Source organism: Sphaeramia orbicularis, chromosome 11, assembly GCF_902148855.1.
Source record: "Sphaeramia orbicularis chromosome 11, fSphaOr1.1, whole genome shotgun sequence".
Classification (NCBI taxonomy): domain Eukaryota; kingdom Metazoa; phylum Chordata; class Actinopteri; order Kurtiformes; family Apogonidae; genus Sphaeramia; species Sphaeramia orbicularis.
The window spans coordinates 46,978,771-47,122,949 of NC_043967.1; the positions used below are offsets into that span (position 1 = coordinate 46,978,771).

General features: G+C 37.3%; 6 protein-coding genes across 9 annotated transcripts; 5 read left to right on the forward strand and 1 right to left on the reverse strand.

Moving 5' to 3' along the window:
• The first annotated feature begins 938 nt into the window (after positions 1–938).
• hcn3 (hyperpolarization activated cyclic nucleotide-gated potassium channel 3) lies at positions 939–36,690 on the forward strand. Of its 3 annotated transcripts, none has more exons than XM_030147508.1 (8): positions 941–1,140; positions 1,227–1,843; positions 26,602–27,031; positions 27,112–27,273; positions 32,343–32,561; positions 33,097–33,243; positions 34,878–35,118; positions 36,370–36,690. In XM_030147508.1, exons 2-8 carry the CDS (start codon positions 1,380–1,382, stop codon positions 36,567–36,569), a joined length of 1,863 nt encoding a protein of 620 aa, XP_030003368.1. In that variant the 5' UTR covers positions 941–1,140; positions 1,227–1,379; the 3' UTR covers positions 36,570–36,690. The 3 variants fall into 3 exon arrangements, with proteins under 3 accessions (XP_030003370.1, XP_030003368.1, XP_030003369.1); XM_030147509.1 differs by having other exon boundaries at positions 941–1,117; positions 1,324–1,843; XM_030147510.1 differs by lacking the exon at positions 33,097–33,243 and having other exon boundaries at positions 939–1,140.
• Positions 36,691–40,427: 3,737 nt separating this feature from the next.
• ndufv1 (NADH:ubiquinone oxidoreductase core subunit V1) lies at positions 40,428–47,288 on the forward strand. 2 transcript variants are annotated; one of them, XM_030147119.1, is made up of 11 exons: positions 40,428–40,548; positions 41,713–41,821; positions 41,913–41,995; positions 42,340–42,510; positions 43,336–43,519; positions 44,980–45,169; positions 45,495–45,707; positions 46,000–46,166; positions 46,255–46,336; positions 46,510–46,655; positions 47,029–47,288. In XM_030147119.1, exons 2-11 carry the CDS (start codon positions 41,717–41,719, stop codon positions 47,104–47,106), a joined length of 1,419 nt encoding a protein of 472 aa, XP_030002979.1. In that variant the 5' UTR covers positions 40,428–40,548; positions 41,713–41,716; the 3' UTR covers positions 47,107–47,288. The 2 variants fall into 2 exon arrangements, with proteins under 2 accessions (XP_030002979.1, XP_030002980.1); XM_030147120.1 differs by having other exon boundaries at positions 41,713–41,822; positions 41,917–41,995; positions 47,029–47,169.
• Positions 47,289–47,727: 439 nt separating this feature from the next.
• On the forward strand, positions 47,728–50,982 carry LOC115428254 (zinc finger protein 699-like). Its single transcript, XM_030147121.1, has 5 exons — positions 47,728–47,796; positions 48,281–48,427; positions 48,559–48,674; positions 49,458–49,601; positions 49,707–50,982. The coding sequence occupies exons 2-5, from the start codon at positions 48,316–48,318 to the stop codon at positions 50,274–50,276; spliced, it is 942 nt and encodes a 313-aa protein (XP_030002981.1). The 5' UTR covers positions 47,728–47,796; positions 48,281–48,315; the 3' UTR covers positions 50,277–50,982.
• A 1,456-nt stretch (positions 50,983–52,438) lies between these two features.
• Positions 52,439–89,373, forward strand: kmt2ba (lysine (K)-specific methyltransferase 2Ba). The gene is given in 37 exon segments (XM_030147017.1): positions 52,439–52,778; positions 55,276–56,778; positions 57,609–57,781; positions 57,970–58,056; positions 58,837–58,993; positions 61,683–61,953; positions 62,700–62,761; positions 62,912–63,139; positions 64,403–64,509; positions 66,673–67,524; positions 68,201–68,316; positions 68,476–68,555; positions 68,558–68,649; positions 69,405–69,497; positions 69,645–69,762; positions 69,970–70,083; positions 72,569–72,756; positions 72,926–73,021; positions 73,184–73,294; positions 73,492–73,568; positions 75,230–75,408; positions 75,575–75,660; positions 76,782–76,916; positions 77,073–77,231; positions 77,367–77,484; positions 77,584–77,662; positions 78,158–78,318; positions 79,472–79,633; positions 80,121–82,419; positions 84,482–84,607; positions 84,779–84,897; positions 84,989–85,114; positions 85,642–85,894; positions 86,019–86,129; positions 86,677–86,760; positions 86,864–86,993; positions 88,284–89,373. Coding segments are annotated over 36 exon segments (8,751 nt in total). The 5' UTR covers positions 52,439–52,778; positions 55,276–55,652; the 3' UTR covers positions 88,560–89,373.
• Positions 89,374–94,304: 4,931 nt separating this feature from the next.
• Positions 94,305–104,727, forward strand: LOC115428819 (trypsin-like). Its single transcript, XM_030148041.1, has 5 exons — positions 94,305–94,370; positions 95,391–95,544; positions 97,539–97,792; positions 101,407–101,543; positions 104,551–104,727. The coding sequence occupies exons 1-5, from the start codon at positions 94,331–94,333 to the stop codon at positions 104,698–104,700; spliced, it is 735 nt and encodes a 244-aa protein (XP_030003901.1). The 5' UTR covers positions 94,305–94,330; the 3' UTR covers positions 104,701–104,727.
• Positions 104,728–104,735: 8 nt separating this feature from the next.
• Positions 104,736–112,663, reverse strand: LOC115428820 (40S ribosomal protein S19). Its single transcript, XM_030148042.1, has 6 exons — positions 112,499–112,663; positions 112,186–112,256; positions 109,440–109,540; positions 108,416–108,599; positions 106,219–106,273; positions 104,736–105,236 (listed from the first exon to the last, which is right to left on the reverse strand). The coding sequence occupies exons 2-6, from the start codon at positions 112,254–112,256 to the stop codon at positions 105,189–105,191; spliced, it is 459 nt and encodes a 152-aa protein (XP_030003902.1). The 5' UTR covers positions 112,499–112,663; the 3' UTR covers positions 104,736–105,188.
• Positions 112,664–144,179: the final 31,516 nt, after the last annotated feature.

Consider the following 144,179-nt stretch of genomic DNA (forward strand, 5'->3'; position numbering starts at 1 on the left):
AGTTGGATCAATGACAGTGGATGGACATGCATGTTTTTACAGTCAATTAGTAATATCTTTGCTGAAAAAGTCACTTTTTCTACATTTTTCCCTGTTTTAATTTAATTAACTTTGAATTTACTCTGAGAGTTCATGAACATCTATATGATCTGTGAATTAAATATAGGAAAATACACTATTTACACCAAAAAATGCAAAATATAAAGGATAATATTATGAAAAAAATTTGTGATAAATCACTTAAGAAAGGTAGAAATAGAGAAAAACTCATTTGGAAACTGCCACAAAAGTAGCAGTGGGTCTTTATGGGTTAATCATATGTACGCAGCTTTTTTCGAGTGTTTATTTTATTTTTAATCACAACGCATCTTAAAGCTCATTGCATTTTTAAAGATAAGACAGATTAGATAAGGATTTAAGTATTATTTGCCACATGCACAGTTAACGCAATGCACAGTGTATTTGCACAATATGGATTTTTGCATCTGCGGCTGAAAGTAACACAGAAACATGCGCTGTGTAATGACAATGACAATATCTACTTTTTTTTCTTTTAAAAGTTTCCATAATAATACTTTTTTTTTTTTTTTTTTTTTTTTTTTTTACACACAGTAGAGTTGACAGTATTTCCTGTTTTCTTTCCTTGGCATTTAAGCCCTGTTACTTTACCTTTCCCTCTGGACCATCTGACCGTGTATGAGTAATTCATGGTGTTTTCGGTGCCGTTGACCCGACACTTCCCGTCCTGCAGGCGCAACATGACCTGCGGCTGCATGACCTCCCACACTCCTGTCGGTCCATAGTGGGAGGGAGGAGGAGGGAGGAGGAGGAGGGAGAGGGAGGAGGGAGAGGGAGGGAGGGGGAGGGAGGGGGAGGGAGGGGGAGGAGGAAGAGCAGAGAGGTGAATGGACGCAGTTATACCAACAAGCCGATTACTGAAGGCTACTGAGCGTCTGTCCAGTCCTGGTCAGACGGGACCAGGCTCCTCTGAGGCTCCAGGACTTCATTCATCTGCTGCTGCTGCTGCTGCTAATGGAACTTTTCACGGGTTCATATGAGGACTTCTGCATGGAAAAGCCACTGTTTTTATTCTAACTGCACTGTGCATGTGTTAAAGGTGAAATCCTGCTACTTGATGGTGTTTTCTAGTTGCTTTGGTGTCACTTGAGTTTTTATTTTTGCAGTTTTTTCCACTTTTGCAGCCTCATAAAACATTTTTTTCCCAGTTTTTTTTTTATTTTATTTTATTTTATTTCCTTTAAGCTAATGGAAAATGGAGTCTCCAGGGAGCTTTTTTATTGACTGAACTTTCCAATCAAGCAGGTTTCCACAAGCCAAACCAGAGGGGTGTTGCAGAGTTTGAAGTGTAAGGTGTGAAAATGGCCAGTCCCTCCAAGACTGTAGAAGAAAAAAGAGTCACTGGAGCTGAGAGTCCAGGTCACAAACCAGAAACCCCCAGGTATCGAAGCTGGAGCAGCCTCCGCTTCTCCAGGTGGAGAAGTGGATCTCAGAGGACGACCCCCCCAGCGACCCCCTCCCCAAAGACAGACAAGAGGAGCGATGTGACCAGGACACTCTTCTCCCTGGTCCAGACTCATAATGATGACTACGCAGCAGACCCCGACGGGCTGCTGGACACCAACGCAGTGGCAGAAGGAAGTGGGGCCGATGAATTCCCCCAGGACCAGTCCACATACTTCCAGAGGCAGTTTGGCTCCATGCTGCAGCCGGGGGTCAACAAGTTCTCCCTGCGGATGTTTGGCAGCCATAAAGGTGTAGCAGCAGAACAGGCCAGGGTTAAGTCCTTCGGAGTCTGGATCATCCACCCCTACAGTGACTTCAGGTAAAACTGAGGAAAACACATGCCTCGTAGTTCACAAAATGTCCCAATTTGAGTTCAATCAAGGAAAGTTTGGGTACTTTACCTTGTAACTGAGTAGGTCTGCTTCTTATCGACTGGTTCTGGTGTCAAAAGTGGTTTAAAAGAAAGTTGTGTCACTTGCAAATGGGCAAATATTAGGTTTTATTTTTCTTTTTTTTTTTTTTTTTTTTTTGGAACTTAGATTTTATTAGTTTTAAAAGAACAACAACAAAAAGAAAACACAACAACATTAAAAAAAAGTCTGGGTAGCACAGTCTTATCAATTATTTTGCTTATATAATTTCCATTTTTTTCACTTTTTGTTCATTTGTGGTTCTTGTAGTCTCAATCTGTGCGTTAGTTTTTCCATTAGAAATATGTCCTCAATCGTATTTATCCATTGATCCTTTGATGGTACGTTCATCTTCCCCCAATTCCTTGTTATACATTTTTTTTGCAGCTATCAACATCACCTTTACCAAGTATTTATCGTATTCACATATAGTGCCATCACCAAAGTTGCATAAATAAAGAATTTCAGGTTTCTTTGGAATTATGTATCCTAATACTTGACATAGGACATTGCAGATCATTTCCCAATATTCCGAAAGTTTTGAACGTTTCCAAAAAACATGAGAATGGTCAACATCCATCTCCCCGCATTCTCTCCAACATTCCTGATGCCTCTGGAACTGTTTACTTTTAAACTTGGGTGTAATAAAAAAATCTTATAAGGTTTTTCCAGGCAAATTCCCTCCATGTCCGAGAGCTAGTAGTTGTATGATGTAATTTCCACATGTTTAACCAATCTATATCATCAATTTCTATGTCAAATTCTCTTTCCCATTTCACTTTTACATAGTAAGTTGTTTGCTTATCGAGATTTATTAAGGCTTTATATAATGCTGAGATCATCCTAATATTACTATCTTTATATGCTTTAGTCATGATTTAGGTTTTATTTTGCTTCTTAATTTCATTTTTGTGCAGTTTTAACCAATAACGACCCAGTGTGACTTTTGTGTCACTTCCCAAATGACTTTTTCTCTCAATTTAACCTTTCCTAAGTGATTTGTCATCATTTATTATACTATTATCCTCTGAATTTTGCATTTTTTCCAGTGAAAATGATCTGTTTTCTTATGTTTAGTTAATTGATCATGTAGATATTCATAAAAGCTCAAAGTAAATTCACAGGTTATTACATCAAAACAGAAAAAAATGACCTCAATTGTTAAAGTTCATGACAATAACATTAAAAAAAAAAAAAAAAGACTGAACAAATTTGGCTAGTTTGGAAAGGTTTCCATGAGAAAGCTTCCTTTTAACCCAAAAAAACCCAGTGCTACTTTTGTGGCCGTTCCCAAATGTTTTTTTCTCTGCATTTAACCTTTACTTAAGTGATTTATCATCATTTATCATAGCATTATTCTGTGTATTTTGCATTTTTTCAGTGAAAATCTAGTAATTTCTTATATTTAATCAACTATTCATGTAGATGTTCATAAAAAGCTCAGATTAAAGTTGAGGGTTATTATATCAGAAACAGAGAAAACTGAAGAAAATATTAGGTTTTATTTTGCTTCTTAATTTCATTTTTGTGCAGTTTTAACCCATAAGGATCCAGTGTGACTTTTTTGTCAGTTCCCAAATGTTTTTTTCTCTCAATTTAACCTTTCCTAAGTGATTTATCATCATTTATTATACTATTATCCTCTGAATTTTGCATTTTTTCCAGTGAAAATGATCTGTTTTCTTATGTTTAGTTAATTGATCATGTAGATATTCATAAAAGCTCAAAGTAAATTCACAGGTTATTACATCAAAACAGAAAAAAATGACCTCAATTGTTAAAGTTCATGACAATAACATTAAAAAAAAAAAAAAAGACTGAACAAATTTGGCTAGTTTGGAAAGGTTTCCATGAGAAAGCTTCCTTTTAACCCAAAAAAACCCAGTGCTACTTTTGTGGCCGTTCCCAAATGTTTTTTTCTCTGCATTTAACCTTTACTTAAGTGATTTATCATCATTTATCATAGTATTATTCTGTGTATTTTGCATTTTTTCAGTGAAAATCTAGTAATTTCTTATATTTAATCAACTATTCATGTAGATGTTCATAAAAAGCTCAGATTAAAGTTGAGGGTTATTATATCAGAAACAGAGAAAACTGAAGAAAATATTAGGTTTTATTTTGCTTCTTAATTTCATTTTTGTGCAGTTTTAACCCATAAGGATCCAGTGTGACTTTTTTGTCAGTTCCCAAATGTTTTTTTCTCTCAATTTAACCTTTCCTAAGTGATTTATCATCATTTATTATACTATTATCCTCTGAATTTTGCATTTTTTCCAGTGAAAATCATTTATTTTCTTATGTTTAATTGATTGATCATGTAGATGTTCATAAAAGCTCAGAGTAAATTCACAGGTTATTATATCAAAACAGAAAAAACTGACCTTAGTTTGCATGTTAAATGTTACCTCAATTCTTTTAATCCCATTCAGGCATTAATATAAACTTTTCCTTATAGATTTGGAATCGCCTTCTGAAATGTGACAATGTGATTCATTGTTGATGCATAAAATGTAACTGGGGCTCAGTATGTAATCACTGTACCTGATGTGTATGAATAGGAATAAAAAGAGGAATATATCTGCAAACATTTTAAAAGTTATTCCGCCTTTAATGACAACAAAGTATATAATTATTAAGGTTTTCAGTTTGTAACAAATATAATTAATTACATGCTTTGTGATTATTTCATGTAATTTAATACAATATCAGTTTTCGTTATGAAAACATCAAATGGATTTAGGTAAATTAATAAATAAGCATTAAAAACTCCTAAATTTCCCACACATTTAGAACAGTTTTCATTCTTAACCCATAAGGACCCAGTGTAACTTTTGTGGCAGTTCCCAAATGACCTTTTCTCTTAATTTAACCTTTCTTAAGTGATTTATCACAATTTATTATACTATTATCCTCTGAATTTTGCATTTTTTTCTAGGTGAAAATCATCTGTTTTGTTATGTTTAATTGATTGATCATGTGGATGTTCATAAAAGCTCAGTGTAAATTCAAAGGTTATTGTATCAAAACAGAAAAAACTGACCTTAGTTTGCATGTTAAATGTTAAAGTTCATGACAATAACATAAAAAAAAAAAAAAAAAGACTGAAAAAATTTGGCTTATTTGGAAGGGTTTCCACGAGAAAGCTTCCTCTTAACCCCAAAAAACCCAGTGCTACTTTTGTGGCCATTCCTAAATTATTTTTTCTCTGCATTTAACCTTTACTTAAGTGATTTATCATCATTTATCATAGTATTATTCTCTGTATTTTGCATTTTTGAGTGAAAATCTGGTAATTTCTTATATTTAATAAACTATTCATGTAGATGTTCATAAAAAGCTCAGATTAAAGTTTAGGGTTATTATACCAGAAACAGAGAAAACGGAAGAAAATATTAGGTTTTATTTTGCTCCTTAATTTCATTTTTGTGCAGTTTTAACCCATAAGGACCTAGTGTGACTTTTGTGGCAGTTCCCAAATGATTTTTTCTCTTAATTTAACCTTTCCTAAGTGATTTATCACCATTTATTATAATATTATCCTCTGAATTTTGCATTTTTTCCAGTGAAAATCATCTGTTTTGTTATGTTTAATTGATTGATCATGTAGATGTTCATAAAAGCTCAGCGTAAATTCAAAGGTTATTATATCAAAACAGAAAAAACTGACCTTAGTTTGCATGTTAAATGTTAAAGTTCATGACAATAACATTAAAAAAAGACTGAAAAAATTTGGCTTATTTGGAAGGGTTACCACAAGAAAGCTTCCTCTTAACCCCAAAAAACCCAGTGCTACTTTTGTGGCCATTCCCAAATTATTTTTTTCTCTGCATTTAACCTTTACTTAAGTGATTTATCATCATTTATCATAGTATTATTCTGTGTATTTTGCATTTTTTCAGTGAAAATCTGGTAATTTCTTATATTTAATTAACTATTCATGTAGATGTTCATAAAAAGTTCAGAATAAAGTTCAGGGTTATTATATCAGAAACAGAGAAAATGGAAGAAAAAGGGACTTTTTCAGCAAAGATATCAATAATTAAATGTAAATACAAGTGTCTCCATCCACTGTCATTGATCTAACTCTATGGGTTTTACTAGCGAATTAATGTTGTAGAAGATGATGGTGTTTCCATGGTAACTGCGGAGCCTCTGATCTTCCAAATGGGTCATATCTGATGACCATGAAAAGACGACAAACTGTATTTTACACCAATTATTTACATGTATTGATAGGATTAGTGGATCAACAGTTTAGATCAATAGATGCTTTTGGTCGACGATGGATGTTTGGGTCTTTATGGATTAAAAAGTAAACCTTTCTACAGCACCACAACTTGTCTATTAACTCATACATGCTTCCTGTTAAAAAACATTGGTTAGATTTACTCCTTAGGTACTGAAATTAGTTATGAAAGCACACTAATTCCATAAAAGTACTGTTCTTTACCCAGCTTGGTAACAATATAATAGGAGTAATAGATTCTCAATTTGCTTATAGTGCTTTTGGGATTGCATTTGTATGCCCAAATATGGACAAAAATGTATAATAGTAAAAATAATAATAATCTTTACATATATAGCACTATTAAAAACAGCAGTTTAGAGATATATTTGACACTAAAGCAAATTAAGTGCAACAGCATCACCATGTAACCAAAAATAATGAGTAAAGCTAAGATCAAAATTAGGGAAAAAAAAAAAACAATGTTGTAAAGGATAAGTAGTACAGGCCAAACTTCACTACCAAAGGAGTAAATCTTCTTAGTGTCAGTGAATGCAACACAAACTGGTTTTATATAAATGATGTTACGTTAGTACTGGGGGTGTTAGAAAATATCGGTTCTGCAATATATCGCGATATTTCATTTCACAATACTGTTTTGATATTAAAAAGTACTGTATCAATATTTTCAGGTATTTATTCAAATGCAGATATGACGGAGGTTCATTTTTGTTTATTTTGTTTATTAATATTTAACACTGTTTTATTAAATAATGGTTATTTGAAGCATCCTAAAAGCACTTTTTACCGTCTTAGAGGCAGATGTTAGTTCCTTTGTTGGATTGCACAAAACTAATGTTCTGATGTTAGTTCTGAACTGATAGAATATGAACATTTGAACAGGATCTTAAACTGTAATGTCTGTAAAATATAATTGAAGTTTGAACACAGGAACATTTCGGGATATAGCACTAGATCCTGTTGTGATAAAAAAAAAAAAAAAAAAAAAAAAAATAGTGCTTAGTATTTGTGCATATTGCTGGTGTACTTTAATTCGTCCAGGAAATAATCATTTTTAACCCTTTCATGCACAGTGGTCACTCCAGGGGACAGTTCTTCTCCAGCTGTTCTCTTGTATATTCATGGTTTTTTTTGTTTTAGTTCCAGATCAGCCAACACAGTGGATCATCCCATACACCGGCATTGGAACCATTACTGTAACTTTGCTGTTCTTGATAAACCTGATCTGCACTAACATGTTGGAGTGTAAATCAATTGCTTGTTATTATTATTAGACTGTAATTAACAGGCTTTTTTTTTTTTTAACTTTTTTTTTTTTGCATATTCTCTCCATAAAGTGGGTAATAACTAGTATTAGAGTATCTTAAAATGACAAAACATCAGATAAGCAGCATTTAAAAAAAAAAAAAAAAAAAAAAAATCAGAGTTTTCACACAGTATGTCAGTAAACACAGGTTTCGTTGTCAGGTCCGGAATGTGATTCAACAAAACTCATAATAAAGACGGTAGAATATCAAGAGGAGCCTCAACTGAAGTTTCCCTTGGCAAAACAAATTTGTTCAGCACAAAAAAGCAGCCAGACTACCATTCTGCTGTTAGGATGCTGCCAGACAAGACAGGTTAAAAAAATAAATAAATAAAAAAATTCCATAGTTTTCACACAGTATGTCAGTAAATGCATGTTTCTTTGATTCAAAAATTAAATACATGGTTTCGGGCTGAGTGGACATTTTTGCAACTCCGTGAAAAATAGGTTCATAAAAAAAGATTTCAATGGCGTTTTTTTTTTTTTTTTCATGCCTAAAGAGGAATTAAAACACAGGAAAAAAATCTTGAGTAAGGTTCTCATAATTCATGCATGAAAGGGTTAAAAAAGAAACAAACAAAAAAAAAATTGCCTTTTTAACAGTATTATGATATATCGTGATATATCGTATCGTGATCCTAGTATTGTGATTTGTATCGTATGGCCAGATTCTTGCCAATCCACAGCCCTAGTTGGTACCACCTGATGACTGATTCGCTCCTGGCTGCTGTTCCTCATGGGGTGACTGGAGAAAGTATAGAGTAAACCTGTAAACAGACAGCCTCAAGTTGTGGCAAATAGGTTTATTTCTTAGACTGATCAACAGTGGAAACAGTGGAAAAATGCCAGGGTGTGGGAACATAAAACTAACCCGCTGAAACTGAAGACTCAAGATAAACCACTCTGGAGTTAAAGAATTCATAGTTTTGTATTTAAAGAAACTGCTCTGACGTTAGAAAAATGATGAAGATCTGAGAAATAAAACTCAACCATTTTAATTTTCTTTTTTTTCTGGTATCAAAAAGAGTTTTTAAGAGTTGATATCAAAGCCAAGGTATCAATATTTTAGTATCAATAAACATTTCCAGTCAATGCCATTATAATTAACCAAGTAATAACACCAGGAAACAGTTTGATATTTGATATTTACTCACACTGTTGATCTCATATGAGCTGAATAAGTGTCTTTTGTTGTCATTTGTCATTTAAACGCAGCAAAATGGTCGTGTGATATGAGTAAACATCAAATAATTATATTCAACAGTCACTTTGCAATAATCAGACTGAAACCAACCCTTTGAAAAATTGATGAAAGAGGTGCTGAAGGTGTTATCTTTAACCAATTGCTCACTAATTTCTGGGGGAAAAATCTGTACTATTCAACTATTTTCCAGAATAGTCAATATTTTCTTGTCAAATCTTTTTTATTATTATTATTATTATTCAAGAAAGGAAAAGCAATATATAATCCATTTTAGATGCAGTGTCTTGAATTTTTCTTAGTTTAACCTACCAGATCCCCTCCCACCCACCCTTCCCACAAACACTACAAACAAAAAGTTAAGGATATTTCTTTTTTGGTCATTTTTTTTGTCATTTTTGTCATTTGTTAATAAACTATGTCTGGTCATTTAAAAAAATGTGCTTCAATTCAATTCACACACAAAAAAGTAAGAAGCGCTGCCAAGAATCCCAACTGAAAAAAAATAGCCCAAAAATTTAAAATATTCTTAAGTTTTTGTTGTAGTGTACATACAAACTACCACTAAACATGGAACAAAACAAAACAAAATAAAGAAACAAAAAAACAAACAAACTAATAAATAAATAAATACATGGGGGGGAGGCACATAAATTTCTTGTCAAATCTTTATTGCGCAGCAAATAATGATTGGCAAATAATTGTTTTGTATCAGAATGCAGCAGGATGTGAAGTTTAATGGGTTGACAAGTGACTTTGTGTTAAAAAAACTGTTATTTTCCTATATATAGATATTATTTCAATCTTTACCAAGTCACTCAGAAATAGGAACTACTGACTGAAGATCTCTATAATAATGTGGAAATGCATTTAAACGCAGCAAAATGGTCGTGTGATATGAGTAAAATGGTTATATCAGCAAATATTGGGATTAAATTTGCTAATATTGTGATGTTAAAGGGTAATAATCTGATGATAATGAGGTAATATAGGCTACAATCACTGCAATAATTAAAAAAAATACATGAAAATTCTTGGAAATCATATATAACAAAGATGAAGTCCATCCAAACAGCCTTATTTTTAGTAACATTTACCATATTGTTGTTACTAAACTGCGCTAAACTATTATTTCCACACAAAGCGGAAGTACATGCTTGCCCCGTCTGCCCTCACGTGATGCTCACCTCGTCCCTGATCCCCCATAAACCTCCCTTGAAAGCATGCAGTTTTCAGCCGATCATGCTGCATGTGACAGATTCAATTTTTCCAAGGGCAGACTGCAGCGCATCAGCTGATGTCACGGCTCCTCGCACATGATAAGGCGATGAAGGGATTTGATTAGTGATACAGTATATAGGACAAGATCATCTGGATTAATGATAACACTGGCAACCCCTCTCACCCTGTTTGAAGCAGGAAAACGACATAGATCCTGGTCATTTAAGGGATCTAATGCATTTATTGGGGAATAAAACCAATGAAATCACATTCTGGCTCTAGTTCTAGTCTCATTTTTGGGCAGATATCTGGATTATTTCGTGTTTTTTTTTTCCTCTGCGTGGTATATTAGCACCGATCCCCAAGCAATCTGTCTGTGTAGCAGCACAGGCATCAAATTTAAACAATTTTTAAACATCCGGCCATTGCCAGACCAAGAGGATAAACCCATGCAGGGGGATTATTGCCCATAAGAATCCCCATAATTCCAATCTTGCTCTATTATGCAATAATACACAGACAGCTGAGGGGGGGATTACCGAAGGCCTGCTCTCCTTAAACCTTATGCTCTAACTTCGCTATAAAATGGATGAGTTTGCACAGCACATTTTCAGTAGCTGACACTAGTAACATTCTATATTCAGTAAATGTATTTATTGATTTCTTATTTCAGAGCTCTTCACATGTTAACCCTTTCATGCACGAATTATGAGAACCTTAATCAAAATTTTTTCCTGGGTGTTTTTTTTCCTCTTTAGGTATGAAAAAAACAATGCGATTGAAAATTTTCTTCTGGAAAATAAATTTTTAAAAAATAAAATAAGAAATTTATTTTTTTTTTGATTATACAGGGTGGGGAAGCAAAATTTACAATGAGCATTTAGTTGTTTTTTCTCAGCAGGCACTACATCAATTGTTTTGAAACCAAACATATATTGATGTCATAATCATACCTAACACTATTATCCATACCTTTTCAGAAACTTTTGCCCATATGAGTAATCAGGAAAGCAAACGTCAAAGAGTGTGTGATTTGCTGAATGCACTCGTCACACCAAAGGAGATTTCAAAAATAGTTGGAGTGTCCATAAAGACTGTTTATAATGGAAAGAAGAGAATGACTATGAGCAAAACTATTACGAGAAAGTCTGGAAGATACTATTAAAGAAGAATGGGAGAAGTTGTCACCCCAATATTTGAGGAACACTTGCGCAAGTTTCAGGAAGCGTGTGAAGGCAGTTATTGAGAAAGAAGGAGGACACATAGTATAAAAACATTTTCTATTATGTACATTTTCTTGTGGCAAATAAATTCTCATGACTTTCAATAAACTAATTGGTCATACACTGTCTTTCAATCCCTGCCTCAAAATATCGTAAATTTTGCTTCCCCACCCTGTAAATACATTAAAAAAATAATAATAATGAAAAAAATTAAATAAATTCTCATGAACCTATTTTTCATGAAGTTGCAAAAATGTCCACTCATCTCAACACCACACGTTTAATTTTTGACGCACAGAAACGTGTATTTACTGATAAATTGTGTGAAAACTATGGGGAGGGCTTGTGATTCTGGGGGTTCATGCTCAGGAGAGATCTACATAATGTTACCAATTCATGTCAGAAAATATATGTAGTGTCTTAAAACTTTAATAAAGATATGTGTAAAAAAACAAAAACAAAAAACAATGAAAAGAACAACAAAATCCATGAATATACAAGGGAACAACTGTAGAATAGCTGTCCACTGTAGTGACCAGTGTGCATGAAAGGGTTAAATAACACAAGGGAGAATTAGAGAAAGTTAAAAAAAAAAAAAAAAAAAAAGTGGCATACGGGCAAAAAAAACAAAAACAAAACAGGATTATTGATAGAAGCAACATGGCATCTTTGTAAAATACCTTTGAAGAAATGCAATTGTTTCTAGTGTGAGGATATTTTTGTAGCTCTTTATGCATCCAGGTGAAGAGAAAGCAATCTAGATTTACTAATATACAGGGTGGGAGAAAAGTAACTACGCATTAAAAACTGGTAATAAAATGGAGACAATTTTTCATATTGATATAGAAACAGACCCCATGTCCTTGATCCTGGGTCTTCCAAGTAAATATGTGAAAACAGCAGCCGGACAAAGACTGTATAATATTCTAATATTTGCAGCAAGGAAAAATATTCTCTTGCAGTGGGTCAGTGACAAGATTCCTTCTATCTGTGGTTGGCGTAAAATAATTTTTGAACTGATCCCTTTAGAACAGGGGTGTCAAACTCATTTTAGTTCAGGGGCCACATTCAGCTAAATTTGATCTGAAGCGGGCCGGACCGGTAAAATAATAACATAATAATATATTAATAATGTAAATTCCAAACTTTTCTCTGTGTTTTAGAGCAAAAAAAGTACATTTACATTATGAGAAGGTTTACATCTACAAACTATCCTTTCAAACATTGTGAATAACATGAACCAAGTGAAAAAATAAGTGTAATTTTAACAATATTCTGCCTCAGTTTATCATTTACACATGTACATCGTAACGTACAGATCACAGTGGATCTACAACCACACAAAACATTTAGTAACAGACAGAATCTCGTTAAAATTGTACTTAATACATTTCAGGTTGTTCATATTTGTTCAGGTTTTTCACATTTTTTGCGAAATTATACTGTGTTTTAGTGTAAATACATGAAAATATTTACATTTATAAAGAGAAAAATTTGGAGTTGTCATTATTTATATGTCATTATGATAGTATTTTACTGGTCCCGCCCACTTGAGATTGAATTGGTCTGAATGTGGAACCTGAACTAAAAGGATTGTTTTTATCAGTATGATTTTTGCATTTCACAAATTCATCCCAAGGGCCGGATTGGAACCTTTGGTGGGCCAGTTTTGGCCCCCGGGCCACATGTTTGACACCTGTGCTTTAGAATATCTTACCAATATTATACATAACAATGTAGACCAGTTTTACAGAGTGTGGCGCCCATTTTTGGACTATATCGGACTGGACCTCTCTTCTACCCTATTAAAAGGACTGTTGTGCACTTAAGTGATATTCATACATGTGACTCCCATGCACTGACCTACCACCTTCTGTATTAAGCTATGTTTTTATTTGTCATGTAAGAGCTGTCGTGTATGTTTTGTTTTGTGTCTAGTCTTTAGAAGACACTATTTTGTTGAATGAAAAACAAAAAATTGCAATAAAAACAATTTTTAAAAAAAAATAGGTATTAAAATCCATATTCCTATTACAAATTTATGGAAACAAATGATACATGTCCATTATTAATGAAAGAAAATCTTAATTTTTCAACATCAGCACCAGTTTCCTCAAACGGCCAAGGATGGAATGGGATATCATCAAGAACCTCCTGAATCTGTGAATAAGAAATAAGACAATATGAAAAAAAGAAATCTTCATTTGTTGTCATGACTTCATTGATACTAAAAATTCTAGAAGCATTTTCTAATTCCTCGTTACTTTTCACCCACCCTGTAGTTTCTGTTGTGTTGTTTATTTGTTCATTTCTCAGTGACAGTGCACGTTAATCAACATAATCGACTGTTGTCTCCAGGCCAGATGTTGCATCAGCCATTATAACAATAAAACAGCTGTCACTGTCAGTACTGAAAACAGAAACAAAAGGGAAAAGCTCCAATGTCTAAAACAGTGGTTCCCAACCTTTTTACCTTCACCAGGCGGTACTGTGATCACTTTGCTTTGTGTGTTTGCGTGCGTGTTTGTTTGTTTGTTAGCAAGATAACTCAAAAAGTTATGGGCGGATTTTCATGAAATTTTCAGGAAATGTTGATACTGGCACAAGGAACAAATGATTCCTTATCACCCCCCCTCCCGATCACCACCAAAATTTAATCATTTCTTCCTTGTGCCAGTATCAACATTTCCTGAAAATTTCCTGAAAATTCGTCCGCCAAGAGGTATTTTGATCACTTTGCTTTGTGTGTGCGTGTTTGTTTGTTTGTTAGCAAGATAACTCAAAAAGTTATAGATGGATTTTCATGAAATTTTCAAGAAATGTTGATACTAGCACAAGGAAGAAATGATTAAATTTTGGTGGTGATTGTGGGGGGCAGGTCTGTCTTGGCTGAGGTCTGTGCTCTCCGAGTGCTTTTCTTGTTTTGTCTCGTGACCCCATTGTAACATCACAAATTTCTGGCGACCCCAGACATTCAAAATTGAGACTTTTTTTTTTTGCTAAAATTAATTTGTTTTGGATCATGTAATAGTTTGCTATACTATGTTGCAAATAAATGTTAATTTTAGACAACATTTAGTCTGTATAATGTATATTATTATGGACGGAGGCAGTAAATCCAGGTGTAGATTACTGCACAAAGTGAGAATTTGATTTTCCTTGGTCAGGATATGTACAGTCAGTCCAGCTTGGATTTACAAGGCTGACAATTAATACTGAACAAACAAGAACTCAAACTATGAATTATGAAAGAGCTGCAGCATCTGAAACTGACCACAATGAACATTTGACAGATAAACAGAACCACAGTGCTTCAGTTTCAGCTTCACAGTTTGTCATGTCTTTTATATTGTGATTATCTCCCTCAATTCACCATATATTTTTTATTAGTAAGTTTTTATTTTGTTTTTGTTTTTTTTTATCAATTACTAGAAGTTTCAGGCAGGTTGAAAAACACTGGTTTATTACATGCAGTACAGCAAAAGAGACAGGATAATACTAAGAGAATCAGACCAGCATTGTGCAAAGTAAGAAGATGCAAAGAAATGATATTGTTGAACTTCTATAGTTAACAGAGACACAAGCCCATTACATGACAAAGGTAAAACCAGAAGAGACACAACACCGTCAGTAGACAAGACACGCCTGCTCTAACTCGTATGACGGGATAAGAGGATTTATGTATAAGTACGTACTAGCGTCTTGGCAATAAATAGCAACAAATTATTTATATTTGATAAGCTCAGTGTAATGGATCTGCTCTCTCCAGTCTTTATTCAGCGAACATCTACAGCCACGTAGTTACAAAACAACCATTTTAGCTCCTCATTCTGCAGGTTTCAGACACGACACAGCCTTTTTCTGCAGACAGACACCCATCAGCTGTCATTCACATGTTGAAAGTTTCACTGACACTAATCATAAGCTCACCTGGCGGGGTTTTATCTGAACAACAAGCTCACGTGTTGATTTTTTCCTGCTTGAAATGAGATCATAACAGTTATCTTTTTGGTTTGTTTCATACGTGTTTCTATTTTTTGTCTTATTTGTTTGTTCCATGTGATATGTTGCATTTTGTTTGACGTTAATTAACCTATTAATGTCCATGTTGATGCTGTGTATTTCCCTTAAAAGGTGCTATTTTTGTCAGAAGCCAAATGAGTTCATTCATTTTATCATTTTGCACCAAAATACCGTTTGTAACACAGGTTTATGTGAGTACGTGTTAAAAGAAAACGCATGTTTTCAAGTTAAAATATGAATGTTCTTAACTTTTGCTGCTCTGAGATGGTTGAAAGACATAAATGTAAGTGCGGAAACAAATAATCAGCCAAAACCTGTTCAGTGAAACTCTATTTCCAATTATTTCTAGATTCTCATATGTGGTATTAGGTTCCTGTTTGATAGTCATGTGAGTGTTGTAGGATATTGACCTGTTGCATGTTATTGAAGGACTTTTTTTTTTTTTTACTGTTTCCTACGGTGGCCCAGAGGTGAAACAGGCCAAAAAATTATCCACTAGACGAAAAAAATTATTTACTACAAGAAAAAAAAAGAGAACAGCCTAAAAAAATTATCCACTAGATGAAAAAAATTATCTACTACAAGAAAAAAAAAAGAGAACAGCCTAAAAAAATTATCCACGAGATGAAAAAAATTATCTACTACAAGAAAAAAAAAGAGAAAAACAGCCCAAAAAAATTATCCACTATAAGGAAAAAAAAAGAGAGAACAGCCTAAAAAAATTATCCACTAGACAAAAAAAATTATCTACTGCAAGAAAAAAAGAGAACAGCCTAAAAAAATTATCCACTATAAGAAAAAAAAGAGAACAGCCCAAAAAAAATTATCCACTAGATGAAAAAAAAAATCCCCTATAAGAAAGAAAAGAGACCAGCCAAAAAAATTATCCACTAAAAGAAAAAAAAAGAGAACAGGCAAAAAAAATTATCTACTAGCCCAAAAAATTATTCACTATAAGAAAAAAAAAATAACAGGTGTAAAAAATTATCTACTATGAGAAAAAAAAGAGAGCAGCCCAAAAAAATATCCACTATAAGAAAAAAAAAACATCATCCACCTTTTCAATTACGGGGGCGCTGTTTACCCGAAAGGTGCCTTGCTTTAAAATTAAGACCACCACAAAAAATAAAAGGATAGGCTGAAAAATTTTAAGGCTTTCGGCTAATGTGGCTAATGCTAAGGAAGTAAGGAAGTTGCCGTCAACTTTTCGCGTTAGCATTAGCTTAGCAACGAACCTTCACACAGTGCACACAAGGGCCATTTACCACTGAAAACTAACCCCAACCATACCCTAACCCTAACATTAACCATTTAACGCCCATGCCTAACCTTGAGCAGACACTGGAACCGTATTTAATCATTTAACTGCTTTGCAAACTATATTAATGGAAATATCTATATTTTAAAATAACTTTATTTTTTAGCGCATGACCTCCACTTCCGGTGGGGTACTTCCTTAGCATTAGCCACATTAGCCGAAAGCCTTAAAATTTTTCAGCCTATCCTTTTATTTTTTGTGGTGGTCTTAATTTTAAAGCAAGACACCTTTCGGGTAAACAGCGCCCCCGTAATTGAAAAGGTGAATGATATTTTTCTTTTTCTTATAGTGGATATTTTTTTGGGCTGCTCTCTTTTTTTTCTCATAGTAGATAAATTTTTTCACCTGTTCTTTTTTTTTTTCTTATAGTGAATAATTTTTTGGGCTAGTAGATAATTTTTTTTGCCTGTTCTCTTTTTTTTTCTTTTAGTGGATAATTTTTTTGGCTGGTCTCTTTTTTTTCTTATAGGGGATTTTTTTTTTCATCTAGTGGATAATTTATTTTAGGCTGTTCTCTTTTTTTTTCTTACAGTGGATAATTTTTTTTGGGCTGTTCTCTTTTTTTTCTTGTAGTAGATAATTTTTTTCATCTAGTGGATAATTTTTTTAGGCTGTTCTCTTTTTTTTTTCTTGTAGTAGATAATTTTTTTCATGTAGTGGATAATTTTTTTGGGCTGTTCTCTTTTTTTTCTTGAAGTAGATAATTTTTTTCATCTAGTGGATAATTTTTTTAGGCTGTTCTCTTTTTTTTTTCTTGTAGTAGATAATTTTTTTCATCTAGTGGATAATTTTTTTAGGCTGTTCTCTTTTTTTTTCTTATACTGGATAATTTTTTTGGGCTGTTCTCTTTTTTTTCTTGTAGTAGATAATTTTTTTCATCTAGTGGATAATTTTTTTAGGCTGTTCTCTTTTTTTTTTTCTTGTAGTAGATAATTTTTTTCATCTAGTGGATAATTTTTTTAGGCTGTTCTCTTTTTTTTTCTTATACTGGATAATTTTTTTGGGCTGTTCTCTTTTTTTTCTTGTAGTAGATAATTTTTTTCATCTAGTGGATAATTTTTTTAGGCTGTTCTCTTTTTTTTTTTCTTGTAGTAGATAATTTTTTTCGTCTAGTGGATAATTTTTTGGCCTGTTGCACCTCTGGGCCACCGTAGTTTCCTAATATGTTATAGATCAAACAACTCAGCAGATTGTTAAGTAAATTAAATAATCATTAGTTTTGTATATATATATATATATATATATATATATATATATATATATATATATATATATATATATATGTATATATAAAAGCAAATACACTGTATTTCAACATTATGGTCTTGTAATTTAAACAGCACCACATTGTTTTTCAATTTGCAGTTTTATTTTCTAAAAGCAATAGAAATACATAATTTCTACATACAAATGAGGTTTTGTTAACATACTCTTCCTGTAAAAACTACAGCTATATTTGGTTCAATCGTTAACACAAAAATCTTTTCAAATAAACAACTTTGCATTGTATTGTCACTTACAGTTTTTTTATGTTGCAATTTTACAACTTTTTGGTGTTAATTCTACAGTCATTTTTTACAGTGTGGGTCACAGAGGGTTAATGCTTCCCAGAGTCTTTGGTGAAGTTATTAGAGACAGCGAGCAGCCACTAATCTGCTGCAACATGAGAGGAGATGACTAACAGTCATGTAAACACAGCGTAGACGCAAGGACATGGATGCGAGAGATTGTTTGGAGGATAAACGTGGATAAGGATGAGGAGCTAATCAATCACTTCCTGTGTCTCTGCTTTGACAGGCCAGAGAAGACATGGTTTTATCACAGGGTTCATGTGGAGCGGTGACAGTAATCAAAAATAGTGTGGTTCATCTTACATCATACTGTACCTGTGAGTAATGAGAACACAGAGAGAGACCTAAAGTGATTGACACTTGATGGAAACAATCTGTAAGGAAACCGAAGCCGTGTACTCATGAAGTACAACAAGACACTGGAGACCTATAGGAAAATAGGACTTGTATGACATGAAACGGACAGTGATACACGCAGCTGCCCGACAAGATGGGCGTCCCATCCTCAGTGTTCCTGACGTCTGGACAGGCAGACTTTGTTTTACACAGCAGATATTTGTAACGACAGAGACGGGGTCTTCACTTCTTTGTCTTTGTATTAGTATGTCAAGGCTAAATAGGGAAACACCATGCATTTTTAACCAGAGGGGCTCAGCTTGTAACCACAGCTGTTATTAGAGTAAGGGTCCGTCTAAACTGGGACATCGGTTATTACATGATGGATTGTCTTCTCTGAACGTCACACAAAAACAAGACGTAAAAACCCCCATTTAATATAAAGAAAATATATGTAACTTTGTTTTAACCCAGTGCTACTTTTGTGTCAGTTCCCAAATGAATTTTTCTCTGTTTTTAACTTTTCTTAACTGATTTATCACCATTTATTCTAATATCATGCTCTGTACTTTTGCATTTTTAATATAAATAAGTTATTTTCCTATATTTAATTCACTGATCATGTAGATCAGGGGTGTCAAAGTCATTTTAGTCCAGGAGCCACAACTAAATTTCATCTGAAGTGAGCCAAACCAGTAAAATAATAACGTAATAATATATAAATAATGTCAACTCTAAACTTTTCTGTATGTTTTAGAGAGAGAAAAGTAAATTTACATTATGACAAGGTTTATATTTGCAAACTATCTTTTCAAAAGATGTGAATAACGTGAACAAACTGAAAAAATAAGTGAAATTTTTACATTATGCCTGAACTAAAAGAATTGTTGACATCTTATTGTAATTTTTCCATTTCACAGATTCATCCTAAGGGCCGGACTGGACCCTTTGGCAGGCCAGATATGGCCCCCGGGCCGCATGTTTGACATCTGTGATATAGATGTTCATAGAAGCTCAGATTAAAGTTGAAGGTTATTACATCAAAAACAGAGAAAAATGAAGAAAATGTGACTTTTTAGTAAAGCATATCATTAACTGGATATAAACCAAGTTTAGGTGTGTAGTTGTGTTTCACAGATTAACCCATAAAGATCCAGCGCTACTTTTGTGGCAACTTCCAAATGATTTTTTCCACTATTTTTTACCTTTTCTTACCATTTATTGTAATATTATCTTCTTTATTTGGCATTTTGTCTGTGAAAATCAGTTATTTTCCTATATTTAATTCACTGATCATGTAGATGTTCATAAAAGCTCGGATTAAAGTTGAGGGTTATTATATCAGAAACAGAGAAAATGGAAGAAAATGTGACTTTTTCAGCAAAAATATCAATAACTGAGCATAAAGTAAGTGTGTCCATCCGTTTTCATTGATCCAACTCCATGGGTTTTACTGGTGAATCAATGTTGTAGAAGATGACAGTGTTTCCATGTTCACTACAGACCCTCTGAACATTCACGTGGGTCATATCTGATGACCATGAAAAAGATGACGAACTGCATTGTTTGTGTGCTTTTTTTGTACAGTCTATGGATTTAACCAGTACGAATGTTTGTGTAACATCCCACCAGAGGAACTAAATTTGTTTTTGTCATTTTAAGAGTGACATCACCTGACTGACTTGAATTTAACAGTGTTACATTTTTATTCAGTAAACCTGTTTCTGTTGTTTTTAATAAGCACAACTTTCTCAACAATTGCTCTACTGGTCCAGGTAGTTGAACTAGCAACCCTTTGATCACATGCTGCTCCTTTAATTGTCTGAGTAATGAAAAAGACCGTAAACCTCATGAAATTACAAAGGGATTTGAACCCTCAATCTTCTGATCCAAAGTCAGGCACCTTATCTGTTGGGCCACACAGTTTTTTGTTTTGTTTTTTTTTTGCTAAATTATTGATCAATAATTTTCTAGTTTTGCCTCAGAAACTAAACAAAGACATGATGACGTTCAGACTCCACATGGATACCTGAAACATTTCCAAAAGTCACCAGTGAATGAATGGTTTTCCAGTTTTTTTGTGTAAGTAAAGTAAATTTATCTACATGATTATTCCAGTGTCTGCTTGTGGTTCACAGAACTTCAAAATATAAATAATAAACCACAGCCTGTTTGGTGAAAAACTGTAAAACGGTTTTCCACTTATGCTTTGAAAACTGGAACAATTATGACATGAATTTTTCCCTCTTTATACACTGTCACATACACTAGAGATCCCATTTTCTGTTCACATTAAAAGTTAAACAGAACACTGATGCCTTGCTGAAGGGCACCTCAGAGTTTAGATGTAATGAAAGAGATTCTATCAATGCGGTTTCATCAACCAGCAGAACTGACTCGGCAATATAATAATAATAATAATAATATGACTGATGTAATATTACTGTTATATGAGTGCTTTGTCTTGGAGTATTACATCCATTCGTTCATTCATTATGTAACCAGATTATGCATTAAACCGTGGTACAGTGGATGGCTGTGTGGTTTATGTAGCATAAAGAGCTTTTTGAGTCGTCACTCACTTTAGTTGAAGCCCAGTAATATTACCTCAATTCTTTTAATCCCATTCATGCATTAATATACACTTTTCTCCATAAATTTGGAATCACCTCCTGAAATGTGACAATGTGATTTGTTGTTGATGGATAAAGTGTAACTGGGGCTCAGTATGTAATCATTGTACCTGATGTGTATTAATAGGAATTAAAAGAGGAATGTGTCTGCAAACATTTAAAAAAAATTATTCCACCTTTAATGACAACAGTGTATATAATTATTAGGGATTTCAATCAGTAAAAAAAATATACATATAATTAATTACATGCTGGGCGACACGGTGGTGCAGTGGATATCTGCACTGATTTCAATCAGTAAAAAAAAAAAAAATATATATATATATATATATATATATATATATATATATATATATATATATATACATATAATTAATTACATGCTGGGCGACACGGTGGTGCAGTGGTTAGCACTCGTGCCTCACAGCAAGAAGGTCCTGGGTTCGATTCCAACACCAGTCGACGGGGGGTGGGACCTTTCTGTGTGGAGTTTGCATGTTCTCCCCGTGTCTGCGTGGGTTCTCTCCGGGTACTCCAGCTTCCTCCCACAATCCAAAGACATGCACTAATCTAAATTAAATTAATTAATTAAATCTAAATTAATCTAAATTGCCCATAGGTGTGAATGTGAGAGTGATTGTCTCTATATGTTCAGCCCTGCGATGAACTGGCGAAATGTCCAGGGTGTACCCCGCCTTCGCCCCTATGTAGCTGGGATAGGCTCCAAGCGACCCCCGTGACCCTAGTGAGGATAAAGCGGGTTCAGATAATGAATGAATAATTACATGCTGGGTGATTATTTCATGTAATTTAATATAATATCAGTTTTTGTTATGAAAACATTTAAATAAATTTCAGTTCAAATGGATTTTGGTAAATTAATAAATAGGTATTATAAACTCCTAAATTTCCCACACATTTAGAACAGTTTTTATTCTTAACCCATAAGGACCCAGTGTAACTTTTGTGTCACTTCCCAAATGAATTTCTCTCTATATTTAACCTTTCCTAAGTGATTTATCATCATTTATTATACTATTATCCACTGAATTTTGCATTTTTTCCTGTGAAAATCATCTATTTTCGTATGTTTAATTGATTGATCATGTAGATGTTCATTAAATCTCGGAGTAAATTCAAAGGTTCTTATATCAAAACAGAAAAAACTGAAGAAAAGGTGACTTTTTCAATGAAATATATCATTAACTAAACATAAACTCAGTGTGTCCATCCACTGTCATTGATCCAACACTATGGGTTTTATTAGTGTATCAGTTTTGTAGAAGATGACAGTGTTTCCATGGTAACTATGGAGCTTCTGAACATCTATATCTGATGACAATGAAAAAATGACAAACTGCATTTTACACCAATTATTTACATGTATTGATAGGATTAGTGGATCAACAGTTTAGATCAGTGGATGGTTTTGGGTCTTTATGAGTTCATATGCTGTAATGACCATAACAACCCTAAACCCAACCTACTGCATTTTAAATAAACAAACAAAAAAAAAAAAATCCTAAAAATCTCAGCAAGAATAACAAAGTTTTCTTCTTAGTTAAAATCTTAGTTCTTCATTTCATCTTTGGCTTTTATAATGTCACAGAAACAAAACAACACTTTAAGACAAAAGGCAGATTTAATTTTGTCATGTTTACAAATGTACTGTGTACACATAATTCTCTCACGAATAAACTTTATTGATGCATTATTTTTCCACAAAATTGCATGTATTGTATGATTACTTAGAAAAAGTCAAAGACATAAGGGATAAACGTATTCATTTATTTATTTTATTATAAGTATTTTTTTATTGCTTTGATAAACTTTCATCTGCTTTTTTAGTAAATCACCGACTGAACCAGGTCATGGAGTTTAATCTCCATGTATGAAAAACACTTACAAGCTATGTAAAGATTTACACTTATGAATCTATTTCTGTACTCACTGGCTGACATATTTAGGCACAGTAAAATAGCACTTTAAGAGATTAATCATTTAATCTCTACTGTATATAGATGTGTGCTTTACTTCTACACATATATCTGTATATTTAGGTTTAGGTTAGTTTATTTCAGACACAGGCATAATACAAAACATATGGAATAATAAAAATAAAATAAAATAAAATAAAATAATAATAATAATAATAATAATAATAATAATAATAATAATAATAATAATAATAATAATAATAATAATAATAATAATAAACAATACACAAATAAAAAAAATCAAATTATAGAAAAATAATAATAACAATGATAAACAACACACAAAAAATCAAATAATAGAAAAAAAAGAACAACTGTTGTGCCTGAAAGGGAGTAGGAAGAAGCCACTGCTTATCCAGTCCTACCCCCGATTCCAGTCCTCAGACTGTTAGTGCTGAATCACTTAATATCCAACATAAGATTGTGATTATCTATAAACACACCCCTACTAACCTGTACCCCCATACAGTCACATACACATGTACATACACACATACAGTCACATACACATGTACATACACACATACATTCACATACACATGTACATACACACATACAGTCACATACACATGTACATACACACATACAGTCACATACACATGTACATACACACATACAGTCACATGTACATACACACATACATTCACATACACATGTACATACACACATACATTCACATACACATGTGCATACACACATACATTCACATACACATGTACATACACACATACAGTCACATACACATGTACATACACACATACATTCACATACACATGTACATACACACATACATTCACATACACATGTACATACACACATACAGTCACATACACATGTACATACACACATACATTCACATACACATGTACATACACACATACAGTCACATACACATGTACATACACACATACAGTCACATACACATGTACATACACACATACATTCACATACACATGTACATACACACATACAGTCACATACACATGTACATACACACATACATTCACATACACATGTACATACACACATACAGTCACATACACATGTACATACACACATACAGTCACATACACATGTACATACACACATACAGTCACATACACATACACATACACATACATATACATACATATACATGTATCTGTGTAAAATAGCCAGCTCATTTAGATACACTGCAAAGGCATTATTTGTTATGTATAAAAACACTTTATCTACAATTATTTACAGTATTTACCTATAATTTGTACTGTGTCCACACATTGTTCTAACATTTAGACCCAGTACAAGCTGTAAAGGAACCCCACAACCCTATACTGTAGTTGAACTTCAGTGTAAGTTCAACTATTAACAGAAGCCTCACTGCTTTATTAATAGGGAGCAAGAATGAATTTTTAATGTGCACTTCATCCTATCGAGGAACCTCAAGGTGTGTTCACTCTGAAGTCATCTGTGAACACCGGTGTCCAGTTGAGGGTTAGTCCCAGACTATGACAAAAAGTAACCCCTTAACTTTAACACGATATGAGTAACATGAGACAACGCTGACAAAGGCTTTTTCTCCAGCTGCACAGTCAGATGAAGGTAAAAAAAGGTTCATTGTGTGGGATTTAGGAAGGATTAGAAGGATGTAATTATATCCATATATAGGTTTTCATTAATGTGTAATCAGCTGAAAATGAGAAGAATGAGTTGTAGGAGAGTGAGGATGGACTTCCATTCTTTTTTCTGTTATATAACGTGTTTTAACCAGCATTAATGTGCATTGTGTCATCTACTGTGTTTGAGGACAGTGTTAATATGTCTTTATTAACTCAGCAGTCATTGTAGAGAAGAGTAAGGGGGTGCATTTAGGTGTTTAAACTGGCAACTTCACAATTACACTGCAAAAAAACAAATCTTACCAAGAGTATTTTTCTCATTTCTCGTCAAATTATCTCATCCCACTTGAAATAAGACATAATCACCTAAAGAGTAACTTTTTAGTGAGATATAAGAATTTATTTTTAGACAATAGATCTTGAAAATCTTATTTCAAGAAATCTTACCAAGATAATTTTCACTTGTTCCATTGGCAGATTTTTTTTAATTTAATTTTATTTTATTTTTTGCTTGAATTAAGCAAAAAATGGTGATTCTTGGGGATTTTTCTCTCTATTTAACCTTTCTTAAGTGATGTTTCACCATTTATTGTGATATTATCCTCCCTCTGCCTAGGGACTACAGATGGAAATTAGCACTGCTGCTACAATCTGGCATATTTACAGCTGCAATTGTTGTAGATGTTCATTAATATGCACTGTCCCTATTAAATAAATAAATAAATAAATAAAAATGAAATAAATTTATTTTAAGTTTTTTCAGCATAAATGATCTATTTTCTTATATTTAATCCAGTGATCATGTAGATGTTCATAAAACAGAGTAAATTCAAAGGTTATTATATCAAATCAGAAAAAAAATAGGAAAAGGTTACTTTTTCAGCAAAAATATCATTGACTATCCATAAAAACAAGTGTTTCCATCCACTGTCATTGATCCAACTCCATGGGTTTTACTGGTGAATCAATGCTGTAGAAGATGACAATGTTTCCATGGTAACTACGGAGCCTCTGAATGTCCAAATGGGTCATATCTGATGAACATGAAAAGATGACAAACTGTATTTTACACCAATTATTTACATGTATTGATAGGAATTATGGATCAGCAGTTCAGATCAGTAGATGGTTTTGGTTCCCAGTGAAGGTCTGGGTCTTTATGGGTTAATATGCTATAATAACCACAACAAACCTAAACACAGCCTAATGCATTTTAACAGAACAAATGAAAAAAAAAAAATCCTAAAAATCTCAGCAAGAATAATAATGGAAAGTATTCGTTTCTTATTTCATCTTTGGCTTTTATAATGTCACAGAAAGAAAACAACAGTTTAAGACAAAATGCAGAACAGGTAATTGCTAAATGCATGATTTATTTTGTAATTAAACACATTAGATCAGTAGATGCTGTGAAGCCTTTGAGATCTGATTTTGCTGAGATGAATGCATGAATATGAACCCAAAATTATCTGAAGGAAATATGTTTTTGTGTTTTTGTTTATCTTTATTTTTGCATTGATTCTTTACTTTGAGATCTTGTATGACAGGACCATAATGAGCTGCTGTAAATGTTTTTGTTTTGTTTTGTTTTGTTACAACCACTCTCTGGATGTACATAGTCTGTGTTTTTGTTTGTTTTTTCAGTGTATGAAAAGAAAAATTTTCTTTCAATAAAAAGAGAATTAAAAAAAAAAAAAAAAAAAAAAACATCAGTAAATGTTTTTGGTCAATGGTGTGTGTTTGGGTCTTTATGGGTTAAATGTATGGGGTCCAGCAAACAGATAAATGCTTCTGAAAATCCATAAAAATAAACATGAAACTCGACATTAACAGCGATATAGCCAACAAAATACTTCACAAAAATTTAATATAGCAGGAAAAACAATAAGGGAAACAGAAATAAAACACCAGACAAGTGGACTCAGCTAACAGCAGAAGCACAGAAGTAAAAGTTCCCAGCTTTAATTTCCCACTCTTCCTCTTCTGTTCAGGTTTTACTGGGACATTGTGATGCTCCTGTTGATGATGAGTAATCTGGTGATTCTACCGTGGGGGATCACCTTCTTTGAGGACCAGAACACCACCCCCTGGATCACCTTTAACGTCCTCTCTGACACTCTGTTCCTCATGGACCTGGTTTTTAACTTCCGAACGGGGGTCCTGGGGGAGGACAGCCACATCATCCTGGACCCTAAAGAGATCCGCACGCTTTACCTCAGATCCTGGTTCCTGGTGGACTTCATCTCCTCTATCCCCGTCGACTACATCTTCCTCATCGTGGATCTAGAGTCACGGACTGAGTCGTCTGACGTTTACCGCACCGCTCGCGCCCTTCGCATCGTGCGCTTCACCAAGATCCTCAGTCTGCTGCGTCTTCTGCGACTGTCACGGCTGATCCGTTACATCCACCAGTGGGAGGAGGTAAAAGGAAGACGCTGATGATGTTTCACTTGATGTTTCAGATTTGTGTTCTGCTACTTAATGCGACTCTTGTCTGGCAGATTTTCCACATGACCTATGACCTGGCCAGTGCTGTGGTGCGCATCGCCAACCTGATTGGCATGATGCTGCTGTTGTGTCACTGGGACGGATGCATGACCTTCATGGTCCCGATGCTGCAGGACTTCCCCCCAGACTGCTGGGTCTCCAAAAACAACATGGTGGTGAGTCTGTCAATGCATTCAAGTTACTTCTCAAAATATCTCATCTGATTTTACTAAAGTTTTAACACCTTCACTGTGTATTTAACCCTTTCATGCATACTGGTCACTACAGTGGACAGCTGTTCTCCAGCTGTTCTCTTGTATATTCATGGGTTTTGTTGTTTTAGTTGCATACACAGTGGATGCTTATGGACTATCTCATACACTGCAATTCATACCATTACTGTAACTTTGCAGTTCTTGACAAACCTGATTTGTAGTAACATCTTTTAGTTTAAATCAATTGCTAATTTTGATTGGTTGATTGACATCTTTATTTTGAACATGTAGACAGTGAAATCAAACAAAAATCAACCAACAAAATGTAAGTACTGGTACATAAAAGGTTGATAAGTAAACAAAAGAAAATAAATAAATAAATAAATAAAATGAAAGAGAGACACATGGAGTACTTTATGATGAATACATGAGGTGTAATCAGTCTGTGGTGGCCCTGGGTCAGGTGGGAAACTAAAAAGACTTTTTGAACAGGAGGGTTTTGAGGTGTTTTTTAAAGCTCTTTACAGAGTCCATGGACCGTAGGTGTAGAGCAGGGGTCACCAATCCTGGTCCTCGAGGGCCAGTATCCTGCATGTTTTAGATGTTCCCCTCTTCCAGCACACCTGACGGTCATTATCAGGCTTCTGCAGAGCTTGATGATAGGCTTATCATTTGAATCAGGTGTGTTGGAAGAGGGATACATCTAAAACATGCAGGATTCCGGCCCTCGTGGACCAGGATTGGTGACCCCTGGTGTAGAGGCAGGTCATTCTATAGACGTGGTGCCACAGCTTTAAAAGACCTGTCACCGCGTGTGCTAAAACAGGTGCGTGGAACCATCAGCAGGTGCTGTCCTGAAGACCTCAAGCTACGAGTCAAGCTGTAGGGCTGGATCAGGGAAGCAATGTATGCAGGGGCCTGGCCATGTAGAGCCCGGAAAGTTAGCACCACAATTTTGAAATGAAAACGATATAAAACAGGGAGCCAGTGGAGAGATTTAGGAATGGGAGTGATGTGGGCTCTCCTGTTTGTGCGGGTCAGAGGCCTTGCAGCAGAGTTCTGGACAAACTGTAGACGGGCCAGCTCCTTCTTATTTAAGCATGTGAACAGGCTGTTGCAGTAGTCTAAGCAAGAAGACACAAAAGCGTGAACAATCATCTCGAGCTCACTGATGGACACCACAGTAACTGATCATAATAAACCTGCTGTGTTGTGTCTCACCTTTCCCTTCCTCTACATTGGAGGAAGGGTCGCCGGTTTGATTCCCTGGACTGGCGGAGAGTTGTTGGCTGATGTGCCCTTGAGCAAGGCACATAACCCTTCCATTTGCTCCCTGGGTGCCTGACATGGCAAGCCCACTGCTCCTAGCATGCAGTGTGAGTGATGCATGATCTAGTGATACGTTAAAGGGCTCATATTTTACTAAACCCATTTTTATTAGTCGTTGGTTCATTTATTTGTGTATTTGGACCCTAATAGTTCAAAAGGTTTGAAGTTGAACTCTCCAGGTGTTGCAAAGCTATCTTTATATTAATTTTGGCAGACGTCTAGTGGATTTCTACAACCGGTTTTAATTTCTTTTTTCTTTTTTTTGTGTTTAACTTCTTGTTTGATGTGATATTTAACTTACTTTTACTTTTTTTTTTTTTTAACTTTATTTCAAAGATTCCAGGTAACATCGATCAAACATACAGTTGACAAGGCCACAAGGACTTAGAAACAATCTTAACATACAAACAAAAACAAATACTCATCATCCCACGTATCATTAACATAATTATACACACACACACTACACTTACGCCAACACATTACATCTGATCAACATTAGTATCTCCAACAGCAACCACTTAGTTTATCTGTCCAGTTGTCTTGTCTTATGTCTGCTCTGTCCCACTGTCTGGTGTCAATCTGTCACGTTGTTACGTCCTGTCCCTAACACTTTTGTCTATATGAGCTCTCCCTCTATGTATATGTGTATCAGCAAGGAATGGATGACAATATGAGAGTAAAACTTGAAACTGTTACTAGTAGGGATGTGACAATATGAGAATTTCATATCACGGCTATTGTGACCAAAATTATCACAGTTATCATTATTATCACAATATTGTTGAAATTGTGCTCAAAATGTTCAAAAAGTACTTATACACACACTGAAATAATTTAACTATGTTGTATTTTGAAAAAAAAAAAAAAAAAAAAAACCAAAAAACTAATAAAATAATAGGCACAATGTACTTTCTGTTGGCGGAAACATTAACCCTTTCATGCATAGTGGTCACTACAGTGGACAGTTATTCTACTGCTCTTCTCTTATATATTCATGGGTTTTGCTGTTTTAGTTCCATATCAGCCAACACAGTGGACACTTATGCATCATGTAACTTTGCTGTTCTTGATAAACCTGATCTGCAGTAACACATTTGAGTGTAAATCAGTTGATATTAGACTGTAATTATCATTTTTTCTTTAACAAAATGGGTATTTTTGCATATTATCCCCATGAAGTGAGTAATAACTAGTATTAGAGTATGTTTAAATATGAGAAAACATCAGATTAGCAGCATTAAAAGTGTTTTTATTTCATGGTTTTCACAGTATACCAGTAAATACACGTTTCTTGACTTAAAAAGTTTAACGCATCATATCCATTTGAGTGGACATTTTTGCAACTCCACGAAAAATAGGGTCATAAAAAGCTGTCAATTGCATTGTCTTTTTTGGGTTTTTTTTCATGCCTAAAGAGGAATTCAAACAGGGGAAAAAATCATGATTAAGGTTCTCATAATTCATGCATGAAAGGGTTAAAATATAAAATATTAACATGTAAACAATCAAATATACAAATGTGCATTAACCCTTTCATGCATGAATTATGAGAACCTTATAGTTGAGGTTTTTTTTTTTTTGGGGGGGGGGGGGGGGGGGGGGGGTTGGGGTTTTTTTTGGTTTTTTGAGTGTTTTTATTCCTCCTTAGGCATGAAAAAACCAGTGAGTTTGAGGGTTTTTTGCATAGATTTACAAAAATGTCCACTCAGCTACACTATGAATTTTATTCTTGAAGCAAAGAAACACATATTTAAAACCCAATATGATAAAGTGATATGAAAACAGTGAAATGAAACCATGTTTAATGCAGCTAATCTGATCTTTTCTCTCATTTTAACATATTCTAATATTAGTTATTACTCACTTCATGGAGATAATATGCAAAAAATAACAATTAACAATTGATTTCCACTAAAGAACCAATCAACAACAGCAAAGTTACAGTAATGGTATGAATTGCAGTTTATGAGATGATGCATAAGTGTCCACTGTGTTGGCTGATATGGAACTAAAACAACTAAACCCATTAATGTACAAGAGAACAGCTGTAGAATAACTGTCCACTGTAGTGACCACTATACTATGCATGAAAGGGTTAAAGATGTCGCCTTATGGACACTGTTTGACTATTTTCCATATGAAGTTTGAGTTGTTTTAGTTTCTTTTTCATAGATAGATAAATATATAGACTCTCTCTCTCTCTTTCCCTTTCAAAGTGCAGTAATCAAACACGGTTATCATGATAATTAGAATTTAAACGGTAATACTAACTGTCGGGAATTTTACCGCGGTTTATCGTTATACCGGTAATCGTTACATCCCTAGTTACTGGTCACTTGTTAAGCACAAGTTGTAATTAAGAATGAAGTTGTCCTCTGAAGAAGAGGGGTGGTGGTGGGTGAAAAAAAACAAATACAAAGGGATTCTTAGACTTTAGTTCTCTGTAAAAATGTTTTTCATATAGTTTGACAGTCTTGTCACATTTGGGGGAGTCTATGATATTAATACTGCAAATGTACTGTTCAAATTCAGCCAGGAGTCTGTGTAAAGTTTTAATTTCTTCTTAATTTGTTACGTTTGTAACTAGTTACCTCACAATATTTGCGCATATAATTTTAAGACTTCAGACGAACATTTGTCGGAGTATGCCTTAATTTGTTTGTCAGTGGCAGCGGTTGTAGTCCATACTGAAAATATGTCCAAACTTCGAACCGATTACCTAAAATGTTCAGTTGTTGGTTGTATTAATGAACACAACTGGCTGAACGGGGCAGAAAGCACAGTCAACAACCTGGAGGGGGTGGGGTCATGTGCATTTAACCCTTTCATGCACAGTGGTCACTACAGTGGACAGTTATTCTACAGCTGTTCTCTTGTATATTCATGGATTTTTTAAAATACATATCTTTATTAAAGTTTTAACACATTCCATATCTTTTCTGACATGAATTGGTAACACTGTGTAGATCTCCCCTGAGTATAAACCCCCAGAATAACACCCCCCCACCCCCACCCCCATAGTTTTGACACAATTTATCAGCAAATACATGTTTCTTTGCTTCAAAAATTAAACGCATGGTGTCCAGCTGAGTGGACATTTTTGCAACTTCATGAAAAAAAGGTCCATAAGAACATTTTGATTATTATTATCATTATTATTATTATTATTATTATTATTATTATTATTATTGTCATCATCATCATTAATATTAAAATTACCATTATTATTAGTAGTATATTTTTTTATTTTTATTTTTTTTAACTTTATTTTTTAATGTTTTTTATTTATTTATTTATTTATTCATCTTTTTTTTTTATTAGAAAATTTGCAATTGCATTGTTTTTTTCATGCCTAAAGAGGAATAAAAACACTCAAGAAAAAAATCTTGATTAAGGTTCTCATAATTCATACATGACAGGGTTAAAGGGCCAGCGCTCAAAACAACCTTTCTGGTGTCATTACTCAGAAATAGGGTTGAAGATGGACCTGTGGAGTTGAATTAATGAAGAATTCAGACCCAAACATAGCATTTACAGTTTATGTAGACCACAGGGAAATTTTTAAAATGCATAATTCCATTTAAAAAAGCAAAATGTCACTCATTTAAAGGCAGAAGACAAATTTCGGTGTGTGGTGCAAGTATACGTGTAAGACAAACTATTACTGACAAAAATAAAGATTCTATTCTATTTCCCAGAATTCTACGTGGCACTTACAATACTCCTACGCTCTCTTCATGGCCATGAGTCACATGTTGTGTATCGGATATGGCGCCCACCCTCCAGAAGGCATGAGTGACGTCTGGCTCACTATGATCAGTATGGTAATCGGTGCCACCTGTTACGCCATGTTCCTCGGTCACGCAACCAACCTGGTCCAATCCCTGGACGCCTCACATCGGCAGTACCAGGAGAAGGTAATTGTCTCACCTGAAAACATGATCCACGTAAAGCCCTTTGACCCACAGCTGCTGTGCTTTGTGCACAATATGTCCCAGGAAATTCACGTGGATGCTAATGTGATTCTGGCTTTGGGGTTTAATATCACAACCATGCTTTGTAATGTGGGGCTGCTTACTTGTTTGTACTTTATTCATGGAAACTATGCCAAATGCCTAGAGAATATGTGTATTATCTAATGGATTTTGTGGCCCTACTGTGACCCTTTCAGGGGATTTTCGCAAGATAAAGCAGAATGGATGATAGACAAATGGAGGCACCTTTGTTTTGGATCACTGTTCGCTAATGCCCATTACAAATGAATTTTGTAATCCACTTAAAATAGTTTAAAAAAAAAAAAATCCTGCAAAGCAAATTGAATGAATGCATAATTACTGTACTCGGGTATAATTATGTCTTTGACCACATGGTAGAAAATGTGACTAAATGTGTGGTCTGAATTATATCCTCATGAAGATCAAGTCACCATGTGTTTTGTACAAATGTTTTCAGTACAAGCAAGTGGAGCAGTACATGTCGTTCCATAAACTGCCAGCTGATGTAAGACAGAGGATCCACGATTATTACGAGCAGAGATTCCAGGGCAAGATGTTTGATGAGGATAGTATCCTCGGAGAGCTCAGTGATCCACTCAAGGAGGTGGGTTTTTCATCAGAACGTGGACCGAAGTTTCTCTCTTTCACTTTTTTTTCTCTGTTCTCCATTTAATGAAACATTGTTACACAGACGCAAATTTTGCCACGGATAAAAACATTAAAATCAACATTTAAAAAATAAATAAATCGTAGCATGGACAGTGTTTACAACCTAAATTAGTTGAGGTTTTAGTGCAGTAAATTTTTTGTTGTTACACATCACGAAAGAGCAATAACAACAACAACAACAATAATAATAATAATAATAATAATAATAAGCAATTATTTATTTAGTCATTGGTCATCATTGGTTTGGAGACAAAAAAAGGCAAGTTTAAAAAAACAAACCAAAACAAAGCACCATTTGATGCTCTATATTTAATAAAAGTGTAAATGCTTGACAGCTGATTGAATGCTTCTGCATGGAAAATTAGTTCAGCATAAGTCATTTTAGTTCTAAACAGAACACTTATCAAAAATATAAATAAATATAAATAAATATAAATCAGGAAACCAGAATCGATTAAAATTGTGAGAACAGTTCGTATTAATCCAACTAATGTTTAGATTATTAACAACAAAATGTAATGGATGCAAAGCACTTTCATCTAATGGAGAAAAAATAATCTAAATTTTCTTAGAAGCAAAGTGACGTCTTATTTTATCATTGTAAACAGAAATATTCAGTTTACAGTCACATTAACCAAGACTAAAAGCAAATCCTCATTCATTTTGAAAGCTAATTTTACATTTCTGCTTGGAACATTACTTGAAATTAAGTAGTTTTTACTGGAAATTCAACAGTGGGAAATCAAAAATTAAAATCAGAAAACCAGACGAATAAAATGATGCAAACAGTTGATGTTAATCAAAGTGAAGTTTAGTGTATTAACATCAAAATGGATGAAACTCACGTTTAACTAATGAATATTTATTTATAATTTAAATAAATTAGAGGCAAAGTGACACCCTTGCTTTATCCTGGTATACAACCAAAGCACATAAGTATGAAGGCCAATTTTACATTTCTGCTTGGAAAATTACTTGAACATAATTAACGTAGGTAATTTTAGGTCTAAATTCACGCTTAGAGAATCGAGAACTTTGATTACAATTAAAATCAGGAAACCAGACTCTAATTAAAGGAAGAAAACAGCTCATGTTCATGTAAGATAAGACAAGACGAGACTTTATTGATCCCATCATGGTTGGCAGCAGCAAGTTACAAAAATAAACTGCAGGGAAAACAGGCTGAAAATCTACAGTGTCAAACATGAAATATACAGAGGAAAAAGAAATCTGCTATTCATATAAATATTTATAAAAATTTTGATTGGCATAATTTACACATATTTAGAATATAGATGTAATCAACCAAAACACAGAAACATCAGTTTACTATCACATTTAACCGACTGGACGTAAATCCTCATCATTTTAAAAGGTAACAGGGTACATTTATGCTTTAATAAGTTTATAATTAAGGTAGTATAGCAAAATAAAATGCTAGAACAGTTTGTTTATATCATTTTGTGAACAGCACATAAATATCCGTCTGTTTTAAATGATACTGATTTGTGCATTTGCAGACAGATGACAGTTTTCTACCCATCATCCTCCTCTGTTTGTCTCCACCAGGAGATTGTCAGTTATAACTGCCGTGGGCTGGTGGCCAACATGCCGCTGTTTGCCAACACTGACCCTCATTTCGTGACCGTGATCCTGACCAAGCTGCGATTCGAAGTCTTCCAACCCGGAGACTTAATTATACGAGAAGGGACCCTGGGTCGTAAAATGTACTTCATCCAGCACGGCTCAGTCACTGTTATTCCACGCGGCAGTAAGGAGATTAGACTCAGCGATGGAGCGTATTTTGGGGGTAAATCACTCTCCAGTCTTTCCACATTTTCCCAGTAACGCTATAAGAGGCTCTGTGCATCTGTTTTCTGTTTGTTGATGCTCTCTTTTGACCCATTTACTTTATCTCTGGGAGTTCAGTTCAGTTCAGTTCAATGCATTAACTGTCATCTAAGGGCAACTTCAATGCACAAAGAATCCAAAATAAAAAGGCAATGGTTACTGCCACAGTGATGTGGCACAAAATACCTAGTATATCTATGTAGTTTGTCTATTGCCACAGACCAGTCAAACATTAGCATTTGTACTAGAGCCAATCACAGACACTGTTACATGAACTCATTAACCTCTTGTTGTGCTGTGGTGATATATGGAGTATACTTCAGTTCATTCTTTTGTGCATTTTGCTACCACAGAACTGTGGCAATTGATGGAAGAAATGACAAATTGGTGATAGTATATAGTATAGAATAGGAATTATTGTTGTAAATACTTTATATGTTGTTTCATGGTGTTCTTTGCTGTGGAGGCTGGTAAAGGTGGGCGGAGCTACATGTCAGATGCAGCAGTGTGCCATGGCACTTCAGTTCTGTGTCACTTCAGTGTATTCAGTGCTGTGATCCTGTGGAATTATGCACTTTTAACGTTGTCCTAGTGGCTGATTTATATCAATGTCAGATTTACCTACCGGCACCCCCGCTGGGGTCCCCCCCCCTCACCCCCTCAAGATTTTTTTTTACAGAACAAAAATACAAGTACTAAAACTAATAATGCAGTATGAAAGGACAATAGTGGGATCCAGTATAGGTGCAAATATACATGAGGTATATACTGTCAGATTCAGGCATTCAATAGAGCAAAATCAGGGCAATAAAAGCAAAATGTAAATACTGTTACAGATTCAAAACAGCTGAATAGATGATGGTCAAATATTAGACAAAAGTCTGTCTGGGTGAGTTTGTTCTATACGATTCCAACCAAAATATTATAAACTTGACCCCCTCATGTTTAAGACTGAACTGTGGATGAACTGCCATTTAACTAATGCATTTGAATTTCAGAGCTGAATATGGGGTTCAGATTTATAAAACTGCAGGTACTAAACAACACTTTTGTTGGTTTGTCTACCAGCAGTAAGTCTTTACTGTTATAAGCTGTTAGATGCTGCCTAAAAATCTATGGTGTAATTGAGCAACACTTCTGTTCATGTATTGAATGTAATTATTGTAATTATTGCTCTAAATGAGACTCGCTGACTCTCCCTCCCATACAGAGATCTGTCTGCTCACCCAAGGGCGGCGAACAGCCACGGTGAGGGCGGAGACCTACTGCCGCCTCTACTCCCTGAGCGTCGACAGCTTTAACGAAGTCCTGGAGGAGCATCCTCTGATGAGGAGAGCCTTCGAGAGCGTGGCCGTGGACCGACTGGACCGGGTGTCGCGCAGACCCAGTTATCAGCCCCCCGCTGACTAGTACAGACACAAAGAGACTCCTAGAGAAGACATTTGTAATGGGATTTTTAACAGAAACCACCAATGTAAATGTTACTGATTGCTGTCAGCTTTAGCTCACAATCGAAGACCTAATAGTTCCTCACATTCATTTAATCCATCTTTTTTTTTTTTTTGTTACTCAAATCAGTATGCTACATGATCATTTTTGTGTTAGATGTTTGTGAACTTTAAACTGATCAGCCAAAACATTCTGACCACTGCCAGGAGAAGTGGTAATAATAGTCATTGTTTCATGCCAATGGCACCTTTCAGTGGGTTGGATGTATTAGACAACATGTGGGTGGCTGTGGTTCAGTTGGTAGAGCAGGTTGTCCAATGACCAAAAGGTTGGTGGTTCAAATCCTGGCTTCAACTGTCCACATGTCAAAGTGTCCTTGAGCAAGACACTGAACCCTAAATTGTTCCCAGTAGGGCTAGGCAGCAGCCACCCGCTGGTGTATGAGTGTGAGGAATGTAAAGCGGTTTGGGCACCATGAAGGTGTAGAAAATGCACTATATAAGTTCAGTCATATGAACATTTAGATGTGTTGGAAGCTGCAAAATGAGCAACGTAAGTGACTTTGACCAGGTCCATATTATAACGGTGCTGACTGGGGTCAGAGCATCTCCACAACTGCAGGTCTTCTTGGGTGTTCCTGGTCTGCAGGGGTTAGTACAGAACAAAAATGGAATAAGAAAGGACCTCCCAATCTCAGGACAATTGATCATGTGATCCATGGAGGTCCACCTCTCTACCTCCAGGACCTCAGGGATCTGCTGCTAACGTCTTGGTCCAGATACCACAGCACACCTTCAGAGGTCAGGTGGAGTCACAGCTGTTTTAGTGGAAAAATGGAACCTACACAGTATTAGACAGGTGGTGATGATGTTCTACTCACATAGATGATGGACTGGTTGAGATATGGTTGTTCTTTAGATACTTTTGGTAGGTACTAAACCCTTTACATCGGGAATGAACAACCAGACCTGGAAATGTTCTGACCCAGTGATTTGACCCTCATTATTTCATCCTTGTCAGAGTTGCTCAGATGCCTACTCTTACCATTTTTGTAGTTTCTAACACATCAACTTTGAGGGGTATGTTCACACTGCAGGTAAAAGTGACCAAAACTGACTTTTTTGCCCCATATGTGACTCATATCTGATTTTTTTTTTTGACAGTCTGAACAACACAAATCAGATTTTTTCACATCAGACCCAGGCTACTTTCATATGTGAACCTAAATATTTTGCAGTGTGACTTCATTTCATGCAACTTTTACGTCATTGAAATGCAACAGACGTCACAATTCTGGACCGCAGACTGTTCACATGAGTCTGATGGCATTACATTTGAATTATAACATGAACAATCAAGCAAAAAAATAGGATTTCAGAAATACTAAAACCTGTATTGTGTACACAGGATAAATGTTCACATGCTGCCTAATGTATTCCACCCACAGTCAGGTCCTATTGTAATGAGATCATCAGTGTTAATACCACTTTGTCTGTCAGCGTCAGAAGGTTTTGACTGATCAGTGAATGTTAGATCGTCTGTTCATACAGATGTTCCTACTTTTAAATAAACCAACACTAGCATTTCCAGATGTACATACTATTGTAAGATTTATTTTTTTCAGGGGCTTGACCAGTACCAAAGCCGGCAGTTTCATTACCCAACACGTGATTCAAAGAGGAAATACACAGAAGCACCAGCTGGACAACTCATCATATAGCTATATTTACCTCTGATTGGAATCATCCCTCAGGTCTGGAGGTTACGTTAAACCAAGGTTTAATACCGGTATCCACAAAGGATAAGCTGCTGTGATGTAACAACTCCAACTGTACAGAGACAGATTGCACACAGTTAAACATTGTTTAAATTATAATGTTTTATGCTATTCATATTTGGATTTATTAAATAAAAACTCACCAACTGATCGTTTCATTTGTAAATGCTTACTTTGCCTCAGCACGACAACAGCGATTCATCTGGTTGTTGTTAAAAAGCCAGTGGTCTATTGAGATTTAAGTACTGGCAGCTATTTTGTAAAACAAAATGAAAGCAATCTAACCCTTAAACACCTTTTTTATGGTGATTTCCAGATGTCAAAATTATTTTTTACATTATATTTTCTACATTGTTCACAAGTATTTTTCCATGTTTAATTTACTGACCATGTAGATGTCCATGACAGTGTTGATAACTTCAGATGATGCTATATTTGAAGTAAAGAATTGAATTATTTTGTGCTAAAAACAAAATTTTATGAATAGAAGTAATACATTTGTAAATTATGATTAGAAATAGTAAAATACTAATAATTACATGTTTCTCATATATTACTATGTGAACCTGTACATTCATGGTTTTTCTGCAGATGCATATTTACATGTCTACTTATATAAATTGTTTTTAGGCAAACCTATGCACAGAAGATGCACTTTTAAGAGACTGACACTAATCTCACTGGATATCTGTACAATTATACAAGTACTTTATTAGGTTTTTAACTCAAGGGCTCAATGATTGGTCTACATTTAAAGTAGTGGAATGTACAAATTTGAGGGAGCTGTTTCTGGGGATGGGTGGTACAACCCAAAACATTATCCTGATAATAAAAAAAAAAAGAATAGTTTATGCTGTTAAAGTTTTGATAATTTACAAAGTAAATGTGACACTGTCTTTAGTTTAAAGACTAAAGAAGCTAGATTGCTACTGGTAGTTTTACATTATTGTTTATGGTCACAACATGACTGAAATCTCAGATATAACATTTAAAACTTACTTGAAGGTTTAATATCTTTCGATAATAAATTAGTAATAATTTTTTTTTCTAAAATCCTTTTTGAAAATCTGAATATTTTACGTTTATTTAACCTGGAAGTATTTTGAGAATAAATGTACATGAGCCAAAATCCAGCTTTGGAAAAGTAATTACACTCTTTGGTTACATAGATTCTTAACAGAGTTTTAAAGTCACCTAAGCAGAAAAAAAAAAAAAAAAAAAAAGTAGTTATAGTTTATTCTGCGGGAAGAACAAGAGAACTATCTTTTTATCAAGATCAAGACATCAAGAAGAAAGAAAGTTATAACAGGTAATGACAGGTGATAGAAAACACAAATATGCAGAAGTAACGATAATTCAATTAAAGTATTTTCTGCTTTTATTTTGTGTGTGTGTGTGTGTGTGCGTGCGTGCGTGCGTACGTGCGTGTGTCGGGGGGGGGGGGGGGGGGGGGGGGTGAAAATAATAACACTTTAATACTGATAATTATTTCTGCATGAAATTATGCCTCTTGCAGGACAATTGTCATGATACAAAATTTAAAAATTACCTCTTAATATGATATAGGATTATATCACCATAATTATAATTCTTGGAATATAATCTTATATCTTTACTTGACATAAGATTATATCAAAAATAATTAAGATGGTTGTTTTATCACCCAGCCTAAGTTCATATACTTTATTGTAAACCTAATTCCATTTTCTGCAATTTTATATTTCTACTACAATACAATGAAAAAAAATATTATATCTTTTGCTCCGTTATTCATTATAAAATAATTTTGTATTTGTAATTTTGTAGATTCATATGAATTAAAAAATATATAGCATCAAACAGACTATGATCTGGTGTTATAAATGAAGCTACTTTTCCTAGTTTTGCACTTTTTACTTGTGTTTTTCTCTGTGTTGTTGCTACTGTTTGTCTAAAACTTCTGAATATCTGTTATTATTTATGTTTATGACACACACTGTGTCCTTTGGTAAAACACTGTAATGAGATCCAGTAAAGGATAGAGTGTAGTGTTTCTTTTCCTGCAGGTTGTGAAACAGACTGTTTTTAAAGGACCCTGCTCCAGCTCTGGGCTCAGTATCTACTTCCGGATCGAAGAGGCGTTCAGTTCCTGTCCAAATTTCATAAACTCGGGACGTAGAGAAGGTAAGAAGAGCTTGTTTTGGAGCAACTACCACCTAACTTTTATATGTTTGATTAACTTCGAAAACCCGCAGACTATTGTTTGTTGTTCTCTTTAATATATTTTTTTGTTGTTTTGTGAGTGTGCTGTTTGACATTACAAGGTTAACCGATGCGTTAGCATGGTAGCTCTGCGTAGCTAACTGCAGCTATGGAGGTCAGTGTGTTCTCAGTTACACACTCAGAGTGTAATAACGCAGATTTAACATTGTTTGGTTAAAATATGAATATATTTTTTGGTGAGTTTGTAGCTGGAGTGAAAGGATTCGCATAACCTCGATTTTCACTTTTTGTTTTCTGTGTTAGCTAGCTAATGAAGTTAGCACTTTCCATAACGTTACGTATGTTGTTACGTGAACATTTCATAACAGAACATAATGTGTCGTTGAAACTGATCTAGAACCTCAGATAGATTTTATTTTTTGGTGTTTGTTGATTGCCTTCAACCAAACGATCAACGAATTGTACTTTTTAAATGTGTTTTGAAAGTTAAAATGTTAACACGGTATAATGCTCTGGTTTTGGTGCTCTTTATGTCCCATAAAAACAGTTTGACAGCTGTGAAAAAGATTTATATTTCAAGATATTTAATTATCAAAATTCAACGCAAATATTGTGGTTTGTTGATACTGTTTGAAAAATATTGAAAACTTTGATTGTATGACCTTTGTCCGCATTAAATAAACCATGGAAAATTGTGTTGCATATTAAGTTTAGGGATGTTGTTGAACTTTAAACTTTTTAAAATACAATTATTTATATTTACAACTCAACAGTTTTCTAATAATAATAATAATCGTTGTTGTTGTTGTTGTTGTTGTTATTGTTATGTATAGGAAAGAATAGAAGGGGGGGATAATTACAACCTCTGATCAGATTATTTAATGCCAGTGTTTATTGACAGTTCAATACCTGTTATTCTGGGAAAAATCTTAGTAATTACTTCCCTCAGTTGTAAACTTGCAGTGTGATCACAGTTGTACACAGTCGTATACATGTGACATATTGCGGCAACTTCAAAGGTTAAAAACAAAACATACTCTGCTGAGAAATTGTTCTCACCTGTGACTTAACTATTCATGTGTATCCTCATTGGACCTGTTATAATGTTGTGTCCTCCTCATGCAGAAGGATGCTGTCCCTGTCTCGCGCAGTGGTGAGCGGGGTGGCGCGAGCCCCAGCTGCTGTCAGTCAAGCTGGAGTGACAGCTGTTACCCGATTCAACAGCACAGCGCAGGTATATTTATATATCCTGTGTTAGATTAAAAACCAAAACATAGTACACAAGTAGTACACAAATATCTTATACCTTTATTTTACTTTTACAGACTCCTCCTAAGAAAACAACATATGGACCTCTGGCAGATGAGGACAGAATTTTCACAAACCTTTACGGCCGTCATGATTGGAGGTAACAACAATATATCCCCTGAAAAATCTTGATGATTCTATGAGCAATATATATTTTTATGCTATTACTGGCCCTCCAAGACAACAATTCCAGTATAGATACCTAATATTAACTGCTGGCCTCTTACAGAGCCAAGTTTGGCTGATATCAGTAGTTTGCAAAAATTGTGTTGATGGTGTTGTTAAATCGGCTAAACCTTTAAAGTCGATCTCTACCTAAAAAGTCAAACAAAAGTAAATACATGCAATGTATAGTTTGTCTTTTTTGAGAAGCTGAAATGAAAAATGAATAACTTAAGTCTAAAAACAGAGCATAGTCTTTATTTGCTCCGATTTGTTTCTCAGGCTGAAGGGTGCATTGAAGCGTGGAGACTGGTACAAGACCAAGGAGATCCTCCTTAAAGGAGTTGATTGGATCCTTAATGAGATAAAGGTTTCTGGCCTTCGTGGGAGAGGTGGAGCTGGTTTCCCTACCGGCATGAAATGGAGCTTCATGAACAAGCCCAGTGATGGCAGGTCAGTGAGGAGATACACGCAACTCTACACATCTAAACAAAGACACAGTGCTCTGGTGTTTGAAGTAGGGCAGGGAATCACAGTGTAACTGCCGATGTGATAGTATCAGTATAGTGTCCACAGTGATGTCAGTGTCATGATACTGTGATACGTGATGCACTTCAAAACAACTCTCTGTGATGCATTAAGTCTGTGCAATTTAGTACAAAAGTAAATGAAGTTTCAGTGACAAAGTATTAGACAAGTGAGACATTAAAAAAAAGTTCCTGAAAAATGGACAGAATCTTAGTCTTGTGACTCTTAAACACACACGAAATGGTGACTCCTGTGAGTCAAATTGTCAGGATAACTATATAGACCAGTTGTATGTTTTGATAAAAATATCAATAACATAATGCGCAGACAAAGGCATGTATAAATGTGTGTGTTCATGTTACCGCTGCCATTAATAATGTCTTTTTAAGCGTATTTTATCTCAACCTCCCTAATTTAGGCAGGTCTTTGCTGCAGGCTAAAGCCATTACCAAGTCTTCTGTTATTTACGTCTTCCCTTTGTCTAATCTGAAAAGTGATCGGATCTGGGACTCATAAAGTGTGACCTGATCCTTTTTTTTTTTTATCCACCATAGATTCAGCTCAGAGGTTAAACCCTGTAATATGATATATTCTCATATCTTCCCTCACCCCTATTGTTGTAACTGTTACAGCTGTGGTAGTTTGTGTAATTAGCAAACATCAGTTGGTTAAAAAAATTAACATGAAAAGATCACATGGATTACCACCCATTGTTGTCATTGCTATGGTAAATCTCATTCCTTTCTTTAGGCCAAAGTACTTGGTGGTGAATGCAGATGAGGGAGAACCTGGAACCTGTAAGGACCGGGAGATTATGCGGAATGACCCACACAAGCTGGTGGAGGGCTGCTTGGTCGCAGGCAGAGCCATGGGAGCACGAGCAGCCTATATCTATATCAGAGGAGAGTTCTACAATGAGTCATCCAACCTCCAGGTGAAAACACACACACAAAAACTGAGATTAATGATAGTTTACAGTTATTTTTTGTGAATATTTTCATTCACAGTTCTAAAGTAGACATTTCAGATAGTCATGAATTATTCAGTCTACAACATAATCTCTTAATGACTATAATGCAGCTACTGTATTGTGTATAGGCTGAAATAGATTTAATTAATCTATCTAAATCAAGTATACTGTGGGTATTCTCATATTCAAAAAACTTTTAATCTCCTTAAAGCTATACATGTCCCATTGTCATTTTGATGTTTAAACAGTCAAAAAGGGCAGAATCCTTAAACTGCTTTACCTTTATATAATTCTCTCTGTGAGGTACCAGTTAGTGATCAGAAGTGGCAAAACCTATTTATTTATTTGACTAATTTAATTTATATCTAGTGATTAATTTCATTTTCACTGACTGGGTTTTTACCCGCAGCAGATTGCATGCACAGTCTAATTAGTACTATGAGTACTGAATTACTGTGGTTAACAGGACATACTTTAGCGTGAATATTTCCTTTGCAAAGTGGCAGGATTCTCAATTACGCCTCGCTACCTCAAAGAACAAACACCTTGGAGGTGCAACTGCACCCTGAAAATAGCAAGTTTTGACAAAGACACATGTCTTTTAATGTGCCACTTTGTCATGTACACGTTCCACCAAGAACAACTTACCTCCTGGCACTATTTTGCAAATGTACTGTCGCAGCACCCTGTGCTCAGCATCACCCAAGAGTTAGCCAAACAATGCAAACTAGAAGCACTCGGAGAGCGCAGACCTCCGCCAAGGCTGATCAGTGCCCCCCCCCCCGATCACCACCGAAATTTAATGATTTCTTCCTTATCCCATTTCCAACAAACCCTGAAAATTTCATCCAAATCTGTCCATAACTTTTTGAGTTATGTTGCACACTAACGGACAGACAAACAAACAGGCAAACAAACCCTGGCAAAAACATAACCTCCTTGGCGGAGGTAATAACATTTTCCCCTGTCCCAGAGCAATAGTGGAGGGTGACAGACCTGTTTACAGTTCTAGCACAGTGTTAAGGTAGGGTGTAGACGGGTCTGACAATGTGAGACTAGCACTGAATAAGGCAATGAAAATATTCTGAATATTATTTACAGTCAAACTGACATTGATATTTTTAGGTGCCCTTTTAATTGTATAAAATACTGTGTGTGCTCCTGGTCTGACAGAGCAGTGCATTGTTTCACTTCATGCTCTGCGGTGTCCATCTCCTAAACAGAACCAAGTTGAAATAAATAGATTTACTTTATCCATCTCCCCCACAGCTGGACAACACAGATAAAGGACTGACAGACAAAACATAAAATGTGAAGTTGTAAACCATCTCATAATGATGATGATTTATATGTACTGTATGATTGTATCGCATTTTAAAGTTAATTCATTATATTAAGCATCATCTTATTCTCTGTCTGTGCAGGTGGCTATAAATGAGGCCTATGCTGCCGGGCTGATTGGTAGAGATGCCTGTGGTTCTGGTTATGACTTTGATGTGTTTGTGATGCGTGGTGCTGGAGCATACATCTGTGGAGAAGAGACTGCTCTTATTGAGTCCCTGGAGGGAAAGCAGGGCAAACCCCGCCTCAAGCCCCCATTTCCTGCGGATGTGGGTAAGTGGACAAGGGCTTTGGGACACCTGATATCAAGAAAACTTTGAAAATAATGTAGTTTTGCCTACGTTTGGTTGTATTTTATTTCATTTAATTCAGTTATTACTTGTCCTGACTTAATCTTAATGTTTTTATTGTCTTATTTGTCTTTTGTTTTTATCACCTTTTGTTTTTTGTACATGATTCACTCAGTTATTCTTAAGGTGAAGGTTCTCATAGGCTAGATGCTCTTTAACTCATCATTCTGAGCAGTGGTAGTTGTTGAATTGTTTTAGTGCAATAGAAGCTATGTTAAATTCTCCGCCTCCTCTCTGCTATGTTAAAGGTGTGTTTGGTTGCCCAACAACTGTTGCCAATGTGGAGACGGTCTCCGTGGCACCCACCATCTGTCGTCGTGGAGGCACATGGTTTCTGGGCTTTGGCAGAGAGAGGAACTCTGGCACAAAGCTCTTCAACATCTCCGGTCATGTTAATCATCCCTGCACTGTAGAGGAGGAGATGTCAATCCCTCTGAAAGACCTCATTGAGAGACATGCAGGTATGTGAGGCAGGTGAAGCCGGTGTTGGTAAAATCAGAAGTATTAATCAAAATCAGAAGTATTATGTATAAGCATTATGATCCTACTTCAAAGGGAGAAGTGCATGGTGAGTTTGTCTGAAAAACAACTGGAGGAAAAGAAAACCTAAATTTGCATTCTTTCATGTGCCTGTGTCCCCTTTGCTGAGTAGGTCACAAACTGAAAAGATTAAGAGAGCTTAACTTAAGAAGAGCCAAAGTAAATGCATGTTTTTTTTTTTTAACTTAATTGAAATAAACATCTGTCTGGTAGGTGGAGTGCGCGGAGGTTGGGATAACCTGCTGGCCGTAATCCCCGGTGGCTCCTCAACGCCCCTTATTCCCAAGAGTGTGTGTGAGGACGTGCTTATGGACTTTGACGGCCTCATTCAAGCGCAGACAGGCCTTGGCACAGCTGCTCTTATTGTTATGGACAAATCTGTAAGTTTGTATGCTTCACAATGGCATAAATTATGTCAAGAGAGTTCTATTCACATTTCTTACAAAGGTGAATGCATTGTTTTTGTAGGCTGACATCATCAGAGCCATCGCCCGCCTGATTGAGTTTTATAAGCACGAGAGCTGCGGACAGTGCACACCATGCAGAGAAGGTAAACACTGATAGACTATTTGCAGATAATGTAATGCACCTGTGGAACCAACTTTAACATTTGCTCAAAGCTTTAGGGCCTAGTCAGGATATGTTGCTGTAATAAAACTATTCAGCATTTTACAGGATTGCAAACAAGCTAAGTATTTTCCGTCCTTTCTTCTGTTGTTGTAGGAGTCGACTGGATGAACAAAATGATGTGGCGTTTTGTTCAAGGAGATGCACGAAGTACAGAGATTGACATGATTTGGGAACTCAGTAAACAGATTGAGGGACACACTATCTGCGCTCTGGGTGATGGTGCTGCATGGCCTGTGCAGGTAAACACATGCACTTTGATATCACCACTATATACTAACAGGGTCAATAGAAGATGTATTGGGGAAAACTCTGTAAACTACACTTTTAAGGCATTTTCGCACATACAATAAATTTGCTCTGGTAAGAATCATTTCAGTTTGTAAATTTTCCCCACAATTTGGTTTTATTTTATAAGTAAAATCAATCAAAACAAAACATATTCCAGTAAATTAAGTATGACAGTTTTAGGTCATTTTGACTGTTTGAAAGTTTAAAAAAAAACCATCTATCCCCATTTACAGATATTTTCCTCCAACTAACATTTCCACCCAGCACATATGATGATATACAAGATGTGTAAATGATGTATAAATGCCTCTTTTCTGTTTTTAGGGACTGATCAGGCATTTCAGGCCTGTGATGGAAAGCAGAATTGCTGACTTCCAGCAGCAGAAGCAAGCCAGAGCTTGAATGGCTCCTTTGACTCCTGGTTCTTCTGCTTATCCTTATATCCACCCTAAGATCGTTTCATTGTCAAATTATTTAAAAAATAAATAAACAACATTGTGCCATCTTATCGCCTCATCATCAAGTTTAACATTGATGTGTCTGCCTTGTCTGATATTACCAATAAAGTTCTATGAACCTTAAAACCTTCAGTCTTCAAATCCTTTGCTTTTTATGTATGTTTATTTATTTATTTATTTATTTCTCCATTTTTTAAAATCATACATAGACATGGATGAAATTGTTCATTCTGTGTGAACTGAGCTGTGAAGAAAGGCAAGAATCTCTCATCAAAACTGCCTTTGTGTTATTTAAAGCTCAAAGAATGCAGTAAGGATTAACAAGACTGACTGCCGGAGATGAACATAGTAGGATGGGAAAAATGTATTAATAAAATAAATTCATAAAATTAAAAGACCACTACATTATTGTACATTTAAATTTTCGGTTATGTGATGAGAATACTCTTGTAAAAAGACAAAAGGGCATAAAGCGTGGCATAATTTGCATATTTATCATCCACATATTTCAGTGGTACATTCCAAACAAAGCCACGCCGTACCTAATCTCGCGATGTTTCTCGGTAACTCTCCGGCGTCACGTGATGTGGGTAGCCTATTCACCGCGGCTTCATTACAGCGGACTCCCCCAACGGTAAGAAATTGGTTCATATTTGAATCGTTAACAAAGACTTTAGGGAAAATTAATCATTAATATCCCAATATAAACATTTGTAAAGTACACACATACAACCCTGAAGTACGCAAGTGTCACAGGAGTCACAATTGAGACTGTTTTTCCCTAAATATTTGAGCATCATCGGCTTTGAAGTTGACGTCGACCAGTGTCAGTTTCCTCCATCCTGGATTTTGTTTTGTTTTTCTTAAGCAGTTTGACCAGACAGACTGCAGCTTCACTCTCGAAAATGTATATTTATTGAGTTTTAGTGTATTTTTAGTACACTCTTTTAGTTATTAAAGTGAAGAGGCATCACTTCTCATGCGAAGGTTAACTTATCGCTAGCATCTGCAGTCCTCTTTCTAGTCTGTTCTGCTCATCCATGTCCATCTATGGTTCCGCTTTGCTCCCAAATATAACGTGTATTATGCACACTTAAACACTGTGTTCCTGTTTGCAGGTCTGTGTGGCTGACTTGTTTGTGAAAGCATCAGCATGGAAATGGTGAAGATAGAGCAGGTCATCGTAGGGAGTGAGAGGTCCACACCTGAGATCAAGTCCGAGCCTGTGAGCGCCCCTCGCCCCCCTCTCCCCCCTCTTCCATCCTGTAAGTTCATTTAACGCAACATACTCACATAGTTCAGGCTGTGAACTTAATTCTGAGTGCACAATATTCAGTCCAAGCAGTAAAAGTGAATAAACATCCCACTGTAACTCATCCCCCTCCCTGTGATGCAGATCAACATGAAAGTCTGCAGTGTTTTCAGTGCTTCATCACCTTCTCTGACCCCAAAGCAAAGGAGAGACACATGAGAAAGAGTCATAGGGAGCAGTATAAAAAGCAGCTACAGCAGGTAAGAGGAAATGAAAACACTAGGTCAAGTTTTTGTCACCGAAATACACCAACACAAATTTAGCTCAAATGACTGAAGATAATCCTTTAGATTAAACTGATGCACAATACAGTATAAAGAATACCCAACTGTAGTACATACATGGTTGTTTGAAAAGAAGTGGAGAATATGGCTAGAATTTGTAACTCTTGCTAAGAATACCTGAAATTTGTTGGTAAGACATGTGATATTGGTAATGGAAAAATGGACAAACTCGTCAACTGTGTTGGAGAATTCTACATGTATTCCAAATTAGATTAAAATGTGGGTGTTTCTGTGCTGACTTACATTGAAACATAATGGAATGATGATATATCTGTCATAAGGACTTATTGGCTGGGTTGGAGGATGAATCTGATATCAGCTCATAATTCTGTTTCTAATGACTTTGTCACACGGGAGGGAAACTGAGTGCCAGTAATTTCAGTTTTATTTATTATATTTTGTTAATACCTTTCTTTCATGGATGAAATAACATCTAATAATAGATATTAATTTGTGATGGTTACTAAACATCTGTGTTTCATATTGTCATGCAGGTTGCTCTGTATTCAGTTACTAACTACGTTATGAACCTATACAGGATACACTATATTTGCTGTATGTAGGTGCCGTTGTACAGATAAAGGAAACAGTTTTAGTGGATGTGTCGTATGAAATATGTTGGCTATTTAGAATGTTTTTAAAGAACTAAAAGTATTGAGATCAGTGTTTTGAAGTATTTGCTTTCACATTATTTTGCAGACTAACACAGTGTTCACTTGCTATAACTGTGACAAGTGCTTTTACTCGTCTGAGGAACTCAGTGAACACACGGCTACACATCGCAATGACGAGAAATGTTTCCAGTGCCCCTTCTGCAAGGAAACCTTCCTTACTTTCACAGAGGTAATAGTACTTTGCTGCTTGCTTCAAAGGACATATTTAATACATTGTTTCAAAAGCTGTACCTTACTGTCCTTCTGTTTCCTGTCTGTGATAATTGTCTGGCAGCTAACCAAACACAGACGATGGGACTGTGTGGAACGACAATGTCCCTGCAAAGACTGTGGTGCCTTGTTCCCCAATCCATCACGACTCCAGTACCATCGTATTTCAGTGCACCTCCACCCGCCGTTGCCGGTACTGAATCAGACAGTGGACACCTACCAGTGTTGTAAATGTAGTCGATATTTCCAGTCAGAAAACGAACTCCTGCTTCACCAGGAGAAATTTGCTAACAGTACAAACTGTAACCTTAAGCCGGGAAAGCCAGGAAAAAAACGAGGCCGAAAACCGAAGAGTGAAGATGTTGAAGTGCCAATTAAAATAAATAAAATCAAACAAGAAGAAGAGGAAATGGAACAATTCAATGATATTCCAACAGGGGGATGCTCCTCCCAAGAGCAGCAACTTGAGCTTAAGATCCCTTGTTCTGAAGCAGATTGTGACCTCCTATTCCCTACTCTTGCAGCCCTAAGGGCACACAAGAAGTGCAGCATGGGCGCCTGCCTCGCAAAGCTCATGCATGTACAGAGTGCGATGAGAGTTATGCACGGCCTGAGCAGCTTAGTGCACACATAGCAAGGGCTCACTGCTCTAGCAGATACAAATGCCCAACCTGTGGGAAGAGTTTTCCTAGAGAGAGTGTCCTAAAGGCCCACCTGACAACGCACTCTCAGAAAGAAGAGGAGGAGGAAGATGATACAAGATAATATGTGGAGAAAAGGCTGCACCTTCTTCCCACATCATCCAGTTAAATCATTTTCAGACTGATGGTTATCATATTCTGCTTAGTGTAGGAAGAACATTTCTATCTGAGAGTTTTTGAAGCACGGTTATGCAACACCATTGAAGTATGTAGGTTGTTTCTGGAACACCATTTTTCCAATGAATTTTGAAAGATATCCTACACTTGTGAATAAAACTGTACTCATAGATGTGTACATAATTATCAATTCAGTATAAGCTCTTGTCATTAAATGTTCTTATGCTGTTACCTCTGATGAAAAGTTTTTTTATTCACTGTAGAATAAGTAGCTAAGTCTCATTCAAATTCTGCCGTTTTGTATTTATCTTTATCATCATATTTTGTGTAAATTCATAAAAGTTACAATTATATGGAGAATGTAAGACTGAAAAATATTAATATTTACTTCATATAGATATTAAGTAAGTACGCCAGCCTATATGACTCTGTGCCATGGGACATCCCTTCAGTCATATCAGGGTCTTATTTTCCTATTTCAAAAGGTAAATAACTTTCATTTAACAAAATATATGTGTTGTTTTTACACACTGTGTGAATGACTTGTAGTTTTACTGAAAATTGTTTATTTGTCGATTTGACACTTTTACCACAGTTTTGTGAGCAAAAACTACGTAAACTCTACATCTCTAGATGTATTATTGACACCACTACATTAGTATTTTTTTTTAGCATCTTCCTACTTAAAGTTTTATTCCGTTTTATTTTTATCCTGCCACACAACACTGATTTACTTAAGCAGAAGAATTCGCCAGTTGTGCAATCATTTTATTAAAAACACTAAACACTAACAAAAGGTGTGTAATTCATACTTAATTTTGATCCATTGCAATGTTTTTCCAAGTGAACAATTCTGTGTATTGGAATACGGGGGTTTGCTTTTGTAGATATTGGGTTATTCCTTCTATTGGATGTAGGTACAGCACCTCGACTACTTTCTCTGCTACTTGGGAGAAAAAAGATTATATACTAGGTTTTTGTTTTTTGTTACTTCCATACTGGGGAAATTTACTTTATTACAGCAGAACAATAGAACAGTAAACATACTAAGAGATAAAAGTTAATTATTTAACATGGGAATAATGAAGAAATAGAAATCAAAATCAACACATACAGCACATACTTAATACAAGTGGGAGCTCCTGATTATTAAATGAAGTATGTGTTGCATTCATCAATTTATAAATCTGTTTTTATGTATTGCCACAATATAAACCTCAATTTATGCAAAAACAAAAAACAAATAGTACCCAAATCTTTTACATAAAGAATCAAGATAAATCATATATGTACAGTTTTTACCGTATGTAAAACACAACATACAACTGTTTTGGAAATAATTTGCAGTCAACTTGTTATGAATGACTTCTTGTGTGAGACAGAAATAATTAATAACCCCAAAAAACAGACATCAATTTGGCTATTATATCGAATATAATATTTTCCAAAGCTGTAATAGTTATTTATTTTCTTTCAAGTCATTAAAAATAACAAATGAAGAAACTTAATTTGTCCCCAGGGGGCAATTTGAAAGGATAAATGAGCAGCATGATTACACAGCACTTTTATACAATCAAAGAAATCTAAGAAAATAAAGTAATATAATAAATAATAAGAACAACTATGTACAATAAATAACGTGATTGTATGGAGACGGCAGGTAAAGTGCAGACAGGATAATTATGACAAAATGTAAACATGAGTTGTGCAATTTTCTAATAACAATTGTTATTACAGAGGTTTTAATGAATAAATAAATAATCTAAAATTTTGCCCTTTACATAGATTATGTGAACAATTACTACTGGTGAATGGCCTGTTTAATGGCCTGTTCTGTCTGGGCGAAGTCGTGCCATATCGCGAAATGGGGGCCGTACCAAGCAGAAGTTCGTTTTCCCATGATGCAACGGGGCGTGCTTTCTATCTCGCGCCTTTGCTCGGAGCAGTCCATCTTGCCTCTCATCGCTGCAGTCATCCTCCGCCAGCGCGCGCCGTCCGTGTTGTTGTAGTAAATAATGGCGGCATCGGGAGGAGGATTACCGTCTCCCGCTACTATCGCGGGCTTGAGCACCCAAGCTCCGGCCCGGGCTCGCTTCCCGGGTCGGCCGTGCACGGCTCGCAGCAGGCTGCGGTCGGAGAAACGAAGCAGACGCGGAAGGTTGGGCTCGGACGACGGAGAGCAGGCTGCTGGAGGGCCGAGGCCCGTAAACATCGGTTTGGCGTTGAGCGAGGATCCGTCCCTGCTGCGCCTGCTCGGGGTTACGGAGAAGCACAGGCGGCAGAAAGATGCGGGGTTTGACTCCAGCAACAGTGAAGAGGTGATTAATTTAACCTTATTATACCAGCCAGGTGGCTAACATGTATCTGATCATTAGTAAATATAGCCTGTTTAGAAGGAAGATATTGTAACTGCAACTTATTAAAGGTATTTATGCTAATCTAGCTAAGTTGGCTAACAAACACTGACTCAGAATAAGCCTTGTAGATGGCCTTTTAACTGCAAGGTTTGCTTCAGTTTGATTGATGATAATATAATTTCAGCATGATTGATTCTTTAGACGGTACTGAATTCTTGTGATTTCAAGCAGTATCAGTGCTTTTAAGCTGCAGCAGCCACACACAGACCACACCAGCTGAGTTTGTTTGCATGATGGGAACATAAGGCGGAAACTTTGGCGGTGGGACCCACCAGTGGCTCCTGTTTTGTTGTGGAAACCGTAGAGACTTACTCAGTTGTTATTTCCCCCGATTCACTCTATTCAGTGGAAGTTACCACTGCGCTGACACACAAAGGCTGGTAATGTTGTCGTAGTTATAACGTCGTTGGACCTAACTTGGGGGTCATACTCTCCACGCTGAAGCTGTCAGCTGACTGCTCCGATTTGGAACGTACGTTTAACGTAGGATGCTGGACAGGAAACAAACGTTCCATGATCGTTATCATTATTGGTGTGAACTTACACATTCTGCAACGTTGTATTTAAGCATCACATTTTCCCCTCATGCACAACCTCCCTTTTTGCAGCACTTCATAACTTTAGCACCAGCAGTTCTGAGGTGGATATCTAAAAGCAGAAAACAGTTACTCTATACTTGCGCTTTTTTTTTGCAGCATGTACAAAATAATAATTGACTTGCATAGATTTTTACGTAATAAATGGATGTAGACCTGGGAGAATTCAGATCTAACTAAATAAAAAAATGGAAATGCAATATATTTTCTTTTTTTATTATATTTGTTGAATGTTTCTCCAGTCATGTGTGGCATATCGTTTTGATAAGGAAAACAGTTCATCCTGAGTACATAATAATAATAATAATAATAATAATAATAATAATAATTAATGTATACTTTATTGATCCTTTACAGGAAATTACAGGAGCTACAGCAGCAATAATAATAATAATAATAATAATAATATATACTTTATTGATCCCTTACAGGAAATTACAGGAGTTACAGCAGCAGCTGTAACATTGTCATCATGAGTACTCTACTATTAAACAACATTAAGATAATAACACTTTAAAATAAAAATCAGTAATGAATAATAAAGGAATAAGAATATACACAAGAATAGACTGTTGCAAGCTCAAAAAAGTACTATATATGCAGCACATGTTGACAGGAAAAAACATATCCACATTATCAACATTTCAAAGTCAAGATGTAATTTTTGGCCATATTTTTCTAACATGCTGCAAAGATGTATTAAACCCTGTGCTGTGACACATTCAGAGAGTATTCAAATGCCCATAATGATGCATATACCTTAGATTCATTCATACAAAAGGTGTGTGTGTGTGGGGGGGGTAACATTATCAATGGACAATGTTACTGGCAAATTGTATTTTATCACATTGTTTTACATCAGCAGGAGGGGTTTTAGTGTCTGGCATCAGTTGGACATCACTGATGCAATCCTTTTAGAGGGGACTGTAACAGTCACATGGCTTCATGCTAAAGCTTGTGGGTGCTCCACTGGAGGATTGCGCGTCACACTCTTGTGCTCTGCGGTGCTGTAGAGATTTCAGTATGAGAGTTTAATCTCTGTCAAATTTTCAGCGATGGATCATTTCAGTAGAAATCAAGCTGAAGTGTACTTGTGATTTGCTATAGTGCAGTTTCTCAGTTGGAGAGCTGGAGGTTTGAGTGTCTTTTTCCCTTCATCTTTGGTAACAGTGGTCTTTAAGTACTATACTTGGTTAAAATTTTATTTAATTTTTTTTTGCTTTTAAAGAATGCTAGAAAATATAGTAGTTTTAAATGCAGCTTGCTTAAGTGCTGCTTTATTGATTGATTACTAAGGAAGAAATTGCATTATATCCCACAAAAAATGAGTCACATAGCCAGGTTGTGGGCAAATCTGCTGAGTTATTACAGTATTTGTAGTTGACTGAAGCCTGAAACTAAACAGTTTTGTTGGGTGCAGCACAATACTGATGCAACGGTGAAGTAAGATTGGAGTTGAGTGCTGATGCTGAGCCATGGTAACAGCAGTAATGATGCCTGAGAATCAAATGAAGGCAGTGGGAAGCCCCACTCCACACACACTCGCTCACAGAAACCTGAGCACCACGTCCATCAGCCCATTCATTATTATTATTCTTTGAAAGAAAACCCCAACCAGACAAAACAATTGTTTGATTATTTTCTGTTCCACCTTTACATGAGATTTCTAAAATGATGTAAATGCAGCTTCATTAAAAAAACTGTATACATATATAATTTTAAGCACCGTTACTTAATATTTTATCACCGTTACTTAATATTTTTTGTTGTCTAACTTTTATGCTTTATATCTTTCTTTATAGGATGATGATTTCTCTGGATTTGGGACCACATCACTTTCTCCACAGAAAACTCAGAAAGCTCCTGTGTCTTTACAAAGCCGAACAAAGTCTCCGCAAGTTTCAGACCATTCTCTATCAGCCAAACCTCTCATTGGAAAAATTGTACAAAAGACCCCAAAACCTGCTCTTATTGGGAAAATTGTACCGAGATGCAGTAAAGATGGCCCGATTATCAAAGAGACCCCAGCAAAAGATACAGACATACCCAAAGTGGTCATTAAACCTCGGTGATAAACAGGAAGCCAAAACATGCAGATGAGCTGGCCTCAGGTAAAGACAGCAGTACAAAATCAGCTGAATTTATCAGCAAAGCAGGGGAGTCTGCACACTCAGGCAGCATGCAAAACCAAACAGCCACTACCTCAGCTGGTGGCATGAAGCAAAAGAAGCAGTTAGGCATTCTGATGGGGAAAGAAAAAGCTTCCAGGGACAAAGAGCCAGGCGAGGTGTCTGAGGAATCTGAGACGGAGCAACCCGAGTCACAGAAGTCTGCAAGGCGAATGAGGCGATTTCGAGTTGGACACGCGAGACGAACATCTGAAGCATCTGCTCCATCGTTCACCTCGCTTCACAAACGAAGGAGGAGGAAAATGGGGAAGGATATGGGCGCCTCACCGGAGGCAGGGGCTGAAGCTGGAGCTCAGAGTGGACAGGAGGCAGCCATGCCACTTGAAGGCAAAGCTGCAGAATCCTTTGACAAAAAAACGGACAAAAAGCGCAGGTCTTTATTTGGACTTAGGCGAAAGGCAAGAAAAAGTCCTTCAGGCAGTCCAAAAATACCTCGCTCTCGTGTCACGCATACTTTTTACACTTATGTTCCAGACCCCATTCCAACCATGCAGATTCAGGTTGACAGTAAGCAGCAGCTACAAGGTCAGGGTCCATCCATGACTTCATCAGAGGGCGAGTCCAGTTCATTTTCTGAACAAGCCCAGCAGACGTCTAACAACTCTTCCACCCCTGTAATGAGTGCAAGGTCGTCCCGCGTCATCAAAGTCCCTAAGAGGTTTCTGGATGAAGAAATGATAGCTTTTCCAAAGGGTTCTATATCAACATGGCTGAAGAGTCAGCAGAAAGAGGACAGAAAACCGAGTTACGATGGCAACTCATTACAGTCAGACAGTGACTCTATGTCTGTTGTCGACAGCCAGTCTGCTCTGCCAAAGTCCCCGTTCAAGGGCAGTCCAGGCACGAGCCACCTGGAGATCTACAAGAACCTGAAAAAACTGACCTTAAAACTGGCAGAGAAGAAGAAAGGCCAGTCTGACACTCAGGATGATTATCATGAAGACAGTCTGAGCTCTCATGCCCGGAAGAGGCGGAGGTCCAAGCTGATGATGGAGGAGATGGACTCTCCCGGCGTTGTGAGGAAACTAGCTGTGGTGATGAACACTGATGTGCAAGCAGCTGCCCATAAGCCTCTGGGTGAAGAAAGGGCAAAAGCAGAGGATGCAGACAAAAATAGTAAGAATCGTCTCCTCTTTTTGCCTATTGTTAATGTTAATTGTTAATTTTGTCTGTTTTTACAAGTGCCTGTTGCTGATCAGTTTATCTCTATAGCATTGTGTTTATTTAGCAGTTCTGTGATATATAGTAGAGATGTACTGATTGTAAAATTCTTTATTAATTCAAATGTTTTATTGTGTGGTTTTATTTATTCCACTTTAGTTTCAGTAATGCAAAGCAGGGATGTAGCAATATATATCAGACATTGGTATCAGCTGATACTTGCTGATATCGGCCAATATCTGTATCAGCATATAAAATGCCCTTTCACCAATGGCAGATATTTATCTATCATGTTATCATGTTATTTTAAAGTTGTTGTTGTTTTTCATAAATTGATATAAACAAACTGTGATGAAGGGTGGAAAGTTGATATGAAATTTTATATATAAAATTAAGATTCCTTTGTTAAGGGGGGGATGAATAACAACAAAAACAAAATTAAGTGTCAGTATATTTTTATTTTATTTATTTATTTTTTAATATTGCAATCAGTGCATCCCTAATGCACATTTTTTTTGCAACAGCTTTGAATATAACACAGCAGATTGCAGCAACAACACTGCAATGGGCAAATGTTATCTTATTTGCCAAAAGGCCAACGGCAATCAACAACGGCTATTGACCTAATTAAGTAGACTGGTGCATCTCTAATATTTTGACATTTTTAATCTTGATGGAATTACAGAGTTCAGCATGATTCTTCTCTTCTCTCTCTTCTCTTAAAACTCAGAGTATAGAAATGGTCTCCAAATATCTTGCTAATACTGACTGCTTGTGTTGTCCAGATGAAGGAGAAGTTGTTGCTGTGGACTCTAGAGAGGCACTGGAAGTCAGTGGGCCCAGCCATCGAATTGGCCTCAGTGGAGCTAATAAGAGGATGCTCCACCTGCTAAAGAAGGCCAAAGTCCAGCTTATTAAGATTGATCAGCAGAAGCAGCTCAAGCTGTCACACTCACAGGTAACACTGTTGTAATTAAAAAAAGCTTCCTCACACAATAGGAAGAACATATTGATCTAAAAACAATGTAGCCAAATGTTTTGTTTCGAGTTTTTGCTTTGTGACAAATGATCTTTAATTTTTAAGATGTAAAAAGTGCAACATTTGTCATGTCTTTTTGCCCTTTCGCTTTTTGTTTGGACCTATAGTTGGGCTTCAGAGAATCACGAGTGGCAGTGAGTGGGAGAAGGCGGAGAAGAAGACCTGGCGTATCACCCAAAGAAGTTAGCCCACAGGTAGATCTTTTTGTTTTTATCTGTGTTGATGCAAATTGTCTTTTTATTTAAACACACAGCATCTGTCCGACCCATTTTTATAACCACCTCTGGGCTAGTGCTGCAATCAATTATTTATTAGTAGCGTCTGCATGTGTGTAACTGCCAGGCCGCTTGTGGTTGTGTACTGCTTATAGCCACACTGCCTGTTAAAGAAATGTTTAGCTCTATGTATAAGGAAAATACCAGCATGAAGGAAAAAAAAACATGGTGTGGTGGAGGAAGGCAGCAAATACCAGCATTTACTGTAAACCTACTAAACAGGAAATAGATTACATTTGAGCAAGTCCAGTTTTTACTTGTGCTGCACTTTCTTGAAATGAGTAGTCAATAAAGAAAGATGATGAATTACTGAGGTCATTTATGAGTAAATGTTCATCCTCCAGATTTACAGTGTTTTCTTTTTAGGTCATTATGCATTGTCAAGTTATGTGCACACTCTATTTTCATTCATATTGTGACTTTATGATAACAGAATTTATAAACCTGTGCCAGAGAAAAATACCACTCTCTTATAATATAGAAAATCTGTGTTATCGCACACTGGTTTATCAATGCTTAAAATAGATATACCAAAATTGAGCCGCTTCAAGATATCCCCTCAGTCAATATACAATCAAGTTTCATATAGATTGATGCATGTTTTTGTGTGTTTTGCTGGTCACACACACAGATATACCAGAGTGAAAACAATACCCATACTTTGTTTCCAAGCTTGACGGTCATTTTCTGCATTTGTAGGAGCAGCCGCTGGGTGGTCCGAGGATCAAACATGTCTGCCGAGCGGCGGCAGTGGCGTTGGGGCAGCCTCGTGCCATGGTGCCAGACGATATTCCCAGACTGAGCGCTCTACCACTTCACGAGAGAGAGGGCATCACCTTTTCTCCCGCAGCAGAAGGTACAGTCTGTCTGCATGTGTTTTTATCAGCAGTTTGGACAAAGCAGTGATTTTTAACTGAGGTTTAATTTTAGTTGAATTTATAATTGGCTTATTTTCTTCATATCTATACATGGCCTGTAAAGTTATTTTCGTGTTATGACCATGTGTCTCCAACAAAGCATCTGAGTTAATTCAGGAAAAACACGGTCAGGGTTTGTGGGTACATGAAGGAAATGAATTAAGGAACTGATATCCTTCATGTGTTTTTTGAGTTTTTAACTTTGGGGTCATGATGTGGTGAGAAACTGGCAAACAACACAAAACAAAGTGGAGTTCCGAGCCATAGAGGAATGAATCAATCCATATATCTGCAGGTTAACAAAGTCATACAGACATTCATTGGCTGCACTTTCTCACAACATCTTTGAAGGTCTGCAGCATCAGCTGTTGCTAATATGTAGCTGAGTTTCTCTAGCTCTGGACTGAACAAGATTAGATATGCACAGACAAAACAGTGTATTGTCAGATTTGTCATGTCACCTATTAACAGTTAATACACGATACGATAACAAAATGGATTGTTGCATCTGATCAAGTTATTCACACGACTGACAAATTCTCTGAAGGGAAAAAAATAGATCCACTTGATCGACTGCTCTCAGGTAGGTTAATTACTTTATTTCATTAACATTGTCCATTGGCCTTATATATTCCTGTTTTTGGAAAGTCGCCTTGCTATTGTATTTTATTTCAAACATCCCCAGCTAAATTATGTTCCCAAAAATGCATAGTGCCTCTGCAGTTCTTAAAATACATCCAAAAGTAAAAAAACAAACAAACAAATATTTTGGTAATTATTTTGTTAGCTTTGGCAATCAGTTCTACAGCTGCTGAGCACAAAAACATCTGTTTTAGCTCAATGTAGTTGTAACTAAAATATTTGCCAGCAAAAAAAATATCTTTTGTCACACACAGATTAGCCACCGCTGTTGGAAAGCTTTACCCAACACTGTCAAGTGAGCGTCACTCAGTATGAGGTGAGGAAGCGCTGTTTGACAAATAGACTCACTGCCCTGATGAACACACTAGCGCTGTTGAGGAGAATGAGCCCTGATCAGGTTTTCTCCAGATGAACTATTCTTTAAATGATAACACGTCACCCACCAGCTCTGAGTAATTTCTGAAGTATAAACCAGCCAGTCGCTTTGAGCCAGCTGGCATTAAAACACTGCAACTGGGGGACTTGGGAGCCTGTCAGAGTCATTAAGTTTCAGCTTCAACCGCTAGCATTTTTCAAATGTAAAGACATTAGATAAGGGAATTTCCATCAGCTTTAGATTTGTCACAGATTTCTGATGTTACCCAACTCTATCCCAGAATGACTTCAACATACACAAAACTTAGAGCAGCTATTACTAATATCCCGGGTTCAGACTACATGATATTTTTTATCTGTTTTAACAGTCACTGTGTCAGATCAGGTGATCATGGTCACAAATTTTCACTGTGTTGTTGCAGAGAGACATGAAAAACTCTCTGACCAGTTATCACTTGTTGTCTTGCATGTCCTTAATTCTCTGCCCACATGTTTTGTCTCTTGTCTCACATGTTGTTATCTGGTAATGATGACAAAAATGCCCAACTGGAAACATAATTCTGAACTAATGATGGGGTGGCTGTGGCTCAGTTGGTGGGGCGGGTCATCCACAGAGGAAGGTTGGTAGTTTGACTCCTGTCCATATATCAAAACATACTTGAGCAAGATGCTGAGCTGTAGTGTCTGTGAGTGTGAGTGAATGTGATGCAATTTAAAGCACTTTGAGTTCCATAAAGGTAGAAAGCTGCATTCACCATTTAACGTCTTTGTTTATGACACGGCAGTCCTGTGTGTGGAAGAGTCTACAGAAGAAGCCTATCTTTGGGGTGGATTGTCCATCCTTCAAAGAGAACTTGAAGCAAACAATATGGCAGAGTGCTCTGTTACTTGTTTATCTATATTTACAGTTATGCAGAGCGGTGAAAATTTTGATTTGGCCTCAAATCATATTTTTGTCATTTCACTAAAACGCCATTTAGTTTCAGTCTAGGGATTTTTATTTGTTGAAATTTTTGTAGTTAACTAAAGTGTCATAATATTTAGTCCAAAAACGTAAAAATATGAAGTAGAATGCTGTTGTATTTCAAGACTTTTACATCCATATCAAAAAAATAGTTCTTAGGTTAATGTCTTGTTTTCCTCAGTGAAAAAATGCTGCTGACAAAAACTTTGAAGATGAAAATGGTTAAATTGCTGAGTTCCTCTGTAATGTGTGTAACATTAACCAGGAGGAAAGCAGAGCCTTTTGTGAAAGCACAAACACAAATCATTGGTTTGTTGTCCTTTTTTTTTTTTTTTTTTTTTTTTTTTTGTTACAATCTAATGTAAAAGCACTGATTGACGCATCTGTTACTGTTTTCATTCTGACCAGCTCCAATATGGTACATTTGCTCATTTGGACTCATATCATTTAGTCTGAACCCGACATAAGATATCTGACATATCTGTAAAATGCAGACTTGCTTGTTCCAGAAAGTGTATGAGCACCTGACTGAATAGTGAGTTCTGGCATCTACAGATGTTGCCCCTCCCCCCACATCACATGCATTTAATAATGTTTGAAATGTCCATTTTAGCCGTTTTCCCAACTGCTCTGTCTTTCGCTTGCAGATGTCGCAGATGATGACGATGACCTCTCTGATCAGGATAGGACTCAGTGGGCTGTTCCTCAGGAAAGCATCCAGCGGAAGATGAGAGGAAGGAGGAAGGGCCACAGGTTTAGAAAGAGGAAGATACTGAGTCAGTATTTACCTGGAGGGGTCCGGTCCCGGCGCTGTGGAAGGTGCAAAGGCTGTTTGATAGAAGAGGACTGTGCTAAATGTGTCAACTGCCTGGATAAGCCCAAGTTTGGAGGGCCCAACACCAAGCGACAGTGTTGCATGTGAGTTTTGGTGAACTGTGGTTCCAGAGACAGACGAGGTATAGGTGAAAAAGCAACAGACATACGCTAAAGGGAAGGACCGATTAACCAGGTCTGGGTTTATCCTCATACATTAGTTGATTTACAAACTATTGATCTGGTCAGTCTTGGCTCCAATTTAAAGCTGCAACCGATTATTCGATTAGGTGCTTGAAGCGAATGCAAAAATTCACAATTCGATTCATCGTCTCGAATTGATCGAAGGGAGATATTCTATTGCAGTTTTTCCTTCTTTGTGCATCACAATAAGCGTCCGTGTGAAACACAACAGTGGAACCAGTGTTTAACAGCAGAGAAATGAAGGAAACAAAGCTTTGGTTCAGGAGAATTGTGGTTGAATGATTTTTTTTTTTTTTTTTTTTTTTTTTTTTGATCACTTTGAGTCGATTAATCGTTTCAGCTCTACTCCAGTTGTTGCCAGTGGCTGTTAGTTGACCCAGTGTTTTCTTGCTCAAGACTGACACTTTTAAATCTGCATTAAACCCACAGTCGGTCGACATCTATCAATCTTCATATACTCTGTGACATGACAATTCTAGAGCACTGAATTGAATTCTACAATGTTTGGTCAGGTGGTGAACTGTTTGTGGTTAGACTCAAGTATTTTTTTAAAGAGAAATAGTCAAACAGTATAAATATGACTTAATAACTTTCAATTGATTTTACACATTAAGACATCTGTTCTCTTCATTTTCTTCTTCCACCAGATACAAGAAGTGTGATCGGATTGAAAAGGCGAAGATCGAGCGCATCATCAGGCCGTTGAAATGTATGTCTCTGATGAAACATCTGGTTTAAATTATGTAGTGAACATTTCTTATTCATGTTCACCATAATTTCATCATTTATTCTTCGTGTTAAGAGCTCTGTAAATGTTTGATTTGTATACAAAATTAATCACGGGGCTCCTTCCTCTTAGTAAAGGCGAGGCGGTTGTCAGCGTCCATGTCAAACGCCGATGACTCCAATTGGGGAGTTGGCGAGGGATCGTCAGTGACAGTGTCTGGAGACAGAAAACACTCCCTGCGTAACATCACGCCGCGCTCGTACAGCAGCCTGCTCAAGTCTGAATCAGAGGAAGAGGAAGATGAGATTAAGAGTGAAAAATCTACAACCAAGCCAAGTACAGCTGTCCCCAGGAACCAAGGTAACTGAGGCCGGTTTTGGTTTATGTTGATGCAAATCTGTCTGCACAATGTATTTATTTCTTTACAGATTTCAAGCTTTGTTAATTGCTTTGTTAGTTAATTATGACTTATCAGTGATTCCCAAAGTGTAGAAGGTACAGGTGGTAGGCTGGAAGATTAATGTTATCATAAAGTATTTATTATTACATATATAAATTTTAAAAAGTTGTCAGAGCAATGGGATTTCAGTTATGTGTTGTTTTTTCCTTTATCTGATTGGTTATTGATCCAGTTCGTATCTTATATCAAGTCATTCAGAAGAAACAAACGTTTTTGGGAGACTAAAAGCAGAAGTGGCTACTGTTGTATAATATAGTAAAATAGGTTTCCTATCAAATACAGGCTTAATAATTACACATTTTCATATGTATGTGGATGTTTTTTTAATTTGCCCTCCCATTCACCAACGTTCATATAGAATTGGTGTGTTTATGAAGTAAAAAATACATATGAAAATTATTGAATTTATAATTAAATTACATTATAATTATTATAATTAAAATTGTAATCAGGCTGATTATAACATATCACCGATGAATCAACATCGGTCAATATATAACCGATGTATTAACTTTTTTGCTGTGCGGAGATTCTGTTGCTCACTGCCCCTGTGTGTCTGCTGCCCAGAGTTTTAGAGGAATAGTAAAGAGTGTCAGTTGTGTAAATTATCTTTGTGAGATAAACAAAGATGCAACTGTTAATTCACATGTCCACCATTACCTAATATAAGAGTATGTGTATATTAATGTTCTTATCTCATTTATCCGCTATATCGGATATTGGCTTTTTTTTTTTAGCCTCCAATATCAGTATCAGCATCTGCCCCAAAAATCCCATATCGGTCGGTCTATAATGAAAACACTTATTAATCTTAGTCTCTTGTGTTAATCAGAATTGTGATTAAATGTTACAGCCCATGGTATTCTTTAATTGGAAATGGTTGATTTACATGACAGGTTTATCATCTAATCTCTCTGTAATGTATTACATTTGAATTATATAGAGCAAAACTTTTCTGTAAATTTCATTCATGGTTTCAAGTTGTTTTCCTTCATAATGTTGCGCATATCTCATTAAAGTAGCCCAGTCTGATGATATGTCAGAATATTAGAGTATTTTGTAAGTATAGTGGGTGAGTATGGTCAGTAATGGGTGAAAAATAAGTCCTCCTGAGTGAGTTTTAGACATGAGTCTTAGTCTTTTTTTCTTTCTTTCTTTTTTAGACCCCGCTCCTCCAGATGACCTGGTGTCAGACAACACTGCAACAGAACTGGCGAAGCCTCGTCGTCTGTTCACCAAAGGCAATGGAAGCAGACCCAGGTTATATAAGGTAAATGACACATACATTTTCATGCTTGCTTTCATTTAACCACCCAATTAGGCCTGGGTAATGTAGTATTTTTGGAAATGTTTTGTTATTACGGTGAGTTTAGGATCTAGATGCATTCGAAACACTGAGAACAGGGGTATATCTCCATCCAGTTGTCTGTCAAAGTACATGGCATAAAACTGTAATTTAAAAAAATTATCAGCATTTCCAACTATTACTTTACCCAAGCCTATGTCTCACCACTAATTCATATGTTTAAATTTACTTAATTCACTGTTTTGGAATGAGTCATTGTAATAATTCTTCATTAGTTTCACCTTTTCTGATTTTTCATTTCCTTCACATCTGTCTGTCAACTTTCTTGTCTATAGCATCAAAATCACATCTAAATAACACCTTGCATGTACTTAACTTTGTAACACTAATATTTATGGATGATTTAAGACTATTTCATCAAGTTCATGGCATCTTCCATCATAACATTTTATTCTGTTTTGTGTTTTATTCCGTACATTTATAATTCGCTCAGAATTGAAAAAAAGCTATTTTATCCTGAAGACAGTTTGCCCACATTAGTATTGGTAAGCGTTAAACGCATAAAATAATAATAATGCAAGTAACTGATCTAATGAATGATTCTGATTAATTTTGGGGCGAAAAAAAATCCTTTAACAATTATAAACCCCTATTAACGCTAATGGTAAAAGCCTAATTTATGAATCTAAGCCTTTTTTTCTGTTAATCTTCATTGAATTCATATTGAAAAGTTGTCATGTTTGTGTCCTACCTCCAGCTAAGGTTGTTGCATTCTTAGAGGCTGCGCTGTCTTCATTTGCTTGGCATTTACCTTTCACTTTACTTCATAACTCAGTCTGCTCGTCCGCAGTTCAAAGCTTGATGTCTTGATAAAAATTGTCTTATGCCTGTATTTTTGCTCATTTCCTCATTTTAAAATCTGCTTGAATTATCTCCCATTTTCCATTGTGTTTAATTGATCTGTGCAGACACTGTTACTGGTCACTGAACTGATCTCCATCTGTTTTTTTTGTTGGTTGCACACTGGTGGTGCTGTTTCAGAAAAACTAGTGAGTAACACTGAAACGAAAAGGGCTATGGGTGAAGATTGCGGAATTTATTCATCTTGACATGCAGTCGGTACAATTGAGTCTGCTTTGGTGTCTTTTTCTTCCTCCCCCTCCTTTCAAAACACCCCTGCAACCAAAGAAAACCTCATAGTTTTTTGAGAAAAAAACAGAGGCAACAAGTACAAAGAATCAGTCACACCTTTTGCATAATCGCGCTATAAATAAAGGAAGAAGTAGCTTTTCTTGGTTTGATCTGCATGGCTTTCTGTTTTAATGGCTGCACGTTTGTTCATGTTCAGGCGTAGAGGTTCAGTGGTTACTTGATGAGGGTTGAGAGTGAGCAACAGTAGTTATTATGGTGCGGAACAGACAGTTATTTTAAATGCATTTATTACAGACCCACAGTTTAGAAACTGCTTCTGTACAATAAGCAACATGTCTATGATAAAGGTGTGGAAAGTTTTTGACTGTGATACTGATAGGATATTGTGAAGATGCAGTTGTTGAATTGTCTGTTTTCTGATTTTTATCTGTTTAGATTTACTTGACTGTTGTAGCCATATGATAAATGAGGAAGCAGTACACTGATAAGCCTCGACCATCATTGTGACGCCCGTGAAGATGTGCGAGCTTGTATTAGCCATGCGCATCTGATCACTTATATTTCCAAAATCTAAATGGCAAGTCCGCTGCACTGATGATTGCATGTGGCATCAAACAGAATTTCTGAGAAATTTGTGACAGGTTTGATCCAAATAAAAGCCACTTTGCTGAACAGTAAGAGTAAGTACATGCTGTTACTTTCTGCTAAAATATGTTCACAGGTTTGTAGATGATTTTTGCTTGGTGGTGGCATCTAGACAAAACTACCCATCTGTGCTCGACTGCATTTGCTAAATCCTCCTTTACTCACACTTCTTACTTCTGCACCTCTGGCTAACAAATCAGTCTATATTTATCTCTCTCCCCTTTTCTGTCACTGTGGCTGCTGCCGGTCGCCGCCTCTGCATGTGAATAGTGTTAGTGTAACTTTGGTACCTGTCGTGCTGGTTGGCTTAGGCAGTCCCCTCCTCCACAGGAACAGGAGAAAACGGGAGAGATGGAGGCCAGAGACAGTTTACCAGAAACCAGCCCACCCAGGAGCCCCTTGCCGAAGCTGCAGAGGCAGCTACAGATACACTTACACCGTCTGCCTGATTTTGTCCTGCAGTCTGCTGTGTCAGTGCAGCAGTTGCCTCAGTGTCTGGATCAGTGTACTGCACGGTCGCATCCTAAATTTTCCCGGCCTGTAATACAGCCTGCTCTTTCACATTCACCACATCCCATAACGCTATCGCCTCCAGAGCCGCCCTTGCCTGTCCCACATCCTGCTTTTCCACTGTCACCACATCCCGTAACAAAGAAATCCTTGCAGTTACGTTTGCACCGTTTGCCTCAGTCTGTGGTGCAGTCAGGCTCACATTTGCACACAAGTGTGTCATCTTCACCTGAGCCTCATCTGCAATCCACACAACACCCACCTGTGCTTGTGCCTCAGACTCTGACACAAATTTCAACGCAGACATGTTTTCAGGGACAGCAACAATCTGAGGTTCAGGACTTGGATGTGTTGACTGAAAACTGCAATGTTGAAAAATGTGTGCACAGTGACGTACATATGCACACTCAGCCTGATGATCTGGACTCAAAATTACAAGAGGGAGCACAAGCGGAGCAGGAGGCCAAACCAGAGGATCAACCTGAAGAGGAGGAGGACGCTTCTGTAATCAAGACAGTTCTGACAAACAGGCCAGGAACTGACCCACACTATGTCCTTCGTCCCCAGAATTCTGCAGAGTGTGGATCACTGAACACCCTGTCGGGGTTAACTAATGGATTTCCCCAAAAGGCCCTGCTGCAGAACAAGCACAAGATCCGTGTGGATTTCAAGGTGGGCTTTTCCACTTACATTTGGTGCCATTTTTAGGCAGAGTGTATGTGGCATTAACTCAGCTGAGCTTTTCCTCAGTGGCTTTCCATTAACAGCTTCACATTCTAAACCAAAGGAAACCCCAAGCTCTGTAGACAGTGAGTCTTTATTACACTACTATTCTCTTTGGTCAATGGTGTATTTGGCAGTCTGTTATTTCTGTATAGCAGACCAGGGCCATGAATAACAGACTGCTGATATGCTCTGCACAGTCCCAACTGTATTTTATTTAGCAGAAGCAATAAAATAACTTTAAAATCAATCAAGTAAAATTCATATCAACATTTCAGGTAAAGGTATTGATTGTACTATCCATGCAATAAGCAAGATAATAAACAGTAAGCCGGTCCTGGAGAGAATTAGAAGCCCCTCCGGTAGTCGAATCCCTTCTGAGTTTATTTCATAATGATGACCACATACTGTATATATCCATTACTTTTATGTTCTTTGTACAGAAATTAAATGAACCGCATGCTGTTAGAATTGTGAGGTATAGAAATGTAGAGTAAATAGGCAGAGATTGACGTGTGCTTCCGTGTAAAAACTATGAAAATCAACAGCTTTAAAATGTTCCCTTTTGCATGTGTGTAAGTGTTATTGATGTGGTGTCCTCTTGACTCCTCCTGGTGTCTAACAGGAGGACTGTGGCTGTGCAGAAAGTCTGGCTGATGGGTGGTCCTCAGCGTCCTTAACATCTGTTCCCACGACACCACAACCAGTCTGTCTGCTCTGTGCCAGTAAAGGCCACATGAGGTAAGCAGCTCATACCCAAACCCGAGTGATGTAACACAATGTGCCATTAAGGCACCACTCCGAGAAGTATTTAGTTCACAAATTAGAGCTGTAAAGCCACATCGGTATGTTGTCGTGTCGTTTTCTTATGCATAACTATTTTTTTTTTTGTTAGTAACTTGTCGCTTACCTCATCCCATTTCCACTAGATGCTTACTGCCAGATCTGCTGTGAGCCTTTCCACAGCTTCTGCCTCTCGCCTGAGAGCGCCCCAGCAGGAGAAACAAGGAGAACTGGTGCTGCAGACGCTGCAAGTTTTGTCACGTATGTGGTCGGAAAAGCAAAACCACAAAGGTAAGCAAAAATGGTTTGTGTGTATACAAATGCATCTGTCATATCCTCCTGAGACCTGGGAAAGTGAAAGTTTAGGCTTTTTTTCATATTAAATTTTCTTGATTGGAAACGGCGTAATGCAACAGTGCCTGTTTTTCTTTTTCTTTTTTCTTTTTTTTTTAAGTAAAACTCTGAAACTCTTGTCCACTACAGAGGACAAAATGCCGTGCTGGGTCTCGAGGATATAAAAACACACAAGAAAATGTCAATTTTTGTAAAATAAATTTGGGCTTTAATTCCTCATATCAGGATTTTTGAGCCTTATTCAGATCATAAAAATTAACACCCTTATTTATTAAAATATGCTTTGCCTCACTTAAACTCCCAGTATATATCATTTCTGTTTTAAACTAAAGAAGTATATTTTCTCAACTTGTGCCCTTGCATTATGTTAAAGATTTCCAACACTAAAGTTTAGAAAAATTCTTGATCCACTGTCACACACACACACACACACACACACACACCTACCTCTACTGATGGTGTTATATACTCTTTATTAAGCTAATATTAACATTATAGCTATTTCACCAGAATGAGTGCTAATAGGAACTTATTGACATTTTTTTATTTTTTCGGATTTAGCGACTACCTAGCAACAGAAATGGCTATTCTGTATTATGTTACCATAAGGAAAATTATTGTAGAGGTGGTAGGTAAACCCTCCCTAGTTAATATTTTATTAGTTAATATCCTCATTGTTTTGTGTTCGTCAGCCTGTGCTGCAGTGCAGGAGATGCCAAACCTCATACCACCCCTCCTGCCTGGGACCAACGTACCCAAAGCCTATGAACTGCAGCATACCCTGGGTAATGAGATACTAAACTTGACATGAATGTCTATGCAGTGGAAGATCATTTATAGTAGATTGTGTTTGAAGGGGTCGGGATTATACTTATTGGATGAAACTGTCCATTAGGTTATATTGTGCTGTTTTTGAACGTTGTTGTGTATAGGTTTGCATGACGTGCATTCGCTGTAAAAGCTGTGGTGTTACTCGAGGAAAGACCTGGGATTTGGCCTGGAACCATGAGCAGGACCTCTGTCCGGACTGCACCGCCCACTACGATAAAGGTCAGTTACTTCAGACATTGAATTTCATGATTATTTAATACCGTCAAGGCACATTTTCCACTATAAATGCACTGTAAATATGAGTCATGAGTTATCATCTTGCGAGGTTTCACTGATTTAAATTAAGCTTAATTTAACTTGCGTGAAATTAAAATGTGTGCCATGAGAGATGCTGGATGATCTGACTTCCACTTCATTTGTATTCAGGCAACTTCTGCACCATCTGCCACAAATGCTACGATGACAGCAGCCAACACACACAGATGATTCAGTGTTCAAAGTGTAGCCGCTGGGTTCATTCCAAATGTGAAGGACTTTCAGGTGAGTAACAAGCAATGAAAGAAATGCTTAAAATTTGAATTCATCAGGTTGAGCACTAAGAACAGTGTCTCATGTCCTGTGAATGGTTATTTATATCTAGTTAACAATATATGAAATAATTGTCCTGTAAATTCAAGAAAAGGAGTATTTCTTATCAGTCCCTCCGGGAATTCGCGATGTTGCAATCACAACTATTAACGCAAATTCAACCAATCACCGCGAATTCTGCGCGGCAGCTGCAATTTCGTCCAGTCACCCGCGAATTTTCCGCAAATTTGACCAAATCACCTTAGCCCCCTTTCGCCCACCCCCCTCCACGCGACATGTACATCATCACGTTCACTTCCTTGTTGACATTTGAGAAGAGAAAGACATGGCGACACATAACGCCCACATTTACCAACAAATATCACTGCCAAAGTTCGTGCAAGTCAGTTTCCAGATGTGTTACCAAAAGTGGAGGTCAACTGTTCTGTGGTGGAACACAAACGAAAGTGGCCCGCTCCACAGACACTTTTCAAACCGCAAAACATGCAAAGAGAACAGCTGAAACTGGAAGGGACAGACAGACAAGTCCAATGACAGAGGCTGTTGCATCCAGAACAATAGCAGGAGCTGAAAAGGTCAAAGTTAGCACGGATATACTCTATAAGGCAATATAGCGAAGAATAAATAACTTGTAGGCACAGCTTTCCTTTTTGTGTATTGTGTGTGTGTGTGTGTGTGTGCGTGTGTGTGTGCGTGTGTGCGTGCGTGTGGGAGTGCGAGCGCAAGTCTGTGTGTGGAGTTAAAAAAACAAGCTCACAAACAAAAATAGTCGTTAAACTTGGTGTTAATATTAATGTTTACTCTAATGTGTTAGAAAAGCAAACCCAAGTTTGGCTGGCCTGTGTGCATGTGTGTCTCTGTGTGTGCATGTAACCCATCTAACCATGTAATGTATCTAACCCTAACCCTAAATATACTACTATATCATTAAGGAAGCAAAAGTCATGTGTTATGTTGTATAAATGTGAAGGATGGGTGGGATTTAATAAGTTTTCTTCTTCCCACTCCTTTTTGAGCAGTACATATTGAATTTATTTTGGTTATTACCAGGTACATGGCAAGTGATATTTTGTCTTGATCACCTTTATTTATTATGTATTGGCTCTGATATTATTTCCTTGTACACAAAAAATGTTTATTTTTCTTCTGCTCAGAAACACATAAATGAATGAAGGAAAAAAAAAAAGGAGCCTGTTTTGTTTAAAATCATTGCTTCCTGGTGCTTTTAAGGCTAAAAAACACAAAAAAAGACTGTTCTAGGTAATTTGCAAATGCCAATGTTCCAATGACTTTAATAAAAGAAGCCTCAAATCATCGCAACTTTCATCGCAATTGTTTGGAAAAGCTGCTGCAAAATCAGGCATTTTAGGCCGCAGCAATCACAAAAAAAAGCCCGCGAAATCCTGGAGGGACTGTCTTATTACATTTCAACATTATATTTTCAGTAAATAAACGGTACTTGCTCTTATTAGATTGTTGTTTGTCTGTCTATTTACAAACTTCTGAATAACCGTCTTGGACATTATAAAAAAAGCATGTATCCAAATCTGGCAGAAACAAAATGTCTAAAATGCAAATCCAATCAACTGTATGCACGGCACACATTTGCACATTTGTAAAGCACTGTCATAATCACAAACGGCTGCAGTTTAAGCGTCCACAGAATTTAGCATCAAACTGCAGAAATGATATAAGATAAACACAGCCTTAGTCGTAGAGGTACAGATGACAGGTACATACTTTTTTGTTTTGGAAGTTTTGTGTTAAAGTTTGTCCATTTGAATTGTGTAAAATTGGCTGGTCAGAGTGTTTCTCCTGTTTGGGCCCGAATTGCCATGAATAATTGTATCGTTCTGACAATTTAGTCATGTACAGTACAGTGTCAAAGTTCTAGTCTCACATGTTTGTTGGTTTCTTATGTATGTACAGCAGGAAAAACAAAAGTTTCAGGGTAAAAACAGCTTTTAAAAGCCAAAGTGGTCGTATTTAGTGTGACTTTAACATGTCTTTAACCCTTTTTGTTCAAACAAATGAGATTTATTGCGTTAATTTTCTGATATTTGATACCAGGTTTCATTCAACACGTCAGATCTTTCCAATTGTGTTGCTTCTTGTCAAAAGTCACATTAAATAGTGACTTTAACCTTTATAACACTTCAGTTCAGTTGTTTTTTTCAGTGGTTTAGGTCATGTACATATTTCCTGTTTTTTTTTGTTTTGTTTTTTTTGTGTCTGAAGAAACGAGAATGAGGAAAAACATGTATGCTTATTTCAAACCCTGAAAAAACAACAAAACAAGATAAAGGTGGAATAGGACTTTTATACCATACTCTACATACTTAGAATAATAAAGCACAGAGTAAACACTGTATATTTCTTTCTATTTTCTTTGGAAGTAGAAAAACTCATATGCATTTGTTGTTTGTTGTTGTTATAGAGGAGCAGTTCACGATGTTCTCAAACCTCCCCGACGTCGTTTTTACCTGTTCACCCTGCAACCACAACCAAATAGAATACAGCAGTTTGAAGGAGGAGATGCAGAGCAAGGTGACGGCCGGGCTGCAGGAGGTGCTCACCGACCTCCTGTCCTCCAGCACCACCCTGCACCTCATCATCTGTAAAGCGGTAAGAGTTACGCACAGTCGTGTGGCACATTATTTGAAGAGTTCTGCTTCAAAAACGGTGCACTGCTAAATTACTCAAACTCCTGAACATTGTGCATTTATGTAGGTACATTATTTCTTTAGCTTTCCATTTGTTGTCGAACTTGAATGGGATGGTGTTTGTATTTCAGTGCCAGAGAACAAACGGTACAGAATTTGTGAAGGAACGAGTCTGTGACCTGCAAGCCGTGGAGAAGAAGTTTAAAGCAGCGGGTTACACCTCTATAGTGAGTATATCCTTCTTTATATTTCGTCAAGTGTCAAAGTATCTTGAGAATTTGACCTGTTTGTATAGTTGTTGATGCACGAAAGCACAGAAAGAAAAATACCAAAGAAATCCCTTCTTTCCGATGCTCATGTTTGACCTGTTTTTCTTCTCACCCACTCAGAAATCTTTCCATGCGGATGTTGTGTCTGTGATGAGGAAGTGGCTGAAGGGGGAGGAGCTTCTCCCTGAGGAGCAGAGACTGACCAGTCAGGCCAAAGAGCATTATGTCAAAGTGAGCTTCCCTCCCCCTTTTACTCCTGAGGTGTTAATTTATATTTAGGGCCATTTTTCACCGACTTCCAGAGGAATGCTGTAGTTGAGTCACTAAACAAATACAGCTGTGAACAGAGTAGAATAATGATTTGTATGTACCACGTATTAAGAAATATGCTTTTAATATTAACTTATGTTCATTTGTTTTTCTAACAGTTGATGGAGCGGGTATTTACTTGGTTTCCTGGACGCTATCTAAAGAAGTGGAACTCATTTTCTGAGGAGTTTCCCAGGTACATTTAACCCTGAACAGACTTGGTTTTAATTCTAAACAAGAAAAATAAGCAACACGTACCTTTTTAACACAAGTTGTGTTGATTGAGGCCCACATGGAATCTGTGTCCACAAAATAAACTAAGTTCCCTTTAAGCAATATTTTTAGTCAGGTTTTCCATCAAAGTAAGTGAGTAAGCAAAAGGTTATCCATCATGCTGTATTAGATTTTTCTCCATCTGTGTAATACACTAGTGAGTTCCATTAGCCACCCTGTGAAGTGAGGGGCAGTTTCCAATTTCCAGAGTCTGAAAAGCAGTCTCTTAGTGATTACAGTTGCAGATGTGATGGTGTTCTGCACAGAGAGGCTGTGGTTTAGTATGAACTGAGAACACCCAAATGGCACTATCTCTGGGTCAGGATTAAACACAGTCGTATATTTCAGAAATCTATTTGAATATTTCAGTCCAGATATTACACAGCTTTGGACAAATCCTGAGAAGGAGGTCTAGAGGGCTTTCAGCAGGTTTGTAATGATGCATACAAAGTAATTTAATGTGTCATTGCCCCTTAGGATCTGCACTAATATTGAATATTTCTGCAAGGAACATTAAATATTTAATATATTTACATTAAATCTCACCTTTTAAAGTCTAAAAGTTGGTTCTTAGCGGTTCTCATCCCATTTGGTCACTTTCTAATGCTTTGGTCAAACGCCTTGTGGTGTTGGTTTTCCTCACCATGGGAGACCAATATCTATATAAAGCCAATAAAAATCAACTTCCAGCCAACATCCAAAAAACTATTTGCCTGTAGAGAGGGGGGCTATAACCTGAGGGGATGCGGGAATTTCAAAGTCCAAGCAGTAAGGACAACCAGGAAAAGTTTGTGTATCGGTGTGTGGGGTTAAAACTTTGGAATGGGTTGGGGGTAGACCTCAGGTGGTGTCCAAATTTTCAAAAATTCAAAATAACGTACAATGAAATGGTTTTGTCACAATATCTGGCTCAAGGAAGGGTGTGATCACTACTTGGATTGTTAGGTTGTTATATGGTGTGTGTGTGGGTATATACATGGGTGTACAGATGTAGAGATAGTTTGGTGTATATGTGTATGTGACTTTATGCGTATGGGTGTACAGGTTTGTAGGGGTGCGTTTATGGATAATCATAATCTGATGTTGTATAATGTGATTAGGCACTAACAGTCTGAGGACTGGAATCGGGGGTAGGACTGAATAAGCAGTGGCTTCTTCCTACTCCCTTTCAGGCACAACAGTTTTTCCATTTTCAATTATTCAAATTTTATTTATTTTTTTGTCATGTCTTGTTCTTTTCCCTATGTTTTGTATTATGTTTATGTCTGAAAGAAACTAAACCAACAGAGTGACTCACTACTCCCGCTAGTGGTCACATAAATTCCCCAGCCCGTCAATGGAAATACATTCATGTCATATCTCTACAATTCAATATATTGGTGTCTTTGTCATAACTTCAGAGATCTTTATTATAAACGCACTAATATATTAAATGATTGCTTAAAATTATCATTAAAGTACAAATTCTACCTATAGCCTCTTGAATATGAATTATCCTGATGGTTTAAATCGTCTACTCTCAGTGATGTCAGTGGTGTTTTGGCTTTCTGCTCATTTCAACGGTTGTCATCCTTCATTCTCTAGTGGTATGCTCCCAGAGGCTGTCCTCCCTCCATCTAAAGAGCACAGCTATGCACAGTGGCTGGAAAGGATATACCAGCCGAGGGAGTCCAGGGGCCCACAGGCAGGGAAGCCCGACTGTTTATCTCCAGTGAACACACACCAGTCTGGTGCATCGCACAGCCTTCCTCTGCATTCACGTGGTATGAAAACTACTGAAGCCTGTTCTGTATGGAGTTTACAAGAATGTGATCTTTGTCTGCTCTGCCTGTCAGAGGCAACTATCACACATCTGTACAGGTTTTATATCGTCAATGCATCTGAATGACTTTCTCAAGATTAAAATAAATCTGTTAAATTCCTCCACAGGTGTAATGGCTGATAAGGAATCCAACATGACTGAAGATGTGAGACAGTGTGCTCTCTGTCAACAATATGGAGATTCTCCTCCCAGTGTAGGTTTATATAACAATCATACACAGTTCACACGGTCTTAAAGCAACAAGCTTTGTTTTGTTTTTCATAAAGTTTAGCATTTAATGTACCATGGTTTCTGGGGGTCTTTTAAAAGTCTAAAATCTGCAGGTCACATGCAGATTTATGCATATGGATTTGATGTTTCAGGTGCGGCTGCGTTACACGAAGCAATAAAAGACATGAACAAAATGGGGTGTAATTCCATCGTTTCAATCTTCCCGTTTTTGTTGTTCAAGCAGATGCACAAAAACTAGAATTCATAAAAATTGACACTTGGGGGAAAAAATTGTTATTGTGACCTAAAATGCCATTTATATGTGGACGAGCCCCAATGTGAAGAAAAATCTGTTTGGGAAAATATTTGCATTAGTGTGGACAGGGCAGATTTTTATTATGAAACGTCATCTCGAAGTTTATGTTCAGGATCAAGCAAATGTGCAAAGAAAGTCTGATTTCAACATTAAAACCAAACAGCGCAGCATGAAATGGATGTGCAATGGTCTTCAATTTAACTCCTCAAAAACCTGTTTGCTCAAACTGCTCTAACTGGACACATTTTTAATCTCATTTTGTTTTGCGTGGTGGTTAATTAATTAATTAAAGGCTCGTTGAGATTAAAAATCTGATTTGCAAGAGTGTCCTGGTCAAGACAGCAGCAGCAGAAGTTCCAAAAAATTTCCAGAGCAGTGCTACATCTTAAATAAATTCTCTCATTTAATCCTATCTTGTTATATTAACTCAGACAGGCTTAAACTGTGACAGTCTGTTATTTTCAAACACTTAAACCAGCTGTGTTAACCTTTCCCTCATGAGATGAAGCAAATACAATAGATATGTTGTCCTGACTGACCTTGTCTTGCATAACATTTGCATAACTTTTTCACATTGTGGAGCAGGTCGATGGGTTGTGTTTGAGTTTTAGACTATTGTGTTTCAAGTGTTTGACTCAGTGTTGTGTAAATGGGTTTAATGTGATGTGCATATTGAAGGTAATAGTCTAGCTGTTGCATTTACTGTAGGTGCAGACACTGCATAAAACTGCCCGTTAGAGATGTTTATTAACTGACACTTACGATTTTTAAAAACTGAATCCCAATAGGAACAAGGACGGCTGCTCTACATGGGACAGAACGAGTGGGCTCATGTTAACTGCTGCCTGTGGTCTGCAGAGGTTTATGAGGAAAACAGCGCTCTTCTGCAAGTACACAGTGCTGTCTCACGAGGGCGCCACCTGGTAAGGCTGCATTTAAGTTACTTTTACGAAAAATAAATGAATTAAATGAACATGTTAGGAGATGCGTTCATTAATCTGTGACTGCAGATTGCACTGATTATAATTGTGCTTGTGGTGTGTGTTTAATCCTCTTCATTACCGCTTTGTTTTCTCCAGCGCTGTGATCGCTGTGGGCAGTCGGGAGCAACCGTGGGCTGCTGTCTCGCCACCTGCCAGAGTAATTTCCACTTCATGTGTGCTCGTGTTCAGAACTGTGTGTTCCAGCAGGACAGGAAGGTGTACTGCTACAAGCACCGGGACCTTGTCAGCACAAAGGTGTGGACACAGTTTTTTTTTTCTCTCGGCTTGTTTTTAATTTCAAGTTTAATTACAGGTCCTCATTCACCTCACACAGGGGAAAACACTTGCATTTCACTGGTTCTGACTTTATCTCTTGCTCATATTTTTCAGGTGGTGTCTGGGAAAGGGTTTGAAGTACCTCGGCGGGTTTACGTAGATTTTGAGGGGATCAATCTCAGAAGAAAGTTCCTCACAGGAATCGAGCCAGAATGTATTAACATGACTATAGGTAAGGGGAATTTAACTCCAGTACAGTCCAGGATGTTCGTTTAAAGAGGGATGGGATATTTTGACCATATTTATCTGCCTCCTTTCCCCACTTTTTCAGGTTCTCTACAGATCCAAAAGCTGGGTGTGTTGACGGAGCTGTCATCAAACGGGAGGACACTTTACCCTATTGGCTATCAGTAAGTGATTAACATTCTACACAATTATATCCAACTGAGACCCGGTAATGCATTTTTGTCCTCTGTAGGGGACAAAGGTTTCATAGTTTTACTTAAAAAATGCTGTCCGTTGCAAAGGGCATACCATTAAAAATAAATGAAAAAATAATTTTAAAAAAAACTGTTGCATTATGCAGTTTCCAATCAAGTCCATTGTTTCATGTAAAAAAGCTAAAAACTTTTCACTTCCTGGGTCTCTGGAGGATCTAGGAAATGTAGACTTAACCTCAAACGGGGGAACAGTGACTTTGATGTTTGTGCTTTTCCCCTAATCACAAAAAATAATCACTTAAATTACAAGAGGGCATTGTTCTAATTATGGAATATTCGTACCTGAATTAGACTTAGGAGCAGTAGGATAGTTTATAATCTTTTGCTGAAAAGCCAAGTTTAGTTCTTTTTTCCCTGTCTTGCTTTCAGTTCTTAAGGCAGTCCTTTGTTGTTGTTGTTTTACAGATGTTCTCGCTTGTACTGGAGCACTGTGGACCCCCGAAGGCGCTGTAAGTACACCTGTAAGGTGACAGAAGTGAGCACACCTCTCCCTGGTGAGGAACAAGATCTGAGGTGGGATCAAGAGGAGAACCTCACCATCGTGCACAGTCCGAACCACCACAGAGGTGAGCGGGAGTTAAAGGTGGTAAACCATAACCACCACAACAGAAATGTGATAACTTCTCCAAAATGGTTGTCCTTCTCCACTACGTGAGAGGTTGAGAAATGCTTGTTGTCTCTGTCGCTATTTATTTATTTATTTATTTATAAATGAGAATCTTTAAATTTATTAAACCCAGGGGAAATTATTGTGTGTTTTCTATTAATTAAACACTATTAAACACAGTTAAAACAACAATATGTATCAGGGAAATATTATCAATATGATAATTTAAAGAAATCTAGAAAAATAAGTGTGCAAAAATATAGTTGTATTTATAATTATGTGGTTATAGGGTGGAATTAAACAGTGCCAAACACTTACTGCCACTGCCAAAAACTGGGACTGATGCTGATCAACCAGTAGGAATGCAGCATGAAACAATGATTACTCTGATGAATCCAACATACTCTTATGTAATCAGAACATTTGCTTAATGACTGGAAAAAATCCAGTAGGTGTAATTGTGCCGTTTTATTTAAATCAAGGTTATTAAATCCATGTTGCCATCTGTAGTGACAAACACCAGAAGGAAATATTTTACTACTTCATATTCATCAGGAATGTTTTTTCTGTTGTATTTTCACACAAAAACAGATGTTAAGTATATAACAAGACACACATTTTTTATTACAGTCTACTCTCGTTATACCGCCAACTTCCGTTCACGGCCAAATTGGCGGTATAGCGAAAATGGCGTTACAACGGGTTGCGTCCATAATATGCATGTCTTTACTATATGATGTCTATGCTGCCTCCGTTAACCCGTTCTAATTGCGTTTCTAAATAAATCTTGATTCTGTTATGTTGTAAGGCAGGGATCGGCAACCTTTAACACTCAAAGAGCCATTTCGACCCGGTTTCCACGCCGGTTTCCGCGGCGCACCTCGGAGGTGCCACGGCGCTGGCGGTATAACGGTCGGGAAATCAATGGTATAAGTGTTGTTTGTGCATGGAACTGGGCTGGCGGATGGCGATAGGCGGAAATGGCGGTAGCTAATGGAATAATGCATTGGGGATTTTTGTGCAATGGTTTTGGTCGGCGGTGAGCGAAAATGGCGGTATAACGGCGGGCGGTTTAACAAGAGTAGACTGTAATATGTTTTCTGTTTTGGCAGATATGGAATCTATAGAATGTTTGAGCTCCTCATCCAGTCCAATTAAATCTAACACTCCATCACCCAACTCCAAACTGCACAACACACCTGGATCCAAAAGTCCTGGTTACTCACAGACCAGGAGACCAGCAGGAGGATCATCTAGACCTCTACCATCTCCAGGTAAGATTGAGGAGAAAATGTTACAGTGGCTTTTATTTTTGTCATGTAATAGGATTTATTTGTCACATTTTAACTACCTCATACTAACCTGCATGTCATTGCTGTCACCTCTCATGTAAAAATGGTTATTTTTCAGGAAACTGAAAAAATGATGTATATTCTAAATAAATGAATGGAGTTAAGAGATGTAGTCACAGGCCAACGTGAAGACTAACCAAAAGAATCGTTTTATGACAACAACAACAACAAAAAAAGACCAAAAATTCACTTATGAGGTTTCTGCCCGACAGGAACGATTGCTGTATTTTTCATTTTATGTTACTGGTTTCTAAGATGTTACTACCCTATTTAATTCTTCTTACTGTACTAGCTTTTAATGTTATTTTATTAATTCTACGTTAATGTTTAATTTACACTAACAATTATTTTACATTGTTTGTGGTTTATTTGAACACATTATTATATCTGTATTTACTTTTGCTTTCAGGGACCGTTCCTCCCAAATCTCATCACATACTGACGCTAAGGGACCTGGAGGACACCCGTCGCACTCGAAGGCTCTCATCAAGAAGCCGGTGTAGCTCCTCCCCCTCAGACAGCGACCCGTCTGCACCCATGACCCTCCGATCTGGTGGCACCGTCTCCACCCGATGTGCCCTTTTCAGTTCCCCTCCACGATCATCAACCTTCGGATCAATCTCCCCTCCTCTGTCACGTCAAAACTCAACGTCTCCCGTCTGGGGCTCGCCAACCAGATCCAACTCCAGTATTTCCGGACTGTCACCGCGACATGGGTCCATCACTGCCTCCCCTAGAGGAAAACAGAACTTTAAAATCACCACCCCCATCTCTGCTGAGGTGCCACAGGATTTCCTTGCATCCTCTGAGGCAGAAGATGCAGCTGTGGCCACAACTAATGGAATCTCACTGGCTCCTGACAATTTGGAGGAAGAAGTGGCCCACCTGATGGCGCAGGAGCTGCCTTACACTGTGTTTGACACAGACACAGAGGTAGCCGTGGACTCCATGCTCAACGCTAAGCTCGAGTTTGACGAGACCCTGCTCACTGAAAACGTGGCACTTCACTGCGGAGCACAAAGCGGCAGAGTGGAGGCAGAAAGCGTGACGCACGATTTGGAAATGCAGGAACATAATCAGGATTCTGAAGATGAAGACTCGAGCCGTTATTTAAAATTTGCTCGTACCGTGGTGTGTGATGTTGCCAGCAGCTCCGAAGCCTCAGGTTTGTCTTCGACACCATCGATCATGCAGCTGGACGGAGCAGACGGCGGGTCAGAGAGTGACGGAAGCGAAACGCTGGATGATGACCCTGAGAAAGATACAGAAAGCGAAGAATCTAAAATTCATACCAACCACGATACACCCACTAAGCAGCTGACGGTTGCTCTTGAGAGACTGGAATCAATCTGCTCTGTGTCAAACTCAGAAGTTGAACAAGGCACAAGCGACCCAGAGTATCACAACCAGTTAGCACCATCATCTGTTTTTGAATCGGGTTATGCAAACAATCATATGCCAGATGAGGTTGTGTTGAATTCTGAAATGGCTCCCTCTCAAAAAGGGATGTTTCTGGATTCAGAGACCGGTCATCTTGTTGTCACTGGAGGCTCAATAATGTACCCGAATAACAATATGGACAGAGACGACAGCAGCACATCCAGCGAATCCGCTGAAGGATTTAAAGATGATCTGAATGATCCAGACTACTCTCCAGAGACAAAAGCCAAAAAATCTCCTTTAGGCCAGGTGAAAGTCATTGTGAAGTCGAAAAACTCCACATCAAACCTCAAACGCTTGCCACCGAAACCGATCATTCCACAGCAGCATAAACTCAAGCTGATTTTGCCTTCGCGTCCTGCACAGACTGTGAATAATGCATCGGTTTCTCCTAGTGCAGCCACTTTTTCTGCAGTTCCTCGCACAGTCACCTCACCTATTGTTATCAACGGCTTGAACGCTTTACCGATTCAGCCCGGCGCCACACGGGGAAGGACAATCGCCATCCGTTTGGACAACCCAAAGCCAGGAAGTCAGCAAGAGGTTCAGAATCAGGCTGCGGCTATGAACTCGAACCAGCCGCCCTCTCCTCAGGTTCTACTAGTCAACCGTCAAGGTCAGATTCTCATCAAAGACCCGCGAACGAACACTTATCAGTCACTTAATACCAATTCTCCTGCGTACAATAAAATAAGCCAGATTGCCAAGATTCTTCACGGTGGAAATGCTTTGCAGCGCTCCGCCCCTCGTGTGATAATAAGGTCTCAGCCCAGCGCCACAGCCACAAACGCCTCTGCGACGGTCAACCACACAACACCATCTGAAGGAAAAATCATCGTGAGGGTGGTGCCTGTAAAAACCAGCGGGACTCCCACTCCTAGACCTCCAATCATCGACCCACCCCCTCCCGAACCCAGCTTCTCCAAAATCGAGGAAAGCACGGCCCAAGCCATCATCGACCGAGCCATGGCCACTCACCGCGATGTGCCAAAGACGACACCCATCATCCTCGGCAACGCCCGACAGCAAAAGAGAAAACCCCGGAGGGAGTCCCAGCTTGCAGAGAGTCCACAGGAGTCGCCAACTGCTCTCTCCAGGTCTCCTAGTTCTGTCCTCGACGAACCGGACTCCAGTCCTGCTGCTTCATCACGATCCCAAGTCCGAGTTAAGAGAGTGTCGTCCGTGACTGAGCGGCCATCCAGGAAGAAATCCAAGATGGACTTTCTGAAGGATCTTTCCAGCGAGGTGGATGAAGAAAGTGATACCAGGTAATTGAAGACTTCTTGGATACACTGTAGGTTTCAGGGCTGCAACACAGTTATTTTCAGTGTCGTTTGTGTTTTTAGCGATTGTTTTCTGGCAACATTTACAGCAGATTAAACTTGATTCAAAAATACTTGTGCTATATCAAACTGGAGAAACACATTCACAATTAATACATTAGGTGAAGCCAACAGGTTGCATTTTAAGGAAAAAGATTTTGGTACTTTTTACAATTAGATAGATTTAATAATTAGATATATTGTCCTGCTCTGATTAATCTGATTATTTTATCAATTAAATGTTTTTTAATTGATAATCTGTCTATATAATCTGGAAAAAAAGTCAGTATTTCCCAAAGATGTCCTGTCAATGTCTTGTTTAATCCGTCCTTTAACTACTCCAACTGATCAATCAGTTATCACAGTAATTTCTGGCCATTGATATTGGTAAGAACTTATATAATCAAATAACTGTTGCAGCTAAGGGAGTTTTATTCATCTTCAATAGAGAAACTCATTTACCACCACTTTTACTGATACATAGATGGATAGATATGTTCACAACCATCAACAGCTAATAAACATTTTATCAAAGCCCTAAAGAGCCATTTGAGATCTAATTTCCAGCTGAAAGGAGCTGGACCTTCCTCATCCAAAAACATTCATTAAAAAGTGGGACAGCAGCTGGATAAAAGACCTTTTGAGTCGTGCAATAGAACTCTGAGGCACCATTAGTTACTCACTAAACCATCCTCTCTCTTTTAAAAACACTGTAGCTGATTATCTCCTAAATACAAAAGCTTCTTTCAATGTAGCCTTTGTTCTCTTTTCTGTACTGAATGAGTCTGGGATAAGGCACTGATTCAGCCTTCTTAATCAACATATTGATCCACAGTGAAGCTGCTTTTCGAGCATCTTCAGGTTCGGTATCACGGGTCCTACGCTTTCTCACAAATATGTATCAAGATCGACCTTTCCTGAAAATGGTCTTTCTGTTTAATTCATAATTAACAAATGTTTATCTTATTTTCATACACCTTAAAGGCTATATGTAGTATTTCTACTTTGAAATATAAAAATTGCCTTAAATTATCATTAGTATTTACCAGAACTTAATAGCTCTTTATTCTAAAAACACCAATGTATTGGATTGTAGAGATATTAATCACTTATTTATGCTGAGGGGCTGGGGGGTTTACGTGACCACTAGAGGGGAGGAGTGAGTGAGTGATGTTTTTATCTTTGCTAAGTAGCTGTTTGTTGATCCGCAGTTCAGACTAAACTGTGACAGTTCTGACCTTGTTTGGACAATTCCAAACAGATCTTTAGTGCAACTACTGACAACACAAACTGTACAGAAAGTGGAGGGGATTTGTGGTATTTTTTATTAAAGTCAAGCTTAGCATCTGTGTTTTTTGAAAGACACAGACAGTTTTGTGCTGAGATGTTACAGGTCCAGCTTCTGTTGTTGTTTCAAAGGGTCTACATGTAGTATTTTTATTTTCAAATATTAAAAAAAATGACCAAAACTATAATTAATGTTTTTAGGGTAAAGCGCTCCGATGTTGTCAAAGACACCAATGTATCAGATTGTAGAAATATGAACTAAAACAGCACGTGAAGATTATAAGACAGTGTTATTTCTACTGACTGTCAAGATAAGCAGCGATGAATTTTAGTTTGAAGAAGAAAACTTGATAATACTAAAATACAGATGTGTGTAAACAATCTTTTACTTTATTCAATAAGTGATACAGTCTGTGGATACATAGAGTTGATTCTTTGGTTGATTTGGTCCTAAGTGTGTTCTGGTATACAACTACCCTCCCACCCCTTTTAAAAACCTTATATATACTGTACTTCAGTCGTCTATTCTCATGTACTTTCATTTTCAAGCCCATAGCCTATGCAGCTGTATTGTTGGGTACAAACTGTTCCCGATTAAAGCCTGAGAGACAGAAAAGTCACTGCAGTAGGTTTGAGTCTGAAAGAGAAGGAAAATAGCCTCTGAGGAACCCGGCTAATGTGACTAAAAACATAAAAGCTTAAATGTGTTGTATTTTTTTAGCAGACCGAGCGGCGTGAGAATGAAAGCTCCATCTCTGAAGGATATCCTTGATCTGGACCAGGAGAATATATCTGGTCCTGAGCAGCTGGGGAGGATTACAGCCCCACCACCGCCTACACCCAGCAGGTTAGTAAATCCTACAGGAACCCATTTTCAGAGCAGTCTTTAGTATTTTACAGGGTAACATAAGGTGCATTGTAGAAGAAAATGTCTACTGTTAATTAGCTCATGTTTACTCCCATGTACATAGAGTTAAAAATCAGAGACCATATTTAATCATGTGTCTTTCCTGTTCAGACATTATCAGGATGAAGGTCCACAATCATGCAGTCAAAACACCGTGGACGTTCAGGGTCAAACACACAAATGGATCAGCGCTCGGCATGGAGACCTCTCTGAATGGGGCCCTTATTCAGGTCTGTACCAGGCTGGAGAATCCAATATTGCTTCTTTCCAGAAATCATTCCTTACCTAATCCCGTTTTCCATCTGAAATGTAATTTTGTAGGATTCAGCTCAGAGGACGATGCTCCTGCACCTAAACACAGAAGGAGGACATACATGAACCAGCCTCACCTGCGCTTTGAAATCACCAGCGACGACGGCTTCAGTGTCAAAGCGAACAGTATAGAAGGTAACAGATGTTTGTTTATGGGCCTATTGCAGAATTGACAGTTGCAATAAATGGACGTGGATAGAATTTTTGGACACCAATAACATCAAATATTATCATGAAGTATTTGAAGAAAAATATTTTTTGTTTCAAAAGGTGTGGCTGCATCAGACAGAAATACACAGATGCAGATGATATTTTTGTTTATTAACAAGAAAAAATAACAAAATTCTTGACAGTTTTAACATGTCATGTCCTAGATGTTTCATTATGTTACTAGAACATCCAGTTTTGACTTTGATGGAACATGTGCAGAAAGGAGCATGTGGGTTTGGAGAATGGAACAATACTTGGCACAGTTCACTGACTTTAAAGTGATTCTTAATGTAATATATCAAATGAGTGTTCAGTGGAGTGTTTTTGTCACCACTGTATAAACCCTGACTGTTGGTAGCATTAGACCATTGGTGGAAATTTGTATTAACACATGCAAAAGGCAATAAATTGAGAAATATCTAAACAGTTTTCTCATGTTACCTCTTCCTCAGTTGCGTGGCGTGCAGTGATCGATGGCGTCCTCGAAGCGCGGGCAGGGTTCCACCTGAAGCAGCTGCCGCTGGGTGGGATGAGCGGCCCACGGGTGCTCGGTATCGTCCATGATGCTGTCATCTTCCTGCTGGAGCAGCTGCAGGGAGCTGCCAGCTGCAAACACCACCGCTTCCGCTTCCACCGCTGTGATAACATCGAGGAGGAGCTTCCTCTCAACCCCAGTGGCTGTGCTCGTGCTGAAGTTTACACACGGTATAAAATCAGGTTTTTTATGTCAGTGATTTTGGTGGTAAAATGTAACATCTGTACATACTGTTGCTTTGTTTTGTCTTTTATCCTGTCAAGTTAATTTCCTTCTTTCTCTCTTCCTGATTAGGAAAGCAACTTTTGATATGTTTAACTTCCTGGCATCACAGCACAGAGAGCTCCCAGACATAGTAGGTCCATTTGATGAAGAGGATGATGAATTTCCACTGAAATCATCCAGGTAAATGCATCTCAGTTTCGCCACTTACATGACACTTAAAAAACAAATTATTGTTAATCTGACTTTAACCCTAAAACTGGACTTTAAAAGTGCCTGGAAAAGTGTTGGCTCAACTGAAATCAAAGTTGTACTAGTGGGACTAACACACCTACAGCAGACCCATTGGACTGGAATGGGACCAGGTGTTCGGCACCAAATCCTGGCCTGGAAGTCGTACATCATGTTTCTTATCTGCTCAAAAAGTAGAGCAGACAAAAATTTCACTATGTATAAATTTGCACAGTTGTCCAGAGTCGTGCCAGTTTTCTTCTGGGTTGATGACTTGCTGGTTTGCCATTGACTGTTGTCTGTTGTCTGTGCCACATACCGTAGCAGAGGTGACATGATTTCAACAATAAATCAATAAATAATAAATCAATAAATAAATCAACACCCCTGTGCATGTAGACTGGGACAACGACAGCAGAATTAACCTGTTTAGTCCAGCAGCAGTTGTGTATGTAAACATACTGAATGATGCCATGTTTTCTTTGTCCCACTCCAACAGACGAGCCACCAGCAGTGAGCTTCCCATGGCAATGAGGTTCAGACACCTGGAGAAAATCTCCAAAGAGGCGGTTGGAGTTTACAGGTAAGGGCAGACATAATACTTTTCTACATTCTAATCACACAAAACAAATTTATAACCAGTGCATGGATGCATTTTCTCATTTCCTGTTGTGTAATCATCTTAGATCTGCGATTCATGGCCGAGGCCTTTTCTGCAAAAGGAACATCGAGGCTGGGGAGATGGTGATTGAATATGCCGGCACCGTCATCCGCTCCGTCCTCACAGATAAACGGGAGAAATATTATGACGGCAAGGTTCGTATGCACAAGGAACACCACCTTTTGTTAATTCCAATTGTAATGGAAACAAGCATGTCAGCCTTACTTTGAATTTTTATTTCTAGTAAAGATCTTTTTGCTGATATGAAATGCAGTCTACACCTTTCAGTCCAGATGACCCAGTCCACAGATTCATTTGTTTTAATTTAAAACCAATCAGGCAAATACTAATGTTACAGTTTTCTTAATGTTCATGATAGTTTTAGTTTTTTAAGGGAATATCATAAGGAAATAACGGCTCCTAATAACTAACTTCCAGGTTGTCTTCAGGCACTGGGTAAAAGATGTCATTGCCGGTGTCAGTGTTTCATCATATTTGTAAAGATAGATAAATAAATTGATAGATGAAATTTTATTGATCCTGCAACAGGGGAAGTCACTGGTCAAGGTAGCAACAGGATAAAACACAAGGAAATGTGCATCCATAAGGTGCAAAAAAAAAAAAAAAAAACAATACAGAAGACAATACAATAAATGATAAAACTCTAAAGAAATATCAATCAATCATTTTCCTTTTCTGAACCTGCTTTATCCTATCAATCAATCAATCAATCAATCAGAGTTTATTTATATAACACTTTATAGCAACACAAAGAAGACCAAAGTGCTTTACATCTAAAAACATATATACGTAAAGATGTAAAAAGTCTCACTGTATTTAAGACAAACCACAATCTTTTCCTAATCCTATTTAAGATCAAATTTTAAACTGAAATAAATCTTACAAATTTACAGGATGCAAATTCCTCTTTGGTATTTTTTTGCCGTCTACCTAAACCACCTCCTATCTGTTGAGGAAAATCAGTAAAGCAGTGGATCCTTTAAGGCTAAATTCCACTGAGGTGATCTTTGTCATTCGGTGGTGACATTTTAATCTTGGGATTTGGCTGATGGTTCTAGAGAGCATCAGAAAATAAAAGATGAGGATGATTTTGTTTCAAAGATGTTTCTCCTTAAAAGCCAGAGCACCGATTTGCACTGGCTTTTAATCCAAGTTTATGACTTTTATCCTCTGGTTGTGTTTTTTAGATGCTATTTATCCTATTATTGTGAATCTGTTTTTATCAGTTTTAGTGTATCTGTATATTTTTACTAGTTTTATCATAGCTTGTATTTTCACCTGTATCTTTGTAGAGCTTTCTGGGCACTTTCCATTGTTGTAAACATATTCTATAAATAAACTTGACCTTCTTCCTGTAAAGCAAAACCTCCAAACTGTGAATGTGAAACCAATCTCTGACAATAATATTTAACCGTCTCCTCCAGGGCATCGGCTGTTACATGTTCCGCATCGACGATTTCGACGTGGTGGACGCAACGATGCAAGGCAACGCGGCCCGTTTCATCAACCACTCGTGCGAGCCCAACTGCTACTCGCGCGTCATCAATGTGGACGGCCGCAAACACATCGTCATTTTCGCCCTGAGGAAGATCTACCGCGGGGAGGAGCTGACGTACGACTACAAGTTCCCCATCGAGGACGAGAGCAACAAGCTGCACTGCAACTGCGGCGCCAGACGCTGCCGACGCTTCTTGAACTAGTACAAACCACACACACACGCACCAGTAAGAACAGCCACCTGACATCAGGACGCAAAGGATGAAAGCGAATGTCGCAACGTAGCCATAAAAGCGAAGCCGCTGATGCACATAGACCAGATCTACTGAACGTCTTCACTTTGTTGAAATCTTAATTTATTGAGCAGTGGAGGCGGAGGGCAAGGGCAGGCTGTGTTTGTTCATTTCTGTCCTGGCGTTTCTCTGAACTGCTGTTAACAGTCACAGAAACCTGTTAGAGCCATAACTGTAAAACATTTGGATGAAGACTATTTATTTAGTTTCTGCTGGATCGAGAAGGTAGTTGAATGAATGGAAGCCGCAGTATCTTTTGACTTCATCTACTCTTTAACCATCCTTAAAAAAAGAAAAAAAAAAAAAAAACTCACTTTATTTCAGTTTTACATTAATAAATTATCCTCTGCCGGAGGATAGGTGACACCACTGCTGGGGGGGCCGACGTTAACAGTGCAGTTTACTGTCAGATCGCTCTGTGTGACGAAGGATTCACTATTGTCTTAAGGACAAACAGTCTTCGTGAATACAAAGTCACAAAGAAGGACGAGGAGAATTTATTTCGCACCTTACAGACTGTAATCTCCTCTGCCAACACCGGCGTACACAACACACAGAGCGAGTTTTATCACAGAACAAAAACACACACTTGACTCCAAACACCTCACTGTAGTGCAGCTACATTTTAACTTCACTCTGGAAACCACGAGTGTCACGAGCAGGGATTCTGATATTAACCTGTTCTTTTATGAAGGTGCTGGTGACATACCCCCACCCCTCCCCCTCCCCCTCCCCTCCCCCCAAAAAAGCTAGTTTTAATACAGTCAGACGACCATTTTTCTCATTGAATCGGTTGAAAGTTTCAGTTTTTATTTGTATCTGACGCTTTTATTCCACTATTGGCAGTTCTTTTCTTTGTCCATTTGTGTTTGTTGTTCATGTATTTAAAGGTCTATGAGGGAGCGGTGTTTGGCGCAGGGTTCAAAGTGAATATAATGATGATTCTCTGCACAGTCTCTTGTTTTTGTATTTTTGTATATTTGAACAATAAATGTATATTCAACAAACTGATGGAAATAAATGTGTTGAACTTTTAACCAACTTCCTGTTTGTAAGTGAAGGCTAATACAGGTTCTTCTAAGTTGTTTTTTTTTTCTTTGTTTTTGTTAGATTTCTACAGGAACACTACCTCAAATATCTCACAGAAACATTTCATTTCATTACACAACATAAGCTGTTTCCTCGTTGCTCAGTCGAAGGTTTAAATGTTACAAAAATCATCAGTTCTAGAAAACACTGACTTCCTCTCATGCCTGTGATTTTGTTGTAAGAATAGGTTGGGATGTATGATTGTGGATGTATGACTGGTGTTCGACTTTTTTTCTTCTTCTTAGAACTAGTACCTGCATTTGGCACACCAGGCTGTTATTTTATCGGCCAACACCAGATCCTTGCCTGTACATACTTGTATAAACTCCTAAACCTGTTTAATTTTTTTTTTTTTTTACCAACCGTTTTTTTAAACAAATGTTCAATTAAAGTTTGACATGTTCAAATATCACTTTTGCCAATGATTTTCCACTTCTGAAAACATAAAATTAAATAATCTATCACTGTAGAAAGCTCATTGTAAGGAATTATTTATGTGTAAAATCAAGAAAAGACTCTGACCTACATTTACCTTGACTTTTCCACGTTACTGTTTTAATGTTGAAACGCTCTTATCGGTTTTTCTATGGATTACTAAGAAACATTCCTGTCGCCCACAGCTGAGGTGAGATCAGTAACACCTGCAAGCTGTGTGCAGGTAATCTGAAGTTACTGTATTTCTGAACAAACACTGTAAGAACTGACACTATGCTATCTGAAACTAAAACTGTTCCTATGCACGACATTTGTAGACGCCCAAAGCGACTAAAACATGGTCAAAGTGAGTTTCATTTTTAAAAAATTCAGCTCCTTCCAAATCTCTGCACATATGCAGTCATGAAAAAGAAAGTATTTCCTCTGAATTCCAGGTTTTACAGATAATGACACTATAATAAATCATCTGGCCCCTCTCAGTTTCTAAAAATATTTACACTCAAGGAAAAAAGAAACGCACCACTTTCATTTTCTCGATTTTTTTTTTTTTTCAGAAATATGACAGTTATTGCAAAATTGCAAACTACAATGAGTTCAGTACTATTCTGAGTCAAAATGAAATGATTGTTTTCCTGGTTCCAGTTGATTTGATTTTGATTAATAATAACTGTATTTTTGTATTCCTCACCCATGTCTGCTCATGAGTGAAACTCACAGATGAATTGGACCTCTCCTCAATTGTGCATAACCATTCCCTATAAAAAGACACCAAAATGGAACAAAAACACATTTGTCCACAATGACACGACTACTGCAACTGGAGAGAGACGGGGCCATTGGCATGTTTCAAGCTGGATGGAGCAGACAGGGTGTTTGGACTCCACCACTACCGTTGTACACCTTGCTGAGCGTTACCACACCACCGGCTCCTCCAACGACCGTCCCAGATCTGGTCGACTGGTGTTACAACCGCTGCACAGGACCATCCCAATCGGCTGTTGCATCTCCGTGACAGGTTTTGGCCGGCAATGGCCCGATCTCTGTCTGGTTGCAGTGGTGGTGTGATTGTGGACAAATGTGTTTTTGTTCTATTTTGGTGTCTTTTTATAGGGAATGGTTGTGCACAATTGAGGAGAGGTCCAATTCAACTGTGAGTTTCACTCATGAGCAGACATGGGTGAGGAATACAAAAATACAGTTCTTATTGCTAATCAAAATCAATCAACCGGAACCAGGAAAACAATAATTTCATTTGGACTCAGAATAGTACTGAACTCATTGTAGTTTGCAATTTTGCAATAACTGTCAAATTTCTGAAAAAATCAAGAAAATGAAAGTGGTGCGTTTCTTTTTTCCTTGAGTGTATATTAGTTCTTTTAACCCACAATAGATTCCATTGTGCTGTTATTTAAGAAAAATTAAACCAAAATGGAGAAGCAGTGTGTTAAAAACATCCATAAGAAGGAATATCTGCTGAAAAAATTACAATGACGTATTAATCCACAAAGACCCAGTGCTATTTTTCTCTATATTTAACCTTTCTGAAGTGATTTGTCACCATTTATTGTAATACTAGCTCTTTTATTTTGTGTTTTTTCAGTGAAAATCATGTTTCCCTATATTTAATTCACTGATCATGTAGATGTTTATTAAAACTCAGATTAAAGTTGAGGGTTATATATTTTTTTTAAAAATGAGAAAACTGAAGAAAGTGTCTTTTTCAGCAAAGATATCATTAACTGAACATAAAAACAAGTGTCTCCATCCACTGTCATTGATCCAACTCTATGGGTTTTACTGGTGAGTCAATGTTGTAGAAGATGACAGCGTTTCCATGGTAACTACAGAGTCTGAACGTCCAAATGGGTCATATCTGATGACCATGAAAAGACGACAAACTGTATTTTACACCAATTATTTACATGGATTGACAGGATTAGTGGATCAACAGGTATTGAACAGTTTACATCAGTAAATTCTTTTGGTCATCGGTGGATGTTTGAGTCTTTACGCTTTAATATTTGACCACCTGTATAAAAGCAGTGTGTGCTGGTCTGGGGCCTTCAGGTCTGTTTTAACACAATGCCGTGGAGGACAGACATCAGTGATGAGTTTAGAGAAGCAGCCTGGGAAGGGTTCTAACATTTATTTTAACCGGCCCATCGAAATGATTGAATGGTGATATGTCTATGAAACTCAACTGTCATTTCTACCCCCCCCCGTGTGTACCCCTCTTTGTGCACAAATCGCGTGTTCTCAGAGGCTTGGAGCACTTGTACAGGAAACAAACGGGTGAATTGATCCTGTGCAGCACTCGTGAACCCTCAGGAACAAGCATTGCATGTTCTGGTACTCTGGAGGCGTGGCTTCGGGGGGGAAGTCTGGAGAAAGAGGTCTGGACTTTTGAATTGTGTATTTTCAAAATGTAGCTTGATTGAACTGTTTTTTCAGGATCTCCTACCCTACCTTTAAAGGTTTAAGCAGTGTTTTTCAACCTTGGGGTCGGGACACCTGGAAGTCAAATGGAGTCGCCTGAAATTTCTAGTTATTGATTAAAAAAAAAAAAAAATTACTAATAAAAAATATATGGTGAGTTGACAGAGACAATCCCAGTCCATAAAAGACATGACAAACTGTGAGTGTGAAACTTTTTTTTTTATTTGACCTTTATTTAACCAGGAAAACCTCATTGAGATTAAGAATCTCTTTTTCAACAGTGTCCTAGCCAAGACGGGCAGCAGTACATTAAATAGTTCCAGACAGACTTCCATACATAAAAAACACATAGACAAGTCAAACCTTCCAAAGTCAACTCAAAAAATGCTCATGAAATGTAGACAAAAGTGCGTCAGGTAAAACATCTGCAGCCAGATATCTCCCTCTCTAAGTCACACAGCGTCCTCTTAAAAGTGTCCAATGAAACCAGATCCTTCAGTTTCAGGTCTTTTTGTAGTTCATTCCAGGTGAATGGGGCCGCATACCTGAAGGCCTTTTTCCCCTGTTCAGTTCTAACTTTAGGAACAGACAACAAGAAAAGATCCTGAGAACGCAGATTATAAGAGTCTGTGGTTCTCCTGAACTGAACTGAACTGAAGCACTGTGGTTCTGTTTATCTGTCAAATGTTCATTGTGGTCAGTTTCAGATGCTGCAGCTCTTTCATTTATTCATACTTTGAGTTCTTGTTTGTTCAGTATTAATTGTCAGCCTTGTAAATCCAAGCTGGACTGACTGTACATATCCTGACCAAGGAAAATTCAATTCTTACTTTGTGCAGTAATCTACACCTGGATTTACTGCCTCCGTCCATAATAATATCCATTATATAGACTAAATGTCCTCTAAAATTAACATTTATTTGCAGCATAGTATAACAAACTATTACATGATCAAAAACAAATTAATTTTAACAACAAAAAAAAGTTACTGTTTTGAATGACTTGGGGTCACCAGAAATTTGGGATGTTAAAATGGGGTCATGAGACAAAAAAGGTTGGGAACCACTGCTTTAAAGGTTAAAGGTCACGACAGTAGAATTAGAAAAAGACTGAGCACATGTGGTTCATTCGTCTTGTTTGGAACAGTTACCAGGAAAAACCTTCTGTGACTAAAAAGAACAGGACGGCAGCATCTGAACAAACCACAAGACTTATGGACCGAAGTACAGATGTTTGGTCATAATACACACAGTCACATTTACACCTTATATTAACTGCAAAACAAACAATAAAATGATGACATCAAGTTATAGCTGCTAAAACTGAATAAATAATAAGTGAAATCTGAACCTATTATGTGTCCTTCTGCACTTGAAGTTAAATTAACTGAAGTAATTCCAGACCTTTGTACTAACCAGATAATTTTTATTATTATATGCTGATGTGTAAAACCATGTGATTTAAGAGCGTATTATGTTCCTCTCATGACTAGAAGCTTCATTGATTGTGAAGACATCGCCGTTGATTACATAAGTGTCAATTCAAGACCATAATCAGAGGTTTTTTCCTGTTAGTTTCCACATCATTCAAGGTCTTGCTGTTGTTTGGAACCATATGCTTGTTTCCCAGAACAGTGCACAGTTTGCGTTTACCTTCCAGGCAGGACAAGTGTATATAAACCCCGACCACTCAGTGTTTCCGACATTCGGACCAACGACACCATGAAGGCCCTCGTATTCCTGGCTTTGCTCGGAGCAGCGTGTAAGAAAAACAAATTATTTTTATTTCCTTATTTTGTTTAATAATTGTTGACTTTTTTAAAGTTTTACAGATATTTCAATTAGATTAGATTAGATAGAACTTTTCTGATCTCTTGGGCAGAACTCTCCAGGAAATTAAGGTTCTAGTAGCAGCACAACACCAATGTACACATAGAAGAAGAATAAGATAAGAAAGCTAAAGAAAATAAGAAGAAGAACTATAAATACAGTGGTAAAAAAAAAAGGCAATTGCACATTAGAAATACTAGTAGTAATACTAACAGTAATAATGGTAGTAGTAAATAATAATAATAATAATAATAGTAGTCAGGAAAAATATCAATAATATCAATATTAACCCTTTCGTGCATAGCGGTCACTACAGTGGACAGCTGTTCAAAGCTGTTCTCTTATATATTTATGGATTTTGTTGTTTTATTTCCATATCAGCCAATACAGTGGATACGCTTATGCATTATCCCATACATTGTAATTCACACCATTACTGTAAATCTGCTCTTCTAGATAAACCTGATCTGCATTAACATGTTTGAGTGTAAAAAAAATTGCTATTTGTTATTGGACTGCAATTAACTGTTTTGGTTTTTTTTAACAAAAAGTTTTTTTTCGTTGTGATTTTTATTTATTTATTTTTTTTTTTTTTTGCATAGTATCTCCATGCAGGTATGTTAAAATACGAGAAAACATCAGATTAGCAGCATTAAACATGTTTTTATTTCATAATTTTCATGCAGTATATCAGTAAATACATGTTTCTTTGCTTCCTTAGCTGAGTGGACATTTTTGTAACTCCATGAAAAATAGGTTTATAATTTTTTTTTTTTTTTTTTGTTTTTTTCATGCCTTAAGAGGAATAAAAACACTCAGGAAAAAAATATTTTGATTAAGGTCCACATAATTCATGCATGAAAGGGTTAACAATGATTAGAGTAATAATAATAATAATAATAATAATAATAATAATAATAATACACATATATATTATACCTTACATTTCCAGTTGCTGCTTCTGAAGATGATAAGGTTGTTGGAGGGTACGAGTGTCCCAGACACTCTGTTCCCTACCAGGTGTCTCTGAACGCCGGCTACCACTTCTGTGGTGGATCCCTCATCTCCAGTCAGTGGGTGGTGTCCGCTGCTCACTGCTACAAGTCGTAAGTACAGACAATCACACTGTGGACTTCATAAGTACAGATAAATGAGTACTAAAGTACTACTGGCACACTTTAAAAGCACTCAGCATTTGTAAAAGTGTGTATTATCAGGAAAATGTGAAAGGAGAAATTCATGAAAAATGTCAACTATCCGCTGTCAGTGTTTTCCTGTTTTACCATGAACAGTTGTGTGTAAAAGCTGTGGTCCAGTCTTAGGTTTGTTGGTTTATTTAAGTTCTAATGTCCACATATACATTTTTCAGTCTCTGTAATAAGATCCAGTGTGGACATATGTGAAGTATCAGCATGGATCTGTACCTGTCAAATTATTTGTGTATTGACAGAAATCTGAGAATTTGAAGTGAATTTAAAAATAAGCAATAATTGGAGATTTGTAGGTTATTCTTACAATAATTAATTAAATTCCATCTATTATTATTGAACCTTGATGAATCATGGAAAAGATGTGAAATTGTATCTGTTTTCTTTGCATCTTAAATAATATACATTAGTTTAAGTATTTTATTTGTTTGAAAGTATAACTCATCAGTATTGGATACTAACATAAATGTGAAGCCTCATGTTTAACCCTAAAGTACCCAGTGTTAGTTTTGTGTCAGTTCCCAGATGAATATTTCTTTATATTTAACCATCCTTAAGTGATTTATCACCATTTATTATATTATTATCCTCTGGATTTGTGTTTTTTCGCTGAAAATCAGGTATTTTCCTACATTTAATTTACTGATTATGTAAATGTTCATAAAAGCTCAGAGTAAAGTTGAGGGTTATTATATCAAAACAGAGAAAACTGAAAAAAAAGTAACTTTTTCAGCCAAATTTATCATTAACTGCACATAAACCAAGTGTCTACAACCAGTATCATTTCTTAAACTACATGGGCTTTATTAGCGAATTAATATTGTAGAAGATGACGGTGTTTCCATGGTAACTACAAGCCTCTGAACGTCCAAATGGGTCATATCTGATGACCACGAAAAGAGGACAAAATGCATTTTACACCATTTATTTACCTGTATTGATAGGATTAGTGCACAGGTGTCAAACATGCAGCCCGGGGGCCAAATCTGGCCCGCCAAAGGGTCCAGTCCGGCCCCTGGGATGAATTTGTGAAATGCAAAAATTACACTAAGATATTAACACTCATTTTAGTTCAAGTTCCACATTCAGACCAATTCAATCTCATAATAACCTATAAATACTCAAAACTCCAAATTTTTCTCTTTGTAAATGTAAATGTTTTCATGTATTTACACTAAAACAAAGTATAATTTTGCAAAAAAATTTGAATAACTTTAAGAAATATGAACAACCTGAAGTATCTTAAGAGAAATGCAATTTTAATAATATTCCACCTGTTTTTAAATATTTTGTGTATCTGTAGATCCACTGTGATCTGGAAGTTATAATGTACATGTGGAAATGATCAACTAAAGCATAAATTACATAAATTACACTTTTTTTTTTTTCAGTTTGTTCATGTCATTCACATGGTTTTAAAGGATAGTTTGTAAATGTAAACCTTTTCATAATGTAATTTTACTTTTTTCATTCTAAAACATAGAGGAAAGTTTGGAGTTGACATTATTTATATATTACACTGGTCAACAACAAATTTATTGTTTAAGTTTTTTTAGCTGATTTAGGATAATTTTGGTGTGCTGAATCCAAAAATCACATTAATTTTGCTCAATCAGGTCCGCTTTCTGAACTATGCTACATATTGGCTTTTTAACATTTTTGCTTACATTTATGGGCATTTTCATATCATATGATACACGATTCTTTCATATTTCTTGCAATGAACAAGTTCTGAAGATTTTACTTTTGCCAATTTATGATTAATGGGTTTTTTAATATTACAGGTGAATGAAATGGCTTCGACTAGAAGATCTTGCAAAAACTATTAAACTTTTATATCAGTAGATGGTTTAGGTTGATCATTTATTCTCTGAGTTTCTTTCCACTCTCAGTCGTATCCAGGTCCGTCTCGGCGAACACAACATCGCCGTGAACGAGGGCACCGAGCAGTGGATTGACGGCGCCAAAATGATCCGCCACCCTCAGTACAACAGCTACAACCTGGACAATGACATCATGCTGATCAAGCTGAGCCGGCCCGCCACCCTCAACAGCTACGTCCAGACCGTGTCCCTGCCGTCCCGCTGCCCCGTGGCCGACGAGAACTGCATGGTGTCAGGGTGGGGCAACACGTCCGCCAACGGAAGTGAGTTCAGCCACAGACACTGTTTCTTTTTAATTTCATGGAGAAATTAAAAAATAATGGACAGTTAATCCACTTTATGCTACTTAATACTTCTACTCCACTATATTTCAGAGACAATATTGGACTTTTTCTCATGTCTGTCCGACAGTTTTACTTTTTGGATATTTTTTTCATCTCCTTCCAGCTCAATAACAACCATGTATCTCCAGATGTTTACATACTGAATAATTGAGATAAACTGGAGGATGTTTCTTTATGGGCTGATCAAAATCTTATTTCAAGAAATCTTACCAAGATTATTTGTCACTTGTTCCATTGGCAGATTTTTGTTCCTCAATTCAAGATTTTTTTGATTAATTCAAGCAAAAAAAATCTGCCAATGGAACAAGTAAAAATTATCTTGGTAAGATTTTCCAGATCTATTGTCTAAAAATAAGTTCTTTTATCTCACTGAAAAGTTCCTCTTTAGGTGATTATGTCTTATTTTAAGTGTGATGAAATATTTTGATTAGAAATGAGAAAAATACACTTGGTAAGATTTAGATTTTTTCCAGTGAATCAGACTCTGTAGAAGCCTGATAATTACCGTCAGGTGTTCTGGAAGAGGGAAATATCGAAAACATGCAGGACACTTGAGGACCATGATTGGTGACCCCTGCATTAGAATATGATGCACTGCTAGAGATTAAACTACCAATGGTATAAAGAGCAACAGACACTCTGATGCAGCTGTAAAATGAACCAAAAAGCATCATATGTAATACGGCTAAAATTTACTTAGTGGGTCAAATGAGTGGCCATTTTTGTCAACAAAAAAAAAAGTTGTAAGAAATGCATAGAACTGTGTTGAAATAATGCTAATACATTTGTGAACAGACTACTGATATTATTTGTCACCGTTTCCACAAATGATCCCTGTGCAAAAACTAGTATCATAATTATTTATTGTATAGTTTATCATCATACTAAAGAGTAAATAACAATATAGAATTGTTATTTCTTTATAAAAATGCTTATTATTAGAAAACTTTTGATTTAAAAAGTGACGTGTGACATTCTTAATGTATGTATTGGCGTAACATAAGCAGGATGGATCAGCACCATACTCCATATTGCAACCTGTTAAAATAAAACATGTGATATGTAGTATATAATCTTGTAAGAAAAATTGGGGAATCTAAAGTAATAGATTACACTGGGTTACAAAAAATGTTTTTTGCAAGTTGTCTAGGTTTTTTCAACTGAATTAGGACCATTTTGCACCGCTAAATCCAAAAATGACATCTGTTTTTCTCAATCAGGTCAGGTTTTTTTGCTAATTTGATTTTGAAAAATTTGATCTTCTCACAAAATGGATTACATTTTTGTGACTTTATCAGTTGATTTTTTATATAGTTCTCACCCAAAATAGGTTTTAAGAGAAAAAAAATCATTTGATCACTTGATTCCTGTTAGGTACAATGGTGTATTCAGCGCAGATGTAGCAGAATATGTCAGGCTTATTTTTACAAGATCTTCTAGTCGAAGCCATTTCATTCACCTGTAATATAAAAAAAAACATTCATCATAAATTGGCAAAAGTAAAATCTTCAGAACTCGTTTATTGCAAGAAATATGAAAGAATTTTGTATCATATGATGTGAAAATGCCCATAAATGTAAGCAAACATGTTAAAAAGCCAATATGTAGCATAGTTCAGAAAGTTGACCTGACTGAGCAAAATGAATGTGATTTTTGGATTCAGCACACCAAAATTATCCTAAATCAGCTCAAAAAACTTAAACAATAAATTTGTTGTTGACCAGTGTTATTGTTTTTCAGGTAAATTCACTTAAAATATAATTTGGCCATTTGTGACATGAAAATATAGCATTAATTGCGATGAAATTAGACATTTTTGACCTGAAAACATAGTTCATATGACCATCAACATGTTGCAACAGAACTGAAATCCTGTAAATTTGCAGAACTTGCATTTACCAACACAAAGTTCCTTTGGGGATTCACTTATACTGTATTGATTTCTTATGCACAAAGACATAAACAAGACCTCTACGCAAATTTTAGCTGAATAGTAAAACACTGACAGAGACCATTTTACTGCACAGTGACTACTTCAACATTTGATATTTTATGTAAAATCTACTGATTATAGTTACAAAACCTTTACTTAACCCATAAAGACCCGGTGCTGCTTTTGTGTCAGTTCCTGAATGAATTTTTCTCTATTTTTAACCTTTCTTAAGTGATTTATCACCACTTACTCTAATATCATCCTCTGTATTTAGCATTTTTAAGTGAAAATGTGTTATTTTCCTTTATTTAATGTACTGATTTTATATATGCTCATTAAAACTCAGATTAAAGTTGAGGGTTATTATATCCAAAACAGAGAAAACTGAAGAAAAAGATATGTTTTTTCAGTAAAATATATCACTTACTGAACATAAACCCAGTGTCTCTATCCACTGTCATTGATCCAACTCCATGGGTTTTACTGGTGAATCAGTGTTGTAGAACAGGGGTGTCAAACTCATTTTCTTTCAGGGGCCATACTCAGTCTAATTTGATCTCCAATGGGCCAGACCAGTAGAATAATAGCAGAATAGTCTATAAATAATGACAACCCCAATTTTTTTAATGCAAAAAATAACCAATAATGAAACTATTTCTATCCAAAACAAAAAAGATGTGAATAAAAGATGTAAAAAAAAAAAAGAAAAAAAAAAAAAAAGAAGAAATTTCTGAAGAGAAATAAGCACAATTTTATCAATATTATGCCTCAACTTATGATTTCTACATGTGCATTACAGATCAGATCTACCAAGACCCAAAACAGGCAGAATATTGTTAAAATTGCACTTATTTTTCTTTAGACATTTCAGGTTGTTCATATTTATTCAGGTTACTGACATTTTATTATTAAAGGATATCAGAATTTAGTGTTCTTTGCAATAAACCAAAGAGAAAAAATTGGTGTTGTCATTATTTATAGGCATACTGTCATGTTATTTTTTTCACTTTAAACCAAGAAGAAATTTTGGAGTCATTATTTCTAGGTTATTATGCTATTATTTTTGAGTTTGATGCCCTTGACTGTTAATGTCTTCAGGGTAATTTTTGCATTTTGCACTTTGTAAATTCATCTCATGGGCCAGATTGGACCCTTTGGCGGGCTGGTTTTGGCCCCCGGGCCGCATGTTTGACACCTGTATTGTAGAATATGACAGTGTTTCCACGGTAACTACATAAACCTCTGAACGTCCAAATGGGTCATATCTGATGACCATGAAAAAATGACAAACTGTATTTTACACCAATTATTTACATGTATTGATAGGATTAGTGGATCAACAGGTATTAAACACTTTAGATCAGTGAATGATTTTGGTCGCCGGTGGATGTTTGGGTCTTTATGGGTTAAATATGGATTTTAATGCATAACTTTTACTTGTGGAGTAATTTCATTGCAGTCTTGGTAGGATCTGAATTCTTCTTCCACTTACAGTAAAGTTAACCTTTATCAAATGATGTGAACGAAAAACAAGTGAGTCAGATCCAAGTGCATCCCTATAGAGGACTGTGCTTCTGCTAACACTCGTCCTCCTCTCCAGATAACTTCCCTGACAGACTGCAGTGTCTGAGGCAGCCCATCATCGACGACAGGATCTGCAGGAACGCCTACCCCCACCTCTTCACCAACAACATGGTTTGCTCCGGATTCATGGCCGGTGGTGCCAGCAGCTGCCAGGTGAGACGGACGAGTCCACAGAGAACACAAAGGGACAGGTGGGGTTGGTTAGAAGGGTGGAAGAGCATCTGGAGCAGCAAGACAAACAGTCTCCAACTCTGTGGTTTAGTGCAGGGTAAAGGGTTTATGTTTCATCACATATTAAACATTAGCTACAACACAGGTCTGACGTAAACAATGCAGCATCTCTGAAGGTTAAAGAGATTTTATACATGCAACGTATGTTTGCTCCTGGAGGATTCTGTTGGGTTTCTGTAAATTGGCTTAGAGTCTGGTTTAAACCAACTCGATATGGAAAGCGTCATGAGATAACTTTTGTTATGATTTGGTGCTACAGGGTGGGGAAGCAAAATTTACAATATTTTGAGGCAGGGATTGAAAGACAGTGTATGACCAATTAGTTTATTGAAAGTCATAAGAATTTATTTGCCACAAGAAAATTGACATAATAGAAAATGTTTTTATTCTATGTGTCCTCCTCCTTTCTCAATAACTGCCTTCACACACTTCCTGAAACTTGCGCAAGTGTTCCTCAAATATTCGGATGACAACTTCTCCCATTCTTCTTTAATAGTATCTTCCAGACTTTCTCATAATAGTTTTGCTCAGAGTCATTCTCTTCTTTCCATTATAAACAGTCTTTATGGACACTCCGACTATTTTTGAAATCTCCTTTGGAGTGACGAGTGCATTCAGTAAATCACACACTCTTTGACGTTTGCTTTCCTGATTACTCATATGGGCAAATGTTTCTGAAAAGGTATGGATAATAGTGTTAGGTATGATTATGACATCAATATATGTTTGGTTTCAAAACAATTGACGTAGTGCCTGCTGAGAAAAAACAACTAAATGTTCATTGTAAATTTTGCTTCCCCACCCTGTATATAAATAAAATTTGATTTGATTTAATTTATGTTGACTCCCATCATGCAATAGCCTCCTCATGGCCCACAACTGTAATTTCTATATCCGACATATCTTCTATTTACAAGGTTTTTGTGTATTATACTACTTTTGCAGTTTTTAATTCCCTTACAAGTAAGTAAGTAAGTAAGTAAGTAAATTTTATTTATAGAGCACTTTTCACAGACAGGGTCACAAAGTGCTTTATCAAATCAAATCAAATTTACAGAAACCCAACAGAATCCTCCAGGAGCAAACACTTGTGATTGGTGACAGTGGTGAGGAAAAACTTCCCTGTAACAGCAGAAACCTCAAGCAGACCCAGACTCCTGAAGGTTGGCCGTCTGCCTTGACCAGTAGGGGTTAAAGAGAGAGAATAAAGGACGAGAAAAGAGAGAGCAATAGAGATATAGAGAGACTGGGGCAGAGGGGAAGAGGGGGGAGATAGGGGGAGACACATGGAGTACATGTGATACTGTAAAGTAGCAAGTTTACATGCGAAAAACGAATAAAACAGTGTAAGTAGAATACAATAAGAATACCTGTAAAACCCAATAAAGTACCATTAAGACAGTTTAAAATATGATGAATACATAAAGTGTAATCAGTTTGTGGTGGCCCTGAGTCAGGTGGGAAACTAAAATGCCTGTTTAGCCTTTTATCTTCTATGTTTTTGTATTTTCCTTATTTTTTTCTATCTTACACCATATTTAAAATATTTGTTTTTACTGTTAATATAGTTATTGCTCTTCATTGCTGTAAAACGGAATTTTTTCAGTGCAGGACTAATAAATGATGATCTTATTTTATAAAGTCATAGTTTATGTTACTTAAATATATGACTTGTAACTTAAATATTATTCACGTGTTAAGCCACTGAGGTCGATACTCAGTATTCAATAGTATTTTCATTATTAATTTATTGTACTTGAGAACCAGACACTGCTTTTCTGGTTATTTTTCTCTGTTGAATTTCTTTAGAATATAGCAATAGTGTGATATAACATTACTTAACACTGATAAAGAAAACCACATCAAATAACATGCACCTCATATGTTGAATTAATTTGTTATGTGCTAAGAAAGTATTGTTTTCAGCCATGCAAAAAAAAAAAAAAAAATGCACAAAGAAAATGAATCTTACTTAAATCATACTAATCCATTGTTTTGCAATGCCCATTCTACAAAATCTAATGCTTTACTGTGTTATAAAAGAATGCAATGAATGTTAAGAGGAAAAGCACAATTATTCTAGGGCTGTGTATAGAAATTTGAGTTATTTGTGAGTTTATTTTACAAAAAGAAAAATAAAAGAAGAAGATTTAAAAGAGATGTATTTCAGTAGGGTTTAAATATAAAGTTATTTTCCTTTTGTTTTTCTAGATAGATAGATAGATAGATAGATAGATAGATAGACAGATAGATAGATAGATAGATAGATAGCTTGAACAAAAGTTCGCATAAAGTACTGGTAGTTGTATTATGTTCTTTAAGTAAAAATAAAACATTCATTTATTCTTTCTATCAGGATAGTTTGTCACACCCTCTGTAAACCAGACACTACTGTAAAGTCCAGTGTTTTTCAACCTTGGGGTCAGGACCCCACATGGAATTCATATGGGGTCGCCTGAAATTTCTAGTAATTGATAAAAAAAAAATTTAAATAAATTACTAGTAAAGATTTTTTTAATGATTCAATATATATTTTATAATAATTAAAACACCACACATTTTTCCTTATAAAAATCAAGTTCAAATAAAATACAGGATATAACATCTGAGAGGGCATATTTTGATTGACCTGATCATGTAATCGCATGCATTACTACGCTTCAACCTGCCTGGACATAGTCAAACCTAGACCCAACAGAGAATGGAAAGACTGTTTCACCCACCTGACCCCGCTAAGACATCTCCAAGAGAAAAATGTCTCTGTTTTGAATGTCTGGGGTCAGCAGAAATTTGTGATGTTAAAATGGAATCACGAGCCAAAAAAGGTTGGAACCTCTGGTTAAGTCTATCTACATCTGCATCTGCTTCATGAAGGTACTCACCTCCTCCTCCTCCTGTACGACGTCTAATCCTCTGCTTCTCTCTGCAGGGTGACTCTGGCGGTCCTCTGGTGTGTAACGGTCAGCTCCAGGGCGTCGTATCCTGGGGTTACGACTGTGCCATGCAGGGACACCCCAGCGTCTACGCCCGCGTGTGTCGCTACAACAGCTGGATCAGCAGCGTTATGCGCAGCAACTGAACACCCACACATCCATGTACAAACCCACACTCATCCACCGTATTCAAATAGACTTTATTTGAAATATAATACTTTGTGTGTTATAGTTATCGCTCATTTACTACATCTCATAAATAACTTGTACGATCAAGAGAATAAATGAATAAATCTACACTTGTGCATCTAAATACTTTTTGTTTCACAGTGCATGCTTCTGCTTGGTGACACTGCATTCTTAAGTGTTCCTGCGTCTGGTGATGCTGTTTTTATTGAAATTCAGACAGAATTCCAAACAAAAGGTGAATGTAAAGCTGTCACAAACCAACCGCGTGTGATATATATAATGTGTATTCACTGTATTATACTGCAGACAATGGACGTCTATACGAAATATCTTTTGTACCGTGTTACTCTGGGCACTGGTGTGATATGAGACACAAGCACACTTGAGTAAATAAGCAGTAAGGCATGACTACATATCACTTGTCTGGATTCTTTGCATGCATTCCTCAGATGGCGCTTTGTAAACTTCGCTGTTTCTTGTTTGCTGAGGCAACCTAAACATAAGAAAAAGACAAAGAAGAGGGGGGAGGGATACAGGGGACAGCTGAGTGAAACAGGGATGAATCCATACTGGTCAAAAGAAGCATTTCAGACATGTACAATGGCATGAATATAATGTGAAATATTATGATACAGCTGTTTTAATTGGAATAATAGTATAGTTTACTGACAAAAGAATATCACGCTCAGGGATGTAACGCTATAAAAATGTCATATCACGGTTATTGTGATTAAAATTATCACGGTTATTATTATCGTGGTATTGTTGAAATTGTGCTCAAAATGTTCAAAAAGTACTTATACACACACTTACAATTAATTTAACCAAGTTGCATTTTGGAAAAAAAAACAAAACAAAAAAAACAAATAAAATAATTGGCACAATGTACTTTCTCTTGGCAGAAACATTCAAGTATTAACCCTTAGTGGTCTGAACTTATTTTGGCTGTTTTTCGGTACTTTTGATTTTGCCTTTATATACTATATTAACAAATGTTTACTATACCCATGTTTGGTATCTTTTTTATTTTTTTTCAGCACAACTTCGTCTATCTCATCTGCCAATTATTTTTTTCACTTTAACCCACTATATCAACACAAAAGGACAAAAAACACACACACACAAAAAAAATCCTGTTTGAAAAATGTATATAATTTATTGCATAAATAACACAAAGATGCTTAGCGAACCTTTTCAAAGACTTTAAAAGTGAATATTGGTTCCAAATATTAGGTATATAAAATCAAAATTGTAATAAATTAAAACTATACTCAAATATTTGACATAAAAGCAGATCTTTACATTGGTGTTTTCTCCGTAAAAGTGTGGTAATCAAACACAGTTATTATGATAATTAGAATTTAAGCAGTAATACTAACCGTCTGCAATTTTACCGCGGTTTATCATTATACCGGTAATCGTTACATCCCTAATCATGCTTATGGTTTGATGTTACTCAGTCTACAACAGCCCACCTGACCAGCGATCCTGTCCAGGTCTCTCTGACCCTGAGGGGTGAGTCTTCGTCCACTGCAAGAACAAATGAACAAAACATCTATTTCAATCTGAATCATTAAGTATGTAGACACATTCAAGGGATTCTTTGCTGGTAGACAGTATCAACTTATATACAGTTATAATTAGATGTTGACCAATATATCAGGCCGATATATATTGATTTTTTTCAGTATCGGTCATCTGCCTTAATTTTTTTTTGAAAGCCGATATTTGATCAGTAGGAAAAATGTTAAAAGATATTTGACCAGGCACCTGTGTGGGCAGCACTTGAAGTTCAATGCGAAAAGAGTACTATGTGTACGTGTATTAATAATTTCATTTATATTGCTGGATAATAATCTTAATTATCTGAGTGTTTCAATTGTATTTTATGGTCAATGTGTTTAAAAAAATAAAAAAAACATCAGCCTTAAATATCGGCATCAAAAATCAGTTGTAGACATCAGCTGACCAAATTTTTAAAAATCGGCATTGGCCTTAGAAAAACCCGTATCGGTCGACCTCTACTTATAATGCACTTTTTAGGGGCAATTGTGGATATCGAAGAGGAGTGTTAACTTTAACAAGGGTCCTCATTGAAATAAAAGCTGATAGAGAAAGACTCTGGTGTAAAAATATTCAACTTTTACGATTAATTTTCAAAAATATAAACCAGCTGATTTAGATTTGGAGGTTTGTTTTGAGTGGCCAATGTGATTTGCCCCAAAGTAAGATGGCGGCATTATGGTAGCATCTCACTACAGCATATTTCCTGTCTCTCCTTTATTTAGTATTTATTTATTTATTTAGTTAGTTAGTTATAGGACAGTGTGTATTGGCATTAGTTGCAAAGAACAAGATGCATGCACCAGATTTAGCAGAGAAGGTAATTTCCATCTGTTGTCCTGGACAAATGACCAACATAATAAAACATCACATGGATTATGAAGTACTAATACTGGAAGAAAACCATTAAACAATGAAAGATATAGGAAAATATGCTCAGGCTGAACAGTTACAGCCAACTACATAAAAAGAGGCTAACATTCTAAAAGTACAATAACATTTTCCTACAATAAGAATAAAATATGAAAGAAAGAAGAAGAGAGAAGAGGGAGAAAAAAAGGAATAAATAAATAAATCGTAAAATAGCAAACCAGACATGGAAATGGTTATATCTACAGCCTCTTCTCAGTCTCTTATTTTTCACCTCTTCAGCTCTTCAATGCTCGATGGTGACCTGGAAATTGACTTTGTAACACCATCTTTCAGGTCTCAGTTCCCTTAAGTGCACATCATGGACTGAGGAGACTGGCCAGACCCTAAATCACCTACTGACACATTATACCAGGGGTGTCAAACTCATTTACTTCCGGGGGCCACATTCAGCCCAATTTAATCTGAAGTGGGCCAAACCAGTCCAATAATAGCATGATAGCCAATAAATAATGACAACTCCAAATTGTTTTAGCGTAAAAAATTACATTCAGTTATGCCAATATTTACATTTACAAACTATCCAAACAAAAAGGATGTGAATAACCTGAACAAAAGTTACATTTGTTAAGAAATATAAGTACAATATGCATTACAGATTTGATTTTACAAAGGCATAAAACATTCAGTAACAGGCAGAATATTGTTAAAATTGCACTTAATTTACTTCAGACATTTCAGGTTGTTCATATTTGTTCAGGTTATTCACATTTTATTGTTAAAGGATAGTTTGTTAATGTAAACATTTTCATAATTTAATGTTTTTTGCACTAAATCAAAGAGAAAAAAATGGTGTTGTCATTATTTATATATTATTATGATATTATTTTTTAATTTGATGCCCTAACTTGCACTTTGCAAATTCATCCTGCTGGCCAGATTGGAACCTTTGGCGAGCCGGTTTTGGCCCCCAGGCTGCATGTTTGACATCTGTGCATTATACTAAATTGTGAATTGAAATAAAAGCTGATCATACATTTACATGAGGATCCATGTCCCAGGGATCAAAAAACATATACTTAGTTGATACCTATTGCCTCTGAGGTGAGGATGTCTCATGTTTCCTTGGCTCCTCTGTCCTCGATTCCTCTCTGGTGGGAGGGGTAAGGATTCAAGGCGAGGACTAAAGCAGCTACAACTGAAAAACAGGGAGGAGGGGTACGATTCCCACTCTCTTACCCGTTTGGGTCCTTCTCCACCATCTTGAGGCCCTCCAGAGCTTGGAGCACCTTCCTCGCCACGTTCCTGGAGCCCACGCTGAAGTGGGCGGGGCACACCCCATTCCTCTGACGCCCACCATAGATCTTGATCATGGAGCCCACCCCCACACCCCCTCGCAGGTACAGGTGACGGGCTGTGGATGCTGATAGAGACACAGGATCTATATTATCTCAGTAATGCATTTTTTGTCTTCTCGAGGGGACAAGAGTTTGATGGTTTTACTTAAAAAAAGAAACAAATACGTAACCACTGCAAAGTATATTATATACAAAAAATATAGATCTGTAAAAAAAAAAAAAAAGTTCCATTATGCCGTTTCCAATAAGACAATTATTTAATATAAAAAAGCCAAAACGTTTACTTTCCTGGGTCTCAGGAGGTTAAGATGCAGTAAGTCCATGTTTTATCAGCTGAGACACTTGTGACTTTCACCAAAAAGACATGAAACCAAACATTCCAGATTATCAAATGAACACCATTTTTGTCTGCATACTCTGAACACTTGTGGTACGGACATACAGTACCTGATTAGATAACATGCACAGCAGCGGACCGACTGTGTGCGTACGCTCTTATTGTATGTATTGTGTCAAATTTCAGAAGTCCTGAGGTTAAAGTAATTCACTGCTATTTGTGTACAGTTATTTACAGTGCTGACTCATGAAATGAAGCGCAAAGACCACTCAGTGTGCAAACTAACAGCTGGCTGGATGTTTGAATTAAATCACATGAAATGTAAGCAGATGCTTAAGATGACTAATTGGCTTATTTCCTCTGGAAAACAGTTAAAATGCAAAAGAATTCAGTTTAATACAATGAAATCAGCAAAAAATGACTGGCATTCTCATTCATGCTAAATGACTTTAAGCCGTTAATGATTTAAATGTATGCTAATGAAATCTCTCTTGACTAATCATTTAACTAAGTGTTTCAGAAGCTGCTGATGAATTAATGCATTGGAAACGATTCCAGTGTAACCCACCTGCTCTGGTGTAAAACCAGTTGTCATCACAGGGAGCCAGCTCTTTGTGCCTGGCAAGCTTCACAGTGTCAACCCATTCTGGGACTTTCAGTTTGCCAGACCTGAAAAATCAATTAGCAGTTCACGAGTTGAATCCAGCCTGGAGTGGCATATGGCACATGCATGCAGCAAGAACAGGTATCATATGTACGCCGAATGAGTATCAGCAGATCACAGCATATGTTATATAGACTTTTATGGATTGTAAAAGGCAGTTAGGGAATGCAAGCATGCAATAACCAAAACCAACATATGTAAGGAATAAAATGGTCAGCTACCACATGTGATGAGTATCAAAGTGTCTGATGGTCTCATTAATAATGGTTTCATAATTTCATGATCTCCACCGATTGTCAATTAAGACCTGGCAGATCCGATGACTGTACATGTAGCGCTTTATGATTTCCATACAGTTCTGTGCAGATACTGTTGTTTTTACGGGTTTGAAATGAGAATAAATATTTATTTTTCAGTCTCTTCTCTTCAGATACAAGCATATACAACAAATATATGCACAGTACTATAAACACACAAAAAAGCAGAAGTAAATAACAGGCTGCAGTCAGTATTTAGTGAGATGTCCCATGACAAAATGAAGCCCAAGCTATGAGAAACCAGACCACCAGAAAATTAATGAGGTAAACCTTATATCATCTAAACCACAGGTGTCAAACATGCGGCCTGGGGGGGCAAATTCGGCCCGCCAAAGGGTTCGATCAAGCCCCTGGGATGAATTTGTAAAATGCAAAATTTACACTGAAGATATTAACAATCAAGGATGTTAAAATCATTTTAGGTCATTTCAGTCTAAAGTGGATCAGACCAGTAAAATACTATCATAATAACCTATAAATAATGAGAACTGTAAATTTGTCTTTGTTTTAGTGTAAAAAAAAAAAAAAAAAAGTAAAATTACACAAAAATGTTTACATTTACAGTCTTTAACAAAAATGTGAATATCTGAAATGTCTTAAGAGACGTATGTGGAATTTTAATAATATTTGTCCTGTTATTTAATGTTTTATGTATTTGTAGATCCACTGTGATCTCTAAGTTGTGATTCACATGTATAAATGATAAACTAAGGCATAATATTGTTAACATTGCACTTATTTTACTAAAGAATTTTCAGGTTGTTCGTATTTGTTCATGTTATGTTCAAGTACAATTTGTAGATGTAAACATTTTCATTATAGAATTTACTTTTTTCACTCAAAAGTTCTTATCCTATTATTTATATTATTCTACTGGTGTGGCCCACTTTATATCATATTAGGTTGGATGTGGCCCCTGAACTAAAAGGAGTTTGACACCCCTGATCTAAACAAAAGGGTTAAAGACATGCTGAGTGCAAACTAAAGACATGACACTTGCTGTTTTTATCCTGATACCTGTTTTTATGTCGTACATTTTTCCTGTGTACCCTGATTGCATCTTAAAATGTGTGTACATTATAACTTTTGATCAAGAACTCCAGCAGCACTTGTTGTATAGAACTATATGTAGAATTAAACATATGGTCTATATTCAGTATCAAATTAGAATTAAATTAAATTACTCCATACAAATCTTGCTGGAGTTTCTCCTCTTTTCTATGCACCTGGGAAGTATGTACAGTTGTTCCAGAGCCTTCTGTATATCTACTTCAGCCTAAGACTATTGCACAGTACTGTAAATGAGTATTATTCATTACATTTTTAGCATTTTCATTTTTCAGTTCTGAACATTCAGCTTATCTCAAAACTCAAGCTGCATTTATTATTAATATTTTGCATTTTTTATTGAAACCATTTTTCTCTCTTCGGTGAGTAAAATTAAATTAAATTAAATTAAGGTGATGCCCTCAGATTGTAGAAGTATGGAGTCTATTACACTGAGTTACAAAAAAATGTTTTTTGCAAGTTGTCTAGGTTTTTTCAACTGAATTAGGACCATTTTGCACCACTAAATCCATAAATGACATCTGTTTTTCTCAATCAGGTCAGGTTTTTTTGCTAACTTGATTTTGAAAAATTTGATCTTCTCACAAAATATAGTAATTAATACCAAAATAAGATTGGTAAGCACACTTTATGAAACTTGTGACTTGATTCCTGTTAGGTACAATGGTGTATTCACTGCAGATGTAGCAGAATACGTCAGGCTTATTTTTGCAAGATCATCTAGTCGAAGCCATTTCATTCACCTGTAATATTAAAAAAAACATTAATCATAAATTGGCAAAAGTAAAATCTTCAGAACTCGTTTATTGCAAGAAATATGAAAGAATTTTGTATCATATGCCCATAAATGTAAGCAAAAATGTTAAAAAGCCAATATGTAGCATAGTTCAGAAAGTTGACCTGATTGAGCAAAATTAATGTGATTTTTGGATTCAGCACACCAAAATTATCCTAAATCAGCTCAAAAAACTTAAACAATAAATTTGTTGTTGACCAGTGTTATCAATTTGGGGGGGGGGGGGGGGGGGGGGGCTGCAAATTTTCATAAAGGAAGAGATGGTTTTATTTTTTAAAAAAATCGAATAATTTTATTTCTGTGTGATTAGTGCAAATAACTCTTCCTGAATACTAAATTTGAATAATTAATAATTATTTTTTAGTGTACAAAGGTCACGCCCTCATTTCACTCATCATGTTTGATTGACAGGTGGATGATGCGCTAGCCATGCAGGGTGATATTAGCATTTTAACTAACGTGAAGTTACTTTTTGAGAAAAGCTGACAGCGCCCTGACAAACTCCTGCTGGTTGACATCTTTCACCGTCACACTGGGCATCTGAAAGACAAAAGGTAAGCTTAAAATCGCATTACATCACGGATATTCACAGTGTCTTTCTCGGGGAAAAGTCTAGAAAGTCCCAGCCACCGCAGCCTCGAGACGTGTTTGCTTCTGTTAGCCACTAGCTAGCTTAGCTTAGCCAAAGTCCTGGTAACTGATAGCAGTCAAGTCAGGTAGCCGTTAGAGAGCCTCCCATAGAGTGAACATAGCGATTATAATCCACATAAAACATAGCATACCTCAGAGAAGCTAGCAGAGAGGTGGTTTAGGATGGAGCTCGCTAAGTCTTAGTTTTGCTGGGGGGTTGTTGAAGCTATTGCGGTGGAACTTGGAAAGGGAAGATGCTGATGCGGTGAAGGGAGGAGGGGAGGAGGGATGCTGCTCATGTGGAGAGGATGGAGCAGACCGGTAGCCTGAGTTAACCTCCTCAGAGCTAGGAAATTACTCTACAACCGACCAGTTAACGCAAAGAAACTAAGAACACGAATGTATGTCATTTCTGATTTTATTTTAAGCGTGTCATCTTGTCTCAGTTGTCAATTGGTGTTTAATTTCCAGTTTTTGGGTTTGTATTAGATGTGTGTGATTACTGTTTCATCCCAGCAGAGGGTGTCCTTGTTGAGGCTGTTTCACATCCCTGACCCATTTCTGTGTTTTATCAGACCCAAAGGCCTCTGTAGAAGTGTGCTGCAGTCAGCATTGCTCCAGGACAGAGCACTGACGGAGGCCTGTATCCCTTTTCTCCCTCAGAGAAGCAGAGATGACAGAGCAGACACAGGTAACGTTTCTCCCAGTAGTCTCCTGAATGGTGACAATGGTGATACCTGTAATAGCAGGGATGCCAAATATACAGCCCACGGGCCAAAACCAGCCCACCAAAGAGTTCAGTCTGGCCTCTGGGATGAATTTGTGAAATAAAAAATTACATTGAGACATTAAAAATCAAGGGTGTCAGAATCATTTTAGTTCAGCGGCCACATACAGCCCAATTTGATCTCAGGTGGGTCAGATTAGGAAAACACTATCAAAATAACCTATAAATGATGACAACTTCAAATTTTTCTTTTTGTTTTAAAAATGTGAATAACCCAATCAAATATGAACGACCTGGAATGTCTTGAGTGAAGTAAGGGCAATTTTAACAATATTATGCCTGTTACTAAATGTTTTGTGCCTTTGTAGATCAGCTCTGACCTGTAAGTTGAAATGCATGGGTAAATGTGAAGATGAAACATAATGTTGTTAAAATTGCACTTATTTTCCTTAAGAAATTTCAGGTTATTCATGTTATTCACATTTTTAAAGGATACTTTGTAGATGTAAGAATTTTCATAATGTACTTTTACTTTTTGTCATTTTACTCATCAGGCTCACTTGAGATCATATGGACTGCATGTGGTCCCTAAACTAAAATGAGTTTGACACCCCTGTGTAAAGGGGTTGTGGTTTAAAAACAAATGCACAGATATTAATGTCAAATGAAGTCTTTTAAGAAAATATCATGTTACTTGTAGGATTTAATCTAATGTCCAGGCCTCTGTTTTCTGTTTCTCTTGCTGTAGGAACAAATAGCACCATGCAAGCATTATCAGTATTTTTTTAATAGTAGGCTAGTTGTTTATGGCTCAGATATTCAAGCCAATGCAAAAACATCTTCCTAACACACATTTCTCACTTCCCTCCCTAATTCCCTCTGTCTACATCTGACAACCTGGATTTAAAACATCCTGTACTAAATCAGATGTAACGTAGCATCAGTCTGAAATGTCATACAAAATTCATGACACTCTTATGCTTCTTTCATTCAACGTTAATCACAATTCTGCGATGCCAGGAATAATTCAGTACGCTTTCACCAAACCGTTAATTAAGTCTTTCTCCTCACAGTCAACCTCTGAACTGAAGTAAAATTCAGTACAGCATCTGCAAGTGTTTGTTTTACACAAATTATAACTTAATTGGCACCTGATCATTCACAGAAGTACAGTTTCATCTAATATATTTAATTGTTATTTTTAATTTATAGTGTTTGGAATGCTTGATGATTTCTGTCTGATTGTGCAAATTAATAGTTTATTTAATAAATGACAAAAAGAGATTAAGCAAAGGTGTGATTACACTTTGACATAATTTTTAATTGGTTAGCTATTTTCTGGTGTTATTTATTTATTTATGTATTACAATTCGTACAATAATGTCAAAAGCGCAGGATCAGATGTCACAAAAATGGTATTGTTTAACAAAGACAAGAGTGGCATCCTAACATATTTTACTGACTGTCTTAGATGAGTAAAGAAACAAGAAAATATATAATTCTTAAAGGCTGATAGGGCCAAAAATGTTGATATTAGACAATATTCATAGTCATCACAATAAACATTAAATAACTGTTTCTTTTAAGTTTAAGATTTGAACCTGAGTGAAAGTTGAAGAAACCACAGCATTTTTTTTCACTTTAGACTTTGATATTGTCGGAACATTTCAGAAATGTATAGTTTGAGCTTTCAAAACAATGAAAATGATAAAACGTTTGGCCAATGGCAAAGTAAATTAATGTAACACTGAGGTATTGTGTTCTATTTGACAACATAAACAAAATAAAATCTGAAAACATAATATATTATGTTAATTAAGATATATATTACTAGTCATAACATGTTATGATATAGCAATAAAACAGAATAATTATCAATATAATTTTACTGCAAGGCTTAGTTGTCTATTAATTTAACAGTTATTACTAGTCAATTAATCAGTGCAGGTCTAAAAGGACATGAATTATTAAATATTAGATGAAACACCTGCAGGTTTAATTATTTCAGTCCACCCAGCGTCATGTATTTGGTTGTTGGTGTGTTGACTAACATCACATGCATGATACTACCAGTGTGTGAATCATTGCCTCCAACCCAAAGTGTATGATTGTGTGTTTACGAAGGCGCAGACATGTTCATATGCGAACGCTCTGACACACAGAGCAGCCCTGTGCTCTCTGTCAGCTCGTCTAAGCTTCTTCCCCTCCCCCCCCAAACATCTCTCTCCCCTTTTTTGTCCCCCTCGCCCTCTCCTTTTCCCTCCCTCCCGCTCGCGCTCTCCTGCCTGCTAGCTCTATTTCAAGCCCGTGCCCAGGAAAGAGAAAGAGAGAGAGAGAAAGAGAGAGAGAGAGAGGAAGAGAGAGAGAGAGAGAGGGAGGCAGAGACTCACAGATCCGCAGTTAGAGAGAGAGAGAGCGAGAGAGGGGAGGGGAAAGCAGACAGGATTTAGAGTTCAAGTGCACGTGCAGAAAATAGGCTGAATAGAGGAGAGACGGAGCAGAAAGGCAACCAGGAAAAGGAACGGCAGGGGCGGGAGACAAAGCACACAGTAGCTCTTTCTCTTCCTCTTTATTTCCTCCACGCAGAAAAAAGAAGGTATTAGCCTTTTGGAATGAAGCGTTGCAAAAAAAGAAAAAAAATGAAAGCACCAAACTCGAATACGGTAAAAGAAAAAAAAATGTATTCCTATTCCTGCCCCCTCCTCTTTCCTCTCCCCACCGGCACACTCCTCCTCTATCCCTCCCTCTCGGATATTTCTCCATGAACCCCCAGTCTCTCTCTCGCTCTCTCTCTTTTCTCGCTGGCTCTCCTTTCTTTCCCCTCCCACCTCTTCATACACACATGCACACTCCTTCCTACTCCTTCCCCTCACACGCGCGCTTACAATCCACTTTCGCTGGAGACACACTGCAACGATCTCGCTTTCACTTCTTCTTTTTCTATTACTGCCATTCTTTGATTTTGGTTATGCCCTCATGTGTGGAGGCAGCACTTAACAGCCGCTTCACCCCCCCTACTAAAGCGTGGCGTCCCTGAAAAACACAGGCCGTGGATTGTCCCTGCGCTAGAATGCATGCCACAAACCGCTTGTCCTTTCCTGTAAACAGTTTTCGTACCCTTCTGCAGTATTTTTTTGCTGCCAATTCCAAACTCGACTTCAGTTCATAAACCTTTTTCTTTTTTTCTTTTTTTTTTTTTAAATCTGTATGCCGGAGCTGAAGGGGAGAAGGAGAAGGAAAAAAAAGTGTATGATGAATGGACAGATGAGGGGAACAGGAAAAGAATGAGGGGAAAATGGAGAGCATGGTCTGCGGGAGAAAGCGAGAAAAGACAGAGAAGGAGAGAGAGGTAGGATAAAGAGTACCGGCACTGGCAAGAAAACGGGGAGGGGGAGAGAGAGGAGAAGGGGGACCAGTAGGGGATAGACTTAGGAAGGAGGGACGACTGGATAGGAATTGCCAAAATCGCGGGAAAAAGGAGGAAAAAACAAAACTCAAAAATGAGACGAAACTGGACTTCTCCGCAAACTCTGGCTCGTACTTTTTGGTTGCCTTTGATTTGAGTTTTTTGCCATGGTTTTTCATCACTACTCCGGTCACCTTCTCATTCATCTGTGAGTATATATATATATAAATATATATATGTACATGTCCTTTTTTCTTTTTCACACATGCATCCTCTCTCTGCCCCCCACCCCTCCGCCTTGCCGTCATATCGCCCACTTCATTTTTCAACTCTCGTCTTTTTTTTTCCTGTTTGAAAAATGTGTTCCCTAGGTTGCTAATCCCCCCATCCTGTTCATCTATCCCATCTTGTGCTCCACCTCTCTCCCTCTTTCACTGTCTTTCTCTCTTTCCTCCTGCAGGTCCTCTTTATCTTAGGTTATCGCTGTTCTCTTTGCCTCTCCTTGAAGGATTACCTCTGCTCACATTTAGATGAGGGCTTTGGAAAGGGATCACCGAGAGCGCCCAGTTTTAGGGGGCCCATACATGGGAGACTAGCACATGAAGGAGGCAGGGTGTGTGCGTTTGTGTGTGTGTCCGTATCTGTCTGTAACAGTCATGTGTATCTGTGTGTCTGACTGTGCATGTCTGTGCGTTAGTATATAGGGGTGTGATTTAGAGTTAAGGGAACCGGCAGTGGTCAGTCTCGCTTACGCATGCGTGGATTTGCACATTCACGTTTCATGTTTCATCCTCATTGATAGATTGTGCTGGGTTATAACTTCGAAAATACACAGAAACAAAAGGTAACGCGCTGCAATGCGGTGAAATAGAGAAGAAACAGAAAAATGTGAGTATTACTGCGCTGTTTTCCCCTTTCTTTTCTTAGTCCATTTTTCACTCCCACCATGCTTCTCCCCCTTTCTATCCCGTTTTCCATCCGTTCATCCGGGTATCCCCAATGTGTCTGTTGGTCCGCCTGTAAAGACAAAACCCACAGTCCAAGATATGGTTCTGTATGCACAAACGATAAAGACGGTTTCATTCCAGACTAACAAAGTAACAAAGCGGGGTCAGTTTCAACAAGTTTTTTTTCGTTTCGTAACCTGCGTCTTCTGTCAAGATTACTCTTGCAGTTCCAGGTAAAGGGGAGGCTTTAATACTGCAGAATTATTGCATTTCTGAAACGTTAATATGTTAGCAGTTGTATAATATAGTGATGCATTATTTCACAGTGAGTCCAGTGTTTATAATGCTGCTGTGTATGGAGCTGATCAAGTCATACGATACAACAAAACTCTGCTATTGTCCATTTGAAGTCCATCTACTGTGAACTCCATACCTTATTCTTCCTCTGGTATCAGGCTCAGATATCTCCTAGCATCCCGTCCCTTGCCCTTTTCCTCTCTCGCGCTGTATATCTACCTGCTCTGTTTTTTTTATTTACATAACCGCCTCTTATCTTTGCACACATTTTCTCTTAACACTTGCCACAGTTGTTATCTACAGTATATCCAAGATTGTTCAGTGGTATCTTTCCGAGGGGGGCGCATATATGTGTGTGTCCTCCGCCGTCGATGGTCTTTACTGGTGTGTTACCTAAAATGATAAGCCCAGAAACATGTTTGGATTGTTTGTGCTGGTTTATGGCATCAGAGTCTGATTTAATCTCTTTCTAAACATGTGTGTTTGAATGAAGTGGCATTACTGTGACGGCATTTTTTTTTTTTTTTTGATAAGTGTAAAAACAGTCCAGTTCTGCAGGCATTTTTACAAATACCCATTTTTAGGATTGGGATGTAAAGTGGCTAATTGTATCACTGAGACCGTTAGACAACAGTTAGTGGCCTAGTTTTTTAATAATGTTCAGTGTTTAAGTGGGTGCTGAATTAATTCACATTCAACGATGTGATTAATACACAATGATATGACATTTTGCGAACAGGCAGGATTACTGCATTCCGATAAGCCACGGGGGGAGGATGCTTTTGTTTAGTAGCGTCCCAGTCTCGACCTTTCCATGACCTCCACTGTAGTTCTCAAGAAAATGAAGGAAGCAGTCTTTGATGTCAAAATTTTGCAGGCGTACGCTGTCTGGGAGCTCCAGTGAAAGACAGAGGAAGGTTAGAAGAGATAACCCCCCCCCACCCTCAGCTCTCAACTTGTTTTTTTTTTTAAGTATGACTTTTACATTGCCAAACCCAGCTAACACCTCTGACTCCACTCCTGAGGGGCTTTGATGGTAATGCCAGTGTGTTGGGACCCCCAGGTTATGAAATATTACTCAGACAGACCTGGTGTTATGTAATCTTACATAACTGAGGCAGCAGCTCAGCAGGCTCGTGATCAGGGGCTCTGGAGGAGAGGCTATATGGGTCTGCTTATGGTATGAACTCATTGGCAGGGTCAACACACTTCTGAATACCTGGCCCTTAAAGGGGAAGAGGCCCCCACTGCATAAAGACGTTGCAGTAGCCACACATATGGACTGACACCTAAAGGCTGAATAGTGTGGAGGAAGTACAAAAAGCCCACATATAGAAAGACAGCTGCTGTTTAATCTGGTAATGCTAATGCGGTTTAAAGGTATAATATTGTTGCTGTCGGATGAAAACCTCGTAAATCCATTTTTGGTCTCTTTTCTTTGTCTTCACATTGGCCTGACGGTTTTAGAAATATTTAACCAATGAAAAGTATTGAAAATGGCTTGTGACTACAGCTATTAACTCCATTCATTTATTTAGAATATGCATCGTTTTTCCAGTTTCCTGAAAAATAAACGTTTTGGACGTAAGAGGTTTCTGCCCGACAGCAACAATATGTAACTTTTCCACATTTAAATATCTAAAAGAGCCCTGTGTAAAGTTGTATATTATTAAAAAAATATATGATGCTTGTTGCTAAAAGATACTTTATTCCTCATTTTCCACTTTACCCGAAACAAAAATTCAGCTCATGTGCATGTGTCTACATTCAAACTAGTTGTAGACATAAAAAATAACTTGCCATGACTTGAAGTTATCTGTTTGCACAATATCATTATTTAAATTGCTTAAAAGAGTTTCAGACTTTACAGGTCTGCTCCTTCGGTGTTGGAATTTGGTTTCACACAACGCTAAAAGATACCAGGCATTTTTCAATACTCATTACTAATTTGCTTGATGAAGAAGTATTGAAGTTTGCATCCCAGCCAAAGGCCTCTTTTACATACTTTCCTATTACATATATTATATCAAATGATGTAATAATCAGTGTAATGGCTCTTTTTTTTGCCACCTGCCAATGGCATCATACCATTATTAATCCTACTATTTCATTGGAATGACTGAATTTACATCACTACACATACTGCGAAAAAAACATTAATACGTGACCTCATCTGTAAACATAATTTGTGCCAGAGTCACGTCACATTTTCACTGGCATCAGTTGTGAAAATAACTCCCATGAGCCACTACTGATGTCTAACTCTCTTTTGTTACAGCTTTGATGTGTACAGGCAGAAATTACATACTGTACATTTAAGATAAAAGAGCAACCCCACGAGTAAATAAACCTTACTTATTTCTGATCTATTTATACACCCATGAACTTTGCTTCAACCCCTAAAACCCACTTAGATCAGATTGCACATCTTTGTCTTCATACAGTATGTTACAAATATTTGAGGTACTATAGCCCAGCGCTATTCCCATGATTCTCTCCAAGCTCTGTGAATCTCCTATGTTTCTTATCCATAATTGATGACATTCAACCGCAGCATACATTAATGGATCAGACAGACAGACCTCACGAATTCCCATGCAAGCTGCCATTGTGTGCGGCAGGTTCAAATTTGTGCTTCTGCATTTGTGTTTTCCCAGTTGGAAACAAAAAAACAATCTAGTACTAGAATTGCACAGTTGCAGCGTGAGGTACAAGTGGTAGTGAACTGCTGTTGAGGACAAGCACTACTGTATTTAACAGAGGGTTGAAAGATGTTTTGTTGAACATGTTCATAATGTATATATTGTGTAGGTTTTAAGTCCTTAATAAAGATAATTTTATGCTTTTATATTTACTCAGGATATATAAACTGAATGCAGAAATAGGCTGGATCTTTAACATACAAGTAAAACATAAATAATTCAAGCTCAGTTTGTAGTTCTTATCCAGCAAAGTAATTTTATACTCAAGTGAAATTTCACATAAAATATCAGACATTTTTCTGTTTTTCAGGTCCCCTCAATGTCATCCAGCATGTCTTCAACAAAGACATGATTGTTATCAGGTAAGAACATTTTTACTGGAAATATACTTAATTCTAAAGTGGCCCTAAGTATGTAACAGATGGTGACTCCAAAATATGCAGTCATTGTGTTTTTTGTGTAAAATCAAGTGCCAACCAGACCAGACTTTTTGCTTAATGGCACTCAGCAGTCAGAAACACTAGGTCAGCCATTTTAGACTGTGGCCCGATCGAAACAACGATGCACAATCAGAATAATTGGATTACTCTTCCCTGAGTCATTATGTCATGATTAACCTCACAGATATGTGCTAAGTGTGGGCTTACATGAAAGAATCAAGCAGACAATCTTTCATTCTGCCAGCATGCCCGTTTGAGTCATTTTGGTGTAACACTGCTGCCTGTGACTTATCTTAGTAAGCAACAAGTAGACGGGTCATCTGCTGGTCACGTCCCGATTATCAGATGTTGTTGAAAAGTGAGAGTGTGGTTATAAAGACCGGCCTGTGGTCTCGCCTTGAAGCTAGTTTTGGAGATGCCTCACATTACATTTTTGTCTTTGTGCTGATGTCACCCCCCTGCCCCCGGTCCGGCAGTAGGAGAATAAGAGCTACATTCTGCCTCTGCAACACAATAGAGCCCTTCTTGCCCTGATATTTTCACAATGTGTTTTTGCAGGGCCCTGTGCACACATATGCACACATTCCCTCCATGCTGCTTCCACTGTTGATTCAGTTGGTTGAGTTGCACTTTACCTTTATTTCCATTCTTGTTTGAGATGTTGGCTCAGACATATGTTACAGTTTGCCTACATTGTCAAGGTGCACATTCTGAATAACTAATTTGTATTAAATTCACACTGTGAAACCAGTCTTACTAGAGAAAAATTCAAATATTGTTTCCAAACCAAATAGTTTTGCATTAAGTAAAATATCTTTTTTAGCTCATCAGTACCACATATTACATCATAAGCAACAAAAACATAGTTACCTAAGATATTGTTATATGTTACATAATGAATTGCAAAGTTGTGAAACTGATCTTACTCATAATATATAGAAACAATCTTTTAAATCATTTTAGCTTGTTATTGGTGAAATCTAACTCAATATAAGAGGGAATCTTTTTGGACGGGAAAGTCATGTTTTCATGTGATTTTTGTTTTTAAGGAAAATTAAGATGTTTTGCATATTGAATTTTCTTTAATTCCTTTTTTCAGTGAATTGAATATCTGAAATGTTAATACTTGGTCTGTAAATTTCATAATGTCAGTAACGTGTACATTTCTAACTGCTGGGGTTGTGTTGTCAGTGACAAGAAGCCATGAGTGTTGCAGCAGTACAGTATGTTGGTGTGGCATGGGTTAATGTCTGAGGACCGGAGGAATGTGTCCGGGTCGACGGGGAGAATTCCTCAGTCCTGCGCGACTAGGTCACTGCACTGACAAGCGTCTGCCACCTATTTTAGCATGTGCACTGCCGCCCTGCGCCTCTGTCTCATCACCCTCCTCTATCTCCCTCTAATTCTGCCTAGTTGTCTTTCCTTCTCTCACCTTTATCTATATCCAACTTGCCACGAATCTGTCCTTTCCTCGTCTTTTGCCCCTCACCATCTCGTCTTCGATCATTTTATCCTGTTTTCTCTTTGTCTGTCTCTTTCACACTCATGTGTCTTTGCTCGTTAATCTGTGTGTCTGTCTTTCAGTCACGATGTCTATTTTGCTGTCCTACTTTGACTCGTGTTTTTCCTCACTTGTTCGTTCTGTCTTTTATTTGTCCCCATGTACTTTTTGTTCTTGTTTTCCCTCTTCAAATATTCATGCCTTTAGGTATTTATACTCCAGACGTCATTATTCTGTCATTGTTGTCTGGTTTATCCATTCTTCAGCCTTTTCCCCTCCTATTTTTTGTATCAGGTCTGTCTCTTTTCTCTTTGTCTTAGGCTTTTTCTGTGGCACATTCAGTTCAGTGCCAGAGGTGCTTTCAAGAGGACATGGTGGGGGTGCAGGGGAGTGAGACAAAAAAGATGTAGACACATGCATATGGCAGTAGCATGCTTGTTATTACTGCAGTGCAGAGGCATGCACACTATACAGTGCCTGTTGATGGTGGTCATGTATTATTTATACGGCGCATTCCCACACATAAGCCGAGAGCCTTCATACCAGCTATTTGTATTTCTGAGTGAAGGAGTTTTTAGAGTCAGCTCTTCATTGGCTGACAGCCAGGGTGACAGACAGACCCCCAGGTACAGGACTGTTTCTGTTGATGGCAGATGGGGCGATTTGACACAGTCTGAGCCTTTGCGCACATGCTCAGTGAATGGAAGCACGGCTCTCCATTTTACACAGCTGTAATGTGTGCACAGTGTTGTACCTCATGCAGTGGGAGATCACATTTACATCTGGAGACTTACACTTACAACCACGTCCACCGAGAATGAGTATCACTACCAAAACAAGAAGATTAATTGGTTTTTCAGTTGGCAGAAAGTGTTTAGTGTATAATTAAGTAAATTATATATTTAAAAAAAATAACAGTGTAGGTTCCTACATGTGAACATTAGCTGATTATCGGTGTTGCATCACATTGTCCTTGTCCTGTTAATTTAACAAAACAAGTCGCTCTTGTGAAAGGCTTTTCCAGTATTTATAGATATTTTAATTATTAAATGATTAATTGAATACTTTAACAGATAATAGGAAGTATCACTAGTTGCAGCTTTTTAGGCATATACAGTACATATCAATGAAAAATACTTGCATACATTTATGCAAATAACAGGATACCATCAAATTTGTTATGATCCATTTAACTGTCTGAATGTTTAAGTAACCATCTTATTTCTGTCAAAATTAATCAACATTTCAGAAACCAACCTGTGTGTGTATTAAAGGTATGCTTTTTTTTAAAGCCACACTGCATGAGGGCTGTTTATTGTTCAGTGCCAGTAAAAATACCTATATTGTACTGGTTCCTTAACAATACTTTTTTCCTTTCACACATATACACACTACATACACAGTTATATTTTTAGTTCATGTGTATTTTGTGTGCTCAGAGTAGTTTCATAACACAAAAATGCAAACCTATATACCATAATAGGGTTTGAAATAAGCTTAATCCTATGGCTTTACTAAATAGCACCCAAAAAAACTGTTTTACAACATAAGACATAAATATATTTACCCTAACTTTAAGTTGTCTGCTAATAATAATAATGAATAAATGCTATGTGACCTTGCTTCATGCTCTGGCATTAATGAGATTGACCCCTTAGGTAAAGAACTTTGGCTGCACAGATACTTGATAATATTAAAGTAATTCAATCCATGTCACAAAAGTTAGAATTTCATGCAGCAAAATACCAAAACTCAATCATTTGAATTATTTTCCCGTGTACCTCTGACAGCATGTGCATAGGAATCTGCATGCGTGGGTTTATTTGCGTGTGTTCATGTTTTTGTTTTTTTCCCCCGACCCGCCACCGAGCACCTAAAGCCCTGGCAGTTTCAGACAGTGAAGGGAGGTGAGACGTGAGTAATAGAAATGACTGATGATGTCACAGACGGCATCGCGCCGCTTCAGCTGCCCCTCTGACCCGGCTTTGGGATGGCGGCGGCGGCAGCACACAAGCACCCGTGGGTAACACACGCCAAAGCACATTAGAGGCAGGGAGATGGAGAGAGGCGGGGACGGAACACACAGAACGGTGCTCAGGGGGACAGAGAGAGAGAGAGAGACAGAGAGACAAAGACAGACAGGGAGAGAGACAGGCCGAGAGGGGGGTGTTGTCAGATTAAACAGGAGAGAGCAGAGACATGAGACAGAGACATGGCCATGTTTGTCTCTCAGTGCTTTTCTTTTTCTTTTGTTTTTTTAGAGCACTGTCTGGTTAGAGTTGATGTTCTACATCACTGCCTCAGGTATCTCAGTCTGTCTGTCTGTCTGTCTCATTAGGCCTCTATGGGTTTTGCTTCCTCTATCAGCCATAAATACAATAAGACTCTCTGCATCAAAAGGAATAATGCATCTGCTATGGGATTAGAACATTGTGATAATTAAAGCCATTCTGATAAGTGACGATATTCACTGATATTACAGCCTTTTTGGTTGACTTTGAATTAAAATTCTCAAGTATGAGTATTGACTTTTTCATTTTTGACATGGAGGATGGTTGTTTTGCACAGAAAACAACAGGACTCTTTGTCAGTTTCACCATGAGATTAGCATTTTTTATTATTGTCTAATAGAGCAGCATGATTAATCGAATTGAATCACAATGTCAGCCTGTGCAGTTATATAACCACAAAAGGCTGCAATTTAAAGGTCTAGTGTGTGTGTGTGTGTGTGTGTGTGTGTGTGTGTGTGTGTGTGTGTGTGTGTGTGTGTGTGTGCGGTGATATTTTGGATTCAGTGGCACTGAGCTGAAAGAGACTGTGTAAAAAATGCAAAATGAAAGTCCCTACTTTTTCCACAATTTGGATTTTCATGTTTGAGTTTGAAAACAATCCATTATCTGGGCATTTTCCTTTAATAATCACATGGCTTTTTACCAGATCATGCAGCTATAGTCTCTAAGTACTTAAAATAGATTGAGGTTATGACTTGAAATTATGGACAACAAAAATCATATCTTGACATTTATTTTGTCAAACAGTCAAATGCAATATACATTCATTTTTATTTTTTTTAATGTAGCCATTATGAAAAATGTTGGATTTCGTGTACTGACCTATTTTTGTCTCTATAAACACCTCACACATGCTCCTACATGCTAAAGTGGAAAAACTAAATATTTTTCGCACTGACAGATTTAAGGAAACACTGTAAACAGACTTAAATATAAACACGCTCAAAAGCATAGCAGTGTTAATGCTACATATGACCCATGATGCAACGGTCTAAAATACTATATTTAATCTGGTACTTAGCCCATTTAAAATGGATGAGTAGGAAAGAGTGAGAAAATTAAAATGTCAAAGCCAGTCTCATGGCATATAGTTGCCATATAGTCAGTTAATCTATCTCACATACTGTAGAATAAGTCATGATACATCAAGTATATACTGCTCAAGATAAAAAAAAAAATTAGTTGCAGTACAGTATATGGTGTCTCTGTTCTTTTTTGTAATAAAATCTCAGACTCTCTCACATCTCTCCCTCACCCGGCAGTCCTCTTTATCTCTTTTGTATCCATGGTCACTGTCTCTCAACTTCACTCACTGTGCAAAACTGCCAGAGGTGAAAATGATAGTGTGAGTTCAACAAGGGTGAAATGAGTGACAGTGATGTAGTTGAAGGACTGCTGAGCTCACTGCTTTAGACATTAGTTTTCCTAGCGAGTCTGATAGACGGACTCAGATGGCAGCTTCTGCTGGCTGCAGCTCTTCTCACCCAGTCCCTCTGTTACTCCTTCGGGTCTTTTAGGTGCCATTTCTGATGAATAGTATGAAGCAGTAGTAGCAACTGTGTAGCACAAAGGCACACTTAAAGACAATACTATGTATGATCTACAACCCGCTGAAAATAGGCGTCATGTTTGGATGCAAACTGAGCGAGAAATTTCACACTGATGGAGTTAGATCCTGATTATACGACTATTGCGGGAAATACACCAACGCTTACGGTTATGATACATCATTTGTCAGTGTTCATGCACTTTTGTTACATTTCTGCATTAAAATATCTAAAATAATATCTCTAGACTGATATTTTAGGTTCAGATAAATCCATATTTTTATTCAATATATTGACTAGTTTCTTTGAGTTAACATATCATTAGCTAACATTACTTCAGTATCTGATTCTATTACATAAGAAGGAAATTGCTACAATAAACATCACTAAACATAGTATGAACAAAATTTGAACACATTATCTCATCTGCAAACATGATTTCTGCACAAGACGTCAGGTTTTCATGGGTGAGGGTGATGAAATAACTTCCATCATCTCACATAACATCATCAAATTATATCTTTTCATACCGTATGCTTAATGGGAGTGGAATATAGTCACAAAATAACTGAGGATTAGAAACTGTAAATGAATTATTATTGTAAAATTATTCTAACATCAAGCTAAATTGTAATAAAATAGCAATAATAACTGCACTGTCCCTGAGCATTTGTCTGTATGTACTGTAAAAGACTAAACAAATAATATAATTAAGCTGTAGTTTACAAGGCCAAGTGGTTTTGAAATTCACCCTGATGCTCTCTAAATTAATGCATACACTACGATGCTTATACTAACCGTCATTGACTGTATTCAACAGCTCCACTCCATTCACATTCGCCTTCCAAGGCCAAATTGTTTTGGGAAATCAGTGAATACTGGGAGCCTCTTACACTGAACGGTGATATAGTGTACAGTATTTGCTTATCATAAATACTGCGTTCATATTTAACCATGCTGTTTATTATTGAAATCCATCTCAAGAGCTGAGGAACCTTGAGCTGGAAGTGGAGAGTGCCCGTTTGCAGGCACTCAGAACCCGTGTGTTTGTTTTCACCTCTATTACTTCAAAGTCTCATTCAGTTTCGACTCCCAAATGGCTCTTGATGCTTTGATCTCACAGCTGACAGATGAGCAGATACACAAAGCTGAGCAATCCTGTTCACATTTTCAAGGCATTACTCTTAAGCAAAACAATCTCAAATACTTTTCAATGCCGGCAGAAATTACTACACTGTTGTGATGCGTCTTATCAGTACATAGACCTGATTGATTGAAAAAACTAACGGGGATCATAGATAAGAGACTAAATGTACATTCTGTTCTCTATTACAGAGCTCTATAAGTACTTACTTAAACACTCATGAACATTAAGAGGATGATATCAATACTCGCAACCCATTCCCTATGCATTGCTCTGCTCTAAATAATATCCTCAACAACAGAAATATGACACTGGCTCAAATCTCTGGTGATTTCTCCATCACAGTCTAGACGACTAAAGAGTCGACTTGTGTATCATGTTTCAGGAGGGGACATTTCATGTGCTGATAATCAGGTGTACAGCTTTCAGCTCACACTATCTCTATATCTCTGCTCAAGTCTGGTATTTCATGAGTGCAAACTAGACCAACGTCTGTCATTGCTGAATGGATGATTTTTTTTAACTTTAGCAGACTGACTGAGGCCTACTGTTTGTTGACTGTAAATGTCGAGCTCCAGCTGGGAGTTGAAAGGTCAGAATTACAATTTTGCAAACCTGAGATTTGCTGCTTGGTGAGAAGAAAACATAGGTAATTTTGGTCATTTAGATGTGACATGAAAGTAAAGGGGTCACAGATCACTGACTACAGCCACAGTGTCCTTGCTAAGACAGTAGCAGATGGTGCTGTTGAAGTCAAGGTTTATTATTTACACCCATGATGTCTTGGTTCACTTGTACGGTTTTTCCTTCATTGGTGCAGCACCTCCACCGTTTTAGACACCCCCTTAGTTAACCCATAAAGACCCAAACATCCATCACCAGCCAAAACCATCTACTGATCTAAAATGTTTAATATCGGTTGATCCACTAATTCTGTCAATACTTGTGAATTACAGGTGTAAAATGTAGTTATTCATCTTTTCATGATCATCAGATGTGACCCATTTGGACATTCAGAGGCTCCGTAGTGAATGTGGAAATAAGGTCATCTTCTACAACATTGATTCACTAGTAAAACCCATGAAGTTGGATCAGTGACAGTAGATGGGAAGGCTTGTTTTATGTTCAGTTAATGATAGAGTTTACTGAAAAAGTCACTTTTTCTGCAGTTTTCTCTGTTTTAGATATAATGCCCCCAACTTTAATCTGAGCTTTTATGAACACCTTCATGATCAGTAAATTAAATATAGGAAAATGCCTGATTTATACTGATAAAATACAAAGTACAGAAGATAATATTATAATAAATGGTGATAACTCACTTAAGTAAGGTTAGATATAGAAAAAAATTCATTTGGGAACTGACACAAATGTACCGCTGGGCCTTTATGGGTTAAACAGATGAAATATTAATGTGGAGAGCATCAACACTAACTGAAGGAGTTTTCCCAGATCTAATTGTAACAGTTGATCTTCAATCAACTTCTTTGGCACGTTTTGTTTTTTTAATCTTCTAACTCTCCGACAAACTTAAAATACTGTAATACTCTAATCTGGTTTTTGTCAAGTAACATCATATTTTCTCAGGGGAAGCCGAATCCCACAGTCATACAAACCACATCACAACCACAGGAAAAATCCTGAGACTAGATTAAAAATAAAGAATACTAGATCCAAGTTAGTGACAACTGAGAATAAAACTAAAACTGAAAATAATTAAATGTAAATCATTAACAAAATAAAAATAAAACCCCTGTTTTCAAAAGTACAAAAGCTAGATAAAAACTACAGTGAACAAATGCAAAAAGTGACAGAATTGCTGATGAAATTAGCTTTGTTTTCGATTATTTAAGTTTTGCTTTTAATTTTGCTTTTTATTAATTACCAAGCTCTGGTGCAGGAGATGTTGATGTTTCATAGTCTTAGAATACATAATACTTTTGTAAATCGTATTTGCTGTCATGCCGTCTTTCATGCTACATAACGCTAAAGCCATACAAACAATAAAACTAACACCAGTCAACTCCTCAAAACTAAATTTACTTGTGTATTAACTAAAACAAAACTGAAATCAAATGAAACCAAACCAGAAAACTAGAAAAACATTTTTAAAAAACTAATGTAAATTTAAACTAGGGACAACAATAGTGCCAACAGGGGTAGAAAATAAAAACAAGTACAAATAATTTTTTTAAACATTTTTAGTGCAGCCTTGTGAGTTTGCCCCCCCCACCACCACCACCACCACATACACACACACACAAAAGTATAAGAACTATAAAACTATGATGAAACAGAGTGCAATCGACTGTCATTTTACCAACTCTCCACTGCAAGAAAATGTCCATCCCGTCTCCAGTGCACCACAGCTGTCTCCTCTTTTTCTGTTTTCTCTGTACCTCACTTAACCATCCGTTTTAACCGTCAGTGACCTCAAAGCACTGAGGTTTTGGAAGTAGAAATGAGTGGTCTTTCCCAAGTGTACAGTTAGTCGCTGTGCTGCTGGTAACACGTCGCCCCTCTAACCCACTCCTATCCTTCCTCCTCCTCTTCCTCCTCCTCCTCCTCCTCTGTGGTGCATCACCCCACTCACTCGCTTTCAATCTCTCCTTCTCTCTCCTTCATTCCCTGGCTTAATATTGATCTGAATTCATTTGTTTCCTATTGATCTGCCACTCCACCCTCTGCCGCATTGAACAAACACAAGGACACACACCAGGCGCACACCAACCTGGTACACGCACTCGTACAGCCGCTGTGCATGCCTGTGCAATCCACGCTGCACACATGCATGCATTCAAATGTAAAGAAGGCGGATAAAAACGTGTATTTATCGTAAACCGCTTTGAAGGTTAACACACACACATCAGTGCCGCAGATAGAAATAGATACATTTATCATGCACTCTTGATCTGGCAGTTTTTTAAGGCTGAAAACAAAGGTGTGGAGAGGCCTCAGCTCAAGGATCATACAAGCTAATGATGTACAAAGCAACCTGGATTCCATATTGATTCAATGCCTTGCAAGTGAGATGAAAACACTGGACTGACACAGGCAGCCAACACATTTATAGCTGTGGCTCATTTCACAGGTTTGCCAAATTATACTCGGAAACATTAGTGCCATAAATGTAAGGAATTCAGTGCAGTTTTAGAGAGACATGGTTTATCAAAAACTTTATTTCTGCTGAACTTTGATTCTTCAAAATGAGTTTGGATTTACATCTGGAAGGCATTAACAACTGAAATCAAGTTGATAACAGATAAGGTATCTTTCACAACAAAGGTTAATGGCTACTTAAATGTAAACTGGAGTTTTTAGCTAATTATACTTTGTATTCTTTATTGTGTGTCAGAGTACTTTATTGTAATGTGATTTTACAAAAGATAACTATATGTTTTTAATTGTTTGTCTATGTATGTGAAAATGTAAGAGCCCAACTACAGGCAAAGTCTGGAAATTAGTAATATTTTATAACTCTCTCCCCATCATATCAGCTTTCACACTCTGTATTGGAACTGTCGTATCTATTAAATATATGATTAAGTAAAAATATTAGGTCAGTCAAGTGCAAGGTTAGATAATGTTCACTTCATTCCCACATAATAAGCACTGTATACAGAAAAAAAAATGATATAGTATATAAAAACCCTTCAGCAAAAAGCTTCATTTGCTGTTATGGCAGTCATATAACATATTATTGCATTTTGCAAAAAAGGCAAAGTAATTTTTCTCCATCAGCCGCTTTGACAAGGTCTTTAATACAGAAGAGAAGCTGGAGATCATATTTTAACTGATGACGATGATACTATGTCTCATCACCTTGCACCATAACAAATTCATTTACAGTATCACAGAAAAGATCCAAAGTAAGACAAGAAACAAGGACGCGATGGGGCTACCTGGCTGATCCTGCCAGTAGCATATGCTTGTCTCAAAGATTAAGCCATGCAAGTCTAAGTACACATGGTCGGTACAGTGAAACTGCCACAGAATACATTATTCAAATCTATTTAATGTACATTAAATGGTGTACTATATGATGTAGTGAAGTTGCATGGGGTCATGGGAGTTATTTTCACCACTGTTGCTGATGAAAATGTAGACAGATGAGGTAATACCTTCAAATCTTATTCACAATACATTTAGTCATGTTTATTCACATTATGTTATTTGATTTAGAGAAGTAGCCACAGGTAATGATAATAGTTTTGTTAGTCCATGGGATTTGATGTAATTGACAGGCAACCAAATGAAATGCATCATTAAACTGAATAAAATTACTGATGTCTCTGAATTTGGCCATTGTTCAAAACATTAAATATAATGTAAATGTACAAATCACAAAATAGGCTTAGGCTGTGAAAGTTGGTGAAAATAGTTATTTGTGGTTTTGAACTCTATGATCAGAACGTGACAAATAAACAGAGGAGCCATCAGCCATTAGGAAGTAGAACATTAAAAATAATTTCACTAGACTAGTAAAATGCCTCCAGAATAAAAGTAGTGAAGCTTTACCAAGTTTGAGTCACTTGTAAAAAAATTAGTCAAATATGCTGGTTGGTTGTAGTTTCTAAGATACAGTCTGGGATCAAAATGTGAAATTGTGAGAAATAATGAGAGAATTGGTTTTATGTGTCAGAGCTACTAAATGTACTTCAAAACACTGTCTGCACACTGTACATTTCTAGTGGAAGATTTATAAATCTTTTGTATGAATGTACATAAACCTATACACACACACACACATATATATATATATATATATATATGTGTGTGTGTGTGTGTGTGTGTGTATATATATATGTGTGTGTGTGTGTGTGTGTGTGTGTGTGTGTGTGTATATATATATATATATGTGTATGTGTAATAGCACTTTATCATATACATTGTTAACATCAGTTAACCAGCACTTTTTACATTTGTTCTCTAATTCATCTTATTAAAGTGTGTTAGATTTAACGCATTTAATCTCTGAGGCAGGTAATAAAATGGTCGCTCGACATTAAAGTTATGGGATATTAATGTTAGGAGGTAAGATAAATTTTCTGAGTTATTTTTATTGTCAGCTAAACATCAAGTGGTTTTATCTAACAAAATTAACTCACATGACCTTAAGAAAAGTATACAGTATGTGACATAAAAGTAAACAATATTTATCAGTATAATTTCCCAGCCCAGCCCGAACACAGCCCCAGTCATTTTTAGTTATTTTAATGAGGAATACATATTATAGCTTTAAGGCTCGACATTTGAATGAGAGGTCTTGAATGAGCTGTGGCAGTTGGACCGAACACTTTGGCTTTTTTAGTTGGTGGCATCAAGTTGCCATGACGCCAGACTGTTTGTCCTGCCCTCTGACCTCGTTTCAGGACATGCTGTGCTCAGTCAGACTGCATCTCCAGCGGCGGCTTGAGTTCAAAGGGCCGGGGGGGGAGAGGCTGTATCTCCTCTTGGTAATATTAGATAAGATGCACCATAGGCAATACTCGCTTTCCCTCCTAAGTGCTTGCAGATAGGAACACGCAGACCCATATATACGTACACGTGGGAATTAATGAGCACACACTAACAAAGAAGCACATCTCCATCTCTGTTGTCTTTCATTGTGTTGCTGTGCCATAATTATTGCATTTGTTTGGTGCACTGCTGTTTAATTTATGATGTCAGATTGCCTTTTTCAACATTATTAATGTATTATTCATCACTATTGTCTTTAACCGTCTTTGCTGTACAAGTATTTTTCTCCAATTCATGCTTTGTGGATGGTGCAGTATTTATTCTCACCATTATCTCCCACTTTGTTAATCCATTTCATACCCGGCACACGATGTTTGATGCTACCTCTGCCATAAATGCTTACGTTTCTATCTATTCCTTTGTACCACTGAGTGCTTCATCTCTAATCAGACACTGGTCCATTATGAATTAATTATCTTTTAGTAGTCTTTCATAAGCGAGTCCAGAGCGGTTTTTGCTGAAAATGGCACTACTAGTCTGTTGGGCCTGGATAAAAGCCCAGACGAGATTGTGTCTGGGTGGCTGACTTTATTTATTTTCTTATTCAAACTTCATGGCTCGGTGTGTTTATTGATGTTCCTTTTCCTATCCTGTGGTATGCTAATAATCGGCATGATGCTCTGCTGATTTCAGGAATGCCACAGTCAACCATAGAACTCCCCTGGAGAGAAGAGCGGCATGGGAAAAACGTCAGCCTAGATCCTGGTTGTGAGGTAAACGCTTTGGCAACATCTGTTTCTTCCCGCTTATACCAACAAAGGCTCTCTGAATCTGTCTAAAATGAAAGAGGGAGAACTCAGCTCAACCGAAAGAAGAAGACTCACAAGAAAGATCACAGCAAAGTTTAGCCCTGCATATGCAGAGACAAACACTTCTACATCTCTGAGCTCCTCTTTCTTCTTTGACAGCCTCTATCAGTCTCTTTCTGTCCTTTTATTTACACTCATACTGCAAGGTTGCTCTTACTAACTGTGTGTATTGAAACAAAATTGCTGTATCCCTGATGCTATATTAGGACTACTTGTCCTAAATGTCAGCTATCACACAATCGGACCTGTTGTAAAGGATTTAATCAAAGAGCCATCATGTATGTTATTCAACATAATTGCATATGGGACCTTGTATATCTGCTTGCCTGATTATTTTCTCTCTCTTTTCCTCTCAGACAAAGCTCAGCTAAGGATAAAAAAGAAAAAAATGGAGCATATTAGCAAAAATAAGGCTCCCGCCCATTATTTGTCACCCACAGAGTCAAATAATAAATAAGGAACGTATAATGCAACACAATAATGACACTTTAGACCCATATTAGAGCATTCATTGTTGCTATACTTTTAAACATACACACATATGTGCAGTAAACACACTTTTCATGATTTGTCTGCACCTCCTACTCACACACAGCAACACATACATGCAGGACATGAACACACACACTAACTGGCCCACACAACCCAATAGCCATTGACAACAGTGCCCTAGCAACCATTGGGCATCATGCCAAGCCACTGAGGTTGCCTGGTAGTGTGTTCCCATGGTAACACTTTCTGCCTTTGTAAATAAGGTACAAGGAGAGTGAAAAGGGGGGTTTGGGAGAAATTGCACTTCAGAATCTCATTCTGTCTTGAGAGAGATAATAATTTATGGTTTGTGAGTAGCAGATACTAACCCTGGCCCTGCACCAAATTGTCAGTGGGCTGAAGAAATGCATTAGCATCGATGGGGATCTGAGGTCTGAACCCTCTCTCCATAGAGTCAGATCTAGTTTTCAAGGGGACAACAGAGGAGGAGTGTGTAATTTTAGTCTATCATATTATTTCTGTCTAATAAATATCATTAGGAAATTAAAGAGCGCTCTCAGCTGTATGGTGAGTGCCTCTCACTGCTATATACATTTTTAATATTTATGTTTTTGTTATTACTTTTCTAATTCTGAATAATTTTTTAGACATATATTGATTAGATGTCCAGGTAACCACCATGTACCCATCTGTAAAATAAAGGGGACCCGCAGTGGCCGTTGTTGGCCCTGACTTTGGGAACCGCTGTCTGAGGCCTGCATTCCAGTTGAGCTGGCACTTGCCAGGCAATTCATAGCTGCGGTTAACGGTTTATTTCCTGTCACTGGGCAGATTTTGCTCCACTGTGCCCCTACATTGTTTGGGTGGTGCCGTAGTCTGTGTGCGTCACTTCTCAAAGAAGGCGAATGGTTGAGAAGTCACCTTAAACCATTGTTTAATCTGTAACAATAGGACCTGAACACAGACACACAATGTGTAGATGGAAGACAGACCTATACAATTCTCACATTATATTATATGAATATTATTTTCCTGTATTTCTCAGTGTAAAATTTCAGATGTCAAATTACTACTGTAAATGAAATTTTGTTTCTCAAAACTTGTAGTGTTTCTTAAATGGTTTACTATATGAATTACTTAAACGTTTCAACTGTGCATTCTAATTTATTCTTCATCTTTAACATGTTTATTGTAATGTCTTATAGATTTGCTATTCTTTGTGTGTAGAGTATAAGACAGTTTGTATTTAACTTGAATAAATACATTAACTTATTTTGACATATGGTACATACAATGAATTTTCCAAAATATCAGTTATTTTAAACATAATAACTGAGTAATAGTGTATTAGTAGCTTGCTGTTAGATTAACAAATTATGATCCAAAGTGGGGACTTTAATTGATGAACAAGTTAAAGAAAATGAACAGATTCAAGTTTACTAATTTAAAAGGGAAGATGGAACTAATTAAAAATAGCTTTTTGGACGTCAGCCATTCAGTAAATGACTAATAAGTCATTTATGGCTCACACGATGAGTAATACATGTTTTTAGTTCTGCTAAATTATTTTAGCAGTATTTTGGTACAGCATTACTTCTCCTTGTGCTCATGCTACTATTTAGCTTTGTTTGGTTGCTCCTTTTTAGTTCCTCTTCTCTCAGTGATTGTCACTTGCAGTATGAGTTAGTTAGAAAACATTCATACTGCTGAGTCTCATTAGTTTATTAGAACCAATAGAGTTCAGAAGTATTTAGGTTGAAATATTTTCACTGCCAAAGCATTTACTTAATCCACTTGGATCACTAGGTTTCCTACAATTTTCAGCTTTATTAACAGTTTGGTATTTTTTGGCAAGAGATGAGATTGTTTTAACATGATTAACTTGTTTTCACATACTCAAGAGGGCCCATGGTAATCCTCCCAAAGCTTTACCTGACCCGACACCAGCCAAATTTTCGGGTTTATTTGCCACCCTGGCCTCTGGTACAGGGGCTTCCCACCAGACTCACATTGGCACACAAACACACCCAGGCAGATTGGCAAAGAGCTGGCATTGGCACAACCATGCCGCATTCATGCGTGATCCGACTGCGAATGAGACGGTGAGAGAGGTTTAAAGGGGAGGAGTGGAATCAAGGGGATGAAGGGGGGAGACTTAGTTGGTATGAACAGAGAGATTGTGTGAGAAAAAAGGGGAAAAAGTTGTAAAAGATTTTGAGGACAGAAATGTTCAGTGATGAAGGACAAATAAGAGGCACTTAGAGAGGTGGGACGTTGGCCAAAGAAAGAAAATGAAGGTTAGGCGGAGGGTGGGCTTTTAGCATGGCAGAGGACAGTAGAAAGAAGCAAGGTGAATAGGTTTGCATTTGGAAGCTGTCCAAAAAAAAAACTGTCTCCATTAAGCATATGGTGCGGCTGTACCTTAAATTAACACTTACTTAGATCATCTTTCATTTAAAACGATGAAATCTTGACTCATCAGATGAGCTACAAGTTGAAACTACAACTTGCTATTATTCTATTAATGGAAAGTGAGCACACAGCATTTTCTGTGCATTTATAGTCCTGGCAGGTACGGGAGTGAGTTACCTAGAGGGGAATTATATGACTCTCAGCATTTGAATGTTACTTTGTTGATGAGGCCCCAGTTGTTGAAGTCTTTAAGGTTGTATTTTTGGTGCATTGACCAAGCTGAATAGGAAGCCTAGCAACTCATCTGTGCAGCAGCTATCAAGTAATCAATGAGTCCTTGAGGCACACAGGAGGAGTGTCAAAACACAACCATTGACTGCTAACAACAGCCAATTTGCTGCTTTTGCCGGAGATCACCTCAGCTAGATGTCGAATGTGTGGGTGCGCCCCATCATTTATGGAGTATAATGAGCCAGATTGACTGGATAGTGCTATTACTCCAAATTGTCATCCAATTACTTACCCATTAGATCCTATTTGCTACACTGAAAACTATGCTACAATGCACCAACTTCAGCATTAGCATAAATAAACAGTGAAAATCGTCTTATTCTGTTTGAATGTGGCTAGATTTCTGACACCATTCCATAGATTATGTTGAAGGAAAATTAAACCAGATATTAGATGAGCCATAAATATATAGAATCCCACACGTATTTATTTGTTGACTATCTGGAACCATAAAGGAGTTATTTCAGCAGAGCGTTTTCATCTACCACTGTTATACAAATATTAGAATAGAATAGAATAGAATAGAATAGAATAGAATAGAATAGAATAGAATAGACTTTATTGTCATTACACCAGTAGTGTAACAAAATTTCAGGAGGTCTCTGCCAGTAACAGTGCTCTTACATCTAAATAGCAATACAATAAAATGCAAACATCTTTTAAAAAGTATAAAAATATAAAGTGTGCAGTCAAAAATTATGTACATAATGGAGATAAATGGATATTAGTTGTTGGTTCTTCATTATTATCATCATCATCTTTATGGGTCAAAAGTATGCCACATTGCCACTTAAATGTAGTGTTTAATTTTTTTCCATAACATAGGCTACTACCTGCGCTTCTGTCAAAGCCTTTGTCTCAGATTTGTTTTTGCTGTTTTGTGTTCACGTCCATCTAATATGGCATTTTTGTTTGTTGAATTAATAGTCTGCCTAGTGATCTACACACACACACACACACACACAAGTATTTGCTAAACCCGTTTGCGTTTACCTTTATTAATACACTTCTGAATCTCCAAAGAATTAAAAATGTGTAATGTTTTTTTCTTAATTTCAATTTTTGGTATTTCCACTCAGGGTTTTTTACACAACTGTTGTGAATTCAAATGGAAACTGTTGGAGTTCTGTGACACTGTTTGCTCTTGTTAATGTAAAGAACTGAAGGCAGTGAAGTGTTGCTCATGACTGCTGTTATTCTTGCTGTTGCATCCAATGACGGGCCATTACCATAAATCAGTTTGACTTTTCTAGAACCTTTATTTGTTGTCAGTGTTGGAGGTCAGAGGTCATACATCACCACTCTATAACATGTCCCTATAACGCAGCCTTATGGTGTTTTTGTGTGTTCCTGTTGACACTTACAGGTATGGTGAAAAGCTGTATGGGCAAATAGTCTGTGAACATTATGTTAAACACAGCTGTGCTCATGCAAATCGGTCAAAGGAGCATTCTGAATGAAAAAAGAGAGTGCATCCAATTTCTTTTCCTGCTGTACAAAGTAGGAGTCATTGTTTCCCTTAGAAAGTTACATAAAAATAAATGCAGCATCATCTTTCTGTAGTCTGACTACTGTTTGTGCTGTACTAAGCAGCTACAGATGTCATAGGGTGGCGAGTATGAATACTAATTACTATATGTTAACCACATAATATACTGAGATGCACCAAATCCTGAACACATGTACTTTTGAGAAGGATTATGATGATGTGAGATTTTCACAATCTTAACTCTGATAATGTCCAGTATTCCATAAATGTTATTGTTGATATTATCAGTTATGACGACTCCTAAAGGAATAAAAACAGGGAGGTTTATAGTGAAACAAACAATTTATAATAAAGGAAACTTGAACTGTCAACACACGTGAAACACTTTTGAAAATCAGTAAAATGCATTTAAAGGGGAGTAGAGTAATAAAAGCAATGCACACACAGGTGAGATTCTCCACCTGTTCGATTTTTTTTTTTCTATAACACACATCAGCAAGTATAAAACTATGGAAATACTAGTCCCACTGCATATAAGTAGTGAAAACATGATATTTGTCATAATGTGAAGGTCATCAATATTTTCTTGTGTGGAAATATGTGGCAGAAATCTGACAAAAGACACATGAAATACTTTAACAACAATATCAATTATCTGTTTTCTCAAAAATGGGACAGAGATTAACAAGGAACATCTATTATTGAAAAACAATCTAGAAACATTGCATGTTCTAAAAGCAGAATGTCAAAAGGTCATGTTGAGGTGCTGTTGTATTCAGTATCTATAGAAAAATGACAGATGCTCTAATAATTATTTCCAGTTCTGTACAGTGTATAGTGTGATAATCTGTGTTTTGTTTTTTTTTTGCATCATTGTATCCAATTGAAACCAATGGAAAATGAAAATAAGATTCAGACTGATTCCAAATAGTGGTCAATGGTAGGAAATTAAAAAATATATAGTATAAAGACATAAATTATCATAATGATGACACGATTATTTCATGAATCAGTTCAAATATGATGGCAACTAATTTGATAATTTATTAGTTAATGGGTGAAGTCATGTTTTAAGCAAAATACCAAGTAGTGGTGTTGAACCTCAGAATGACAATAGCATGTGTTTAGAAGTGCTGAACTCAGTCTTTGAGGATGTGGAAGATTCCACCAGCTTCACTTGCAGAAGTAGGTCAGGCACACGCCTACAGTGAGCAACTGCAGGTTAAGTGCTCGTCTTTGTATTCAGAGACAGTGAAGGTCTGCCTTGCGGTCTGGTGGGAGGAGGGGGGTGGGGTGGGGGTCTCTGTTCTTTGTCTACCCACAAGAGGGAGACAAGTCCACAAAAATGCACCTGATTAGCCTCTCTCAGCTTCCATTCCTATAGCAGTTAAGTTTTATGATCACAGATTGGGAGAAGATTGAATATTTATTATACTCAGGGTCCAGTCCTTAAACAACATGAAGACAAGGTTTTAGGAAACAGAGTAGAGCTGCTGTATTTGGCTGACTCATTGTTTTATGACTGACTGACAGGAGAGGGACAGATGACAGAGACAGGCAGACAAACTGAGGTAAAAGATAAGAAGATGCCCAGAGGAAGAACAGACTCCGTCGATGACCCTTCTCCGGTGCTCTGCAGTGTGAGGTAGTTGGTTGTATGGTTTCGCATAATAAACAGCCTGGAGATAACTGTACAACCTTCTAGCTTTCCCTGCGGTGTCACCCAGACTTCACAGAAATGTCATCAGTCCCTTCTCGATGCGGTGAGTATGAAGACGAACAGAAAAGACAGGGAAGTTTTAAAACTGACTGACTTACAGAAATATTAGTGTCGGTAGTTGACTTCATATCCAAGGTGAATCAGTGAATTCTTGTGATTGAACATGCTGTTTTACTGGTGCATATTTTTTTTCCATAAGAGATCACCTGTATTATCAAATAACACAAGTCTTTGTTTTCCCTAATCTAATTCGATTTCAGGCCCCTAATTACGCTGACTTGAAAACATGGTGCAAAAGTGTTTCTGCACTGACTTTAAATCTACTACATCTGAAATACTAATCAGGTTTTCTGTTGAGGTCCGGCTAATCCAGACATCAATATACCCACCTTGCTCTGCAGTGCTTTGATTTGTTGTTTGATTCAGTCCAATGTTGTATAGAAGCAACTCTCAATAGGTGTTTGTTTCAGGGCTTTCTTAGTATGCCACGCACAAAATGCAGACTATTTTTTAGACAACTGAAAAGTGAAATCTTATCTTTTGTAGCTACAGGTTATGGGTATGGATTAGGAAATATTTATTTGTTCATATGATTAGGTTATCGACAGGTCCCTCCACACTGATTTGAGCAGAAATTAAGATATATATTATATGAAACTTGCTGTAATATATCCAGTTAAATTTCCTAATGCAAGGTGAGGCTTCATAATTATGTAAAAAGCTAAATTAAACAAAAACGTGAATACATTTATCTCACAGTTAACTCTGATTGTGTTACCATCTGTAGTGTTGGCAGATATTGACCCAGACTTTTGTATCAGTAAGTCCTAAAGCACAAGCTGTATTGAACTTGCTCACCACCTCCGCCTCCTAAGCCTCGTTCCCTTCCTCCCCCCCCCCCCCCCCCCCCCCCCCCCACTACCCCCCCATCCCCCTCTGTCCCCCAGTGTGTCTGGCTAGTGGCTCAGACACTCAGTATCCGCATTGCGTTGCAGTGCTCCAGCGAGGAGGGGAAAAAAGAGCATATATCAGCAATCTCTGCCGAGCACTGCTCTTTTCTGTACGCACACAAAGAAACGACTCCCCTGTATGTTCCAACTCGAGGGGAAATACAAGCATTACATAGAGCTGCCTGCCACTCGCTGGTTTGTAAAAGGTGGCCCATTTCAGTGTTTGTTCGCAAATTATATCCTGACATTTCAAACAACCGATTTCATGTTAAAAGCTGCATTTTTATTGTATTATATCCACTCTTAACTGCACCTGAATCCACTTTTAGATGAATAAATAGCCTATTAGTAAAGTGCACTTGTGCATTTAATCACTACATTTTAATGTGAAGTGTCATTTTGGGAGTTTTTCTCTTAGAGGTGCAAAGTTCAGCTTCGTGGCTCAACATATGATAGCAGATACTTCATATTTGGACAACAAAGCCCAGTAGATTGATGTGTGATGAAGTGTGGTGATTGCAGGCTGTGTTAATGACATATAGAGGTGTAGCAGTAGTACTGTGGTCAGTGTGTCTGGGAGGTTAATCACCTTTGGGCTTGCTGTGGCTTTGATCCTCATGCTGTGTAAAATCCACAGCCTCCGTCTGTGAGCTCCCTCCACCCCCCCCACCCCCCCCAAACCCTCCCTTTTCTTGGTGTATCACACACACACATATACCCTCGTCCCTCCCAGATGTTTGTGTGTGCACGAGGACATGCGCACACAAACACACACACACATGCGCCGCCCTCCGAACACATCGACTCTCTCCTCCAGATGCATGAGCGTAGCAGCGCAAGTTCAAACACATGCAAACAAACACAGAGTAATACACACCCACGCAGAGACACAGCATCGTGTGAACGTAGACTGCAAGATGGGCGAGACGGGACGTCACGCCTGGAAAAAATGCGAGGGGTTAGAGTGGGAGAGAGAGAGTGGGAGTGGGGGAGAAAAGGGAGCAAGAGAGAGGGAGAGATGAGGAGGAAAGGATGAAAATGAGGGGAAGGGCTGAGACGGAGCAGGGGGAGGCGGGGACAGAGTGATAGTGTTCAGGCAAAAGAAGAAGAAAGAGCAATAGCTGGAGATACTGCATGCTTGCATAAGTGTCTATGAGTGTGTGTGTGTGTGTGTGTGTTTGTGTAATGTATGTAGGTGACACAGATTTATGAAAGGAGGGGGTCAGAGATGGAGGCGCTGTTGGTGGCTGTTGGGGGTTGGGGGAAGTGGGGGCGTTGGTACAGCACCAGATAATGGAATCAATGCAATTGTCTGTGTGTCTTTTAGTGTGTGTGTGTGTGTGTGTGTGTGTGTGTGCGTGCGTGTGCGTGTGTGTGTGTGTGCATGTGTGTGTGTGTGATTGGATCCTACCTGCCTCATAGACACTGCCTGCTCGGACTCTAATCGCCTGGAGAATTAGTGATGTGACTTGGCAGAGGGAAACAGGCACAAAACAGAGCCAGGGACAGCGCCTGAGAGAGGGATAGAAGAAGAGGAGAGACAAAAAGAGGAGAGCGAGAGATGGAGGGGTAGCGAGAGGGGAATAGTGCGGGCAGCTTGTCTGTTTGCCGCCGCGTACAGCGCTCAGAGAAAGGAAGACTGAAGATGTTGAGGATAGGTTTGATCAAGCCTTATTTTCTGTTCCTCTGGATTAATTGTGGCTTTTTTTTTCTCTCAGGGGGAATCGGATCAATAACTCATCGTAAGAGTGCGTTGCGATGCGTTTGTGTGTGCGTGTATCTCTTTTACGTACATGCACTTGTTGTATGCATGTGCACATGAGTACAAATGTGTGTGTATGTGTGTGTCCATGTACAGTCTACGCCAGCAAAGGCAAATGGTGAGTTCAGAATTACTTAAGCGGGCCGGCTAACAAATCGAGACAACAAACCGGCCGTCCACCCGCCATCATCCGTCATTTGTGTCCACCCTCATGTTTTTTATCCATTTTGACATTTATTTTAACATGACAATATTTCACTGCATTCTCAGTCCACTCTTTAGTTTTCATTCTCCGGTCTTTGTCTCTCGTGTTTTTGAGAGCATCAGAGGAGCTGGAAAAACTGGGACAGAGGAAAACATCTCAAAGCACAGAGACAAAGAGGAAACACAGAGAGGCAGTGTAATTTCTCACACAGGCAGCAAAAGGCTTCATGTTCTGTGCGCCTTTTGTGAAGTCGCATGTTTGTCTGCATGTGCGCGCACCTGGCCACACACAGATTTTGCAAGTTCGGGACATGTTCTGGATTGCTGACAAGCCGATAAAGCTGTTGTGTGCACAGACTTAGGCGCTATGCAAATGGAGTTTTTCAGCTGTGTACCAGTTGTTGAACCCTGGCTTAGAGTCTTCATGCCTTCATGTGGCATCTGCAGTGTCAGGCTTGTGTGACATTTATTTTGTCTGGGGAAGAGTAAATCAGTTACTCCCTCAAGGCTGAACATCTTTGTCATGGGGGACTGATTGCATAATCCTGTGAGATCACAGGGCCTGTAGGAAATATAAGACGACAGTGTTGTCTGCAGTTTCAGGCACAGCTGTCTGTGGATGTTTCCTGCATGTGCACAAGTAAGATGCATGTATGTCTATGAACTCTGTGACCGCTCCCCAGCTCCTCGCTCATATAGGTCGGGCGGCAGTGTGTTCACGCCACGTGAACAAATCGCAATTTATACGTCAAATTTGAGGTTTATGTCTGCGTGTCTTTGTGTATCTGTCTGCCAGCAGGGGGCATTTTGTGTGAACGTCGTACTGCACAGACCTGCACTGAATAACAGGCGATGCCAATGTTCGGAGAGAAGACAGTGAAAGGGCCCTAAAAAAATGAAATACAGATAAACTGTGCCTCCGGAAAAGACAGAAACTCTGTATGTCAACGTCTTACATGGTTCTGCTTTTTTTCACAGGATGTGATCCGGTCCAGTTTCTGCAGACGTGTCGAGACAAAACGTTTCATGTCAGACTGCATCAACATCGGCAACAATCAATGGTAACCTAATTTAATTTAAGAAATAAGCTATGTTTAATTTTACAGCTTCTTATGATATGGTATAAGATGCACTCTATGCGTCAGGAGTCAGTATGTTCTTCATCGACTGGTTTGTTAATAA

Excerpts from the sequence above, each read along its gene's own strand:
- LOC115428820 (XM_030148042.1), bottom strand. The coding sequence starts at position 112,256 with ATGCCCAGTGTGACGGTGAAAGATGTCAACCAGCAGGAGTTTGTCAGG. Across the intron at positions 106,274-108,415 it reads GTGGAGAAGGACCCAAACGG|TGGACGAAGACTCACCCCTC; the intron begins GTAAGAGAGTGG and ends TTGTTCTTGCAG. Across the intron at positions 105,237-106,218 it reads TGGACAGGATCGCTGGTCAG|GTTGCCTCAGCAAACAAGAA; the intron begins GTGGGCTGTTGT and ends TCTTATGTTTAG.
- hcn3 (XM_030147508.1), top strand. The coding sequence starts at position 1,380 with ATGGCCAGTCCCTCCAAGACTGTAGAAGAAAAAAGAGTCACTGGAGCT. Across the intron at positions 27,032-27,111 it reads ACATCCACCAGTGGGAGGAG|ATTTTCCACATGACCTATGA; the intron begins GTAAAAGGAAGA and ends CTTGTCTGGCAG. Across the intron at positions 27,274-32,342 it reads TCTCCAAAAACAACATGGTG|AATTCTACGTGGCACTTACA; the intron begins GTGAGTCTGTCA and ends TCTATTTCCCAG.
- ndufv1 (XM_030147119.1), top strand. The coding sequence starts at position 41,717 with ATGCTGTCCCTGTCTCGCGCAGTGGTGAGCGGGGTGGCGCGAGCCCCA. Across the intron at positions 41,996-42,339 it reads TACGGCCGTCATGATTGGAG|GCTGAAGGGTGCATTGAAGC; the intron begins GTAACAACAATA and ends TTTGTTTCTCAG. Across the intron at positions 42,511-43,335 it reads AACAAGCCCAGTGATGGCAG|GCCAAAGTACTTGGTGGTGA; the intron begins GTCAGTGAGGAG and ends TCCTTTCTTTAG.
- LOC115428254 (XM_030147121.1), top strand. The coding sequence starts at position 48,316 with ATGGAAATGGTGAAGATAGAGCAGGTCATCGTAGGGAGTGAGAGGTCC. Across the intron at positions 48,675-49,457 it reads ATAAAAAGCAGCTACAGCAG|ACTAACACAGTGTTCACTTG; the intron begins GTAAGAGGAAAT and ends ATTATTTTGCAG. Across the intron at positions 49,602-49,706 it reads CCTTCCTTACTTTCACAGAG|CTAACCAAACACAGACGATG; the intron begins GTAATAGTACTT and ends ATTGTCTGGCAG.
- LOC115428819 (XM_030148041.1), top strand. The coding sequence starts at position 94,331 with ATGAAGGCCCTCGTATTCCTGGCTTTGCTCGGAGCAGCGT. Across the intron at positions 95,545-97,538 it reads GCTGCTCACTGCTACAAGTC|TCGTATCCAGGTCCGTCTCG; the intron begins GTAAGTACAGAC and ends TTCCACTCTCAG. Across the intron at positions 97,793-101,406 it reads CAACACGTCCGCCAACGGAA|ATAACTTCCCTGACAGACTG; the intron begins GTGAGTTCAGCC and ends CCTCCTCTCCAG.